At 32.7% G+C, this 117,962-nt stretch overlaps 3 protein-coding genes, 2 long non-coding RNA genes and 4 pseudogenes across 6 annotated transcripts; 3 read left to right on the top strand and 6 right to left on the bottom strand.

Annotated features, from left to right (window-relative positions):
• Nucleotides 1-6,909: 6,909 nt before the first annotated feature.
• LOC128163720 (uncharacterized) lies at nt 6,910-12,753 on the bottom strand. The gene is made up of 10 exons (XM_052827362.1): nt 12,633-12,753; nt 12,243-12,349; nt 10,836-10,981; nt 10,323-10,484; nt 9,951-10,081; nt 8,672-8,774; nt 8,160-8,291; nt 7,730-7,815; nt 7,407-7,493; nt 6,910-7,098 (listed from the first exon to the last, which is right to left on the bottom strand). Exons 1-10 carry the CDS (start codon nt 12,647-12,649, stop codon nt 6,993-6,995), a joined length of 1,077 nt encoding a protein of 358 aa, XP_052683322.1. The 5' UTR covers nt 12,650-12,753; the 3' UTR covers nt 6,910-6,992.
• Nucleotides 12,754-20,883: 8,130 nt separating this feature from the next.
• LOC128163597 (uncharacterized) lies at nt 20,884-57,816 on the top strand. Its single transcript, XM_052827223.1, has 4 exons — nt 20,884-22,570; nt 57,166-57,246; nt 57,376-57,456; nt 57,584-57,816. Exons 1-4 carry the CDS (start codon nt 20,884-20,886, stop codon nt 57,793-57,795), a joined length of 2,061 nt encoding a protein of 686 aa, XP_052683183.1. The 3' UTR covers nt 57,796-57,816.
• LOC128163594 (uncharacterized) lies at nt 43,606-45,544 on the top strand (annotated as a pseudogene).
• On the bottom strand, nt 46,274-47,700 carry LOC128163596 (uncharacterized). The gene is made up of 2 exons (XM_052827222.1): nt 47,520-47,700; nt 46,274-47,127 (listed from the first exon to the last, which is right to left on the bottom strand). Exons 1-2 carry the CDS (start codon nt 47,662-47,664, stop codon nt 46,289-46,291), a joined length of 984 nt encoding a protein of 327 aa, XP_052683182.1. The 5' UTR covers nt 47,665-47,700; the 3' UTR covers nt 46,274-46,288.
• Nucleotides 47,583-52,328, bottom strand: LOC128163595 (uncharacterized; annotated as a pseudogene).
• A 16,102-nt stretch (nt 57,817-73,918) lies between the features above and the next one.
• LOC128162062 (uncharacterized) lies at nt 73,919-77,383 on the bottom strand (annotated as a pseudogene).
• An 11,923-nt stretch (nt 77,384-89,306) lies between these two features.
• On the bottom strand, nt 89,307-91,726 carry LOC128162105 (uncharacterized). Its single transcript, XR_008240617.1, has 2 exons — nt 91,283-91,726; nt 89,307-89,652 (listed from the first exon to the last, which is right to left on the bottom strand). It is a non-coding gene; the product is annotated as an uncharacterized LOC128162105 (long non-coding RNA).
• A 1,299-nt stretch (nt 91,727-93,025) lies between these two features.
• On the bottom strand, nt 93,026-95,787 carry LOC128162285 (uncharacterized; annotated as a pseudogene).
• A 2,172-nt stretch (nt 95,788-97,959) lies between these two features.
• Nucleotides 97,960-108,922, top strand: LOC128164208 (uncharacterized). 2 transcript variants are annotated; one of them, XR_008240920.1, is made up of 7 exons: nt 97,960-98,022; nt 100,447-100,642; nt 101,340-101,401; nt 102,450-102,509; nt 103,174-103,211; nt 106,822-106,881; nt 108,577-108,922. It is a non-coding gene; the product is annotated as an uncharacterized LOC128164208 (long non-coding RNA). The 2 variants fall into 2 exon arrangements; XR_008240919.1 differs by having other exon boundaries at nt 103,174-103,236.
• The last annotated feature ends 9,040 nt before the right edge of the window (nt 108,923-117,962 follow it).

The raw sequence follows: 117,962 nt of genomic DNA, 5'->3' as shown, positions 1-117,962 counted from the left end.
CAGAAATATGTATAAACTTCAAAACATATTGATTCTTACAGTAAAACAATTTATTTTTGCCAGTAAATATAAGAATGTCCCAAACCTCTCGACGCTCATGTTAAAACGAACTGTCACTGATAGAATACATATTGAGAAACTACTTTTGCTGAAGAATTGTAAATTTGCTGAGTATGCAAAGTATTGGCAAACTATTTGTGAATTGTAATAAAATGTTTTTATAATAGCTGCAAGGAAATTGTAAGCAAATGATGGCAAAAGAAAATATAAGTCTACTATTATGTATCCTCTTGCATATGTCTGACTTTTTGATAGATAGTGTTCCCCTCTCTTTCTCCACCCTCTTTCACCCACCCACCCCCCCCCCCCACCTCATAACTAAAAATACTCAAACTTTCATGGTTGATAAAAGACAGTATTCGAGATTGTTTGTGAATATATATGTCTGTTTGTTGGTGTATACACTTGTCTGTACATGTGCATTTTTATATTCGGTATGTGACTGTATCTATATTATACTTTATCTTAAATCTTTGTGATGTGTATGCACTGTAAACTAAATATATAAGAAGATGTGAATAATTTGTGCATGAAAGTCTGAATAAAAAAAAAAATTCGTATGAAGACAAAGAATTATCTGTGTTTGATTCCTATATAATGTTGTTTACTCATAAAAAATTAAACAGTGCACGGCTACTGTACATGCCGTTTTTCGATAAAACAGAGGCATATTGTGGTACAAATTAAAGCAATACGTTTCCTCAATTCTAATCTTAAAAATTAATTTTATTTTAAGTATAATCTATGTGTTGTTAAAGATTTAAATGAGGTTGTCATTGCGTAGTAAATTAAGTTGTACATGGCGCACTGCGTGCACAAATAGTAACATTTGCCGTATGTCTCATATAGACACAACTGTGATCGACCGAAGCCGATCACAAACAGGTGCATTTAACGAATAAATATAATAAATAAATGCTTATGATACTAAAGAACTGTGTATAATTTCTTATCATTTTCTATTCAGGTTATTATCCATACATCACAAAACAACGGCTGACGTAATTCACGCGTCATTACGTCTTTTCCGTGCCCGAGCTAATCGAGACCTAATGTTAAAATGTGTACATGTGTTTCAAAACAAAAAAATCAAGCTTACCTAGAAATGTATTTAAAAAAAAACTATTAAAAATCCTGAAAACTGCAATCAATTAGCCAATTAGCCTATTACTCAGCGAAATGAAAAATTGACTGGGTTGTGTCGATCGAGTACTCGTTTTGAAAATAAAGACCGCTTACTTTTGTCCTGTATAAACATCAATTCATTACAAGGTTGATCTTAATCCAATTCTTTGAACATTAATTCCTGAAAGTCCATAAACATCCAAAATGAAATCCTGACCGAGATCTATATTCCAGTGCATAAGGGAGATAAATACACAAGGGGAAATAATTAGACTTATTTCATCTTTATTCTATATTCGCTTAGCAACGAGCATAGATATATTTTCCACAAAAAGAAATGTTTTTGGAATTAAAATCATGCGCTGAAGAAAAGTTATTTCATTTTAAGAACAGTCTTTAAAACCAGTAAAAAAAGGTTGAACAGAAGTTTTGTCTTAAAGGCATATCAGGTAGTTAGTATTATCCACGCATGTAACTGCAATTTCTAAATACCGATCTCGATCCATCATACTTACAGATATCCAAAGATACAATCTTTTTTTCGGTTTAAATAATACAGATTAATCAACAGTTTGTTTAAATCATGATATGTTTTCGATTTAACAATAATCTAAACACATTTTTTAGAATGATGAAATAATAAACCTATGCACAATGGAATTTTTACGAATTTTTTTTCAAAATATATATTTTAATGATTTTTACCTTAAATACGCCTATTGTGATCCTGAAAAGGCCGGTCCCTTGGGTGATTTGATTACAAATGGATTAAGGGCTTTAAGGTTTAAATAATATCAAAATTTTAGAGAATTCTGTAAATATAATTATAAGAGTTTAAATTTCTTTTTATCTCATTTGCATGCAGATTTATCTACTTTTGGTAAATAAACAAGTGTAACATAAATTTTTTTGTTTTCAAATAATTTTTCCTTTATTTTACATAGGATATAAGTCAAAAAATGATTTTGTGAAATTCAAATTTCAGGCTTAGGTTTACATTCTTGATGTATGAAAAAGCGCCATTTTCCGCAATCGGTTCTATTTTAAGCTTTTATAATACCGATGGACCAACCAACAGGGTAAAATTTGATAAGAACATATCCTCAGATATATGTTTCAAAAATATGAAAAAACTCTGTACGCATTATATTTATCTAGTGGGGTATGTACCATCACCTCAACAAGTATTTAGACTGCATATACCGGTATCACGGTAACATTTCACTAAGAACATTCTCTAACTGTATGCGGCCATCACCCTTTAGATGTTGCTATGAGTAATTCTGAGTCATCGAAAGAAAATACATTAAAACTGTGGCCAATCAACGTAATCGTAATTGAATTTTTAAACAAAACTGAAAAGAAAACAACATTCAAACGATTATATGAATTAAATAAATATCATAGATAAGGTAATTTCCTAACCAGCTCAAATTCGTTGTCCACTCGTTCTGACTGTTGAATATTCTTAAATGCATTCAACATTGCACTTTATAAGAAGTGTGCAGGATTATGTAACTGATAAAAAATGGGTGAATCTTGGGAAATCAGGGACTGATAACTGCTGACTTGTACATGTACATGGATTTGGCTGCAGGATTATGTAACTGATAACAGATGCAAGAATCCTGGGAATCGAGGACGGATAACTGCTGGCATTGACATGTACATTATGTTATTAGAAAATACAGTATTGATACACTTATTCAATGTATAAGCTATTTTTTTTGTTACTTTTAATTAAGTCTTCAATATAATCCAAAAATATACTTAGTCTAATAAAATATTTACAGAACTTGGGGGGTGGGGGGGGGGGGGGGTGGTAACAAGTGATAATACTTGACAGTTTTTAAAAGTGCCTTAGTTTGCATTTTAGCACCCAAAATTTACTTTTTTTATGACGTCACAATGGTTATCACATGACTTATCGTTTGACGGATGCAATATTGTAAGCGTCGAAACATTGTGTATTATTGATTTTTAACAATTCGTTATTCTCAAACGTAAAAATGAGTAATAAACATCAATGTTAAATAGTTCACCGGGATATAAACTTGGTTGGTACTTGATCAAAATCGTTTGAGAAGCCATACGGGCTACACAACATTTGATCACGTGACCAACAATGTGTATCTCCTAGTTAACTTTATCATATTGCTGTTTATTTAAACAATAAAATTCTTTCTTTGATGATTCATTCGGGATATGAAAGTAGCGACCTTGCAGAAAAAAATACATAATTTTTTTCTGCAATGATCGCTACCTTAATAACCCATATTCATCAAAGAATATCGGATAAAAACTTCTGAGAAAAAAAAAATTCTGAAAAGTAACAGATAAGTAAAGCGTGGAATTGGGGATTCATTGAGAAATGTTTACATCTACCAAGTATTATTCCCTCTGTTTCTTACGGACACTTATAGTTAATTCATAGTTCTATAGAAACAGCCAGACTGAAATCTATAGAGTAAATAGAAAACATATTTTATTTAAGAAGCATTTTGTTCTCTCTTGGATGTTCTTTGTGTTCTTGAGAATAAATGTAAAATTTACTTTCTAGATCTGTTGTCTAGGGAGTGTAAACATCATTGCTATCTGTCGATTTTTGCAGAAATCATTGGGGATAGACTGCGTACGCTTAGCGCTTTATTAAAAAATAATAAACACTGACATAGCACAAGCCTGTAAACAATTCCCATAATTTTTCATTTAAATTCTTTAAAGTCACATTGTGTCAAAAACTCCTGGTCTTTGCTTTTAGAATAAATCCTGGCATTCCGTAAATAGTAACAAAACGAAAAAGTAGATCCACACTATTACGCATGGTAAAAAACTCAAAGCAATATTTCTTGAAAAGTTGGCATTGACTCATAAAAAGTCAATGTATTAACTTAGATATTTACCCATGTTTGTAAGCAGTAGGCTTTAGAAAACATTTCAATGAGTCTGATGATGATTTTTTAACCTACTCTGTGTACTGAAATGCGATTATACACATGTACATCACATATAATTTACATGTACATAATAATATTGATACTGATGGCATTGTTCACCTGAGTATACCGGATTGACACTGAAAATGAAAAAAAATGTTTCATTCAATAACAATCGAGACTGATAGACAAATTTGATTAATAAAACAGTAAACACTACTATCAGAATTCGCGTCCTATTTAATATTTTTTGAGAAACACTTTGTTTATTTGAACAAAAAATCACAAGTTATTAAATTATAATTGTATATCCCAATTATAGAAAATTGAATCACAACTAAATATACGACCAATAGACCTCTACGCGTAGATCTCTTGTTGACTTTTTTGGCGCGTTTGTATTAAATAGTTTAATTTCTCCATGACCTCAATTTGTTGGCTAAGATAAGGCTCTAATAGAAGTGGTGGCCTACATAACAACGTCCATCTACAGAAACGTGTTAGTGCCATATTAACACTTATTTACTTTTCAAATTTGACACTTAAATCTGTTATCTGTACACTTGTATAAACTTCACACTCTAATTTCAAATTTTACAGATAAATATTTAATAAATGTGTATATATTAAAAGTGCTGTACCTGTTTAGCATTTGCTTTGATTAAATAGTAGTCAGGGTTTGTTGCATAAATGTATCAAACCCTGACTACTATCAAAGCATAGTGCATGCACTACTAACCATAGAATTTCTATTTTTGGTTGTGTATTGAAACCTGAAACGGCAGAGGAGGTGTATCAAAACAGAAACCCTCTGACCTTTATCATTCGAGTGATTGAACTTGGTATTAGTAGTTATCAAAATGTTAAGCAAGAAGTGATGGAAGCAGAAACTAAGGACAGAGTATAACAAGCAATAAAGAGAGAACGTAGCCGATGGTAGCGAAGCTCGCTTCCTTTGAAGCTGTATGCATCACCTAATATACTTACATTTAAATGATTGTTCTCCTTATAATCATATACAAGTAATCGTAGGAAAAAATATTACTAATCATATATAATAATTTGAGAAAAAGGCTATTGTAGTATTTTTTATTCTGCTTCGAAGTGCGGAAAATGACAATTTCCAATATATTCCTATAGTAAATGTACCTCTATTTTGAGATGGTCCCTACCAGACCAGACGGGACGGTCGATTTTCGTAAAATAAACTAAAGTTTAGGGTTAAATGACATATGATTAAAAGTGTTAAAGAGTTTTGCTATTGTAGTTTTTCTGCAAAAAAACCAAAATAGGCCTTCTTAATCACTCAGCTTCTTCTTTTTTTCAACACCAACAACAATTAATGAAACATAATTTTGGTTTTTTTTTTTGTAAAAAAAAAAACAAAAACAAAAAACTAACAAAAGTAAATTTAAGTATACAGTTAAGTGTCATTATATTTTTTTTTACATTCAGTTGGACATATAAAGTTGTAAGTGCTGATACTTGATAAAATCTACAATATCTTTTGACTCGAAGAAGCACAGGTTAATCTATTCAAAGTGACATACAAATATACAGTTCAAGCAAGATAGTACATGTATCATGAAATATGTCACCTATCATTCTGTAGTAGATAAGCATGCATAAACTTTCAACTAGATATAGAATAAAAGGCCATGGAAAATGTTTGGCTTTTGTCGTCTTTGGTTGTAAGTTTTGCAACCCCGACCTAATTAATTAAATAAAAATAATGGGGTTTATGTTATTTAAACAATAAAATGCTTCCTTACATATATGTGCATCATATGCGGAATATGAAGGCTGTGACAAGCCAGAAAAATACATAACCCGCCTTAACATTTAATTATAAAAGCATCTTCATTCTCTGTGTTAGGTATGACGATAAACAATATTTAATATGTCCTTTTATGTGAGTGCAAAAAAGAAATTAGATAACATGATTAAAATTTGAAAACAATTGTTCAAATATACAAAACAAAATTACCTTGTACAACTTTTAAATTAAATCAATCAACACTGATTATAATAATAATTTGTGTTTGTTGTATTTCAAATTGCTTATCAAGCTTAATACTTTTTTTTTTTTTTTTTTTAGACTTATTTGTCTTCCAGGGAAGACTCAAAATAAAATGTCTTTGAAATACCTTTGAATAATTTTTACATTAAACATTTATCAAACAATAATTTTTGTTGGATACGAAATATATTCACCATTGTTTTGGTGTCTAAGCATGGAAAAAAAATGGTGCAGCCTTTTGAAATATCTTTCAAATGAAATGTGTCATACATGTAGGAATTTCTGATGTGCTTTGACATATACAAAGAAATAATTAGTGAAGGTTTTCCATGTTTATAAAATATGAGCAAAAATCTGAATTCAATTAAATGAGTAATATGTATTTTATTATATTAATTAAATTTTATGTTCAGTGTAGTTAATAAAATCTGTGTTCAATAATTAAACTACTGTAGAAACACTACAAACCAGACTAGAAGGTATTTGACCTCCCGTATGAATGTATGTTGCCCACTGTTTTCAATCTATTATACATTAGAAAGTATGAAAGTATGATGTTACATTTCTTTAACCCCCCCCCCCTCCCCCCCCCCCAAAAAAAAGAAGAAAAAACAAACAAAACAAACAAAAGCAAAAAAAAAGAGGACCAAAAAAAAACCAAACAAACAAACATCAAAATAAAAAGCAACCCCCCAACCCAACACCCCCCCCCCAAAAAAAAAATACAACAACAACAACAACAACAACAAAAACAACAAAAACATCAAGTTTGAGCAATAGTTTACTTTGAATAAAAAATAAATACTGAATTGATAGACCTGAAGCCCGTAAAATAATATCAATGAACAGCGTCATCCAAGTTTGAAAGTATGCTCATCTGGTACACCCTGTAGTTGACGCTTGTATTCGTCTACCTCTACACCTTCCCAATGGTGTACTGGTAGCGGATCTATATACCTATATAACATTCAATAAAATAACTTCAACAAAGAAATATTTGTATACATATAAGACTTCTTGGAAACCCAACTATTGCTTAATCATGCAATTCAATTCGACTTCTCTTTACAAGTTTGGCGAATAGAGTGTCAATACGAAAATCATTTAAAAGTTACCAAAAACAAAAACCCCAAAAGAACCAAAAACAAAAACAAACAGAAAAAAATCAGTATGACACAAATTATTTTTGAATCAATTCGACATATCGTCTTATAAAATTAAGCAATTATTACTATAAATTGCACATAATAATGATCCTTATATACCTTTTAATAACCTCCTTTAAAACGTCTTCTTCTTTGTGTGAGAGTTGAGTGTTAGCACATGCTAAATTTTTCCTTAAATTTCCCAAACTTAAAATGAAAAATAAACGTAAAAGCTTTGATAGAGGCTAAATTGCATGATTGAAAATGTTGATAAGTATAGGTAGTTATGAATAGAGATGAAAAATCATATGGAAAAGAATATGTAAATTATTAAATCAAAAATTAAACTTGGTAATTTTTTATGTTTGATTTTATATTAATTATTATTGTTCGTAATGTCAAATGACACAGAAGCAAGACACAGGTTTTAAAACTGAATTTACCTTGCAGTACTAAACAATGTGGTGTGGACGCCAGGAAACCCCAAGGTATACGCCATTGCAAGTTTTGAAATATCGCAATCATTGTCCTAATGTGTGAATAAAGAAAAATGCTTTGACTATGCAAGGCTCTACAAGATCAATTTATCTATTATCACCAAATATTTTGTTCATTTAATTCATCAACTGTGCACAATGAAATTCTAAAACTGTGAATTTGCCATCAATATCTAACGTTTCTCGAATTGAAGCAAACTTGTTTATATTTTTTAATTTTGCTAAATTGAAAAAAAAGACATGATGCCAGTTTAGGTCGTAAAAAAAGATTGATAGCAATATAAGTTTTTATCAGTTAATAACGTACTCAAAATGTGCAGTAAAGTTTAATGATTATTTTATTGATCAGAGACAAGGACAACAACAACAATCTTACTCTACAAAATGATGCTGATCTAGCACAGGCATCTTTGATATCTTTTGTTGCAGGATGCCAATCGGGCGGTCCTTGATTTGAAAGTAGGCCCATTGCAATCGGTGAAGCATTGATAATGCCAATGCCCCTTTCCTGTCAATGTCGCATAATCAAATCATTATGAACTGCATACGGTACAGACTTTGGTTTCACTAATATGTGTGGACATCACTTTTTCAAATATTTTCTGTGTTTAAGAATACTACAATTCGTGGACAATGATCCTATCAATCCGTCATTGTGATCTGCTCTTAATGAACGTCAAATTTCCGTTTATTTACCAAACAACAAAATCCACGAAAATTGGTATTCAGCGGTTAAGAATGACACCATAAATTAGTTGATAGTAATTTTTTTTTTTTAAATATTCATTTGCTATAACTATGATAGGTTAATATGGAATGATGATTTTCTTTAATTTTTGTTTGCTTTGACAAATTTATAAAAGCGTTGATTTATTTTGATGAATATACCTGAAAGAACGGTATATATTCTTGCAATCCGTTGTCATGGATACATGCTCTACAGTAGGTCAAAACTGTGTCGATTTTTACGGTACTTCTCTCGAGCACAGTTCTACAACAATTAAAAAAGGCTTTAAGCAAATACACACATTGACAATTGTTACAATGTTTCCTTTATATTGGTTGTTTAATTAATCAACAATAAATTCTTTCATTATGATAATTACTGAAATATCTACTTTTGAATATTATACAACGTTTCAAAAAAATCAATGTATATAAAAACAATGAGATAACTCGGAATGTCTTTAATACATTTTTTTTTCATTTTTTGAAAAAATACAATCATAGACTATATTCTTAAAATATAGTATATTTTTAGAAACAAATTGCCCCAGTTTAAAATAATTTTGTACAAAAAAAATTGAAAGAAATAACAGGACAGAAGAAGAAATAAAGAAAACAAGCATTCTGAGAGTATTGCATAAGCAATACACGTCCCCTACCGGTTTGTATTATTCTATGAAAGGTTCCAAGCACACAACTATTTCAGAGCTATTGTAAACGAGATGTCATGCTTTAATCAGAGATAAAAGAACAGAGGAAATTAAAGCTATATAGTTGATATAGAAATTAAATAGGAAATAGGTAAAATAATACTCTTTATTTCATCTCCTGTAATTTCGCCAAGTCTATTCTGTATTCGCTGGTAAAAATTTGTGAAAACAATTCACTGTTATGCACAATATCATTTCTTACCGTCTTCTGTACCCCAAATCAAACGAAACAGTTAAACAGCCCAACCCGACAACGAACCCGATTGTAATAATACTACAAAAATCCCTGCCGATTAAATTTACAACACAATGCTTGACACTATTTTATAGAATTTATTTGTTTGTTAGAAATGATAAAAGGAATGGTACAGGAAAAGGAATGGTACAAGTAACGCACGATAGTATTACTGACTACATACTGACCTCGTTTATTCAGGTACACACCGAACCCGATAACGAACCCGAACATTAAAAAATTGGAATATAAAAAATTATTTTTCTCGAAAATATGTCAATCAGACGCTACAAAAGTGTAAACTTGATCTGTAGTTTGACATTTTGAAGCTGTTCAGCAAGTTTCATATTATTCCTCAAATGCATAAAGAAAAAAAGTGTGGAAAACTGAAGTGGGACAGACAGACAGACTGACGGACGGACAGACGGACGCAGAGGAAAGCTATAGTCCCCTCCGGTGAAACCGGTAGGGGACTAATAAGCATAACGTTTTATACCGAAAGTTTCCGAGTGGATATCCAGTGATTCCTATAAACCGAGCTTTACCGCTTTGCTGAACTTTTTGCAACGCCGGAAGAGTTTCGTTTATGATAATATCTAGACTAGGTGCAAATTCCATATCATGGACCTTCAAGAAAAAAGAAGTAGTTGACTCTAAGTGCTTTCAAGAAAAAAAGAAGTACTTGACTCTTAGATATATTAATTTTGTTTTTAATTCATTACATACCTTTTCGATATCGTTTTTAACTAGCATTCCTTTGTAATATTTATCATCAGATGTAAATTCATCGTTTTACTCTTATGCTTACAATGTATTGCCATTTTCACTATTGATAACTTAGTGTTGTACATTGCAAAAAAGAGATAACCTGTATAACATCGACAAAGTCGAGTCCCATTCTTTGTAAACTTTCGTCCACACTCCGTAACGTCCTCTCAGCAGAAAAATCAAACATTTTGTCCACTTCCGGTTGATAGCGGCCTACTTTTGTAGCAATATAATATGCGGTTCTGGGGATGCCATCCAATGCCTGAGGTAATATTAAGAAGTTTATAGCAACTTTTACACTCTGTGATTTGATGGTATAAAGTTCATCTTATTAAACATAACATGTTCAGACGTCGTTTCTATTTTTAATGCACATTGAAAATTCGTTTGATTGCAATCAATTTAGATTAAGCAGGCGATCTTTACCTTTTGTTTGAGGTTATATTTAGAATCTGACCTATGCAAATCGATGGTATCCTAATCGAAGTTAAACAAAACATTTTGTTTTTTTATCTCATGAAAATCTGCCTTACATAAAATTTCATGGAATATAAAACACGCCAGTTTTGCATTTTCTTTTACATTGTAAGTATTTAACATTGATATAACATACCTTTCCCAGCACCTTCTCTGCCAGCCCGTGTCCATACCAAGGCGCAACATCAATGTAATTTATACCCTGTCGGAGGGCCTCACGAACCACCTCTATACTCTCACTCTCATTGGTTGAACGGAAAACGTTTCCTAGAGACGATGCCCCTGAAAGGAAATATTATCTCGTTTTATCAATGGTATTTATTAAAACAAAACTTTAATGAATATTGCTTTAAAGAATGTTATTGTAATCTCAAAGTAAAGATGGATATCTATTACAGAGACATTTATTATAAGTATTACAGTTACAGTTATAAGATAGTATTTCAGTTAGAATTCAGTTAGATAAACATTTAATTTAGAAAGATGACATACATGTAACAATAGCCTCTTACTGTCATTTGTTTTCTCTTTTTGCATACTTTTGCTTTTTATAAGAAGTGTATTTCGTATATTTTTAGACTTCATCAAATAATATTTTACAGCCTGATGCTGCATGAAAAACAAAATTTGATAGTGAAAAACTGTAAAAAAATATATGGAAAAAACCTCCATTTTTCATATTAACGAATGAATGCAAATTAATGATGCAAATTAAATGGAATACAGTACCTGATGGCACCTCTAGGTACAACAACGTAAAATACCTGAAGAAGTTTTCGTAATACATTTATGGGGCCGTAAATTCATCGTCATTAGAACCATTTTCATAGTTGTGATTGAAGACTAAATTCACTAGTTATCGCCGTACACTTGACAATTAGAAGGGGCTTATGTTACATCTAAGTGAGAGTTAGTTATAAGAAGTTCATTAACCTAGGTTAACATTTCGATCGGCTAATGAACTTTTTAAGGACCCTCTTTCCCCTACACTATGAGTGAACTAGATTTTTTTTTTTTTCAGTTTTGAAGAAACTTCAATCCACTTTAAAATGTTTTCTGGTACTAAGGCAATTATCTAAAGCCTTTCTTTTAAAAACAAACTCAGTTTCAGAGAATATCTATATTTTATCTTCTTTATAGTAATAACAGCAACAAAATTGCAACGAATAAATATTTTGGAATAGTGTTGAGTATATATTATAATTATACCAATCTAAACTAAGTTTTGACATGAACATTTGATCGGTTTTTAAATGTTAAGTGTAACCTTTATAAGAAGTCTGTTCACATTACTACTACTGACATTTGGCTTTGTACTAAATTTTAAATCATTTGAATAACAAAATTTCAATTCAAAATGGTGTTATTTCTAAATCAGTTCAAGCACTTTGAAAGGCTTCCTGATATCTAAACTAAGGCAAATTTTATAAAAATTCTGACAAAAATCTCTTTTATATCTTTTTATTACCTGAAGCAACATAAAATTAAATTGAAAACAGATTCAAGACACTTAAATAGTGATGAATAGAATAATTACACTTACCAAAACTTAGTTTTGACACCTTCAATCCAGTTTTTCCTAAAGTATTGTGGGGCATTTGTAAAACAGCACGATTGTCATGAAATTCTGGTGTATACGTATCTGGAAGACTAGATATTTCATCATTATTTATTTATAAAATAATTAAAATAATCATCAAAATAAATGTTAACAAAATACATTTGCTTTTACTGGACGTTATTATTTTGTTTCTTCGATTCAAAAACTGACTGTATTTGTCCGCCATACACAGACACTGACACGTATCCATATCGTTAAACATCATTAATTAAAGTAGTTTTTAATCATATATTGTACATTGTTTATCTTTTTCTACAAACACTTTCTTAATAAATTTAAATTCTTTATGATTAAATATTGAATGCTACTCACCTATTCTCACAATGCATGTTGGTTTATGATTCAAAACGATGTTTACGAACAGTTTGTACAGGTTAAGATAAGAGGCAAGATGGGGCTCAGAAGGGGAAACATTGTTCTCAATCGAAAAGCTGAACGTTAATCACGAAGGGACTATAATTGTTTAGTGTATTGTTTGTAAAGCGATTCTGGAGTTTTATACAGTGTGTTAATAATTATGTTAATCTGTGAACTAGATATAGTAATATTACATAACCTCTATATAACTATTCAACATTGGCATAAGCACGGGAACAAGTGCATCGTAAACGTTGTCTAGATGAAATTATTAATTCGTCGTAATTTTACATTAAAAATACACTCATGTATAAGATACTTTTGAGAACACAATCAAAAACAAAACAAAAATCCACATTGATTGTATACTGTATCAAATTGACTGTTTTTGTTAATGAAAAAAATAAGTTAGGTTAAAATGTAAACATCAGAGCATATCAATGCTAGCGCTATTAAACAAAGCAATTTTTCATCATATGATAACCGTACATTGAACATGTAATTAGTGAAATCGGACGTGTCAACACATGGTAGGTCTATTAGTGCCAAACACAAAAATAGTAAAAGTTTATTTCTCTGAATTATCAAACTAATTTACACATTAGTCAAAGTGTTCCCCCTAATTCATTAATGTTTGCAAAACATTCTTCTGCTAATATCCTTTCTGAGGAACATATTATAAGGAAATGGACCAACTGTGGCAATTTACATCCATAATTATTACTTTCCACATATTTTGTTTTACGCTTATAATGTTAGTAGTTTATTCACTCAACTGGTTTCACTGGGCTGGTTCTAATTCCCTGCATTTAGTAATTCAGTCTGAGCGTAGCAATTAGAGAAAGCGGACGTTTCTAACCAGCTTCCTCATTTCATATAAAGAATTTGTACATGTAATATAAGTATTAGTGACCAGAGCCCAACTATTCTGGGTAAGATTGTTTTTAATTTTTTCATTGAGACGGATTTAACGCCGTATTTATTCCTGAAACGGCCATATAGCTCTGTTTTTTCCTTGAGTAATTTAGAAGTATTTTGAAGCAAAGTTTGATTATGAGTATTTGCTCATATAAAAACTATTTAGTATAAAGTAAAAGTATGTGTATTGTTGTAATGTAAACATATGTTGTATGTATTTATAGAGTGAGGCGCGTAGTAATTGTTGTAAAATAAATATGTTTATGTAGTACAAAAGTATAGTAAAGGGAAGTATGTGTACGAGTCTAATGGTTGTTTTAAAGTAAAGTATATGTAGTGAAGTAGTAAAGTTATGTACAGCAAAATGTGCAAATATAAGTGCATATACAGGAAAATGTACTGAGTAAAGTAATGGGTAGTAAAATGCAAGTATGAGTAAAATAATGTTATCTGGGTGTTTATCATTTCATTTATATTTCAGTTCCTTTTTGTACTAGCCATAGCAAAGTTGGACATCTTATTGTCAATTAACATCTGATTAATACCCTTGTAAACTTACTGATAGTTATAATTTTGGAGCCTGGCGACACCAACAAAAACTATTATTTCAAACAAATCCGCCATATATGTTTCGGAAATGGAATTGTTTATCTATGACATAATTTGGATATGTTATCTCCTATAAAGTACTTATTAAGTAGACGACTTTCAATGTTGTCAACAGGGATATTGGTCTTGAGCTCCGGTAATATGTAATGTTTTGTAGTGTAACAGTTGTTAATACAAATATTTTCATTACATAATCTGTTTATCTTTTCAAGTTCAATAACTGATAAATTATTCTGAATTTGAAAATATTACCTTGCAAACATCCCATTGTTACATTACAAGATCCTTTCTACAATCACAATAAGATCAAATTGCCTTTCATAACTCGGATACGGGCGTGGTGTATTACATTCTTCGCCAATGAAACAATCTAGACAAGCTAAAAACGAGTGAATGACTTAAAAACATAATACATAATATGTATTTTACACAGATACACAATTATGTATTTAACACAGAAAGACATATGCTCTAAATGAATAGTGTCTCAATTTTAGGTATTTTGATTGATAATCTTAGTAAAAAAAACAAATACCGATACAGGCGGTGTTCATATTGTCCCACTTGAATCCGTCGTTGTATTTCCCCACTACAGCCATTATCCAAAGGTTGAAAAGTATTTATTTTCTTGATTAATTATATATTCTCAACTGTTTCGATATACATGACATTTTACTGAAATATTTGTGAAATACTATATGGTTGGCTAATGAGCAACTCTTTATAATTCTGTAGTTACTGCGGATCCTCTAGAAATGCATTAACATAAAATGAATGCGTCTTCTTATTTTTTCTTTTATATAATAACTTCTAAAGTCTCTAACGAAAGACCAGCTATTGTTTTGAATTAAGAAACCATTTACAAAGCATTTCACTATTAGTTTCGGGACTCTTCTAGTGTTATCCAAGTCGACACGTTAAATTCAAAGTCCGATAACTCAAATTTGAATTACACACCATCGCCAATAAATGAAGTTTTCATATCTATCTACTGACGATTTACACAAAAGTAAGTGTACTGTTCTCAACGACAGTTTACCGTGCATGGGAGATAGAAATCAAAGTCAATGTGTTCACGTGCTTGAGTGAACACAGAACTAAATTTTGGGCGTGATCGTTTATCAAACAACAGCATTTTTTGTATTCTTTTTTAAAGAAAAGATGCATGCGCTAAAATATAATTGCGCTAATGTACTGGCACTTGCGTTTACGCTAAAATACGTATGCGCCAAATTTTCTCGTTTTACAGTAAAAAATAGTGAAAACTTCTACATGCAACAATTGTTAAACAATCCAGGAAGAACCTCAATATTGAACGCACTTTGAAACTATATTTGGATAATATTAACAAAATTGCCAACATACGTATGACAACTATACTGTAACAGTTATGAAAATCTTAAATGAGATACTGATTAGTTATCAATTAACTTTTGTGATAAACTTCGCAAATTTTCTCAGAGTATTTCGCAAAGGAAAGTAATTTGTGTTTTAAACCAAAACAAAATTGATAGATTTTACACGAATGCAATGTAAATGAAAATTGTGAATTTATCTAAATTTATTGCGGGCGACATATTCGAAAAAATACTAAAATTTGGTATATTCTGCAAAGTTTCTGAAACGAGCACAAAATATTTTGTTAACCTATATGATATTGTACAACTGAAAAATGACAAACAAATTTCAATTTGGGGAAAAACATGAGTTTTAAAAAAAATCCAACCTGAAATTGCATATTAGATCAAGATTTAGAAATCTTAAAGCTCTTAACAAAAAGTTACCTCTTTTTCAACAACGTGAAATGGCGAAATGTTGAGAAAACACACTTTACCTTAGAGTACATGCCTTAGTAAGTAAACATATCAATTGAATAAATGCATTTAAATTATATTTATATCGATACAAATGTGTAAATGTAGATTGTACATATATGTACATGTGAAAAGTACAATCTAATGTGCCATCACATGTATATTGTAAAGTCGATTGGTGAAGTGTTTAAAAGTTGTTTTTTTCCTGTATCCATAAAAGATATTCTTGTAAGGCAATAACTGTCTTGAAATTTAAATTGCTCCCAAATTTGTTCAAGCTAAACATAAATTTTAACACATACATTGTATTGCAGAAAAAACTGCTGACTGTTAAAGAATAATTCATATATTATCTTTTTATATGTAAATGCTTAGTTTTTTAGGTTAAGGCATTGAAAGATATACTGTACATGTAAATACACTACAGGTAACTTCTTATAAATAAAGTGTACATTGTGTGCCTTTACTTTACTTTCTCTAACCTCTCTCTCTCTCTCTCTCTCTCTCTCGTTCAGTTTCCTTTCTTTAAATCAATTTGAGAGAGAGAATAAGAGAAAGAGAGAGAGAAGATGTAACGAAAAAACCACAAAACTCTCTCTCTCTCTTTCTCTCTCTCTGTTAACAACTTAAGTTTTAAATCCGGCGTATTTTCAATGGTACAGAAGTATATCGATTTACTTTTCATGTCTGTTCGTGAATGATATATGTTCAAGTCAAGGCATAGAGATATTATGAACAATGTAAAGTTTAAGAAATAAAGAGCTATTTAGAACAAAGTGATTTAAAGGAAGGAAACAGAACGAGAAGAGAGATTAAAGGAATGAAGGAAAGAGAGTAAGAAGTGAAATTAAATTGGTATTTGTACGATTAAAAACCTATGTTAGTTGTAAGAGAGAGAGAGAGAGAGAGAGAGAGAGAGAGAGAGAGAGAGAGAGAGAGAGATTTAACGAAAAAAACCCACGTATTTAGAAATGAAGATACTTTGATCACAGTAAAACAGATAGAAAAAGAAAGATATTATATATGAAAGAAAAGAAGAATATTTTACGTGTTTTATTTGGGATCAGTACATTGTACATGTAACTTTCTCCTATGCATTTAAAAGATTAACCTTGAGTCATTGTTTAAAAAGATATCACTTAACATACTTTTGGCGGGCCTGTTGAATGGTTTACGTAAACAAAGTTGAAATTTAATACATCAAGGTCCTGCTGCATACTCGGCTTAGCTACACACAATGTATGCTGTTCTATTTTAGACATGAAACTTTGAGAATAGTTTCAGAATGCGATATCGTTCCTTTACAGGTAACTGTTTTAACAAGATTCAGTCAACCGTTGAATTGAAAAAGACATGAAACGATTAACATTAGAAAAAGAATGCACTGCATTTATGAAGGAATTTGTGTGTTACAGGGTGAAAAATCTCATATTGCCTAATATTGATATTATGAAAATTAATAGAGAGAGAAAGAAAAAAAAAGAAAAAATGTTTGAAAGGCAGCAACAACTTACAGAGATGATTTAAGCAATATATGATAGCTGTTACAATTTTATGTTTACTTACCTTTTTTGGAATATATAACAAATTAACATATTCTTATAACTATTAATACATTGGTAATGATGACAAAAACTTAAAGTATTGGAATTTTTAAATGAAAAAATATACATATTTCTAACCACAGAATGATGATGTTAAATATGCACCAAAATTCCTAAACACCATACAGTTTGATAAGTCTACAAATACGTGTAACTTTTTTCAGATACATATTTTACTGTGGTACATCGATATAAATTCTTTATTTCCATGGCGATGTTCATGTTTGATACCATAACTAAAACAGACTTAGAGGAATTTTTTTGTTTTTTTTAAAGTTTTTTTCCTTCGTTCTTTTTTTCTTTGTATGTTTGTTTTTTTACCTTTTGATTTTAAATTTAAAACAGTTTTTATTTTAGATATACGCACCTATCATCTTATAGACTCTTCTGGCTGCTGTTCAAATAAGTCGCGTCATCTAATGTATTATTATCATCTATATGCAAAGGACAGGCAGAGTGATATTTTGACATTTTTAAACATGCACAGTGAATGGATGATATAGCAAGAGTCGTATTTTGAAAATTGTAAATACAGTGCACGTTTTTTGCTTAAAACAAAATGAGAGAAAAACAACAATAAAGAGAAAGTATAGATGAATTTGTTAATTACGCAGATTTTGTTATGATCATTTTGCAATTTAGCCTTTATTATAAAAATGACTTTTAAAATCTTCAGATGAATGCCAATGATGTGTTTACCGGTACTACCATAGGTATCACAGCATTCGATTGTGGGAATCAAAGGTTTCTTCTTTTCGTCTCAAAATAATCAAAACATTGTATTTTGAAAAATTTATCAGCATTCTAAATATTTAAACCGATTTCAATTTTGCCAAATAAGAGAAGATGACTATAAAAAAATAAACATTGAGAAGACACTTTTGTACCCCAAAAAAATAAGGATGATTAGAAAGTAGGTTATAATTGTGATGTGATGTAACTATTTCTGTAAATTGATTTCAATTGCTACCACATACAAAACCATGCAGTCAGGGACACACTTTCCCTTTTATGGTTGAACACATTATATCATTGTTTGCAAATTTTGTTGTATCTTAATGCATACATGCAGAATAAGATATTTCAGAGGAGAACTAAAAATTACAAAAGTGGAAATAAAACTTTGTATAAGTGAATGCACCAACTGGTCAATTCGTTTTGAGTTATCCATGCTAATGTGTATAACTTAATAAATTATGAAACATATAAGAGAGAGAGAGAGAGAGAGAGAGAGAGAGAGAGAGAGAGAGAGAGAGAGAGAGACGCGGAGAGAGAGAGAGAGAGAGAGAGACGCGGAGAGAGACAGATCTGCTTAAGTTTAAAAATTGATAGTGTAAGTTGGCAAACCTTTATTCATTGGTTAAGTATAAAACGTCTTCGAGATTTGTTCTTAATCATGGTTATAGTCAGGCGCATGTTACTAGTTTTCTTTAGTTTTTGTTATTTTTAATCTTATGTATTTAAATACTGAAGAATGCTACCAATTCGTTTTTTGACAAACACATGTTTAAAAATATTTAATTCAACGTTTAAGGTCAAGTAACAGTCTATTCAGAAATTACACCAATCCGATTACTCTTCTCTTGTTGGGCTGACAAATTCTGCATAAATTCAGGTATACCTTACTTAAGGTATCATTGCAGGCTGGACATTTAAACATTCTAACTACATGGATAATATAAGATTGTAGTGTTATATTAAGGTAATGTATTGATTTTTTCACGTTTTGAAAATTTTGAGTTTTAAAAGTCTGATTAAAATCAAACCTGAGAGAGAAACTTAAGCAAAGAAATTATGATACAGACAGAGAAAGAGAGGACAAGGGTACGCATTATGCTCAAATATACAACTTAAATTGACAAACTTCAACTTTTTATACTCAACAAATAGAGTAGACACAATGACCTCATTTCATATTTTTACAGATTTTTAAACAATCGATTAAAGTCTGCTGCTGCGCAGTTTTAAGTGATTAAAAAGACATTGTCCTGCGCTTGCATCTGATTTAATCTGCATACAGAAACAACATGTAAACCTTATTTTTATTGTTTTTTATCTTTTGACTAGCGTTATGGTAACTTTTGGCGTAAAAATGTCATTTAACGAAATGTTAATATATATAGCCTCCCAATGTACAATATGATCGGACTTCACCTTTAACACCCCTGCGAATGTTATTGTCATTTAATTTTAGACCACGTGATTCTATTTGACCCTTTCAGTTTTGCAGTAAAAATCGTGCCTGGTCTTTATATTCTACATGTATTTCCTTAAATATAAAGTACTTGTAGTCAATTAAAAAGCTAGACGTTTATTGGTTTTAAACTATATCTTTATTAATTGGTGGATAACATGAGTATTTTTTGCTGTTACAACAATTAACATGCTTAATAGCAATCACCCCTATGGATTTTCTTTGATCTGCCCCTGACGTAGTAATAGCATCAATAGTGAAACAGACTTTACTATTTTATGCAGAATGTTCCTTAAAGATGGCTCGATATACTAAGTTTCTATACAAAACAGACACCCATTCATTTTTTAAAATACATGGTATTGCACACTAAAAGGATCAAACATGGCAAACATGGCTATGATTGTATTAAGCAACCCAATGTTTACATTTTGAACCACCTGAAGAGTAGCTGAACACGAACGATTACTCTGTTTTGAATACCTTCGTTTAGTTTAACTAACCGCTATATGATGAATTAAGACATATATCTAAATAGATTTTTATGTTTTAACATAAATCAAAGTTGGATATGATATGAAAAACTACCATTACTTACGTATTTTGAAAATATTATTCGACCACTTATATTTCCGCTCGAAATTTTACAGGAACTGAACAAATCTTTGAGAAGTCTCGTGAACTTTCATTCGAGCACCTCTGGATTTATTACATACTTAGCAACGATAAAGAAAACATTCCAAACCCATTCGCAAGGGTGTTTAACATAGAGAGCAAGAGAGGAGAATGGGCAAAGAGAGAGTGAGAGAGAGAGAGAGAGAGAGAGAGAGAGAGAGAGAATAGTTTTGGCGGTATTTATATAATGGTTTCGTACTTCTTAAACCACTGTCAAAACCATTTATTTATCCAGAGAAAATATAGTGTTACCTAAAGTAACATCTGTTCTAAATTTGAATTATTACTTATATAATTTGGTATCACTCCTATGGAACAGTGTTTGGAGAAATGTATCTGACATCATTGGAATTGATTAAATTAAGACATTTATTTCATTTAACATGCAGGTTATGATTAAAGAAAACAAAACCCTCCGCACCATGAATACAGTAGGCATTGCATATAAAGTGCTTCAGTGCTCTAACTGTCCGGGAAATACAGAATACTATTGTGAATCGTGTCCATGTGATCTGTGTCTCAGGTGTAAAGAGAAACATGTAAAAGATCTCAAAACTGCAGAACATGTTGGGACATTTGGTGAAAAAATAAACCCTATCCCTACACAAGAGATCTGTGTGAGACATCCGAACAAAGTCTATGAAAAATACTGTGAAATTTGTCAAATTCCTGTGTGTGTTTCTTGTTCTGAGGACAATTCGCACAGATACGGAAACGGGCAAGGACTCCACCGACTTCTAGATATAAACATAAAGCGACAACAATACATGGAAACAATCCACACCATCAGGAGTGAGGCTCTCTTTAACAGACCTATTCTTTTGGCAAGAATCAATGCTGATTTCAAACTTTGTCACACAAAACTCATGCTCTTTCAATCTCAGATGATACAAAAGTCCATAAATCTGAAGGAACTTATTGACGTTGTACAACACAATTTCTTGTTCAATGTGTTTTGTGACTTTGATATCAAAACCAAATGTTCAAAACAGGCGAAAGAAATGACCAAACTTTTAGCCCGCCTACAAAAAAATGTACAAAGATATGAACAATCAGCAATCCATCCGTTATCATTCATTTCATTCATAAAAAGAAAACATCTCCCTTTTATATATCTTGAACTTCAGACCTGCAAACTATCCATGACCAAATTACTAAACAGGGATTGTTTGATTCAGTCACTGTGTGAAATCGAAATAACAGAGGGAGGACTTAGGCGTTTAGGAAATAGGTTTCCCCTGAAATTGATGTCTGCTCCAGCGATCCATAAATTAATTACAGTGAAGGGTGTTCATGATTTTAAACACATATCCTGTGTGACGTCAGATTGTGCTTGGGTTAATGATCATGAAAACAATCTCATATTGACAAACACAACAGGTGTGACTTTACATTATGTGATGGATTTATGTAGTTCTGGGTATGGATCACACACAGTGAACAGTGAAAGTGAATTGATTTATATAAATAGAACGTTTAACATCAACAAACTGTTAAAGGATAGGAAAACAACAACTACAATTATAAAGAGAACAGACTTTACATCGATACCACAATGTGTGACTTGGTCTCCGTGCACTGGGGATCTATTGATCGGGATGTGTTATATACATTCAAGGACAGGCAAAGTAGCCCGGTACAACCAGAGTGGACAACTGACACAAACCATACAACATCACAAAAAAGGATGGGAATTGTTTAGACAGCCAATATATATAACAGAGAACAACAATGGGGATGTCGTGGTGTCTGACGATGATGCTGTAGTGGTGACAGATCGTTGTGGAATACATCGTTTCTCCTACAATGGACGTCCACCAAATTCAAAAATATGGCCACTTGGAATCTGCACTGACGCGCTGTCACACATCTTGGTGTGTGATGGTTCAACAAACACAGTACAGATGCTAAACGAGAACGGCCGGTTCCTGAAATATCTACTTATAAGATCAACCGGAAGTCTTAGTCGATACGGCCTTAGTTATAATGTCAATACCCACTGCCTATGGGTTGGATTGCCGTTCAACAACACAACGATGGCTATATACAGATATATAGAACGCCAAAACGTTCTGAAAAGTAAGTTTAATTCTTATCTATGAAATTATATATATATATATATATATATATATATATATATATATATATATATATATATATATATATATATATATATTCCAAAATGAGTAAAATGTTAATCCACACAAGTATTAAATAATAAAAAATAACAGAAAGCCGATTCAAAACTCTACCGGTTTCATTATAATCTTCAGGAGTTTTGAACAATCACCATAGATACATAAGTACATACATTTCAAATGATCATTGTGACGTCATATAACATCAAGTATATGTTATCTTTTGATGTTAAGACAAGCAACTTTTACGGATTACCGAAGGTTCATATAAGTCAGATTATCAGCAACTTGTGTAAAGAATCATTCTCTTCATATGTATGTGTTTCAAAACCTGAGGATTTAAAACTGCGATCCATAGTTGCAGGACCATCTTGTGAGACGCATAGGATCAGCAATTTATTGGATTTATTATTAAAACCGTACGTGTCCAAAGTTAAAAGCTATATTAGAAATACCATTGATTTTTTAAATTCCATTCCTGAGAACGTTCAACCAGATGCCATTTTAGTATCATTTGATGTGACCAACCTCTATTCCAACATCCCACATGAACTCGGACTAGAAGCTATTGAACACTGGATCGACAAATTTCCAGACCTACTCCATGACCGTTCCACCAAGCCTTTCATTTTACAAAGTTTAAAATTCATTCTGGAACAAAATTTCATGAATTTTGATGGGATAACATATAAACAAAAACTTGGAACAGCTATGGGAACTAAAGTTGCCCCAACCTATGCTACACTTGTACTAGGATTTCTGTAGGAAAAGCTATATAAAAACCTGGAGGACCAATTTAGTGTTGAATTTAAAACTTTCATACAACAATCATGGACAAGATTTTTGGACGACTGTTTTATAATTTGGACTAAAACCAAGGATGAATTAAATAAGTTTTACAATATTTTAAACAATTTAAACAACCATTTGAAATTTACAATGGACTGTAACGAACAAAAACTCCCATTTCTTGATGTTATGATCATAAAAAGAGAGGAAAAAATTATTACTGATATATATTATAAACCTACGACACCAAACAATACCTTGTTTATGATTCGTGCCATCCAAAACACATTAAGAACAACATACCTTATAATTTAGCCAGGTGCCTTTGTACTATAATATCGGACAAAAATCTTCTAAATTCCAGACTAAGTGAACTACGCTACTTGCTACAACAAAGGAACTACCCCAAATCACTAGTGGAACATGGAATCAAAAAAGCCACATGCCATGATAGAAATGAGCTACTACAGATAAAAGATAAATCAGAAAACGGTGTTATTCCATACGTCTCAACACACAACCCGAAAAATCAAGAGTTTTACCAAATTATAAAAAGCAACCTTCAACTTTTAGAACGTGATAAAAAAAAATGAAAGAAGTCTTAAACAAATTTCAGATCATTAAAAGTAAACGACAAAGTCCGTCTCTGAAAAAGATTTTAACCCGTGCCAAATTTGAAAATATCGAAGAAACACCAGATGTCCGTAAATGCCAGAAGCCAAGATGTGCCACCTGCCCTTACCTACAAGAAGGCCACCAGTTCGAGTTCAAAAACGGCAGAAATTTTAATATACATTCCTCTATTACATAAGAAAGTTCTAATCTAATCTACGTCATAACATGTGCAGGATGTGGAGAAAACTATATTGGTCAAACCGGGGATACCCTCAGACATCGAATGACCGTCCACCGACAACAAATTCGTGAAACAAAATACCAGTGCACGGCTGTTAGCGGACATCTCAGAAACTGTGCCAAGAACATTTTTCCGAACTTTACAGTGTGTCCTATCTATAGATTTTATAAAATAACAACCGAAAAAGAGCGTGAAACAAAAGAAAAACATTTCATTTCATTATATAAACCAAAACTGAATGCATTTTAATTATGAATGTTTGAATATATTTTATGTTTTTCTTGTACAATTATAGAATATTTGAATATATTATATGTTTTTCCCGTACTATTACAAAACGCTTATACTCTGACGTCATAATGAACTCTGAAAAGCGCAACATATTCTTGATGTTATATGACGTCACAATGATCATTTGAAATGTATGTACTTATGTATCTATGGTGATTGTTCAAAACTCCTGAAGATTATAATGAAACAGGTAGAGTTTTGAATCGGCTTTCTGTTATTTTTTATTATTATTATTATTATTATTATTATTATTATTATTATTATATATATATATATATATATATATATATATATATATATATATATATATATATATATATATATATATATATATGCCGAAAAAAAAACAAATATCTACCGGCTTCATTGTAATCTTCAACAACCGGGGTGTTGAGCAATCACCATAGAACCATAAATACATAGGCACACACATTGCAAATTATCATTGTGACGCCATGTTACATATAGTATATGTTACAGTTTTTAGAGTTCATTATGACTTCATACCAGAAGCATTTTGTAATAGTGCGTGAAAATCATAAAATATATTCGTATATTCTATAATTGTATTCTAAAACATGAAATATATTTAAAAATCCATGATAATAATAATGCATGCAGCTTTGGTTTATATAATCAAATGAAATGTTTTTCATTTGATTCATGTTCTCTTTCAGTTATTGTTTTATAAAATATTTAGGTAGGACACACTGTATAGTTCGGAAAAATGATTTTGGCACAGTTTCTGAGGTATCCCCTAACAGTCGTACACTGGTATTTTGTTTCACTAATTTGTTGTCGTTGGACGATCCTTCTGTGTCTGAGGGTATCCCGGCTTTGACCAAAATAATGATCTTACATCCAGCACATGTTATAACGTAGATTAAATTGGAACATTTACATGTAATAGAGGAATGTATTAAAAAATTTCTGTCGTATTTGAACTTGAACTGTTGGCCGTCATATTGGTAAGGACAGGTTGCACATCTTGTTTTTGCATTTACATACAGCTGGTCTTTCTCCGATATTTTCAAATTTGGCAAGGGTTAAAATCTTATTCAGAGGCAGCCCTAGTCGCTTACTGTTAATGATCTGAAATTTGATCCATATTATGACCCCGTTCTTAAAGTGAAAGGTTGCGTTTTATAATTTGGAAAAACTTGTTTTTGGGTTGTGTGTTGGACATATGGAATAACACATTTTTCCACTTTCTGCAGTAGCCCATTTCTATCATGGCGGGTTAATTTCGTGTTCATTGGGATAGTTCCTTTCTTGTAGTAGGTAGCATAAATCACTCAGTGTAGAATTTAAAAGATTTTTGTCCAATATTATATAGTACACAGGCGCCTGGGTAGCAGGGGAGAGTTTTTTATGCATGGAATTGTGGGTGGGGAAACTCTCATTTACCACTCTGTTGCGGGAAAAATATAATTTGCACCTGGATTAAAATGACTTGAAAGTGACTTGAAACTACTTTTTAGATTTAAGGAAGAACTGTAAGGTTAAAATGTTTCCCAAAATAACACCCATATCTTTTTCTGGTCAAATAAAATGTGTAATTGAACCCCCTGTGCAATGTCAAAAATTTACTCATTTTAGTCCATTTAGACTCCACCCTACCGTGTTCCCTAAAGAGAGACGACCCCCCGGGACAGGGTGCAACCTGTAATCTAACGTGTTCCCTCCCTGTCAGTCTGTACCGCCCCATCTCCCATCCATGTCATTTTCACACTATTTCACTTACCGTCTGCCCTATTTTCTTCTTGCACGAAAAGTAAGCACACCTGTCAACAGTCATCGTTTTGCATCCGACTTCCAAGCACCTCCTACAACACTATTGAACCAACATGTTTCACATCAAAATACAGGAATGACTCCCTGCTACAGTGGTAATAACGTTATCGTTGACAAGCCAATCGTGTTAAATAGTTCGTGAACTTGGGTGATCGTTCGTTTAGCGTGCGGGATCGTGCGTGTATCAGAAAAATTAGTTTGCGTTTTAACCGTGCGTGATCATGCGTTTTTTTTCGTTTTGTAACTTTTTTACGGAATGATAAAAAGTACTTGTCGTTGTTTTTAGAATAAATACTGCCTAATTATTCTTAAAACAACGACAAGTACTTTTTTATTTAAACAATGCAACAATGTGAATTTAAAACGTTTTAAATAGAAGAACATTGACAATTATTAACATTCATGTATCATGTCAGTGCCTGTCATTTTAAACTATTCTCTCTTTCATCGTTAAATACATTTAGTATGTATTTCAACAACTGATTCAATCCTTTGTTCGGTAGAGTTAATTTTGCATACATTTATAATCAGCCTATATTAAGCATCCATTTTATCTTGACACATAATTTTAATGATATTAGTACGAGAGACACATTGAGAGAAAGCGATCAAGCGAACCCATTCCCCGTTTAAAGCTAAACATTTATCTCCCAAGTTATTTTCAAAATGATAATATGATATGCATTCCTCTCTGGTTTATTGTTTAAACATTGGAAAGAAATTCAATATATTTATTTTGATCTGCGCATGCCCGGCATGTAAGGAGGGTTTTTTTTAACGTGCACCCTAAGAGTGAAATTTTTAGTGAAATTTAGATGAAATAGTGGAAAAGACTTGTGAAAAATTATAACAAAACCAATATCCGGTGTCTGTCCGTGTTGTGACTGTGGACAGTAAATCAGTAAGTGTTTTATTTGGTCTTAAATCAACAAAGGGGATCTGTTTGTTTACCTGTTTACCTGTTTGGGCTGTATTCACTGATCTACATACATGAGTAATAACGCGACCCAGAGTTTATATAATAGGAAAAGACACCGAGTATCTGATTCAGCGAATATGGAATCGGAAACGGAAACGGAGACTCCTCCTCCAAAGGACAACATTGAAGAATTTCGAATTAGGGATATTTTCCAAGGAATACCAATATCCAAAATACCCTTGGGGGCTTCATGTTAAGAATGGATGCACAAGGTCGACATCTAGATGAATTAACGAACGATATCCAAGTTAAGCATCGAATGCAAGAACAGGTGGAATTGGTGGAGGAACAAGCGAATGATACCTTATATACCGTTACGGAACTCGGAAGCAATCAAAGAAAGTTCTACGGGAGCTTAGTAGACTAGGAGACTATGTGATCAAACTGGAATTCCGTGTAAATTCTGAAGAAAAACAGATCCTAGAACTAAAAGCCCGTTTTCTCTTGAAAATAACATTATCATTAACGGAATTAAAGAACAGGATCCGGAAAGAGGGAACAACGAAAACCTGGCAAAAATAATACAAAACGTTTCTGAAAAGGAACTGGAAATGGATAAGGAGTCTGTTGGAAACATGCATATTAAGGCCCTATATAGAATGGGTGACAGAGACGCAAGAAGAAAATTTCCTAGACCGGTGTGTATCCAGTTTGCTGACAAAATTTACAAAGATATAAATGGTGATGAGGAAGATCCCGGTACTCCGCAGTAAAAAGTCGCCCATCAGAATAGCCAGCCACCAGCCAGAGGAGCTGAGGGAAAAACGCAAGAAACTGTTTGATATACAACAGAAGTACGCTGCCAAAAATGTGGACACGAAAATCAAGGGAGACAAGTTGGTTTTTACAAAGAGTGGCAATATATACAGAGACAAACTGGGCCAACGTCCATCCGCTGACGAGGTCATCTCAGGTGAAGAAATCAAAAGTCCAATCTCTGCGGGTAAACAATAAGAGGACAACGGTAATCGGTTCACCGCCCACGCTACACCGACCGAATCTCTCAAGCAGGTCAGAGGAGCTCTCATCGATGTCATGCGTGTCCCTACAGTGTCAAGTGCAAGCCACAATGTGTTTGCCTATCGATTTAAGAGTAATGACGGAACCATTCACGAGGGGGCACACGACGACGGAGAACATGGGGCAGGGAGAGCCTCGCTGAGATCCCTTATCGACAATGAACATCTAAATGTAACTGTCGTGGTATCAAGATGGTATGGAAGCAAAATAGGTGCGCGCAGATTCGTTCACATAAAGGATGTCGGACTGAGCGCAGTGAAAAACATTAATACTTGTCGGGTAAACAATATCGGTGGCGAAGAACAAAATACGGTATTTCCCTGTGTAACTTAATTACCATTTTCCCCTTATTGATATATATATATATATATATATATATATATATATATATATATATATATATATATATATATATATATATATATATATATATATAGAAAGACTTTTTTTTACTTTATTATTCTCACAATTATATGACCTTTTTCATTATAACCTTCAATCTACCTGATTTGTAAATTTTCTATGATTTTTCCATTTTTTCTACATTTTTCCATATTTTATTTTGTTTAAAGTGTTATTAATAATGCGCTATCGTCCGCCCATTTCATTTCATTGTGTATGTTACGCCAGAATTTCTCAGTGTACAATTCGGGTTTTATATTTAGTATCAGCAGAGTCGTATCCGGTTTAACAGCTGAGCATCAGAGAATGGATCTTTTCTCTGTTCTTTTCCGTGTTCCCCCCTTTTTTGTTTTTATATAAAGTCACAACACTTTGATAACACCTGAGAGATATGCGTGCGTTATCCTTTAAATAGTAAGTGTTACTTTTAGACGTGATTTTGTTCTTTATTACATGCTTATGTACATGAGTCGGGGAGGATGTAATTATGCGTTTAATTTTACAAAAAATAAGTAATTCTCCAATTGAATTACATCCTCACAATTAACTTCTTAACATAACTGTACATGAGGATTAGCACTGCTGTCTCTTCAAACGTCCCTATTTTAAAGATAATATAACAATTTTTTTTCATATATGTGTATTACCAAGTACAGGGTCATGCTAGAAACTAGTTAAAATAAACTACCATGCTTTTGCCAGTCTGCGCAATTAGTACCTTTTCTAATATGCACAGCCTTTTATTTTCAATAGGGAACATAATATCCCTCTCTTCTCTCTATCGGGGCATGATATTTGTTATGTATTTTGTGTTTGACAATGGTTAAATTAACAGATGATTATATGACCAACCAACTGAAAATCATCTCTGTAAATTGTCAAGGACTAGGGGATGAAAGAAAGTGTCAAGATGTTTTAATGAATTTAAAATTGAAAAAATATAATGTTTATTTTATTCAAGATACACATTTTACAACTGAAGAGGAAAATTATATAGAAACAATGTGGGGTCATGATGTCTTTTTAAATTCAGGGAATTGCAATTCTCTTTAATGATAATTGTGAAGTTAAAGTACATAAAAGTTACAGAGATGAAAATGGAAATTATCTTATTTTAGAGGCTACAATTGACAACCTACAATTTTTACTAGTCAACTTATATAGCCCAAATTCTGATACACCAGAGTTTTATTCCCAACTGTTAGGAAAGATAGAAGAAATTTACTCAGGTCAATATGTTATAATAGGTGGGGATTTCAACTTAGTATTGAATCAAGACCTAGATACAATGAACTATAAAAGAATAAATAATCCTAAGGCACAAGTAGAAGTTCATAAACTCATGGAGACTCTTGACTTAATTGATATTTTTAGAGAAAATAATCCCACATTAAGAAGATACACCTGGAGAAAGAGAAACCCAATTAAACAGGGAAGACTTGAATTTTTTTGGATCTCACAATCCTTTTTATCTCTGGCTCCACAAATAAAGTTTGAAAATAGTTATCGATCAGACCATTCACCAGTAGTGTTAATTTTTAAAACAAATGAATTTAAGAGGGGTAAAGGTTTTTGGAAATTTAATAATTCACTACTAACAGACAAGGATTATGTTAAACTAATTAAGGAAAAGATTTGCGAGGTTAAGCTACAATATGCCTGTTTAGTCTATAATAGAGAATTAATTCCAGAGATAGACAATGACATAATATCTTTTACAATAAATGACCAAATATTTCTAGACATCTTGTTAATGGAAATAAGAGGGAAAACAATTTCATACTCTACTTTTAAGAAGAAAAATGCAAGTTAGCGAGAATCACAATTAGAAAAAGAAATACTAATTCTGGAACAAAACTTAGGAGAGCAATCCTTGCCTGATATTATCAGTAAACGAAATGAACTTGAGAATATTAGAAAAGAAAGGCTTAAAGGACAGTGTTTACGGTCAAGCAGCAAATTGATAGAGGAACGTGAAAAGCCTTCTAAGTACTTTACTTCTTTAGAATCTAAAATTTTTATCAATAAGCAAATACCAAAACTAGTGCAAGAAGACGAAACAATAATATATGATCAATATGAAATTTTAAATGAAACAAAAAACTTCTATGAGAAGCTGTATAGTAAAAAAACACAGGAAGCTGGAGAAAATGTTGTTAAAGAAAAAATAAATCAGTTTGACTTTCCAAAATTAGAAACTAAGGAATTGCAATACATTGAAGGCCCATTAATCAAAACAGGAGTATTAAACTTTCTTAAAAAAATGAAGAATGATAAAAGTCCTGGACCGGATGGCTTCTCTAGCAAGTTTTTTTTTTATATTTTTTTGGAAAGACTTGGGTTCCTTTATAACACGGGCAATAAATAACTCATATGAATTGTTAAATTTTTCAGAAACCAATAAATTAGGAATTATTACCTGTATTCCCAAAGAAGGAAAACCTAAGCAATATTTAAAAAATTGGCGCCCAATAAGTCTATTGAATGTTGTCTATAAATTAGCCTCTGGATGTATAGCTGAACGATTAAAAAAAGTCTTAGACAAACTAATCAGTAGTGACCAAACAGGATTTTTAAAGGGGAGATTCATAGGAAAAAATATTAGACTAGTGTATGATTTAATGAACTATACTGAACAAAACCAAAAACCAGGATTATTAATGTTGATAGACTTTGAAAAAGCATTTGATTCCTATCTTGGAATTTTATTTACCAGACCCTTGATCTATTTAATTTTGGTGATTCAATTAAAGATTGAGTAAAAACTCTCTATAGTGGAATCAAGTCATGTGTTATTCAAAATGGGATAGCGTCAGATTATTTTTACCCTCAAAGGGGCTGTTGACAAGGTGACCCAATTTCACCATATCTTTTTCTTTTATGCGCAGAAGTTTTAGGGATTCTTATAAGAAATAACAAAGATATTAAAGGTATAATTATAGAAGGAGAAGAATATAAACTTTCACAGTATGCAGATGATACTACTCTGTTTTCAGATGGTTCCCTAGAATCATTAGATAGAATTCTAAGAGAACTAGATTTTTTTGCTGACTTATCAGGACTGAAAATAAATTTTTCTAAAACAAAACTTGTTTGGATTGGGAGCAAAAACATTTTCAAAAGAGGTTTTTCATCATTCAAGATGGAAATTAGAATGGGGAAATAACACTTTTGACTTGTTAGGAATTAAATTCTCCATAAATCTTACTGACATGATTGATTTAAATTACAACCCAATATTTCAAAAAATTCAAAGTACTTTGAAACAATGGAAACGCAGAAAACTAACACCTTTTGGACGACTAGTGGTTTTGAAAAATTTAATTCTTCCAAAATTTAACCACCTTATTCTTACCTTACCAAACCCCAACAATGAAATGTTAAAAGAAATTGATAAAGAACTATATTATTTCCTATGGGGTGGCAAAGTCCACAAAATTAAAAAAATATTGTCATTCAAGATTATAGACTTGGGGGATTGAAAATGATTGATTACTCTGATTTTACACTTGCTTTGAAATCAAGTTGGATTCGTAGACGCCTCACATCAAAATCCAAGTTGGTTAATTTATTAGAAGCTCAAATGAAAATAAAAATAAACTAGACACTTGTTGCAAAAGCAACAAAAAGGTCTTCCGTTTTGATATACATGTATCAATTTAACTGTGAGACATTGCTTCTCTCACATAGAAAAAAAGTAGATATGATAATTATTGTGAATGATATATCCAGACGTTACTTACATGTAAAACAACGAAAATGAAAAAGAAATCAGTTTTTGAAGTACTTTCTGTGACGACCGGAAGCAACGCCGATCTAAACAAAAATGTTAACCATTTGTACAATCATAAATTAAACTTTCCTCAAGGTTTGGTTGTTCACGTCTCTGCCAAATCTTAGATCTCTTTGAAACAATAGTTTTTGTCTCGGGACCGGAAACAGACAAACAGTAGTGATTAATAAAAACAAAAGCTGGTATTTCTCGTACATTTGCTAAGCGTACATCACTGTTTATCAGGCTAGATGAAACACCTGAGAAAGTCAGTTAAACTTGTTAAAAACATGATTTGTTTGAACCCTTCCAGTAAGAACCGGAAGTGACAGTTGGCAAAATTAGAGTCGTTAAACACATCCCCAATCAAATTTCTATCAATCATGAGAGCTTCGTGTCTCAATCACTTACAGTGACAAAAATCTCGCGGACATCAAATTTGTAAAAAGGAAAGCTACAGAGATATATTTGAGATATCTCACTGGAAGTAAAATTTATTTGCTAATTTTACATTATATACATAACATATGTAAGATTATATACTGATATTTTCATTTTATGTAAAATGAATAAAATATGAAAAAAACCCAAATTTTTGAAGTGCTTCCGGTGACGACCGGAAGTTACGCCGAACATTACAATATAGTGTAAACACATGCACATACATACTTCTATCATCCCACAAAGTTTAATTGATCAAGTCGTCACCGTTTTTGAGATCTCTAGGAATCAAGGTTTTTTGTCTCGGGACAGGAAACGGACAAACGGAAGTGTTCGATGAAAATGAAAGTAAGTATTTCTTAACCATTACACAACAGGACTTAATTGGTTATCAATTTGTCTTACATTGTCAAACAAAAACAGTTAAACTCTTTACCAACTTGAATTGTTTGAACTCTTCCGGTGTAGACCGGAAGTGATGGTTCACAAAATGAGAGCGGTTTAACACATCTTCTATCACATGTCTATCATCCATGTAAGTTTCGTGTCTTGGTCACTTACAGTTTATGAGATCTCGCTGTCATAATATTTGTTTTAAAAAGACTACCTGAGATATTTGAGATATCTCACCGGAAGCAATTTTTTTTTGTTAATTAATCATCGGATAGATGACATATGAAAGCGTTTATACTTATATTTCAATTCTGTGTTAAACAAATAAAATGCGTAAAAACATGATTTTTGAAGTGCTTCCGGTGACGACCGGAAGTTACGCCGAACAAAACAAAATAATGTAAACACATGTACATACATAGGTCTATCATCCCACAAAGTTTGATTGTTCAAGTCGTCACCGTTTTTGAGATCTCTAAGAATCAAGGTTTTTTGTCTCGGGACAGGAAACGGACAAACGGAAGTGTTCGATGAAAATGAAAGTTAGTGTTTGTTAACCATTACACAACAGAACTTTATTGACTATGAATTTGTCCTACTTTTTCAAACAAAAACAGTAAATCTCTTAAACAACTTGGATTGTTTGAACTCCTCCGGTGTGGACCGGAAGTGATGGTTCATAAAATAAAAACGGTTAAACACATCTTCTATCAAATGTCTATCATCCATGTAAGTTTCGTGTCTTGGTCACTTACATTTCATGAGATTTCGCTGTCATAATATTTGTTTTAAAAAGACTACTTGAGATATTTGAGATATCTCACCGGAAGTAATTTTTTTTTGTTTATTAATCATCGGATAGATGACATATGAAAGCGTTTATACTTATATTTCAATTTTATGTTAAACAAATAAAATGCGTAAAAACATGATTTTTGAAGTGCTTCCGGTGACGACCGGAAGTTACGATGAACAAAACAAAATAGTTTAAACACATCTACAGCAATAGGTCTATCATCCCACAAAGTTTGGAGGTTCAAGTCTTTATGGTTTCTGAGATCTCATTGTCCATAGCTTTTTGTCGGGGGACAGGAAACGGACGACAGGAAGTGAATTTTGACAAAATGAAAAAAACGCCTAGAGATATTATCATTTTCTATCAGTCCTGAAAATTTCAAGAAAATCTATCCATCCATCTTTGAGAAATCTTGTGGACAGAAAAGGGGAAAAAAAAATAATAATAACTAGACACTTGTTGCAAAAGCAACAAAAAGGTCTTCCGTTTTGATATACATGTATCAATTTAACTGTAAGACATTGCTTCTCTTACATGCAAAAAAAGTTGATATGATAATTATTGTGAATGATATATCCAGACGTTACTTACATGTAAAACAACGAGAATGAAAAAGAAATCAATTTTTTAAGTACTTTCTGTGACGACCAGAAGTAACGCCGATCTAAACAAAAATGTTAACCATTTGTACAATCATAAGTCAATCTTGCCTCAAAGTTTGGTTGTTCACGACTCTGCCAAATCTAAGATCTCTTTGAAACAATATTTTTTGTCTCGGGACCGAAACGGACGAACGAAAGTGATTAATAAAAACAAAAGCTGGTATTTCTCGTACATTTGCTTAATGTACATCACTGTTTATCAGGCTAGATGAAATTCCAAAAAAGTCAGCTAAACTTGTTAAAAACAGGATTTGTTTGAACCCTTCCGGTAAGAACCGGAAGTGACAGTTGACAAAATTAAACCCGTTAAACACATCCCCAATCAAAATTCTATCAAACAATCAATGAAAGATTCGTGTCTCAATCACTTACAATGACGAAAATATTGCGGACATCAAATTTGTAAAAAGAAAAGCTACATAGAGATATTTGAGATTTACGGAAGTAAAATTTATTTGCCAATTTAAAATTATATAGATGACATATGTAAGATTGTATACTGATATTTTCATTTTCTGTAAAATGAATAAAACAAATTTTTGAAGTGCTTCCGGTGACGACCGGAAGCTACGCCGAACAAAACAAAATAGTGTAAACACATGTACATACATAGGTCTATCATCCCACAAAGTTTGATCGTTCAAGTCGTTACCGTTTTTGAGATCTCCAGGAATCAAGGTTTTTTTGTCTCGGGACAGGAAACGGACAAACGGAAGTGCTCAATGTAAATTGTAATTAATATTTTTTTTGTACTTGCCCTTTCTACTTAATTGTTCATCGACTTCACTACAAATATCAAAGGAAAACAGTTAAACTGATAAACAGCTCGATTTGTTTGAACTCTTCCTGTGTGGAGCGGAAGTGACGGAAGACAAAACGAAACTGGTTAAACACATCTTCAATCAAATGTCTATCATCCATGAAAGTTTTGTGCTTTGATCGCTTATAGTTTCTGAGATCTCGTTTGTACAAAATGTGTTTCAAAAAAGCTACCTGAGATATTTGAGATATCTCACCGGATGTCGAAATTTTTTGTTGAGTTAACATCGCATAGACAATCTATGCATAGAATTATAGTTCTATATTTATTTTATGGAAAAAGAATTTTATGCGAAAAAGTAGTTATTTTTGAAGTGCTTCCGGTGACGACCGGAAGTTACGACGAACAAAACAAAATAGTGTGAACACATCTACAGCTATGGGTCTATCATCCCACAAAGTTTGGATGTTCAAGTCTTTACCGTTTTTGAGATCTCGTTGATACAAGCTTTTCCAACGCGGGACAGGAAACGGACAAACGGAAGTGCTCAATCTAAATTGTATTTAATATATCTTGTAAACTTGCCTTTTGTACTTCATTTCTCATCCAGCACACTACAAATATCAATGGAAATAAGTTAAACTGATAAACAGCTCGATTTGTTTGAACTCTTCCTGTGTGGACCGGAAGTGACGGAAGACTAAACGAAACCGGTTAAACACATCTTCAATCAAATGTCTATCATCCATGAAAGTTTTGTGCTTTGATCACTTATAGTTTCTGAGATCTCGTTTGTACAAAATGTGTTTCAAAAAAGCTACCTGAGATATTTGAGATATCTCACCGGATGTCGAAATTTTTTGTTGAGTTAACATCGCATAGATAACCTATGCATAGAATTATAGTTCTATGTTTATTTTATCGTAAATAAATTTTATGCGAAAAAATAGTTATTTTTGAAGTGCTTCCGGTGACGACCGGAAGTTACGACGAACAAAACAAAATAGTGTGAACACATCTACAGCTATGGGTCTATCATCCCACAAAGTTTGGATGTTCAAGTCTTTACCGTTTTTGAGATCTCGTTGATACAAGCTTTTCCAACGCGGGACAGGAAACGGACAAACGGAAGTGCTCAATCTAAATTGTATTTAATATATCTTGTAAACTTGCCTTTTGTACTTCATTTCTCATCCAGCACACTACAAATATCAATGGAAATAAGTTAAACTGATAAACAGCTCGATTTGTTTGAACTCTTCCTGTGTGGACCGGAAGTGACGGAAGACTAAACGAAACCGGTTAAACACATCTTCAATCAAATGTCTATCATCCATGAAAGTTTTGTGCTTTGATCACTTATAGTTTCTGAGATCTCGTTTGTACAAAATGTGTTTCAAAAAAGCTACCTGAGATATTTGAGATATCTCACCGGAAGTCGAAATTTTTTGTTGAGTTAACATCGCATAGATAACCTATGCATAGAATTATAGTTCTATGTTTATTTTATCGAAAATAAATTTTATGCGAAAAAGTAGTTATTTTTGAAGTGCTTCCGGTGACGACCGGAAGTTACGACGAACAAAACAAAATAGTTTAAACACATCTACAACTATAGGTCTATCATCCCTCAAAGTTTGGAGGTTCAAGTCTTTATCGTTTCTGAGATCTCATTGTCCATAGCTTTTTGTCGCGGGACAGGAAACGGACGACAGGAAGTGAATTTTGACAAAATGAAAAAAACGCCTAGAGATATTATCATTTTCTATCAGTCCTGAAAATTTCAAGAAAATCTATCCAGCCATCTCTGAGAAATCTTGTGGACAAAAAACGGACAAAAAAAAATAATAATAATAATAACTAGACTCTTGTTGCTATAGCAACAAAAAGGTCTTCCGTTTTTCATGTATTAGTCTGCACAAGAAATCCAGTTATCTTGTAAACAGAAAATGAATATAATATATATAAGTTTTGTGTCTTGATCTATCATAGTTTCTGAGATCTTATTTATTCTTTGTTTTTAAAAAAGAAGGCTATCTGAGATATATGAGATGTCTCACCGGAAGTAGAACATTTTTTTACCATGTGTAGATGACTTTTTGTATTTCTATAGCTAAAATGTTACTTATACGCTAAATAACCAAAATATTTTTAAAAATATCAAAATTGGGTGTACTTCCTGTGAAGACCGGAAGTTACGCCGGATGAAATAAAATAGTGTTAACACGTGTCCATACACAGGTCTATAATCCTACAAAGTTTGGTTGTTGAAGTCGTTACCGTTTTTGAGATCTCGTCGATATAAGGTTTTTTGTCTCGGGACAGGAAACGGACAAACGGAAGTGCTTAATGAAATTTAAATTTTTTATATCTTGTTACTTTCCTCTTTTACATTATTATTCATCGAAGTAGCTAAAACTATCAAATTAAAACAGTTTAACGGATAAACAGTTTGATTTGTTTGAACTCTTCCGCTGTGGACCAGAAGTGACGGAAGACAAAATGAAACTGTTTAAACACATCTTCAATCAAATGTCTATGTTTAGTAAAAGTTTCGTGTCTTGATCACGTACAGTATCTGAGAACTTGCGGGTACAAAATATGTTTTAAAAAAGCTTCCTGAGATAATCGAGATATCTCACCGGAAGTAGAATTTTTTTGTTTATTCAACATTGTATAGATGGCATATGTAAGGATCTATACTAATATCTTTATTCTATGGAAAATAAATTAAATACGTAAAAACAAAAAAAATTGAAGAGCTTCCGGTGACGACCGGAAGTTACGCCGAACAAAACAAAAATGTTTAAACACATCTACAACTATAGGTCTATCATCCCTCAAAGTTTGGATGTTCAAATCTTTATCGTTTCTGAGATCTCGATGTGACAAGCTTTTTGTCGCGGGACAGGAAACGGACGACAGGAAATGAATTTTCAAAAAATGAAAAAATCGCCTAGAGATATGATCATTTTCTATCAATCCTGAAAATTTCAAGTAAATCTATCCAGCCATCTCTGAGATATCTTGTGGACAAAAACTGGGAAAAAAATAATAATAATAATAATAATAAAAAACATTACAATCACTAGAAGGTCTTCCGTTGTAACGGAAGACCTTAATAAGAAACATTACAATCACTATAAGGTCTTCCGTTGGAAACGGAAGACCTTAATAAGAAACATTACAATCACTATAAGGTCTTCCGTTGGAAACGGAAGACCTTAATAAAAAACATTACAATCACTATAAGGTCTTCCGTTGGAAACGGAAGACCTTAATAACTTATGGATAAAGGGCTTGGATTATGTACTTAAATACAGTAAAAGTATAGGTAACAAATTTTGGTCAGAGATGTTCCTAAGTTACATAAAAATAAGCGAGATAATCTCCCAAAACACCAATCCACTTTTTGAACACATATGGTATAACCCAAGGGTAAAGATAAACAAGGAAAGTATATTTTTGAGAAGTTTTTTTAATGCTGGTTTTGTTTGCATCATTGACCTTTTTGATATAGATGGTGACTTTAGAAGTTTTGAATCTTTAATTGAACTTGGTATTAAGACTAACTTTGTTGAATATAATGGTCTAAAAAAGAGTATATTAAAATGAATAGGTGAATGCAATATAAAAGAAATTAAACCAACACCATGTGGGACCATATATCCCAAACACATTAGCCATATTCTACAAAAATAGAAAAGGATGTAAAGATATGTATAATATATTGATAAGGGAAAAGAGGGTCCAAAATAAAGCAATACTAAAATGGGAAGAGAATGACACAATATTTAATGAAAATGATTGGTATAAAATATTTGAACTTCCTTTTAAGACAACCCAAGAATCTAAATTCCATTGGTTACAATTCCAAATTTTACACAGGATATTACCAACAAATTATTACTTGCATAAGCTTAAACTGATTGAAACCCCTAAATGTTCTTTTTGTAAATAAGATTCTGAAACAATCAGTCATCTTTTTGTAGAATGCCCATTTGTAAAAGAACTATGGAGTATCATTGAAGAGTTATTTTTAAGAAACTACAGGGTGTCCCTAATGTTTGATAAGCAAAGTATACTTTTTGGTAAATATAAAAACTACTATATGTATAGAATACAAAACCTGTTAAGTTATATTGTAAATCAGTATATTTTCACTTGTAGACTTAAAACTTTCCCAACTTTAAATGTGTTGGAACTCAAAAGGAAAATTGAAAACAGGCTTCTTGTGGAAAAATATTTACTTTTAAAGAACTGTGAATGTAAAAAATTTGAGAGACACTTGGAGAATATTATTGAAAAAATTTAGCAAGTCTTTACTATATCCCCAACTGTCTGTTAAAAGAATGTATGATGCTTTTTTAAAATATCTAAATATATCTTTTTGATAAGCAATCCCTGATAGACAGCTATGCCGCAAAGCAACCATTGCCCCGTCAGCTTTTTTCTCTCCACCTTCTTTTCTCTCATAAATAAACATATGTACATGTATGTGCTAAATATTATGTTCATGCTGTTGTTTGTGTATATTATTATCACATATTGGAAAATCCTTAAATTTAGAGCTGTCAATTTATAAGTTGGTGTGCATGTTATATTTTTTATTTGCTTTTCTTCTTATGTTTCTTTTTTTGTGTTTATATGCATATTATTTTACTCAATGTTTTCTGTCCTTTTTCACCCCCACTAAAACATAAAAAACAAACTTTCACACCATTGTGAAGTATTATTTTTCTATTCTTGCATGTATATTGTATGTAAAAAATGTTGAGATTCCAAAAGAAATGTAGTATGTAATAAAGCTATGAAAGTGAAATATATATATATATATATATATATATATATATATATATATATATATATATATATATATATATATATATATATATATATATATATATATATATATATATATATTTAGACGCTTTAAAATTAAGAATTAATGGAATTAAATCAATTATGTACAGTAAATTATGTAAATATGGTATGTGTAAAATCGAAATTCTTTGGAACAAGGTAACAAATTTACCTGTATCTCGCATAATAAAGCGAACTTAGGGGAATCGGATTACATAAACACCAATTTGTATGTAAGTAATTTTGTGTAGTTTATGCAATATCTTTATTTTTCTATACTTAATTTTCTTTAACTTAAAATCTAATTAATATTCGTTATGGAGACAAAGAAATAATTTGTGTATGAATCCTATATAATATTGTTTACTCATAAAAAATAAAACAGCGCATAGCTTCTGTACATACCGCTTTTCAATAAACCACAAGCATGTTGTAGTATAAATTAAAGCAATACGTTTACTTAATTCTAATCTTAAAAATTAATTTTGATTTTGCATGTTTAATGGTGTGAAATCGTTCGTTTGCGTGTTTTATCGTTAGTGTGTCGTGCGTGATCGTTCGTGTATCAGAATCGTGCGTGTCGGTTGTCAGCAATAACGTTGCTACTACTGTACCACAGAATTATCACCAATAATCAAATCATTAATTTTCAGGGCACATACAGGCCTTCAAATACAGCAACGCTCATTTTTACTATAATATTGACGGGTTCTTTATGCGAAACTGTCCCTTGCTACCCTGGCTAAATTATATGATATGTTGTTCCTAATGTGTTTCGGATGGCATGAATCATAGACAACGTATTGTTCGGTGTTCGTATGCTTATGATATATATCGGTAATAATTTTCTCCTCTTTCTATGACCATAACAATAAGAAATGGGAGTTTTTCTTCACTACAGTGGATTGTACATTCCAAATGGTTGCTCACATTGTTTAAAATATAATACTTGTGTAATTCATCCTTTGTTTTAGTCCAAATGAAAACAAAAACCAAGTGGTCCTAAAATCTTTTCCATTAATGTTGTATGAACGTTTTACAGTCAACACTAAATTGTTCCTCCAATTATTTTATATAATTTTTCATCAAGAAATCCTACACAGCAAAATGTGCCACATATGTTTCACATACGTTCAAAATGTTTGATACGTCTGTGACCTCATCTACGTTTAACTCGATTTAAGTACCACGTGTGTTTAACATACGTTAATGAACATATGTGAAACGTATTTTACACGTATGTTAGACATACGTGATACATGCCATACGTTTAACGTAAACTATGTGGATCCAACGTAGTTTTTCATATGAATGACACACGTATCACATGTACGTTGCTTAAAATTAAATGGCTTGAATATTTTTAATTTTTCATTCAGTTCATTCTTGATATAACTCATCTTGCTGTTTGAATCACTTAAATTGATTACTCAGTAACTTCAATGGATCTTTGGAAACATCCATTTTGCATTTCCAGCTACTTGTTAATCTTAAATTAGAGTTGAAGAAAATGGACAGTCTCGAGATTAAAAATGAATTTAATTCCTTCATATGATTACATTTAGATTTATATTGTTGTCATTTTGCTGTTTTTTTTAATTTCTGAAAGAGAAAACAAAGAATTTTATGATAAAGTTATTTTTACAAATGCTTCAGTTGCTTTTTCTTCAACAATATTGTTTAAGAAGAACAAGATTCATTTAGATTTTATTGCAAATGTAACATGAAGAAAGCTTACAATTATTAATAATTTTGTCTTTTATTTGCAAGCTCTTAAAAAGAAAGAGAGAGAGAGAGAGAGAGAGAGAGAGAGAGAGAGAGAGAGAGAGAGAAAGAGAGAGAACAGGCAAAATAGAAAGTCAATCACAAGGGTTAATTATAATGTGACAAAATACATTTCTACCTCATTTATATCCATTCTGATTTCAGTCCAGCTCCAACATCTTACTTTTAGCTCACCTGAGCTGAAAGCTCAAGTGAACTATTCTGATCACATTTTTTCTGTCGTCCGTCTGTCTGTCTGTCAGTTTGTCTGTCCGTCCATCTGTCTGTCTGTCTGTAAACTTTTTCACATTTTCAACATCTTCTCAAAAACCACTTCGCCAATTTCGTCTACATTTGGCGCAAATCATCCTAAGGATTAGGAGATTCAAAGTTGCGAAAATTAAGGACCAAGCCCCCTTTTTTAAAGGAAGATAATTAGGAATTATTGAAAATTTTCGAGAAATTTTTAAAAATCTTCTTCTCATAAACCATTAGGCCAGAAAAGCTGAAACTTTAGTGGAAGCATCCTCAGGTAGTGTAGATTCACAGTTGTGAAAATCATGGCCCTTGAGGGGGAGGGGATAAGGGGTTGCCATTTTACACGATAATGTATGGAGTATATTTTTAAAAATCTTCTTCTCAGAAAGCAATTAGCCAGAAAGCTGAAACTTATGTAAAAAATTGTGTTAATTCAAAGTTGTGAAAATCATGACCCCAATAGGTACGTTCGGGCCACAATGGACGGGGACGACATATTATATATGAATATATAGAGTAAATCTTTAAAAAGCCTTCCACTCATGAACCATTTGGCAAGGAAAGTTGAAACTTATGTGGAAGCATCCTTAGGTAGCGTACACTTAAAGGTTGTTAAAATCATGACCACTGGAGGTGGGGCCACCATGGGGGTTGAATTTTTAAAAAGGAATATATTGACTAAATCTTTAAAAATCTTCATCTCAAAAACCAATTGGCCAGGAAAGCTGAAACATGTGGAATCATTCTCAGGTAGTTAAGATTCAAAGTAGTGAAATTCGTGACCCTTGGGAGTACGATAGGGCCACAAAGGGGTGGACGAATGTTTAGATAGGAATATATAGAGTAAATCTTTAAAAATATTCATCGCAAGAACCATTTGGCCAGGAAAGCTGAAATGTATGTGGAAGCATCCTCAGGTAGTGTAGATTAAAGGTTGTGAAAATCATGACTTTCTAAGGTAGGATTGAGCAACAATGGGGGTTAAATTTTTATATAGGAATATATAGAGTTACTCTTTTTAAAAATATTTTTCTCAAGTTCCATTTGGCCAGGAAAGCTGCATCTTCGCTAGCCAAGGGTTTCTGATCCGCACCGCTTCTCACGAACCCTTGGCCTATCGTGCTATCAAAAGTCGGGATTGTTTACGTCACGTGATCTCTAAGCCTATTTATAAATCAGCCAATGAAAATTGCCGTACTTTAACATCACTATTTACAGTAATGGCGGCCTCGATAGACATAGACATGGGAATTTTGAAAGAACGGTTTAATATTCAGGATTTAAAACGTATTCAGCGAGAAGGAATTACAGCAATATTAAGTGGAACAGATTTATTCGTAGGTTGTAAAACTGGAAGCGGGAAATCTCTTATATATGAGAGCATACCGCTGTTAATACCAGACTCTAGTGTACTCGTCATTGCACCTTTGCAATCTATAATGAAGGAACAAACAGAAAGACTACAAAAGTTAGGATTTTCAGCTATGTGTGTCGGAGACGAAGAATTTAATGACCCTAGACTAACGAAAATGGAATGTGACTTTTTATTTGGGAGTCCAGAAGCGCTCTTGGGAGATAGAAAATGGCGCGAGAGGTTGCAGACACCCGAGTACCAGAGGAAAATTAAATTGATTGTGGTGGATGAAGCACATACAATTGTACAGTGGTAGGTCACTGTTTCTTTGAAAATTGGTATCAATTTAACCTCTACAGGTTACATAGTTTAACCACTGTCAAGAAATTTAAAAGGGACAATGACATAGGGGGTGACTGGGTATATTACTTGTTGTTTTTTTTAAAGTGTTATCAGTGGGGTTAAATCGACATTCATAACTATTTTTTTTTAAACACTTTTCAGGGGGATCGGCAGTAAAGATGAAGAACCCTTCCGGGAATGGTTTTCCAGAATAGGAGAATTACGATCCATTTGCCCTAAAGTACCCATTGCTGCATTGACTGCAACTTCATCGGCTTCTCAAAGGAGGACGATTTTGAACAAACTATGTTTCAGTAAGCATTCTGAAGTGATTGCAGATTCTCCTGACAGAGAAAACATAAAAATAACATCTGTTCAAGTTCCCAATAATGAAGATTTACACACAACATTTGGTTGGCTAATTGATGGACTAAAGGCAGAGAAAGAATCCTTCCCAAGACATGTGATATTTTCTGAGACAATTCTTACAGTCTCTAAGATATACTCTGCTTTTGTTGATGTGCTAGGAAGTGATTGTAAATACGTTAATATGTTTCATAGCAAAACAAAAGAAACTCTGAAGGAAGAAATCCAATAAGATATGACGCAGGATGGCCTTATCCGAGTTCTTATTTGCACAAACTCTGCGGGGATGGGGGTCAACTATTCCTTTTTAAGAAATGTAGTTCATTATGGATTGCCACACAAAATGGACACATTTGTGCAACAAATGGGTAGAGCAGGACGAACTGGTGAACTATCCAATGAACTTATATTATTCAAACTGCATAAAGGGATGTTAAAAAAAGTGGATACTGATCTTGTTCAGCTGGCAAAAGATACTCAATGCCGACGCAAAGTACTGTGCAATTCCTACCTGTGCATCAAGGATGACATCAACCCTTTACATAACTGTTGTGACGTGTGTGAAAAGGAATGCCAATGTGGTGGTGAATCATGCCCAGCAACGCACCCAGCACGTATGGAAAGGAAGATCTATTGTCCTAGTATGGAACGTACTGTATCAGACCAAGAACGTGTTCTTTTAAGAGACAAATTGAGGGCATTAAAGTTTTCGTTATCCATTTCCAACACATTGCTCTCATCTGAACTGATGCATGGCCTTACAGATGATGTGATTGAAGATATTGTGGCAAAATCTGACAAGCTTTTTTCTCCCTATGACATTTTGGCTACTATGCCCATTTGGTCATATGAATTTTCAGAGAAGATATGCACTATATTAAGTGATGTGTTCGGAGACATTGAGATGTATGACTTTGATGACAGTAATGATTCCGATTGATAAAGAACAATTGTAAATGTTATATAATTTTGACACTTAACTATGTTCATTTAAATCCTAAACCTATGTTTTACCAAATGTACTTTTTTCAATCATATAAAATCACAAAAATAGCATTTGTTTACTCGGTCTCCCGAATTAAAGACATCAGATACTATTTAAAAGTCATGTTCATTTCCTTCCACTCATTATTAATGTAATACAGTCATACTTCGTGATATTGAAAGAGGAATTTCTAAGATATTTGAGGGATCAAAATATTAAAGGTAAAATTCTTCAATGTAAAAAAGCATTGGACTTCCAAATCAATTTAAAATCTCTTTCTTTGGTGCCAAAGATATCCTCTTTCGAGAAATCGAAGTGCAGCTGTATTTCATTAGCAATGTTAAAGGTATAATTGCAAACTAAAAAAAATTAATTACTTCAGTTGTAAGATTTTTTTTAATTCAGGAAGTGGATTTAAACTCTGCTTGTTATATAATCAGTGATTCATACAGTTTAAAATTAATCACTTGATATTGCTAAATGAAATATTACCAGAATCTAGTAAGGTGTCAGTAAAAATTAAGACAATGAGTACAATTTCTGACTTAAGTCTTTATTAAAGAGTTCATGATACTATGGCCTGAGTTCTTCAAGAACACTTGAAAGTGCTCAACGTATATCCCAGTAATATAATCCATGATACATGTAATTCACAATGACCTAGCTTTTATATAAAAGTGTACAAAAATAATTTGTCAATCTGGTAAATTAATATGTTATAAAAGAACTAGAGTAGATATTGATTTGCACACCTTACAAAGTGTCCCAAGGTTCAAATAAGTTCGAATTTAGCTCTTTGTTTTTGTGCACTTATCCATTTGTGGAATGCTGTAGGAACAACTCTTTGAAATGGATCTACAAAGTTTGCAAAAACTCCTTCACGACCTAATATTGTTTTCATGAGCTGCCCCTTTTCTGCCTCTTGTATAATTAAAGCGATGTCCATCACTTTGCTGACGGGTGGTCTTGCAGATCCAAAATGGGATCCACATTGTCGGATGATGTTTTGTTTAATGTCATCTTGTACTTGGCTTGAAACTGCAATAACTCTAGCACTGTCATATGTCACATTAGCACCTTGAGACCGTAACTTCTGCTTTATGGCATTAACATTCATCTCCACTAGTAAATCATTTGGCACATTTCTACCAATTCCCCCATTTGTGTTAGAACAACAATTCCATTTGTACTCGAAGGCTTGACGGGGGGAAAGTAGTGCATTTTCGTAAGCAAGAAATCTCCAAAGCCACAATCTATATTTTGTGTGATGGAATGCATCTGCAAGTAGCATTTCAAACTTTGCGTTGCGGAATATTCGATTGCCGTCTGCCATTTGATAGGCATCATACGTGTCACGAAGAATTAATGAACATTTCATGAATGATGCTCTGGCTTCTGCAACACCGTCCTTGGTACAAGTGGTAGTTTCACCTTCTTGGGAAAAAGTCCAGTTGTGGATACTTTGTAAATGCCTCTTAAAATGGCCCAGAGTTTTGTAACTTTTGCTACATTCACACATGTACACTTTCTCTGCTGCATTGTAGCACGCCTGCATTTGGGAACTTTGGTTGTCCATTTCTTCCATTTCATTAGTTTCTAAAAAACTAGTACCTATAATAGAATAAAATATATTCCCTTTAGATAACATATCCTGTAAGGCCAAAAAACCCATTTCTATTATATATACTAGTTAAGTACCGTAGGACATTTTAATGACAGTGTTATTATTATTTCTAAATTGTCGCAATTTCTCAACCTCAATAGTCAATTCATTTATATTTTTTACTGCAGATTTGCTCATCTATAAATGTATTAATCAAAGTAAATTTACCAGGTACAAGGACAGAATAACAATAATGGTGAAACTTTATAAAGTATAATGGAAATTAATTTGCATGTTATTAGCATGATCCACCCATCATTAAGCATGTAATTTTTCACTCGGTTCTATTTATTATGCCTTAATATATGTGATTATTGAGCTCGTGGTTATAGTTTAGTACCTTTCTTGATGTAGACTTCCAGAATGTGTCTTCCAATGGATTGAAGCCACCTAAGTTTGTCTTCATTTGACCATGTTGATAAGAGAGGGGGAGGCTTATTCTGCCTGGGGTCGGACTCCAGTTTTTCCATTCCAAAGTAATCCATGAATGCACTGCATATGTATCCATCTAAAACATCCTCAACAAATGCAAAGTGTGCCCTGTCAAAAAAAAGTCTTATTCAACATACAAGTTGATTAATGCTGCCACAAGTTGATATTCCACAGCTACAACTGATCATGATTGCAGGTGCTCGAAAAAGAAATCGTAAGCAAATGCAAACAAATAAGATGAACCATGAAAACACAAAGATTATATTAGTACATTAATTTGCTAACTGGTAACTTTCATATTCACAAAGATATCCATTTACACAGGCATGTCCATATGTATTAGCAAAGCGAATAGGTAAGTATCATGTGATTTTTCATTGGAGGAAACAAAGAGAGAGATTGGTTTGACCTTGATTTTAGCTTTAACGATACCTGAATCTCTCTGTGACTGTGTCATGACCATGAACATCTCTTCTGTTGATAAGATTACGCAGCTGGAACAAAGATCCCTCATCTCTTGCTGACTGGCACTTGTAGAAGGTTTTGTAGATTCCCTTCAAAGGAAATAAACTCTTTTGATAAAAACATGCACTTGTAAATGTTCATCAGTTATTTGAAAGTGTTGTTAAAGTTTTGTGAAAAATATGAGTAACAGTATCATTTTTTTCTAGATGATCATTAACTCATGTATAGTACTTAATCAACTTCATTACAAAGAAATATTTTTTTTTTGATAAAGAATAACATGAAAACAGAAGCAAGACTGAATTATTAACAATAAATTGAATAATTAGTAAAACAAGGAAATGAAATTATGTTAGTATTAACATAAATAAGGCCACATCAATCTAATTTCTTGCTCATCGGGCTCATATTTAAACTCTGCCAATAATATTATAAAATTCATGCATCCAGGAAACTCTGATCTATTTCTGCCCTATTTTTTTGTACTTTAAATCGTTAAAAAAAGAATATTATTGTCCAGTCAAATTTATTTATGTTCTGCCTAAAGAATTACCCTACAAAAATAATAATTTTATTATCACCCACCAATACTTATTTTTCATCAGATTCTAAGTCTGACAAACAAGAAATTTAATTGGAGTGGCCCAACTTTAAATAAACAAGATTGAAGTCTTTAACATTCAAGCCCACCTGATCACAATGAAAATTTAACAAAGTGATTCAACAAGATCTAAAACGCTAAAACAAACACTAAACACAATAAACAACAATATATAACAATAAACACTAAAATATTAATCACCTGAATTGAAATAGAAACTGAAATGAACAAGCCAACTCAAACTCTATTCTGCTCTACAAGTATACCACAAGTAAATTCATTATCCTGTGAAATCCCTCAGGCCTATGAATCACCCCTTTCAATCTATCAAAGAGTACCAACATAGCCAACTGGGCCGAGTAAGCACGCTCATTTGTAAGTACATCTCCTCCAAAAACCTTCTTTTTGATTACTTTTGGATCTTCACCTTGACTGTGGCTTATATAGTTGTCATGAATATGTTCGAGAATAGTAATCATGTCTTCTGATTTATTTTCGCTCTTGTCGAGTAAGTCTAAGATTGAGAAGTTTGATTTCCTACTACATTCTTCAACATAGGGATGATCAATATTTGCAGGTACACATTTCTGAAGACCCTGTAGTGCTGGAATGTACTTTGTAGCTGCTTTTACAATATGGAAAACCATATCATTTTCTAAACTTTCACACTCTTCTCTGTCAGGGACAAATTGACTGTTGGGTACATTTAGTATATCAGCCTTGGGACAATCATCCGGAAGGTCACAATTCACAACCCTTCTTTGTACACCAAGCATTAAAAACCAATGGTAACTCTGAACTTGCCTGGTTTTGGTCATTGAAGATGGTCTTTTGGTCCAATCAAAATTGTCTCCTATTATTTCTACTGGTGGAAGTGGTTTCCCAAGTTTAGATTCATATGAGTCAAGAGCCACCTGAATATGTCTTTTTGATCTTTCTATGTTTGCTAGGGAAGTTAACATTGTTTCTTTACCATATCCTGACGCATACTCTACTTCAGGTAATTCAATGTCCCTGATTACTTCAAGTCTTGGTAAAGTGAAGTTTTTTTGATTTTTCAATACCATGAGAGGAATCAACTGAGGTACACTTTTCTGATTCAGTGAATGCATTACTATAAAGGGCAGAATGGTCACCAGATTTATCATGATAAGCACATATACTCATATGAGGCAAAGACTCACCACTATGATTACGCGTAAAGGCTAACTCATGCAGCTGATTTAAATATGTATCCCCCTCCAGGCTTGATACAATAGTTTGCTGAAGGCTTTGAGTAACTCCTCCACAGGTGAGGTGGCGATACTAGAGGAAATGCAAAACAGATGCTGTCAGGCAGATTCTTTTCATACTACATGTACTTGTAAATATTTATAAATATTACTTTAAACTATTTGGAAACTTAAAGTGTACTAATCAAATACTTAAAATTGATTTTAAGAAAATGTCAAAATGTGTTTATGCAAATCACACTGGTGGCGATAATTTAAATTGTTGAATATGACATTAATATAACCCTGACAATATAACATTCTTTGATATTATTTGCATGGAAAAAAGATTTATGAGAATATTCAGGTAAAATTAGCCATTCATACAATCATTTAAAATATATTCTCATATTAGTACCATTAAAGCAGGTTTACTGAGTTCATCTGCTTTAGCTTTTATCTCTTCCTGTTGTCTCTGCTGTAATACTGTGTCCTTGATCTTTTTTCTCTGCACATCCTGCAGCTCAACTTTCTTTTTATATACTGCTTTAGGTCCAACTGACAGTCCCATGTTGCTCAGCAACCTAATAGTCTATTAGTAAATCAGATACTTTCAACTTTAAAAAACTTTAGTGTCAAATTCAGAACTTGGATGAAATTTACAAGAAAATAAATTGCTCAACAAGGAAACATGTATGAATATCACTGATATTTTATATAATTTTATTAAACTTTTACAATTACCATTTAAAACTTCACAAAAGAAACACAATTTCTAATATTCTTAAAGTTAGTAATAACCTCATCTGTGGCCCCTCCTTGATCCAGAATCTGACCGATCACATGGTGGATTGCTGACAAGTGGTTGTTTCGGTTGAAAAGAAGTACTGCTGCTGCAACTGATAACCTCAAAGAAGTAGATTTCCCCATGACACTTTCTAAAAGGCCATGTAACACTGGACACTTTGTCTTAAGCTCATGAATAAATGGAAGCATGTCCATCTCACATAAAATTTTACCGGTTGAATTGCGAAGGAAAGATGCATCACTTAATTTGCTTATTGTCTTTGATTCCTTGGCAGCTTGACCATTTATCAAAAGGTGTATATCCTTTCTTAACGCTTCTATCCCAACAATTTTTTAGCAAGGGTTTTGCTTTTGTCACCTCTTAAAATAGACTTCAAAACACTTTTCCATTGTCCTTTTACAATTCTAGACTTAACTACTCCCTGCAATTTGCCTCGATAAGAAATCTGTATAGAAAATGATAAAATATATATAAGTAAAATACTTCTTAACCGATGAAATTTTAGAACATATGTCTGACTAAATATTACATTGTATATGGCTGGAAAAAGTTGCTTATTTTGCTTCATTACTACTAAAATGTATTGACCTCACTACATGAACATGAAGTCAAAGTAAATAAAGTGATTTCCTTATTTCATCAAAACATTTGTAAGCAAGTAAAACTAAAATATTCTTCTATTTTTCTGCCAGCACATACTGAAATACTAATACTCACTACTGTCATGTAAAAACATTTATACAGCATGCAGAGTAAATACTTATACTTTAATAGTATATAATTTTCACATAAAGCAATATTCAATGCTTATACATGTCCCTTCATATCTTGCCAAGTAAATTCATATTATGCAATTGATCCTTGTACGTAACCTACCCTAATACTATCTGCTGGTGGGTCTTTGAAGAAAAGTTTTCTGCGCTTAGAGGATCTTGGAGTTAAAACAGGCCTCGTCTGAATACTTTTATTTGGTGTCACCACTGTTTTGTGAAATTTGTTAGGGGTCCTCTTTTCCACCGACATTTGTTTTGAGGTTACTAATTTTTTCAGCTTCCGAGGCGTGGGACTATGAATTATGTGTCTTTTCTCTTGCGAGGCTGCTTTAGCAGGAGAATTTGTCGACACCATTTTCATCTTAGCACGAACTGCACCAAGAATTTCATTTTTTTCAGCTCTCAGTGAGGCAATTTTGTGTTCTAAATCAAAGTCGATTTTGGATAGGCGATTTAATTTAGTGAAACATGGTATACAAACATACTGGTCAGTATCTATTCTTATGGATCTCTCCAATACTTCCTCTAGTTGATTTTTTACTTGAAATGCTGGGGATGAAATTAACCGCCGCTGTTTAGGACCGATTTCGGTTGCACAAATACAGCACTTTGTATTAGCGGCCATGCTGTTATCATTCGGAACATTGTTTACGTACTTTTTTCTTTCCCTTGAGTAAACAGTATAGAAACATCACGAACGGAGACTGTACGTCATATGAGATTTGTTATGCACTTTTTGATTGGTCGACCACTTATAGTAAACCCCAATCAGAATTAAGGAAAAAAATCCCGACTTTTGATAGCACGATAGGCCAAGGGTTCGTGAGAAGCGGTGCGGATCAGAAACCCTTGGCTAGCGAAGATGGGAAAGCTGAAACTTGTGTGGAAGCATTTTCATTAAATTTAAAGTTTTGAAAAACGTGACTCCCGAGGGTAGGGTGAGGCTACAATAGGGGTTGCAGTTTTACAAATGAATATTTATAGTAAATCTTTAAAAATCTTCTTCTCAGGAATAATTAAACTGGTAAAACTGAAACTTATGCAGAAGCATCGTCAGGCAGTGAAAATTCAAAGTTGTTAAAATCATGACCCTCATGGTTAGGATGGGGCACAATCGGGGGGGGGGGGGGGATGTGGGGGTATGAATTTTTACATCGGAATATATAGACTAAATCTTTAAAAATCTTGTTCTAAGAAACCATTTAGCCAGGAAAGCTGAAACTTGTATGGAAGCATTCTCAGGTAATGACAATACAAAGTTGTGAAAATCATGACCCTTGGGGAGGGGGGGGGGGGGGTCGACTTTTTACATAGGAATATATTGTGTAAATCTTTAAAAATCTTCTTCTCAAAAACCATTTCGGCAGGGAAGCTGAAACTTGTTTAGAAGCATTATCAGGTAGTGAAAATTCAAGTTTATTCAAATCATGATTCCCGGGGGGGGGGGGGGGGGGTAGGATGGGGTCACAAGGGGTGGGGGTACAAATTTTTACATAGGAATATATTAGGAAATATCTTTGAATCTTTTTTAAAAAAACGTTTGCCTAGAAAAGCTGTAACTTTAATGAAAGCAACTTCATTTTGTGTAGATTCAAATTTGTTCAAATCACAATATCTAGGAGTAGGATGGGGCCACATTGGTGATTCAGTTGTACAAAGGAAAACATTTTAATTATTTACAAAAACTGAAATGTTATAAGATATGCTTTTACTTATTTATATATTCCTGATTCTTTAAAATTATTTAAACTTTGGTCCCTGGACGATAATTGGGCCTCACAAGGGGTTCAGACTTTGTTGTAGGTATATCCTGTATATAAACAATTGTTAAGGGTCTTTTTGAGAACTGCAATGCCGAATGTGATATTACTATAAAATCATCCTGTTAGAAAAACGACTTGATTATTAATATAAGAATGTCCAGGGGGAAACCGTTTTTTTTTGTATAGGATCTACATGTATTATACCACTTTGTCCAGACACTTTGTATTATGACTCTATGAAGATAATTTTATCATGCCTATTGTTGCTCAGGTGAGCGGTGTGGCCCCTGGGCCTCTTGTTAATGTTTTCCCATGCCAATGCTTGTTTGAACTTCGTAGCAGTTAGGTAGTTGATGTCCTCTCCCAGGGATATGTCAAGCAGCCACTGCATGCCTATAAAAAAATTTCAATAACCACGCAATAAGAGTATAACTTAAAGCTGAACACCGCTCGTAAATAGGAACCGTCACACAGGTACCTGGTATATAAACCCTTCGATTTCGTTACACCCGATTGCACATCTGAAACTCGTGGCCGACGTGTAGTGTTCCTTTCGTTGTCTTTGGATTTTTATGCATTTAATTGATATTTATGAGCACATTATGTCTGTAAATAATGCAATGACCAGTTCATTTGATGTTAGTACTCTCCTGGTTTGAAAAAGTGCGTAAAACTTGACAATTTCATCGCGACCGAGTAACATGGCGAGGCAAGATGTACGTCCACACAGGTGAGACCTCTACAGCGATATACTTTGAACTGTTAAGAGGTCTATGGCTTATATAGGGGTGTAGGAAGAGCGGTGCTGAAAGAGAAATATGGCGGACAGTGCCTATTTACGAGCGGTGTTCAGCTTTAATATAGGCAATTTATTAATCATTTCACTTCGTTGCAATGGAAGACATACTTGTTACTTTGCATATGCTTTGCTCTATTTTTTTGATTACTTTCAAAATTTTTGTTTTTTAATGCGTCTTATCCAAGATCAACATATATTTTATGGGTTTCCATAAGAATTGTTTTTTCTATATTACTAAACCAAATAGCTGCTCAGTTGCATCTCTCTGGAAGACGTCATTTTTATCGTCATTAATTCAACCTTAATTTTCCCGGAGAACACAGTTAAAGCTTCGTGCTACATGTATTCTCTTTTGCCATCGCATTCGGTTATTGTACGATATAATTTTCAAATGCAGGTAAATAAACACGAATAATGGACAATCCTTACCTCTGCTTAATTTATCCTGCAATTCGATCTTCTACCCCCGTGACGTAAAAATGTGGCGTATATTTTGTCATCAATAAAAATAAAACCGATTCCGTCTTTAATCCGGACATAAATATAGTGATAAAGCAACATCAGTCATGTACATGCAGATCATGCGCGGATCCAGAAAATTTTTTCCAGGGGGGGGGGGTCCGAAGGATAATTGTATTTTCCGGGGGGAAAGGGGTTGGGGTCCAAGGCATATTTGCGATAATTTTACAGTATAAATTTGAAACATTTTCATTTTTCCATGGAGGGGGGGGGGGGGGGTCCTCTAGATCCGTGCATTGAGAACATTTTAATGTAATTCAGATGCATATCTTCACATATATGTAAAACATATATTGTTATCGCACGTGTAATCTGCGGTTGTTAGAACTCATGTTAACAGTGTGTTTATTAACATACTTTAAACATGTGGTTGAGATCTACAGATGTAAAACATATGGTTCACATACATTTGCCATATGTAAAATGTTACGCATGCACAAGTGTAGCGTAGGCTGGGAGAATTGAGTTTTCATAGCTGTTTCAAATATTTTTTATATGTTATCCCATAATTAGATTGTTTACAAAATAAAAACTTTGTAAAATGATAGGCTTGCAGAAACGGTCATGAAGTAGGTCAATCCAGTGTTCAATGGTTACTAGTCCGAGTTCATGTGGGATGTTAGAATAAAGGTTGCTTACATCAAATGATACTACAATGACATCTTGTTGAACGTTCTCAGAAATGTTGATTGCTCAAATCTCATGAGAATACAATGAAACCGGTAGAGTTTTGAATCGGATTACTGATATTTTTCATTATTTATCGTTTGTGTGGATTACATGTAGCTTTACTCACTGTAAAAAAGGCAGCACCAATCAACCAAACTTGTTGTAATCTTACTAGGACCCGACACTCCAAACCATATCATATTCTTTTTATTCCTTTGTTGGTTATCATAACAATGACAATAGATATAATGGTAGTTATACGGTGTGTCAACGCTTTTTTGAATGAGAAAAGTCCGCCTCATCGGGGTGCAAGCTTAGATGAAGCATTTATTGTTAAAGTTTTGATTTGATTAATATGTCGCTATGTTGTAATGCTTACTATAAGCGATAATTGGTTCCGATTTGAATAAATTTCTGCAGAATAGGTCTGAAGTCATTTTGATCCAATATTTTAAAATGCGTCTCCTCAATCCTTTAAGACTTGGGTTATATTTGGTAATCAGGACATGTATTTGGTGGATTTTTGTTTGTTTGATTTATACAATAGCAGCTCCCCTTTTGTGTTGGTTATTTCCGTTATCACCGGATCTATTTCATTTGTAGAGTTCCTTCTTTTTAACAATGATTTTTTTTAAAGCCAAATTTTGCAAAATTTTTTGTTTTGAAGCCATATATCTAACATTTGTCATCACTGACCACCATGTTTTATTATGCCCAAATGATACTGATTACATATCTAGGCAGATTGGATTAATCTTATAAAATTCTTAATGTTCAAAATATTTTCAATTCAAATCAAATTGTAAGTGTTATTGAAAATGTCTATTTTAAGTGCAAAAAGGTCACACAGAAATTAATGCAGCTTCGTACAATTTATTTTACCGTAATCCCTCTATTCAGTGTGACCATTGTGCATAATTTAAAAAAAACTTTAAAAAGAAATTTTGCTTAATAAAAATAACTGCCAACAAATTCTAATCAGGCTGGGATCGCATTTTTGTTGAAAATGATCAAATTTAATTGGTTGAACACTGACCTCCTATTATCTTTTTATTTTTTATTAAGTTTTGTTAGATTTCCATGATATACGTGTAAAGATATTCTTGCTAGAAGAACATCGAGGAGTGGGATACCTTAAAATTTCCTAGGTTTTTTACAGGTTCGTGAAGGTCATTCTTTTCTTGCATTTCTTATGCATTCTCCTTTGATAAATGCTTTGAACACTGATGAGCTGTGTGCACTATCACTATGGAGATAGATGATAGTTAAGATGAGATAACATGAAAGTTATTTATTGGTTTGATGTACGATTTAATATTAAACTTTTTTTGAGCAAGAAATCGTTAACCTTTAAAAACGGACGTGTCCAGTAAAGTCGAAAGAGTTGCGAGCAATTTTAAAAGTAAATTTGAGATGTTTACATGTATGATAACCATTGCCCATGTCACAATATTCCATCATCTCATTTTCAGTGCCGTCAAATACAACAAAACCGTTATCTCTAGAACGGCCGTGAAAAAGAATTTTCTTGGCGTGTTTGAATTTCGACACAATAAGTTGTGTTATCTGATATATATAGGTGTCCTACAGGTCCACTGAGGACACTGCCCCCATAGTTGTTATCTAATACACATTTGAGCAGACAGATGAGATCGTTACATTAAATCAAGTTAAAAATGACGTCGTTTTAGACAATTCTCTGCACAGATGACCTAGGCATAGCTTCAGAGTCTGAAAAAATTGGTTGTTATCCATGAGCCGCTAAAAAGATGGAGATAGACTTTCGAAATCATATTACTGTTTAATACAGAAAGACATTCTATGGTCTTTTTTATGTATTAAATTTAATTGGCACATTAAAATTGTCATAATTTGTTATAATAAATATTTTATCGTATATTTGAATTTATTTCTTCTTTTTAACTGTTTATGTCTGATGTTTGTAGATCCGAGTCCAGTCTCTGCTGATGTAATAAAGTCACTGAATGAAATTCCGACCACAGAGGCAAAAAAGGCAAAAGAACATGGTTTGAGAATATGGCTTCTAATTGATATAATATTAAAGTCATAATTTGTAATAATAATTTTCATAAGATATTTTGTTTGTTTTTAATTTGGTATTTTTAATTGTTCATATATGATACATGTATTCGCAGATTTGAATCAAGCCACTGCTGATTTCATGGAGTCAATAAAGAAATTCGAACTAGTGAGACAAAGAAGAAAAAACAGATCTCGTGAATATCCCACTTAATTGTTATATTATAATAGTCATTATCTGTTACATGTATAAAGATTATTTTATAAGATCTAATGTTTATATCTTATCCATTCTGTTTCACTATTCATGTCTGATGTTTGTAGATCTGAATCAAGCCACTGCTGATGTGAAAGAGTCACTTAGTCAAAATCTGACCACAGAAAGAGATAAAATCACAACAAAATACGATTGTCTACTGAATTCAATGTCTCCCTCAATGATTTTGTTTGTTTTGCTTTGTTTTGTTTCTCTTATTTTGTTTTGCTTTTTTTTCAAATTTATTTCCCCCCTATTCCAAGTCTATAAAACAGTATGAATTCTTAACAAAAAGTTAATAAAAAAAAGAGAGGGAACTATGCATGATGAAGATGTATTGTGTGTGTGGTTTTTTTTGTCTATTGCTCCATACTCGACCCATTGAGCAAAATCATGTGAAATTGCGTTGTTTTTATGAACTGCCTTTTGCTTAGAACATAGTAAAAGAACAAACTTTTTTCCTTGGAACTTTCATCTAATCTGTTAACTTGTGTCGCTTCCATTGCTTAGTTTCCGGTTAATTGTTTCGGCACTTAACGCAGTGTTAAGTTTGACCGTTATTCTGCCTGGGACATAAACGCAGCCATCAAGAAAAAAAGGTTGAATCGACTTGATGTCCTCAATAGAAGATAAACAACAGGACATTCTTTCTCAAATGTAAACACGAGGGAAATTCTGCAGGAAATATCAAAACCTCAAAACACTTTGCAAACTTTATGATTCGATTAATTACACATAGGTACCATATAGAAGAACTTACCAGAGAAATCAAAGACGCGATGGTATAGAAGATAGACTAGAAGAGGTTTTCGAACTGGCGAATGACACATTCTATTCCCTGACCAATTTCAAAGCTTCATAAAACTTGCAAGAGGAATCAGCATATGGAAAGATTATGTGATTAAACCAGAATTCAAATTGAGGACACAAGTGACAGTCAAGACTTGAAATCGCACAAAATGAAGAACAATTTTCTTATTAATGTTATTGATAAAACGAGCACTGAAGGTTCCAATATAGAGACTCTAGCCAAAACTCGGAAAGCCGAATTTATGACGGAGTTTGATATACGCGCGCGAAAAGGATGTCTACTGTCTGCTGATAGATATTCTCTACAGAAATGAAAACAAGAATATACCTAAAAGTTTCCGAGACCAAACTCTTTCCAGTTCTTAAGTAAACTGCATAAGGATGAGGCGTGGAGGAGAGTGCATATTTTGAAGCAAAAACGTTATTCTAAAGGTTGTCATACCAAAAGCTGGATTAAACAAGCCAAGAGAACAGAACAACTTCCGGAACCTAAACAAAAATGCACCGAGAAAAACATTGGGACAAAACTTAAGGGGGAACAGGACAATGCAGTGTAAAATGATTTGTCAATGAATTTCTTTGCTTTTTTAACACATTATCATTAAGATGACAACTACAACATATTTTATTTTTATGACTACTTTCTAACCTTGCTTGGGAAATATTTTGATAGTAATTATTCCCCTTTTCTGGCAGTATGAATTTTTTGAATAATCTCAATTTCTGCAATGATAATCTTATTTGATGGAATTTATATGCAAATTATATTCACTAATTTTAAGAATGGAAGCTAATTTAAAATTACTTGAAAGATTGGCTTTTATGCATAGCATAATCCAAATTCTATCAAAATATTGCAGAAATCAACACTTCAAATTTTCAAGTTTTTTATTTTGAATTTGATCAAATATGAAAGCAAATAAAAATAATTGCCGCTGAATTTTTTTTATATTTCGTATAACATCCTTAGCATATGATTTATAACTTATGAAATTGTCATGGCAACTTTCTTGGCATTCATGAGAGATACTACCATTGGAGTCACCCCTACCCCTTATTCTGGAATCATGACCTTTTGTGACAGTTTCTGTTTTGAACCATAAAAAAAGTAATGCACTATTTAGATATATCAATTGACATGAACATACCATTATCCGAATATATATATATATATATATATATATATATATATATATATATATATATATATATATATATATATATATATATATATATATATATATATATTATATTAATCGTTATGATTTCAAACATTTATAAAATCAAAAATGTTAAATTTCCCCCAACTCATATTCTGACAATGACTACTTTAGAGCCGCTAAGTACCCGAAAAATCTATTAAATCCTGTTCGTCGTCATAATGGATAAATGACCTCATAGTATCATACAATTAAATCAATTATGACGTCATTATAGTATAAACCAAAGCATCATTGCAATGATAGTCTTGTGATCAGTGCCCTATACATCCTTTAAGCCGAAATACTGGAATATGGAATATACTTAAGATAGCAAGGTACATTTTCGGATAAAGTACCCAAGATTTTTGTAAAATTGAGAGCTGCTGAACTTGATGGCGTATGAGTGTTGCTAAAATTCATGAAATGGTTTTTAGTGAGTAACATTACGCCCCTACCGCATATTCTTTTTAAAAAAGTGCTGATGTCTATTTTCAACATCATTAAACAAAGAGGGTGTGTCCGGTGTCTCCTACAATATCTGTGTGTATTGATTTTAGACCAATTGTGGCATTATACATGAGGAGTCAGTAGACGACGATAAAGGTGGCGCGAGACGGAATCTGTTACAAACCTTTACTGAAAAACACTTTTAAAACATCGCTTATTTTATTTCTGTCATTGATAAATTTACAAAATGGTTTGAAAGCAAAAGCGTGACCTATCGACTTCCGCATATCTAAAATTCTGGACCGTCTGCGGTATAAGGTTTACAGATGTTTGCTTCATCCGAACATTCTTGACTAATAAAGCCGTAATGACATGCGTTTCGCTGATACAAAAGCACAGGAAAGTTACAATTAAATGTACCTGTAGTTTTGTGATCGGTTTTTTATTTATATTGGGATATACCTTATGCTTTTCATTTATTATATTCTGAAATAACTATTTCTTTCCTAAACACTCCTTATCTTTCTCGTTTTTTGTATCACTTGCTCTATCATTAAGGCTTGTATTACTGCTTTTTGTTGGGTACAGTCAGTTCAAGCATATCTTTTACAACATACACCATAGCATAGCATAGCATTGACATCTCATAGCATAGCATTGGAATCTCATACCATAGCATTGGAATCTCATACCATAGCATACAATCTCATAGACTCGCATTCGTCATATCATACCATATCATACCATAGCATAGCATACAACATTATTCTAACTGGGTTTTAAATGTTTTTATTTGAAAAAATAAATGTTTACATAATATATTTCTGGTAAACTTTGGCTTCTTATTATTTAACTTCGAAATGTGTGGAACTCTTCTGTGTATGGAGGCGTTTTTGTTCCAATCTCATAGCATACCATAGCATATCATACCATACCATACCATTAAGCCCTTCATTTCAATTTCTCAAAGCATAGCATACAAATCTCATAGCATAGCATACACATCTCATAGCATACCATTAAAATCGCATACTATAGCATAGCATTAAATTGTAAAAGATATGCATGAAATGACTGTATATCAGGTTTGCATAACTTACCCACAAACGTTTTATTGAATTCCTTACATTGGATTTTTTTTTAAAAACATATTCAATATATTTTAAATTATTTTTTGGTTATTTCACAAATATATTATCATGTTGAGGGTTTTTCTGTCATTGATAAATTTACATTGTGCAAATATTTCTTTTTTACGTAAGTGCCGTCAGCAGTGCAGAAAGTTTTCAGTAACATAGTGTTTGGTCTTAGGCTGGTAAAATTATGCAATTCATTATTGTAAAATTAATGTTATCACAAACTTTTCTTTCATTGTCTATTGAATAAATGAACCTGTCAATTAAAGTTAGATTTTTAGCTCAACTGAAATGAAATCTCACGTGAGCTTCTTTGATCACATTTCGTCTGTTTATTCTGTCGGTTTGTTTATCTGTCTTTCTGTCTGTCCGTTTGTCCGTAAATTTTTCACATTTGCAACATTTTCTCCTGAATCACAATGTAATTTCAACTTAACTTAGCCCAAAACACCCTTAGGCAAAGGGAATTCAGATTTGTCTGTCCGTTTGTCCGTAAATGTTTCACATTTTCAACATTTTCTCCTGAACCACAATGTAATTTCAACTTAACTTAGCCCAAAACATCCTTAGGCAAAGGGAATTCAGATTTGTCTGTCCGTTTGTCCGTAAATGTTTCACATTTTCAACATTTTCTCCTGAACCACAATGTAATTTCAACTTAACTTAGCCCAAAACACTCTTAGGCAAAGGGAATTCAGATTTGTAAAAATAAAGGAAAAAGCCATTTTCTAAGGTGGGGCAATTAATAATTATCGATTTTTTGTCTTAGAAATTTACAAAAATCTTTTTCTCAAGAACCATTTGGCCAGGAGAAATGAAACTTACATAAAAGTGTCCTCAGGTACATGTAATGAGAATTAAAAGTTGTGGAAATCCATGACTCCCTGGGTGGGGGAATAACGGGGGTTCAAACTTTTACATAGAAATATATTGAGAAAATCTTTAAAAACATTTCTCTCAGAGATCAATCAGCCAGGAAAGCTGAATCTTGTGTGAAAGCATCCTTTGGTTATGTGAATTCAAAGTTGTGGAACTCCATGACCCCAAAGGGTAGGATGAGGCTACAGTGGAAGGTCACATTTTTGCTAAAAAATATAAAGAGTAAATCTTTAAAAAATTTCAAAACTAATCAGCCAAGAAAGCTGAGAAATGTGTTGAAGCATCCTCAGGTAGTGTTTAAATGAAGTTCTTAAGCTCATGAACGTCTACGAATAGGAAGGGGAGACAATATGTGATCAAATTTTTACATAATATTATATATCAAAGAAATCTTTAAAAATCTTCTTCTCAGAAACAAACGGACTGGAAAGCTGAAACTTGTTTGGAAGCATCCTCAGATAGAGTAGATTAAAGTTTGTTCAAAACCATGACCATCATGGCTAGAATGGGGCCACAGTGGGGGCGACGTTATAAAGGAATATATATAGAGAAGAGCCTTTAAAAATCTTCCCACAAACCTTAGGAATATATAAAGTAATTTTTTTTTGAAAATTTTCTTCTCAGAAACTAACCAGCTAGAAAAGCTGATACTTGTGTGGAAGCATCCTCAGTTATTGTTTATTTAAAGTTGTGAAAATCAGGACCCCCCCCCCCACCTTCTGCGGGTAGGGTGGAGCCACAAAAGGAGGTCAAAGTTTTTCATTAGAATATATTTTGAATAAATGTCTACAAATCTTCTTCCCTAAAACCAATCAGACTGGAAAGCTGAAATTTGTTTTGGAAGCATTCAAGGGTAGATTCAAATCTGTTCAAACCATGGCCTCCAGGAGTAAGTTGAGACCACAATGTGGATGACGTTACATTTTTTACATTTCTTCCAAAAAAACCGAATGGCCAAAAGCTGAAACTTTGGTGGAAGCATTCTCAGCTAGGTTAAATTTAAGTTTGTTTAAATCATGACCCCGACGGTAGGATGGGGTCACAGTGGGGGGGGGGGGACTTTTACATGGAATATTAAAGCGAGAAATACTCATAATTTCCAGGACGGTGTGAAATACTGGTACAGTACCTGCGACGTTATTTTTTACAATCCTATCCTATCGTATCGTGTATCAATCCTATCGTATCGTGCGTGTATACTGTTCTATCGTGCGTTAATTCTATCCTATCGTGCGTGTATACTGTTCTATTGTGCGTTAATCCTATTCTATCGTGCGTTAATCCTATCAGGTTTATCGTTTAATTTCAACAATTCTTCCGTTCATCCTATCGTGTTAATCTTTTCGTGCCTTTTCATAAGTATTACTAAGTTGCAACTCGTTCGGTGCGCCGTATACGAATATTTATCGAACAAGAATTGTAAAATCCTATTCAACATTCCGTCAGGATACTAATTTTTAATTTTTTTAGATCAAAATTAACCAATAGTATATGTAAATCCTATCTGTTAACATTGAAAATGAAAAACGAAGTTCTTAGGAACAAGGTAACATATTTTGGTTATTTCACAAATATATTATCATGTTGAGGGTTTTTCTGTCATTGATAAATTTACATTGTGCAAATATTTCTTTTTTACGTAAGTGCCGTCAGCAGTGCAGAAAGTTTTCAGTAACATAGTGTTTGGTCTTAGGCTGGTAAAATTATGCAATTCATTATTGTAAAATTAATGTTATCACAAACTTTTCTTTAATTGTCTATTGAATAAATGAACCTGTCAATTAAAGTTAGATTTTTAGCTCAACTGAAATGAAATCTCACGTGAGCTTCTTTGATCACATTATGTCTGTTCATTCTGTCGGTTTGTTTATCTGTCTTTCTGTCTGTCCGTTTGTCCGTAAATTTTTCACATTTGCAACATTTTCTCCTGAACCACAATGTAATTTCAACTTAACTTAGCCCAAAACACCCTTAGGCAAAGGGAATTCAGATTTGTCTGTCCGTTTGTCCGTAAATGTTTCACATTTTCAACATTTTCTCCTGAACCACAATGTAATTTCAACTTAACTTAGCCCAAAACATCCTTAGGCAAAGGGAATTCAGATTTTTCTGTCCGTTTGTCCGTAAATGTTTCACATTTTCAACATTTTCTCCTGAACCGCAATGTAATTTCAACTTAACTTAGCCCAAAACACTCTTAGGCAAAGGGAATTCAGATTTGTAAAAATAAAGGAAAAAGCCATTTTCTAAGGTGGGGCAATTAATAATTATCGATTTTTTGTCTTAGAAATTTACAAAAATCTTTTTCTCAAGAACCATTTGGCCAGGAGAAATGAAACTTACATAAAAGTGTCCTCAGGTACATGTAATGAGAATTAAAAGTTGTGGAAATCCATGACTCCCTGGGTGGGGGAATAACGGGGGTTCAAACTTTTACATAGAAATATATTGAGAAAATCTTTAAAAACATTTCTCTCAGAGATCAATCAGCCAGGAAAGCTGAATCTTGTGTGAAAGCATCCTTTGGTTATGTGAATTCAAAGTTGTGGAACTCCATGACCCCAAAGGGTAGGATGAGGCTACAGTGGAAGGTCACATTTTTGCTAAAAAATATAAAGAGTAAATCTTTAAAAAATTTCAAAACTAATCAGCCAAGAAAGCTGAGAAATGTGTTGAAGCATCCTCAGGTAGTGTTTAAATGAAGTTCTTAAGCTCATGAACGTCTACGAATAGGAAGGGGAGACAATATGTGATCAAATTTTTACATAATATTATATATCAAAGAAATCTTTAAAAATCTTCTTCTCAGAAACAAACGGACTGGAAAGCTGAAACTTGTTTGGAAGCATCCTCAGATAGAGTAGATTAAAGTTTGTTCAAAACCATGACCATCATGGCTAGAATGGGGCCACAGTGGGTGCGACGTTATAAAGGAATATATATAGAGAAGAGCCTTTAAAAAATCTTCCCACAAACCTTAGGAATATATAAAGTAATTTTTTTTTGAAAATTTTCTTCTCAGAAACTAACCAGCTAGAAAAGCTGATACTTGTGTGGAAGCATCCTCAGTTATTGTTTATTTAAAGTTGTGAAAATCAGGACCCCCCCCCCACCTTCTGCGGGTAGGGTGGAGCCACAAAAGGAGGTTAAAGTTTTTCATTAGAATATATTTTGAATAAATGTCTACAAATCTTCTTCCCTAAAACCAATCAGACTGGAAAGCTGAAATTTGTTTTGGAAGCATTCAAGGGTAGATTCAAATCTGTTCAAACCATGGCCTCCAGGAGTAAGTTGAGGCCACAATGTGGATGACGTTACATTTTTTACATTTCTTCCAAAAAAACCGAATGGCCAAAAGCTGAAACTTTGGTGGAAGCATTCTCAGCTAGGTTAAATTTAAAGTAGTCCGAGTATCGCACTACGTCATAATACGGATTTTACAATATTGGTACGACTTTTACAAAACGTTTTTGATACCCGGTATTGATTTTGCTCTACATCTCTGTTGTAAACAATGGCAATAATAAGCAATTAGAACGGTAATATATGTATTCTATGAGAGATAGAAATGATTAATGTTGAGAAACTCGATTCTGTTAAAGTAAAATGAAAAACGAAGTTTCTGATTAACCAGGATCGCAGGTATGCTTATATCTTCTTTGTTTTAACCCCCACCCCGAAATTTTCTTTTTCTTTTACTAAAACCAGTTTAAGTTTAGAGAAAGAAGCTATTTCGCATTTAATCAATTGTCAATTAGTTAATGTTTAAATGATATCTAACATTGTTGACAGATTTAGGCAGAAAACTGTAGCAAAATGTGATTTTTACATATTTTTTTTTCAGGGTCTACTTTGTTTAGAGCTTATAGCGTGAAAAGTAATCCGTCAACATATAATTTATTTTACCAAATCTTTTTTCTAAGATGTCAATCTTTAGAATAAACACCATGAATTTAAGTTTGAGTCCATAAAATAGTAAAAAACTTGCCAAACGTGCACTAGCATTGCATTTTTTGTATTCTATTTTGATACATCAGGTCCATAAAGCGTACTTACTTACAAAAAATTGCGCAAAATTATTGATGAGATATGGCTTAAATAAATATTTATACTCTATTTTGTATGTTCAGTTCTAATTTTCCCAAAATTGGTAATTATTTTTAGGAAAAACGGACGTCTGGCAAAATTCATAATTTTCAATAATTTTCGCAAGGGGGTACACCTGTCTGAGAGGTGATAACAAACAAACTAGCATGTAAACATATATATTTTCTTTTGTATATGTATTGCTAGAATGTATATTCATCATTTAAAGCTAAGCTTTTAATGATTGAGCCCATTTAGTGCCGAGTATAGGACTACCTTAAGTTTGTTTAAATCATGACCCCGACGGTAGGATGGGGTCACAGTGGGGGGGGGGGGGGGGACTTTTACATGGAATATTAAAGCGAGAAATACTCATAATTTCCAGGACGGTGTGAAATACTGGTACAGTACCTGCGACGTTATTTTTTACAATCCTATCCTATCGTATCGTGTATCAATCCTATCGTATCGTGCGTGTATACTGTTCTATCGTGCGTTAATTCTATCCTATCGTGCGTGTATACTGTTCTATAGTGCGTTAATCCTATTCTATCGTGCGTTAATCCTATCAGGTTTATCGTTTAATTTCAACAATTCTTCCGTTCATCCTATCGTGTTAATCTTTTCGTGCCTTTTCATAAGTATTACTAAGTTGCAACTCGTTCGGTGCGCCGTATACGAATATTTATCGAACAAGAATTGTAAAATCCTATTCAACATTCCGTCAGGATACTAATTTTTAATTTTTTAGATCAAAATTAACCAATAGTATATGTAAATCCTATCTGTTAACATTGAAAATGAAAAACGAAGTTCTTAGGAACAAGGTAACATATTTACCTGTATATCGAATATATTAAATCATACGCAGAGTGTATACCTACGTAAACATTAACTTTTATGCAATTTAATTTTGTTACATCATATTTTACAGAAACAAAACTATTTATGATATAATTTATATTTAATTAAAACCCGAGTTGTATTTTGAACCCGTTATTTTCCGTGTGATATTTGATTTCAGCATGAAATGTTCTGGACAATCAGCTAGGGTGTGTGGTAATGAAAACAATCTTAACAAATCGTACGCAGAATGTGTATCTGCGTAAATATTTATTTAACTTGTCTGTAATAATTCGTTTTTAATGCACCATTTTCTTATACAGAAAGAAATGTACTTATGAAAGATTTTATATTTACTTTATACAAGAGTGCTATTTTCCGAGTGATTTAATCTCGGGCTGAAATATTTGCGGCGATCGGTTAGGGTGTTCGGTAATGAAAACAATTTTTACAAAATAGAAAATTAATTGATTATTAAAGCTCATAATTTTAGTTGAAAAACAATTAATTTGTCATTGTTATACATTCTATAAATGATGCAGCGATGATCAACAGCTCGGCAATTGATACTAAAAAGAAATTCCACGTAAATCTTTATTTGTACGTGTTCTCTCTCAAATTCTGCCATTATCAGTTTGTTCGTAAATATCGTATGAAGCGATCATACGTTTATCATGAACATCGTTTATCCTCTTTTATCGTATATCAATCCTATCATATCGTGCGTGTATACTGTTCTATCGTGCGTTAATACTATCCTATCATGCGTGAATCCTATCCTATCGTTTATCTTGTAAAAAAAAAATAACGTTGCGGGTACTGTAATTCCCGGGAATTACTGGTATTTCCCGGGAAAAACTAGGAAATAAAGTATAACTACATATCATAATACTTCATACTTAGTCTTAATCAATTCTCTTGGGATGTAGACAATGGTACACCTTGTCAGCAATGACATTTTATAATTATCTTTGATTTTAACAAGTTTTGACTGGCATGTAATGCATTGGTTAATATCTTCTTATGAAATTCAAAACATGGTTCATTCATACACCATTGTTATTACTTTTGGGTTTTTTAAGACTTTAGTCAGATATATTTGCATTAATACAGTTATCATAAACAATGAATTAAAATTATCTCATTTTCTAGTTATTAGGTGTATGTGAAAATGGGCCAAGCAAATGATGAAAAATAAACTGTGATTTATGTCACTACCACAGTATGCAACACACCTGAGAAACCAAATAACCCCACTCAAAGTATATATCTTCCAAAAACTGGAGCACAAAACTGTCAATAGTTAGTTATTTATTTAAACATGTGTGATTATTAAATTGCTACTTGTAACACATACTGTAGTTATAACAGTTTATATTGTGCTTTGAATTATTAATCTGTAAAACACTAAACTTGGGGTTCAAAAAGCTGGACTAAACTGTGTATTCTAGTATTTACAAAGTATAAACTTTGTATGCTATAGAAGCCTTTGGGAATAGGTGATCTGGTGAATTTAAGATTCATAAACTGACAGTGAAATGGCAATGTATGCTAAATTGTGTTTTGATGCTTATTGTTAATATCTTATATCTTAAATATAAAATTAACATTGAGAAAATTACAGAAATAAAAATTATAAATTTGTATTTCCCAGTATTTCCCAGTTTAGTGAAAATCAGTAGTATTTACAAGGACGGAAAATACCGGTATTTACCACCGGTATTTCCCAGCACTGGTATTTACCTGCCAACCCTGTTGTTCGCAGACCTATTTTTGTATTCTTATGAAGCAGAATTGATTCAAGAACTTGTACGTGAAAAAAAAATAAATCACTTGCTGTGGCCTTCAACTCAACATGCAGGTATATTGACGACATATAGTCAATTAACAACTGTTATTTCCATACTTACGTCGGCTCGATATATCCCAGTGAACCTGAAATAAAAGATACAACTGAGTTTGCGTCATCTGTTTACTATCTGGATATTTTACTTGAAATGGACATTGATGGTAACCTCACAACAAAACTTTGTGATTAACGCGATGACTTCAATTTTTCTGTAATCAAGCTTCTTACGTATGAAGCAGTATACCTTCATAACCTGTATATGGTATTTTTGTCTCTCAATTAATTCGATACACAAGGGCATGCTCTTCGTATGAACAGTTTCTATGGCAAGGCAAGCTACTGACAAACAAGTTCATAAAACAGGATTATCAACAGTCTCGTTTGAAGTCATCTTTTCGTAAGTTCTATGGTCGATACAACGACCTTGTCAGCAAATACAATTTTCAACTGGGTTGCATAATGACTGATTTTTCATACTAATTGTTAGACCATAATTGATCAACTAATTATCTACGGAGTTTTTCGGTTTTTTCCCCGATTACGACAAAGAGCATACGGCGGGTATGACCAGTCAGCAGGGGATGCTCACTCCTCCTAGGCACCTGATCCTATCTCTATCGTTTTAGAGGTCCGTGTTTCTCTGCTTTGAAATTGTATTTCATTTTATGGATGTTTAAGATGGTCGAGAGTTTGTTATTGTAATTTTTTCATCTTGGGGCAATATAAATAGAGTGCTTTGGTGTCTTTGATATTTAATGGGGGTGGGAGAGGTTTTAGCCTTAAACAGCCCCTTAAAATGAACACCATTTTTCTGTTATTTTTGTACAGATTTATATGTAAAGATTATTCTGAATTTTCACTTTGATTCAAGTGCCCACAATTTAGAAATATGACATCATGAAATTAACAATTTTTTAACATATTTTTAGCATAAAAAAACTTTTTTAAAGCAGTTTTTCTTTCAGAAAGCATTGAGCCCATGCTTGAACAAACAAAACATTTCATTAGAGATGTATCTCGCCGAAACTAATAAATTTTGCCTGTTTAAAGCTGCGCTGAGAAAAATCTCAATCTTTGACTGATTTTGATTGAATTAGAAAAATAGCGTCACTTCTAATACCATGTTCAGTCAGTGACTGCAAATAAATCAAATAAAATCTTGAAAAATATAACTTATATCAACTCTATATATGTAAAAATAAAATAACAATTTAATGTATTCAAAACACTTTAAAAAATGACAAACTATGAGGGCAAAATTTGACTCATATCATATATAGTTTGTGTCATGTTTATTCTGATATGTGAGCGTTTAATAAAAAAAAAGAAACTTCCTTAATAAGAGGAAACGTTAGACTTAGTTTTCTCCCCAGTTGTTACAGATTAATATATTTTTATTGTCTTGCTAACAAAATATATTTTGCAATCCTTTCACTCTTGCTGTCAGTCTTTCAAAATCTCAGTTTCCTAACGATTTAACTAAGGCAAACGCTTAACGTTCTTACCTGATAGTTAGACTATTTTCTTTTAATCTTCACCATATCAGAATGAGAAATATGGTTAAAGATGGCAGAAGTTTAATCATCATTTAGAAGTTCGGTTAGTTTCTAAATGTGAAACTCATTAATGTTCATTAGGCAACAAATTTGAAGCAATGTACATGTACTTGAAAGATAAAACTTTTGATTAAAACCACTTTTACAGCTGAAAATTTTATCACAATGTTAATTTATAAACGCATATGCATAGCTGGCGAGTCTCATTTCAATACAAATGCAATCTTCTGCATCATTTTTTCAGTACCCAAACCAAATCAACAAGAACGTTTTTGGTTACCTTACTTTCTAAAAAAAAAATAGACCATTTTCGACCAAAAAATATGACGCAATATTTGAAAGAAAAAGAGGAATAATGTCATTGAGGATTCCGGTCATTAGGGGGCTTAGGCTGTGGCAAAAACCTGCGTAGTTTATGAATTTAGAATATTTTATATTTACTAACATAAGGAAGAAACCAATGATGCTTTGTCATTATGGACAATGATTGTAAAATTTATGGTCACAGGGTTAGAGTTAAGGAGTTATATGTCTAAATTGTATATATGATAATATCCAGACCTAAGTGCAAACTGTTAAATAGACCTTCAAGAACAAAAGTAGTTTTTAATTCAGAACATGTATACCACCGTTGCCTTGTCAATGTTTTAATATCAAGCCGAAATTTATCTTTTTTCTAATGCATTTTACGATTTATTTCCTTTGAATTACTTAACAATGCACTGTGCAAAAAGAATCGATGTCTATAAGATCGACGTTATCAAGACCAATTTTGTAAATTCTACACTCCGCAGCGTGCTCTCAGCCCAAAATTCAAGCATTTTTTCCAAGTCCACTTCCCGTTGATAGCGACCTACTTTTGTATCAATGTAATATGTAGTTCCTGTGACTGCCCTCAACACATAAGGAGATATATGATGCAATTTTAGCTTCTTTCGAATCTTTGAAGGTATAAAGTTCTCTTTTAAAAATAATGTATTAGCGCATAGTTTCTGTTTTAAATGCAATTTGTAGGTACTGCTTTATACACTAATTTTAAATGAAAAAAATATATTGATTAATGGAAACTACTTGTTACATTCGATTAAACAGATCGATGCAACAGGAAGTTTTTTTTAAAAAGTTTGTGAGTAAGTTTCAGCTGTTTTTCTATTAAAATTATTGTCAAACGCAATCATTATTTTGAGAATCCAAAAACTCTTAATGTAGTCCTACAATTGGCATTATATGGGCTCAATCATGGAAAGCGCATGTTTAAATTAAAGCTATGCGTTGTAACAATACACATTATAAAAGAAAAAAAATATAGATGTACATGCTTTTTTTTATAATTATCTCTTAGAAAGTTGTACCTCCATGCGATTGCGAAAATTATTGACCATGATGAAATTGAAAAAAGTCTATTAGAACTGGGTGAATAAAATTTTTAAATATGTTTTTTGGCTATATATTTTATCACTTTTGTGAGAAATACTCCATCATTGCGTTTCACTTTGTGGGTATTCAATCAATGCTATACAAAATTAATTTGTGACAATAGAAATTTTTTAATGAATATTTGGCTTCTCTTTCAGAGTTAAGGTCACCGATTTAAACTTTTTTCTCTCTCAATATTATAATTTTGATCTAAACTTGTTTATATTTAAAATAATTGAAATGATAACATTTTAAAAAAACAAGTACTTTTCATTTTGTACATGTTTGCTTTTCGTAGAAATCATTCTTCTGCCAATGAAATTTTGACAGGCATAAGCAAGGTTATGAACTAACAGTAAAATGAATATTATTTAAGACAAAGCAGCCATGCATGTTTCTGAAAGTGCAATTTGTCTATCAAACAATCTAGAAATGTTGATACATTACTGGTTTGGTTGACGACTGCTAATGTTGTCAACAAGGGATGTGGTCCTAGGGTCCGGTAATGTGGTTTTATTTAGTTGAACAGTTGTTACTACAAACAACAACAGTATGTTTTCCATTAATCTTAAAATTTTAATTGTTCTCATCTTAAAATGGTAATGAGAATGTGATTTACAATTAATTTATCCCAGATACCTAATGAATAACATGAAAACCAAGTTATCTGAGAATAGTTTATTTGGCGCTTCTGGCCGCGGTGAAAGTATGGGGGCTACCGCAGGGCCGCCCCCCACAAAAGCAACCAAGCAAGCAAAAAGCAAAGCAACAAGCATTAAGCAAACATGATGTAATCAATAGGCAACTATGACGTAATTATGACGTCATCAACAAGCGAATATGACGTTATCAATTATCAATAAGCAAATATGACGTAATCATGCACTGGGTAAACGCAAGTGCATTAGCGTTCTACTAAATATTTTAACCTTACTTAAGCCATATACATGATATAAGCAACCTTGAATGACAAGTAAATGGACAAAAATTTTCACACGTGCATATCCATTATTATGGAATTGAATTAGGATCAACTGTCCAATATGACGTCATGAGCGTAGAATATGTGTCGACTCTTCCATTTGTGTTGAGGTGCGGTCGAAATACGTCACTTGCAAGGGCCATAAATGCCTGTTGTCTGATGCAAATCTATTACGGGCATTTATGGAACTGCAACCACCACAATGGGAGGACCAAAGACCATTAGTGACGGCGGCAGTACCTCAGCACAGATGGTCACCAGCGGCCAGAGCTTGCGCTCATTTTGTTCTCCCTCAACCTTAAGTAACGATGTAACAACCTTTTCAATGTTTTCTAGGAATGAATCATTTCCCTTTTTTGACAAATGAACACCGTCATAATGAAATAATGTTGGGTCCTTACTGTCAAACTGAGTATGTTTAATAACCCCCCCCCCATAGACGTAACTAACAATATTGCTTCCCTATTGACTCTTTTCTTGAGTCCTCCATGGCCCTAATGTCCTCTGAATACATCCAATTGAATCTAGGGAGCAGGTTTGACCATACCAATTTAAAACGAGGGAAAAGCTTGGCTATTTGCTCCAGTGTGTCTTGGAGCTTTTCCAGCAGTGATTTTAACTCAATGAGACCTAAACTATTTGCTCCGCAGTGTATAATTAATACATCTGGGTCATTCTCAATTCTTCGCAGCACACGAAGCTTGGGAAGTAACTGACTAAGGACCATACCTCCATAGCCTTGCCACCAGATTTCGGTATTAACTATTCCAAGGTTTAACCCCCCCCCCCTTTCGTTCCCTGGACGCTATGCTCGCTCTCTTGACTATGAAGGATCCTATGACCCAGACTTTATTGACACCTATGCGCACAAAACTTGGTAGATGTTAAGCTTAGCTACTATTTACTACAAATATGGAATGTATGATATAAGACTAGCCCAATATTGCTTATCATTGACGAATATATGTTAAGCCTAGTTACTACTTACTTAAAATGATGAATGTATAATGGTATATGAAACTAGCCCAATAATTCTTATCATTAACGAATATATGTGCGATAGGCATTAGATTGCCATCTACCCGCCAATTGGATGACATTTTGTGTTTCGCCCTAAAGTGCTAATGTAGTAGCTGCTCCTATCCTAAAGGAGTGTGACTTAAACTTCTTACTATCAATGGATGACTTTGCCAAGACCTTAGCTAGGACCGCACTAAACTGATACCGTGTTAGTGGTTTCCCCGAAAAATGACAAAATAATGGCCCCGTAATGTTTGGGCGCACTTGCAAAAACTCCTGCATTGCTTTTACTGGGCACGTTATTCCATGTGATGCATTAACTGACAATGTCACTCCCCTACCACACTGATCGGTTTTGGAGCGTTTAATGCTTACCACAAGTTTGTTAGTTAACAGTGAAACATCTTGGCATTGGATTATGGTTTCATGTGAATTACCCTTAGATAGAGCAATTTCACCTATCCTAAGTAATGCATGGAATGCAAGGGAAATGGCAGCCTTATACAATGAGATTTCATAATTGCTATAGCAAACAAATTGAAGGTTTGGGATAATGGTGTGTAAAATGTCCAGTGTGATTGGTAACCGTGTGTCTGCTGTATTGGTGGATCTTCTCATACCTTGGAGTAGCTTTTGGGTGACAATGTTTTTTGTGGGATCATATAATGTATGACTTTTGCATTTGAAGCTTATTGCTGCAATGTATGATTTTGCCGTCGAGTGTTTCTAGTGTTTTATTGATAGATGTGCAATAAACATGTTTAAGTGTGTGTCTGGTGGCGGCCAATCCAGTGACAACCCTTGGCCAATACGAAACTGTTCAAACGCTTGGATCCCTACCCTGTATGCCTCGCTAGTGTTCACTGACATAGATGCACTAAATAAACGCTCTATTTCGCTTGAGAGAGCAAGCTCTGGAATTGCTCCGGAATTGGCTGAGGTTGTGCGTCTGCTGCAGGTGCCACGCTCCTGAAAGTGTCCCACTTTTTGCGGGAAATAGAGTCAGCTATTTGATTAAGTTTGCCTGGGATGTGGTTGGCTTTAAACTGAATATTGTACTTTAACGCAACCAACATTAAGGGCCTAACTAATGACTTGACACGCTCTGACCTAGATGACTGTTTGTTTAAAATATGAACCAAAGCTATATTGTCTATGAAAAGGATAAGTTTTTTATTATGCAGGAGGCTTCCCCAGACCATCAATGACAACACAATTGGAACTAAATCTAGAAAAGTAATATCACGAAAAATGTCATTGTAAGCCCATTGCTCTGGCCATTGGAGAAACATCCATTGGTCCTGAAAATAACAACCACAACCTAATTCTGCTGACCCTGCACTATCTGTGAAGAGTTTCAGTGTATCTGAGGTACTCCACTCACTGTCCGGAAAGTATACCACCCCATTAAAACTATCCAAGAATTCGATCCAGGTTTTCATATCATGACGCATGGACCCCGATATCCGAATATGATGATTTGGTTTACTAGTTCCTATCATAGCATTGTAAAACCTGCGATTAAATGCTCTACTACCAGGTATAGCCTTGCTGAAAAAATTTAACTTGCCAACTAGAGATTGTAGCTCCGACAACTTAATTTTCTTCTTACCTAACCAACATTTTAATAGAGTAAAAAGTTGATATACTTTCTCCTGTGGAATAGAGACTTGCATTTTGACCGTGTCTATTTCCCGACCAAGAAACACTAAATTCGTAGTGGGCAAAACTGTTTTTTCTGCGTTCAAGGGTACACCAATTTCCAAACACAACTCCTCAAAATTTTGCATAATAAATTTACATTGACTTGTGTTAGCACTCCCTATGAAGATGAAATCATCTAAGTAATGATGAATGGTATTGAACTCTGATCTTTCCTTAGCTAACCACTCTAAGAATGTGGAAAACATTTCAAATAGTTTACATGAAATGGAACACCCAAATGGCAAGCACTTTTCAAAATAGAATTTACCTTCAAACTGTAAACCTAATTATTCAAAATCCCCTGGGAATATCTTAAGTAACCGAAATGCGCTTTTTATATCAGATTTTGCAATAATTGTCCCTCTCCCCAATTGACTTATTGTTTGAATGACTGTGTCAAATGATGTGTATTTTACTGATGTGTGAATAGAGTCAATGTTGTGATAAATGCTTGCAGACGGTCGGTATGAAAGGGGCATTACCATTCGCCAACCGCCATCAGCTTTTGGAACAATACCTATGGTGGACACATGAAACTTTAACATAGGGGGAGACTAAAAGGGGTCTGCCATTCGCCCTTCTGTTATTTCGTTATCTATTTTTTCTTGTAAAACATTTGGATGCTGCTTTGCAGACATTAAATTCCTACTAAAAATTGGAAACCGGGGACCCTCATATTGCAACTTAAACCCATTAACTAGACCCTCCCTTAAAGTATGTGCTGTCTCTCTATCTGGGTAGTTAATTAAATGTTTCAGTATTTGCTGTGTCTTTAGTGGGGAAACGCCCAGTGCCCATTTGTCTTGACTGTGGTGTAACATGTCTTGACTGTGGTGTAACATGTCTTGACTGTGCTGTAACATGTCTTGACTGTGCTGTAACATGTCTTGACTGTGGTGTAACATGTCTTGGCTGAGGTGTAAATTGTCTTGACTGTGGTAAGCCTTGCCTTGGTTGATAGGTGGACTGAAACTGAGACGGTCTAAATGTAAATCCTTGTCTCCGAAATGACTGACCATTTGGGTGATTAGGAGTTTGAGTGTCCATGTAGCGAATTAATGGATGTTTATTGTTGCATCTGATGCACTGGTGCAGATAGGCCCACTGGATTCTGTTACAAGAATCTCTGTAGTTAAAGTCAAAACACTTGTTTGGCGAAATTGATGGACGATTTGTATTGGACTGGATCCCGGCGTCATATACACCAGCCACAATTCACTATCTATTACCCCCAGTTATTTGATGGGTTAATTGCCATCCGAAGCCTGTATTGCTCATCATATGTGACCCGATCCTGCGATTTTTCAGCCCCTAACCTAACGTCATGCATGTATTTGAATAGTTGGTGCGTTTTGCTAGGGTGGGCTGTAAGATATATGCATGCATAAATGATAAAGGCATCTGTCCATTTCTCAATGGTTGTCAATCTATGATTGTGTTTGGGCTGGGCTATAATTTGGCCTTGGGAGTCCATTGACAATGTGGATAGTTGTAGCCTATTAGCATCACGCACAAGCAGGGTGGCTAAATTAATGTATTCCCCATTGACAATTTTTTGTTTGGTTGCATTATCTACATGGTAACCTAAATCTACTTGGGTTGATTAATAATGACAGGTTGACTAAAGTTATTGCCAAACATTAAGGACTGAGACTGAGCACCAATGTTAGTACCTTGTGCCATTTCTGTCGATTCTTGCTGGGATGAGCCAATAGCATTTGTTGGTCCTGCCACAGTGACGGATGGCGCCACCATCATGGATGCTGTGGAGGGCTGAGGGGAATGGGAAGCCACCATCTGATTTTCCACTGGAGGTTGCGCTACCTGCTCTGCTGCTGTACTGCTGCTTGCATGCCCTGCCCTCTCGGGCCTCTGTCGTCTCCGGTCCCCACGCTGGCTCCTTGTTGCTGACAAATCCTTTTTTTTTGTTTTGGGCATTTCGCTCGGAATAATAAGAAATAATTAAAATTAGCAAAAATAGTAAATACTTAACGGATAAAATGGACGGTTTTTGAGTACATCTGCATTCCGTTCTGACTATCATACCCTCACGTGGTTTTTCAGCCTGACATTAATAAAAACCATGTTAATAAATTCAATCGATCAAAAATCTTCAAAAATTAAAACCATCCATCTATATTACTTCTGGCAGCGTACAACATTACCCAATATGAGTAGAATGCTTTGTTATAACAGCCATAAATAAAGCATGATTATGTTAAAAATTATTTTAGCAAATTAACTACGTCTTACCTAATCCACGATTGTTTTAGAAAGGGGATTGTTCTAGAAGGGAAGTAACTAATATAAAAACACCCGTTAAAACCCAACCCGATCGTACTCAAAATTTCCGGCTAATAGTTACTAAGATAAATGCGCATATCTGAGACAAGCTCCAATATGCGATAATATTCAAACACGTGTACATGTAATAAATGGTTGAAATAAAATACAAATCTTCATCCATTACTTCAGATAAGACTACAAAACTTCAGTTAAGTCGGTAAATGCATGGGATTTTTCAGAAACTTGTGATGCTATAAATCTGAACAATTTCAATTCTACTTTTAAAAAAAATATCTGTTCCTTCTTAAATTCAATATAAAGTGATATACTTACATATGCCTGCTACCCCTTCTGGGGCATAAACCGCTGACAAGATTTCTCCAGATCCCTCTATCCTGTGAAATCTTTTCTACCTCCCTTCAGCTTTTACCCATTCTTTTTATGTCCGTCTCTAAATCTCTCCGCAAGGTGTTTCTTGGCCTGCCCCTATTTCGGTTTCCTTGGGGGTTCCAGGATAGGGCTAGCCTTGTGATTTTATCTTATGGTTTGCGTAGCCCTATATATCTCCACAATCTCCTCGTTATTTCTTCCTTAAGGTATCCCACTCCTCACTGTTCTTGTATCAAGAATTTCTTGAGAAGTATTCTATTGAAATCTGTAGACAAAACACACTTAAATAATACAAAGATAATGGGAGGTCAGTTTTCATCCCTCTGAGTTATGGTCAATTAAATTTGACCTTTTTGCACCTAAAATGTGATTTCAGCCTGATTAGGATTTGTTGTCAGAATTTTTGATTAAGCAAACTCTTTTCTTAAAATGTTGTTTTTAATTATGTACAATGGTCACACTGAATAGAGGGATTACGAAAAAAAAATTGCATGAAGCTGCATAAATGTTTGTATGACCTTTTTGCACTTATAATAGACAATTTTTATAATAGTTACAATTTGATTTGAAATAAAAACATTTTGAATATCAAGAATTTTAGAAGATTAATCCAGTTTGCCTACATACAATGTATGTATTCAGTATCATTTTGACATAATAAAACATGGGGGTCAGTGATTTCAAATTTTAGATACATGGCTTCAAAGGTAAAATTATTGCAAAATTTGGCCTAAAAAATTCAGACATTTCTATATATTTGCATGATTTTTTGCTAAACGTCTATCATTCTCTCAAAATTTAGTATAGTACAAGTCATAGAGAACCTATAGAACATGTCACAAACCTATCAAATGTTAAAAAGAAGAATAATGAATAAAGTATAATAAAAAGAAAAGTATATTGAAAATTCATAAAATTGCTTGTTTCTGTCATTTTCGACTAAAAAACCTTCCGCACGAGAAAATAGTTCCCCCCAAAAATTGTTCGTTTCTTGAATTCAAATGGATTTCCTTTACGAATGTTGTGTAATTATGAAATGATGATCTTCTTGTGAGGTTTAAATTAATAAAATCATATTCAGTTAAAATATAATGAACATCTGCGCAATGAAATCAAAACATGAGGAGTGATATACCTTAATAGGGACTTGGCTTGTTCTCTGCCACACATCTTATAAAATAAATAGTGTCATTACTTATCGAAACCCCCTCAACTTTTTCAAGTTAGATCATATTCTTGATGTATTTGCCAAATTCATCGTTTAATATATTCAGGGTAGTGTTACAATTTTGCCTTTTTTGTACACACTGACAGAGGAAAGGCCGGTCAAGCCATATACATTGTTATCTGCTTACCTTATAACACTCGCTGATAAACAAAATATCCATGCCTGCATTATCCTGATTATATCCTAACTGAAAAACATCAAAATCCTGGGTATCTGTATTAAATAAGCCTTATTTCGGCATTATTTACATCGCATTCCGATGATTTGTCTTCCGACATTGATCTTCTCTATCAAACATGCTTGTGACGACATCAATGTTAATTATACGTTATACAGAGAAATCGGAAAGATATTCAGTCAGAAGAGTTACTAATGACATTTTACAACTGTAATGTTTTTTTTTATTTGGACTAGAGATAAAGTTAAAATTGACAGGTTTCTTGTGTAAAAAATACCATCATGCTGCCTATTATGACGTCATATCGATTAGATGAATGTTTACTCAATCGATCGCTGAGAGTTGCCTTATCATACCCGCGCATCCAAAGTCTTTGCAATTACGTTATTTTGTTTGCATCCTTTTATAATGGCGCTCTGGCTTTTAACAATGGTGTACATCTTGACACGTGGTTCTCTTTATTATATTTTTGTCATTTTTGAAATTTTGAAATCTGATAATTGCGCGCAAAGTCCAAAATAATATAGTCCAAAATGTATGTTTAAGAACATCAACATGCCAACATAGCCAATTATTTTGAAAAATAATCAATGCTCTTTTAATATTATGCACTGAGGAAATTACAACATATATCCTGGAAAATAAAACTTCCTTCAGCAAGTACTTCAAACATTGCAGGAAGAACCAAAACAATCACCGTGCTATTAAGAGTCATTTGAATCATAATTATTTCATTATTTCAACTTGTAAAATATAATTTTAAAAAATATTAAATATGATAAAATATTACATGTATGATAACAACTTCTAATTCAAAAACGCAAGTGGTTATGTCGTTTGGAAATGTGTCATTTCTAAACTCTCAACTTTTACCGACAATTTGTCCGATTTTAGAAACACATGTTCACCAATGTTTGCCGTTCAATTTCATTTAAAATTTACTTCTTTTTTTTTAAATACTGACCACTTTGTCAGTGCAATATGCATGGAAACTTTAATTTACAGCCCCAATTTTTCGTCAGGTCTACGGACCACCAATCGCCCCACCCACTTAAAACTATTGTTTAATGTGTGCATCGGAATGAATCAAATAAATCTAATCATAGCCTTTTGATTAAGTCAGTACATGTTTAATAGACCCTCATGAGAGTATATCGACCTTTGACGAAAGCAGACTTTTCATTCCTCTTTAGAAATGAAACTAGACGTGTCAAATATCAAAAATCTTCAACGGTATAATCATAATAATATAAAATTTATTCGCTTAAGATTACAACAGTAAAACAATGGGTTTTTGATAAATACGCTTCAATGTCGCTATTGTGATGTCACAATATCACAAGTGCTTAACCTTTCTTTTATAAAAGAAATGAATGCTTATTTACTAATTAAAAGTGATGATTATAAATTAACTTATAGTTTGAATATAGTAATGTTTATAACAAAACTTTTTCAATGATTTTGCGAAAATAATTGATTAATCATTTGATTGTAAAAAATACAATGTTATAAAAAAAATTGCTGTTAATGAGGTTGTATTATCTAAGGGTTAATTGCTGTTTATTTATATGTGTCACTGAAAAATCTACAAACTTCAGTATTAAGGCATCATTAATCGATTCTCTATATTTATTTTTATAAATTGGTTTTGGATACCAGGACAGTAGAGAGTTAACACTTAGTAAATCACACAATAAATACAAATAATATTTTCAATTACATATAAAAACTCAAAACTGTCACCCACAGTACTTGTACAAATACAAAGTAACAAATTAATGATTTTTGCTGGACAAAATTTTAAAATGAAAACAATAATCAGCAAGTATAAACAATGTGATTTCTGGCGTTCCATCGCTGTCAATCGATACCAAACAGGATATGTATGATTTATTTGAGGGTATTTTTCATGTTTTCTACTTAAAATATGTTCTCGATACTCTTTTTATAAATAAATTCACAGCTGATTTAAAAATACTATAAGCTATGAATAGAAATATAGCTATTTACAACGTAATATATACAATTTAACTGGGACGACTGTTCAAATATATTTTATATCCTATGTAATATGTAGTTTTGAAGATTATTTGATGAATTTTCTATCTGATTTAATGTTTCTTTATTTACGAGTACAATGGCCCTTGTAAATAACGGTGTAAAAAGTATTATGTAAACTATATTTTTGGAATATAATAAAAAAATCAATAGGTAAAACAAATAATCATTCAATGATTAATTTTTGTAAAAGAAAACAGTTGTTAACCTTTTAAAAAGTCCATTTATCTATTTTATCACTCCAGTCTTAAGAATTTTATTTAAACGATTTGTACATTAAACATTTTTTAAACAAATACTATTCGTTTTGTTTATGCTGCCAAATCCTGGAACACATTCTTCTGTTCGTAAAATTTCTGACGAAAATAAACGAGGAAATAGACAATCAATAATAGAAGAACTATTCCAGAGAAAGCAGCTATACTTGTTTTTAGAAATGTTGTTTTATAATAATGACCTGGAGCTGAAACATGTTTTGGACATTGTGTGCCACTATTTGTATTTGTTTCGTTGCGAACGACTTTAGGTGTTGTCAAAAGGGTTTTTAGGGTTGTGTTGAGTCCGGAGCCCCGGTTAATTGTAGTCTTTTGTAGTGGAACAGTTGTTCCTACAAATATGAACAATTATATATTCCCCTTGTTTTGTAATCAATGTAAATCTATATATCATATAGTTCTAAAATGTCTTTAAAACACCGAAAAGAAAACGAAACATCATCACTACCAAGAAATTGTGTAACAGCTATATATCACTCGTTCTAAGTCTGAGCAATATTTGCATAATATATCTGCATGCATTTATTATATAACATAGATAAATCAAAAGGACAGATTCATATTGGATGTAAATATAATAAATCATTGTAAAGCTAGAAGAAATTGTCATTCGTAATCGTTGTCTTCTTTTTCTCAATGCACACTGTCTATCATAAGAATAATCTCGGTTTTTACGTACACAACATTCAAATTTTTAAAAAAGTTTACCTTGCAGGCATCCCATAGATACATTGCAATATTCTTTTTTGCAATCACAAATGAAATGACAGTTCCTTCCATAAGTAGGGTAAGTACATGGTGTTTTACATCCTTTGCCTACGAAACCATCTTGACAAGCTAAAAACAACGGCATGATTTGCATATCAACGTGAAACGGTTATCTTATCTTTTAAATACAGTAACACAAAGTAACTATACCCAAAATTTGAAATTTCAAAAATGATATTTTATAAGGACGATTACCGATGCAGGTGGTGTTCATCTTGTCCCACTGGAATCCATCGCAACATCTCCCACTACAACCATTATCCAAATTATAATTTTAGAATTTAAAGGATTTCTTTTTTAATGATACAACCCCCCCCCATTTTTGTGATGTAAAAACATAATCATCATATGTACATGTACATGTAACGTGATAAAGGGTTTTTGGAGGAAAAGAGGGGGAAGAGGGGGCATCCCAACTCAGAAATCATGATGTAAAACTCAAAATGTTCTTACATTAAAAAAAATTAAAAAAACATCTTTGAAATCATACAAAACAACAAATGGTCAAAAACGCTAATAAATGTAAATAACGTTATTTACGATTGTTATGGGTACAAATACATTAGTGCACTTGTCATACTGTAAATTTTGACGCATATTTTGTGTAGATAGAGGCGGATCAATCAATTTTTTAACATGGAAAATTTTTTTTTATAAATGAACAGAGCAGAATCTTAAAACAATTATTCTATCGTTAAATCCTGTCTATTGTGCTTGTTTTGATTCGGCATGTGATTATTTTTAGAGCGTGTATTATTTCTTTTCTAGAGTGTTTAATGTACAAGTTCGATGTGATTGACATCAGAAAGCCTATTTAAATCCGCTTTTTACAAGGGCATACACTAAACAGACCATTACATTCCTTTGGATAAAAATTAAGGCAATGTTTAATTTATTAAAAAGTGCTGCTGCTTCGATGAAATCTATAGAATGAATTGATAAATACGTTAAATTTTAAGCGAAGGTCATATAAATTCCAGCCGGAGTTTATTTCTTTGATATTTATTCTAATTAAAGATTAACTCAATAAAAATCAGCTGTACTTTTCAGAATCTAGCAAAAAAGTAGAATTTATTATTCAAATTTTTAATTCAAATACGAGCAACATATCACGTGGCTATCAATTCAGGGACCACACTAAGTGTCATTTTAGATAGCATTTACTATACTGTTTTTATTTAATATGACATTTTATATCATGATAAAATAACTTAAATAATGATATTTTCATAGTAAACCTTAACAGTGCTGCTTAATAATAGAGTGAATGACCCAATATTGAAAGGGTGCAAGACTGTGATGGAAAATAATTTTCCCATATTTGTTAACTTTCAAAATATGTTTCATGTATATATGTTTTCATAGATGAACTTAAACAAGATGGCTAGTATACATGATTTAAGATAACTCCATACTCGTAAAATTCTCTGATGAAAGTTGAAAAACTGAACAGATTTCAACTTAATAGACTTAGATTTCAACAATTATTGGAAAAAATATACATGTCGTCACACTTTTTCAGATGTCAGATAAAAATGAACTAGAGCATATTTTAGCATCAGAAAACCGTACTTTTTTTGTTAAAAGTAAAATCTTTGTAGGCAGAAACTTGTTTATCTTTTTTAATTTTATTGTCAACTGTGTTAAAAAAACTAAAACTACAAACACATTTTAAAATTAGTTGTTGGGATTAGAAAAATTAGAAAAATTATAGCATTTAGACATACAACTGAGAGAAAAGTCAGAAAAAAAGTTATTTCCCCTTAGCATAGATAAAATCTATAAAAAATTGGAAATTTGGGATAAAATTCAGCTGCAAAATATTCTTTATCTTAACAGTATTTCTAATTACATCCATGTGATTATATTCACATAAAATAAATAAAACTATCTTGCACAAAATGTTAAGAATTCAAAGTTTTACAATAAAGTATGACATTACAGAACACTGGATCTACTTTAATTAACACAACCTCTCATTTCCCACCTCCTGGGGCAGACGGAAACTCTCCCTCAGTATCAGCAGTAGTCAGGAAGACGATGTTTTTACCATTAAAAACATTGACACTATATATGACTATTTTGATTAGATTCAAAACCGCTACCCAAGGAGACATGAAATTTGTAAATTTGGTAGAGGGCTTCCTGGTCTACAAAATTATGAACTGAAACCCTGACCCATGGGTCATGAATTTCACAATTTAGGTAGAGGAGTTTGTGGACATCATAACCACGCATTCATTTTCCCCCACATCTGTGGGAGAAAAGAAAAAAAAGTTTTAATACATCTTCACTATATGGCTATATTGACCCCGCCTAAGGGCCTAAACCATTGACCCATGGGCCATTAATTGCACAATTTTGATGGAGGACTTTATTATCATCATAACCATGCATCTTGTTTTTTACAAATATATAGGGGAGTTAAGAATATTTTCTATGATTAAATAGATGTTTACTTTATGGTTAAATTGGTCCCATCCTAGAGCGTGAACCCCTGACCCAGGTCCCATGAATTTTACAATTTTGTTGGTTTCCTTTATGAACGTCATTACCATGCATTCAGTCACATGTGTGGGTGTAAAGAAAAAGATTTTTGAACATTTTTTTTTTAATATTTGGCCCCAGCTGTGGCGGCCCGGTGGTGGTAGAACCATGAATTTCACAATTTAAATTCCTCTTATCATAGAAATGCTTCCCATCAGAAATGGTTATCACTGGCCAAGTAGTTTCAAAGAAGAAGTTCAAAATGTAAAATGTTAACGCACGACGCACGGCGACGGACGAAAACAGATAGCAATATGTCACCTGAGTTTACTCAGGTGACCTAAAAAAACTATTTAGTTTCTCTCTATTATATAACATGATATTCATTTTATAAATGATTTAAGATTAGTAGTTAAACATATGAGATACATATTGATTTGAAATATAAAAATTTAAAACAAGCTTAAACCCGCGTCAAAAGTGAAAACAACAACGCATTTGAGATACTGAACCTCAAATTACTTTACAAAATTGGCACCAATTTACCTTGCATGTTTCAAAGATTATTTCCACACAACTCTTGCATGCACAACAAAACAATTGATAGTTGTCAGATTGATCCTTCTAACATGCATCCAAAATGCATGCAAACCAAATGCGTCTTTTTTAAGATATGGAAAAACGAACCCGAACTTACAAACTGATTGAATCTCTCTTATTATTAAATTCGTATTTAGCTCAGATTTGGAACAGAATAAGCGCTTAATTTTTGCAAATTATTTTTTCCTTTCCGTGTAGGATGATTGATGGTTAATAACCTTGAAATTAGCTTAGTTAATAGTTCTTGAGAAGACGACTTTAAAATCCCCCCCCCCCCCCCCAATTTACAGTTCCGAAGTTTTCTTCGTTTTTAATATAAACTGGCCTTTTATTTCTACAATTCATATTTGCCTTTCTATAAGGATGCTTTGTGCCTTTGGTTGAAATTGGCAAAGTGGTTAAAGAGAAGTTCAAAATGTAAAAGTTTACAGACGGACGAACAGACGGACAGGTAAGCTAAAAACTAATTTCTGTTTATGATATAAAAGTACATTATCTTCTTGTTTTTGATAAAACTGCTTACTTTGCACAAAGTCCAGTAGAACACAGTCCATAGTTTAAAATTGTACACATCGCAACAAGGCAAATCATTTTGAAACAAATACCAAGTTGAATGTATTTGGAAAAAAGCGTTATAGTTATACAAAATTTTAATTTCCGTATGCATGTCAAATGAGGAAGAACAACAAAACGTGGCATAATCTGAGGTCTTGTTCGTATCTAATATATATATATATATATATATATATATATATATATATATATATATATATATATATATATATATATATATATATATATATATATATATATATATATATATATATATATATCTGCTTTCAACAATAGGCGGACATGGCTATAAAACCATACTTAGGCAGACATATATAGCTTTTTTTAAATCTCGATATTATTCATTGTCCATCTCAACAAGCTATTAAAACACAAAAGTATGTTCATTGGTAGACTGTTGTTAAGATATATTGCATCTAAAGAGATATACATTTTAAGAGGTCTGCCTTATTTTCCAAAACCATGCAGTAGACTTTAAGCTGACATTATATAAATACAATGTAAGGTAGACATATATTAATATTCGAAATGCCTATCAGGCAGACAATAAATAGTAATTTCAATATGCATTCAAGTGTCAATTAAAATGCAAAAGCAATCATATTCTACAAATATTAATTTTAGGTGACCTTTTTCCTACCTTAATTGAATAATATTTTTTTAAAGAAATGTTGTATTTGATTTTCTAAACATATTTGTTTATATCATATTCAACTTTCATGTCTTAACACATTTTTAAGTGTATGTTGTGCGGCTGTGCCACCAAATGTTTGAAAAGTTATATTTTATATTGTCATAGATAAAATTTTTATTCATATCTTAATTAACACATTAATATTTGAATTATTAAAACTTAATGAAAACATCACAACACCATTACTATTTTTTCAAAAGAAATAACTCTTTTGTTTCAATTGTATACTAGTACATGTTATAACAAACATCATATGAATAACAAGAAAGGTGCTTCCAAGTTTTAATATTTTTTATTTTAAAACACTGATTCTCAGAAATATAAAAGATGAGAACATTAAAAATGTACTAGCATTACAAATGAAAACAACATGATATCTCATTTTAATTTGTTCTGCATGATATTGTATTTTGATTTAATATGCACTCATGTTGTGAACAGATCAACAAAGTGAAACACCTGAAACAATGATATAAGTACATGTACATGTATCATAATTATACACGTGTTGATAACATGCTCAATAACTAAAATAAATCTTATTTATTATTACCTCCATTATTGTTCAACCCCACCCACCCCCACTTTTTTTGCAAAGTTAGACCTAATCATGAGGCACATAGCATCATAGAGGGTTCAGCCCCCCCCCACCCCCACTTTTTCTCGCAGGAAACACAATTGTTCCTAAAATTACTTTGAAAAGATAGAATTATTCAATCAGCACCCCCCCCCAGATATAATATATCATGATTTTAAAGAAAAAATTTCGGTAGGTAAATTTTTTTTTTGGAACAATAGGTTTTTTCATGATTTTGGGAATAAGGTTTTTTTGTTTTTGCTTGTCAAGATTTCTGAGGATTAGTCTAGGCACCCCCTCCCCCCCCCTCACTTTCAATTTGCTTTCGACGCCACTGCATTAACATTAATTCTAATCTTTGGTACATGAACAAATTGAACCCAGGTACATGCACAACATTCTCATAATTTATAAATGCTTAACACCACATTAGTTTTTCCTTAATCGGTTATTTTCTATTTCAATAAAAAAAAAACCCAGTTGAATCAATGCACTCCACGGGCCTGGATTTTGACTTCTTTGCCTTGGAACAACTATGTAATATTTCAGAAACACAATCAAGGAAGTGTGTCTAATTTTTGTTTCCTATAGTTAAATTAATTCAAAAATCAATATGTAATACAAAGACAATCAGTGAGTGTAAAAAATCATAATGCATCATCTAGATCTCTACATTGTACATGATAATCAAGTAAACTTAATCAATTGCTACCAGTTGTGCAAAAAATAGAATTGGGATTTGAAGGGGAAGAATTTGCTTGTAAAATCTCTGTGAAGAAGCATTTGAACATCAAACATGTAGCCATCTTCCTGTTTGTCAGAATTTAAATTTGGTTTAAAAAGTGACTAAGATACTTTCCAAACAAGAGGTCCATGGGCCACATCGCTCACATGAGCAACAACATCCATGATGAAATCAGCTTTAAGGGGTCATTTACAAAATATCAAAACAATGTATGAGAAAAGATTCTGTATAAAAAGATTTTCAATTTTCTTTAACACATTTTCTAATGCTATACATTGTGCTTTTTTAAAAACTGGATAATTTCATTATCAATTGTCTACATCTTGAGCATTTCATTTCTCATGAAGATCAAGAACATCAAACTTTGAACTAATTTTGTAGCCCACGGTCACAGTCCAACAATTGAGAATCAAAAAGTCAAGATGATTGGTTATAAGCAATACCATATATTTTAAAATTTGAGTTATGGAGAATAATTAAAATTATTTCTTAGATTAATATACCACCCCCACCAATTGTGACCTAATTATACCTTCAAGAACATGATTTGAACATGATGACATTTGCACTATCTGATAATTCTTCCACACAAGTCACAGCATGGCTTTTGAGAAAAAAAAATTATAAAGAAAAAGATTTTTAAAGATTTTTTCTCAATATATTCTTATGTAAAAATTGCCCCCCTCCCAATGGTGCCTCTCCCTAACCTTCGGCATACTGATTTAATCAAACTTCAACACAATTTACAGCTTGTCTGGCCTATTGGTTTTTGAAAAAAAGTTTTTGGAAGATTTGTCTTTATATATCATTTATATTATACAATTGTGGCTCAACCTTACCCCTGGGAACATGATTTGAACAAACTTGAATCTACATGACCTGAGGATGCTTCGACACAAGTTTCAGCTTTTCCAACCAAATGTTTTTTGAGAAGATTTGTTAAAAATATGATTTAAAAATCATTCCCCTTTTAGATATGACTTAGCCCTTCATTCGAACATATTTGAATGCCATTTACACAAGGTTTCTTCATGCCAAGTTTGGTTGAAATTAGCCAAGTGGTTCTAGGGAATAAGTTGAAAATATGAAAGTTGACAGACAGATGCCATACAAAAAAGTGATCTGAAAAGCTCACATGAGCTTTCATCTCCGGTTAGCTAAAAGGGAGTAAACGAAGGCATTTGATTTAAAGTTTTGGTTTAAAAAATCTAAAAAAAAAAGTTTTTTAATCGATTGGAATGCTTCTTTTTTCTTTTGTTCTTTTCATTCATGATCTTTGTTCTGAACTGAAGAACTGTGCAAGAAAAGGATGTAGATCTGCTCAAGTAACCCTCCAGACATGTTTTACCTGAAAAGGAAATAGAAATATAACTTTATGAAATTTCAAACACATTGTGTCATATAAGGATACTAGTATATCTATATGTAATATTTTATTCTACAACATATGCAAAGGTAATTATAAATTACAAAGCTTACCGGGATGAGGCATCACCCACATGAGACTATCTTTATTATTTTATGAAAATCAAAGTTGATGATCTTTTATAAAATTTAATAATTCTTTAATATAACAATATAAATGTCACAATTTTCGCCTTTATCAAATAAAAATTAGCCATTATCTGACAACTGATGTGAAATTGGGCATACAAATAAAATTTTGATAAGACCTGTAGAACAAACCAGGAGGAAAAAGGTTTTTTTTATTTGACTATTTGATGCCTTATAACAATAACCTTCATATGTAGAACATGAAAAAAATCCCTAAGGCAGAAGTTTGAAAAAATGTGCAAAATTGATACATTTCAAGCAAAATCCCATAGGGTCCTATGTTAAAAATTAACAAACTTTGAGATGATCCCCTAAACAAACAATGTGGTAAATGTCTGATTTTTTTGTTTTAAAAAGCTTCTTATTTTAGTAGAAATTCATGCATTTTCAGAGGGACGGGTGGGGATGAGATGTTATGGGACCAACCTTACTTTGAGAACTACATATTAGTAAACTGAGATAATGATCAAAAGTATACTGTTGTAATGAAAAATGTGCATAGGTTTTAGATGTTTTTGAAACAAAATTTAAAAACATAAGATTAAGATAAATTATATATAGAAAATATATTGGCCAGGGATAAAACATCGATGAAATTGCGGATGACGGTTGATGGTTAAGAGAGTGCAATTAAAGCTGAACGTCGCTTGAAAATAGGCAATGTCTGCCATATTTCTCTCTCACCACAGTTATCCCTACAACCCCTATAAAAGCTGCGGAACTCTTCGCAGTTTAAAGTATTTCGATGTAGAGGTCTCACCTGTGCTGACATACAACTTGCCTCACCGTGTTACTCGGTCGCAATGAAATTATTAAGTTTTATGCACTTTTTTCAAGTCAGGAGAATACTAACATCAAATAAACTGGTCAAAATATAATTAACAAACAGAATTTGCACATAAAATAAGAATTAAATGCATAAAATCATAAGACCATGAAAAGAAGTTTCAGGTGTGCAATCTGGTGTAACGAAATCGAAGGATTTATAAACCAGGTATCTGTGTGATGGTGCCTATTTGTGAGCGGTGTCCAGCTTTAAAGATAAAAAGTCAACAAAATAAAAGCCAAACATGTGTATTTAAATATATATATATATATATAAGCATATATTTATATGAATTATCCATCTCTGGCAGACACGTTGGCATACGTTTTTTTTAAATATAGAACTCCTAGAATTTATACCGAACATGAATCTAACAGTCATTTCATCACAGATCTATAGGCCTTTCCTACATGTTCTGACTACATATGAAATACAGAATTAATTATATATCATTATCATAGGAATAAGATAATTAAATTCTATTACCCCTCTTTAGCAGACACCTTAACTTGTGTCCACCAAATACTGTATAAGAACATATGAAATTAATATTCAAATATTTTGATACAAACCAGAGGGACATTCATTCTTAACTTACCTCAACATCTCCATCTAACACCTCTCCAGCATTCTCTTAACGTTGCTTCAAATCCACTTGCTACAAAAAATAAACACCACATGAGAGTTAATAATATTAGCTCGTCCGAAAAATATTGACCACTCAATATTTTTTATTGTTATATTCAGTAGTATATTATCACTATATAACTCTATATAGACGAATAGTCAATAAATGTAATATTAGCTCGCCCGAAAAATATTGACCGGTCAATATTTTTTTGATATTGACCGGCTAGGAATAATATCTAGAGAACATTCCCTCTATTTCAAATAATCGCCTCTGATTTGAGGATTCGTAAACTATGACGTAAATAACTTTTCGAACGCGCAATGTGACGGTTTTCGATCATAACGGATGTAAGGATTTGCGAAGTAGTGTGAAGTAAAATCAGGTAGAACATCTGTATGTTAATTCTTACGGTGGGTGGAATATCACCAGTCATCGTTTGATGCTGAGGATATTTTGGAAATGAACTTTGCACATAATCACTGCATGAAAAAACATCTTAACAAATATTTACTTTGGTAGTAAAGGTCAGTAAAGGTATAATAAAAATCAGGTTAAACTTTACATTGACTTTACTGAATGTAAAGTTACTATTTACATTACATTTACTTCAATACAAAGAAACAGATTACCTTTACTTATCTTTACGTCTCAATCAAAGATAAAGATCAACTTTATCTTATGTTTACAAAGAAAGATAAAGGAATGGTTACCTTTGATGCAACATTATACAAAATTAAAGGTGATATTTAATATTAACTTTTTTCAGTTTCTCGACACCTGGTTGGTTAAATGTTTTATACTAAACTTCACTGCATGTAAGGTTAATTTTCAGTACATAACTTCTACTTAAAAACAACGAAACAAACCGTTATATCATCTTTACCTCTCTTTATGTCTCAATTATAAGTGAACTTTATTTAGCTCAGTACTGTATATAATTTACGTTTAAATGCATCTTTAAAAAAAAAAAAAAAGCAAAATAAATTTCTCATTATAAAAATTTATTGTACAAAATAAAACTCAAGTATATATAACCTGCATAATGTTTTACTGAATATAAAATAATTGTGGTGATAAATAAAAGAAATCATGGAGTTCACATCTGTTGTTTGCTTTAATTAATTAATTAATAAAATGCATATACGAATACACACTATAAAAAAAAAATGTTAAAAGAAATGATACACACAAAAACGTGTGCTCGACTTCACGAAAATGTGAATATGAATGCAGTATGGTTTTTTCATGTGTCCAGCTTCACACAAAAACATGTGCTTGACTTCACGAAAATGTGAATATGAATGCAGTATGTATTTTTCATGTGTCCAGCTTCACACGAAAACATATGTGCTCGACTTCACGAAAATATGAATATGAATGCAGTATTTTTTTTCATGTGTCCAGCTTCACACGAAAACATGTGTGCTCGACTTCACGAAAATGTGAATATGAATGCAGTATGTATTTTTCATGTGTCCAGCTTCACACGAAAACATGTGTGCTCGACTTCACGAAAATGTGAATATGAATGCAGTATGTATTTTTCATGTGTCCAGCTTCACACGAAAACATGTGTGCTCGACTTCACGAAAATGTGAATATGAATGCAGTATGTATTTTTCATGTGTCCAGCTTCACACGAAAACATGTGTGCTCGACTTCACGAAAATGTGTATATGAATGCAGTATGTATTTTTCATGTGTCCAGCTTCACACGAAAACATACATGTGTGCTCGACTGCATTTGCCTGACAAAAAATACATATACAATTATTTGATACTCAATATAATTATGCAACCACATAAACTTAAGACTTTTTTACTTAATTCAATCACAGATCAGCTAAGAAATCGTTCTCTTGGTACAATTACAATAACATTTCTTTCACCACAAACAATGTCAAAAGCATACACTGCTTTACACCTTATTCTCTGAACAGGAATAAATGATGCTGGACCTTCTTGTTCAAAAATATTGTTCCTCCACACAGTCACTGGTTTTCCATAATAAAATTTCATACCTTCCTCCAACTTTCCATACCACTGAACTTTCGCTATTACATGGACAGAAGATTTACCATTAATAATAACATTATGCAAATAAATTTTTAATATTTGACCTGGTCTTGAATCAAGTTCCATATCATCAAAATCTGCAATTTTGCCATCTTCAGCACACCAATTTGCTACAACAATAGATGAACGGCTACTCCGTCCATTCTTAACTCCTAGCACTGAACCAAAAATAGATACATCTTTTACTGATCTGCATGACATACATACAACCATTGAACTATGTGGCACATTTGGATATAATTTTAAGTACATCTGTTGAAGGTATTCAGTCTCTTTTTCACTTAACGTACAGTTTTTTGTGGAAGAAAATGACAAACATTTATCTGTATCAAATGTCCAGTCCCATACATCATAGCGTGTGTGCCTTGATGACATTTTCATATAATCAAAAAATTTTGAAGCACTTTTCATCTGTTGCAAAGAACCCATGTCTTTTCCATCATACAATGATAACATTTTCAAAAAATCTGGACCGAAGTCATCATTTACATTTTCGTTATAAGAAATATCAAAAACATGCATACTTTTTCAAACTTTCGCATCAACTGCATTTCTATACATCTTTTATTGGTTGGAAATGATCCAAGAATACCATTTTCTCTTTCAAAACTAAATAACCAAAATGAGTACACCGGTCCAAAATCAAAAATACACCTTTGTAAGTGTGCATGTAAATGCATGTTCATGGTTAGACCTTTACCATCAAAAGCTTTTTCTATTTTTTCACAAAATGACAATAAGAGTAGGTGTGCCACCTTAACATTGTTTTTAGTCAAACTTCTTGTACACAGTATTTTGCAAGCAAGAACAAATTTCCTCCAATAGTCTAAATGATCCACTGGAAGAATATCTTTTAAAACATAGATTGAAAATAAGACTGTCCAATTTTTCCATTGGTCAGCATTAAAGGAACCAAAACTGCTGGCAAACTTTTGAGGAAGTTTCCCAATATCAGATGGACAATGTACCTTCTCTACTCTAGCTTGCATTTGTTTTAAATCATCAGCTGACAAAACTTTATAATCAATCCACAAGTTCAAGACACGTTTTGCTGTTCCCAAAAATAAGTTGTGCATAGGATCTATAATAGTCATTCTAATGGGGTCAAAGTAATCTAGCTCTAATAATACAGAATATCTAACACCATAAAATTTTTCTAAGTTTTCTCGTTTACCTTTAGTCTTTGACTTAACAGTCTTGCGTACAATATCTCTATGAGACTTTGCATCTCTCATTTCCCATTCTGAAAAATTGAAACCGGCGTAACTCTTCTCGCCTATACCCCCTTCAAACTGTTTCATACACTTGTTACAACCTCTTGTTGCCCCATGACCCAAAAAACCACAAAGTTTTCTACTTGCAGGAATATCACATCCCACACATAATAAGACAAGTTTGAAAATAACAGGTGTTTTTGACTTATAACTTTTCAAACTAAATCCATGCCATGCTTCCCGTAATTCTTCAACAAGAGGTTCTATGAAAGAATTTGTTGGAGGTTCTGATTTCATATCTGGAATTAAACCTACAAGTATCATGTTTTTCTTTTTAAACCTCTCCTCTCTTGGCAAATTCAAAATGGTTAGATAAATTGCACCTATTGAATAATTTGAGTACTTAAATGGTTGGAACCAATCAACATTCATCATTACACCATAATTTCTTTCAGAAGTAAAAAAATTATACTCTAAGCCATTAAATTTCTGCCATATCTCCCCATCATAAACATCATTGAAAACATCATGGGGCACTTCTCTAAAACGCCAAAGTTCACAAGTTTCTTCAAAATCTTTTCTATTAACTAATCTTTGCAAAGACAATTTCAAACTTTTATAACAATATGTTTTTCTAGCAATCAATTTCTTTTTTCCTCCAACATTAATTGACTTCAATAAAAATTCACCACATGGTCTCCTTTAATGACTCATTACATGATTTGGCATCACAACATTTGAACACAATTTTGAAGTTTGTATGCCCTCAACCAAATGACAACAATCTTGAAATTCATACAAACAATGACATTTTGGACACATGACATATTTTTCAAAATCGTCTTTTTCAAATGAAATATATTTGTGTAATTGGTACATTGTAACTGGGAAACTTTGGTAAAAAGATTTAGCTAAATCAGATGAAAATGAAAAAAGGTAAAACAAAGATCTTAATAAAAACAACAAAACTGAAAATGCTGCATCAGAAACATAGTGCACAACTTGCCACACAAGCAAGATTTTCAACACTGCGATGACATAATTTTGATATCCCCCCTGTATATCTACAGATTGCTTTTCACTTTCATTTTCTCTGTGTTCAATGTTATCTAAATAAAACTCATTAAATAACTCAGTATCTAGAACCTCCTCTTCACTGGTACTGTCAGATGAACTTGATGATAAATGTCCGATAAGGAATTCCTCCTCCATGTCTGATTCTTCCATCTGATTTTCAAAATTTTCCATTTCTGGTTCAGATGCTGGCAACAAAATAGGTTCATCACATTTAGACTGAGTCGGTTGAGATATATTTTCGGCCTTCTCTTCACAAGTGTGTCTCCTGAAATATCTGTCACTAAAGTCTTGCTGACAAATGGTGCAATATCTTCTTTTTCTTGATGATGTTTCATGGCTAAAATAAAATCGTGCATTCAGAATCAATATAATTATGAATTTTTGGACAATTGCCAATCCAGACGATCACTAGAATGCTGTCGAGCATTAGCTCGACGCCTCAAAAAATACATATAGTATAGTACATTATAATTCAAGAATTACTGAATACATAATACAACCAGTATCAAATTAAAGTCAGTGCTTCATTCAATTATATCTTCATTTACAGAAATATATTTATCAGACTAACAAATTTATCTCTTGACATGATAACTATGAATTGAATGAAAATATAATAAAACATGTATAAAACTTACCGGGACTCCATAATCAATATGAAATAAGTGGCATTGACAAGTTTTAATCAAATATTATTCTTTATATTTCTTCTCTTTGGCCCTAACCCAGGTAGATACTAGTACAGAATGCTCTTCTCATCTAAAAAAAAAAATATTGTGACACTGTTTATTTAAAATTTTAACAAGAAGAAATCATTTTCATATTGTACACAAAACCAATCCTCATAATGGGAGTGTTTCAGACGTTTGTACAACTTGTACTTGTTTGTAACTTGTACATGGTGAGAGGGCTATATTTTCGATGCATATGCAAGGAAAGCTGATGTCTTGTGATGCTTTTGCAGAGATCATACATTTTTACCATTCCAATTTAAATTAGTTCTTTGATTCACTCCTAATAGAGCGGTACAGAAGGTTTTTGGAGAGGTTTAAAGATCTAATCAGCTTGACATTTACCAAAATTTATACATCACCCTTGATAAAAAAATAAAACTTCTTTTGGGTGAAATAAATTTTCTATTAAAAAATTTACTAATTAAAAAATCTGTGATCAGGTATTAGAAGAAAAGATACAGTTTTTCTGGGTCACTGTGACAGGCATAATAATTGTCCCCTACTCTGAGAGTTGGATGGTCTAGGTCATTTTTAGACTTTATTTATTGGTATCTCCTGAAAAGGGAGAGCTCCATTCTATATATAAAGATGTTAGAAACTGTTTGATTTTAAATCAAACAATTTTAAATTTTTCTTTACTTCAAAATACTTTATAAAAATTGTATAAAAAAAATCACGAAGATAAAATTGGGTGGAAAACACCGGTTTATCTATTTATAAGTATCTATATAAAAATGAGACATTAGAAAAAAGTTTTTGAAAGTTAAATTCTGGTTAGTCAATACCAGAAATGCAAAAAAAAAGAAATATATAAAGTTCACTTTCAAAAAGCATTAAATAAAATAACCTCAGAAATAATGATTCCTTCAATGATGAATTTGTTGGGGTTTTTTCAAACACTTTTTGTTGAAATTCTTAATTTTTTTTTTTATTCACAAGATCTTTCTAGGCTAGCACAAAGTGTCAGTCTGGTAGTGCATGTGTACTAAGAAGATACTGGTTAATTCAAGTTGTTTGTGCACAGGGTATATTTTTTCATTGTAATTTATTTCTAAACTGTAAACACTTTCATAATAATGATGCATCATTATCATTTATGGAAGTACATGATATCTAATAAACTTGAATGATTTAAAACTAATACAATAGTTTTAGAATGGATTGCTGCATTAGGTTCCTATCACATACCAAGACAAATAATAAACAACCTGTAGAGAGCAAGGATCATCCCGGTTGGATATTAATGACTGTTGGAATTTTAAGTGAGATAATAATAGCTGACATGTGTATACTAGATGGTTTATCTATGTACTGCTGCTGACTTCCAGATGCAGTGCCATGTTGTTAATTTACACCTAACAGTGTGAAACACTGAAATCCTAAACATCAAAAAGGGTGCCCTGCAAAGAGGGGTCCATGTTATCCAAGCTCAATGTTTCCCAAAATATTTACAACAGATAATAACAGCTCTTCTACTTCACTTCTAACAAATAAGATCTGTAAAATAGTGTCAAGTAATGTGTGTACATTTTTTGGAATTATTACAATCGGGTTCGTTATCGGGGTTGGGCTATCCTCTTTGGCTTGATTCGGGGTACAGAAGACGGTAAGTAATGATATTGTGCATTACAGGCCATTTTTTTCACAAATTTCTATCAGCGGATACTTAATGGACTTGGCTATATTGCCCGAGATAAATTAAAGAATATTATTTTGTCCACTTTGTATTTTATTTCAACATCAACTGCATAGTTTGAATTTCCTCTGTCCTGTTGTCTGTACTGTACATGTTATATATGTCTCTGATATTACAAACCAGTAGGGTATGTGTATTGCTTATGCTGCAGTACTCTCAGAGTGGGCTTGTATAACTAATTACACACTAGTTTCCCAGTGAAATGTTGACTATCTTCAACCCAAGATATTTACATGAACTGGTATTTAGTCTGACAAGACGAACAGCGTTTTTTGTTTTTAGGTTTACAAACCCGCCACTTGGTTTTCTGAGTTTTTAGGAAAAAATATAAAATTACAAAAGAGATCTTTTCCCCACGACAGCAAATTTTTGATGGGATTTAGATTTTTGGTGATTTCATATCGGGATCAATATTGTAAGGCAACAACTTCCTGTCAAATATGGCATGAGAAAATGTACACATTAAACTGAGGTTTAATTGTGTTTATTATGGCCTGGTTTAGTCTGAATTTTTTTCGCGGGGCTGGGAAATGCCGAGATCAACAACTTTAAAAGATGAAACTATCTTGTCAGACTGATATGTAATTTAAATTAATGCATGTGATGTCGATGCGTTGCAAGTGGAAAGAAACCGGTCACCAAGCATCCAAAACGCAGCTAGAATAAAATGAAATTCTAATATCATTTATTTAAAGAAAGTTAACATATTCTAAAGCAACATTATCTATTGATAATGTCCATGCTTAACACCTCTGACTATTCATTTATTTATAGAATTCCTTATTTCAACCATTTTATATGAAATTTTGTTTCATTGGTATTAACGAAGATTACCCTTAACAAACAAATTGGAAAACCATTTGTACCAAGCTAAAATGTTTATATGATACAACTATAACTAAACATTCTTATAATGAAAAATGTATCAACCCCTATAAAATGACAAATGAACATTCAAAGCTGTATGTCTAATATTCTATTGTACTTTTTCAGTGATATGTTTCACAGATTACATACTTTTCACATACCGGTATGCTACATGTACATCTCATGCTACACTTGATCATCACATCACAATCATGAAGTTGCCATTCATTTAATTTATTAGAATAAAGATGATGTAAAAAATGTTGTCCTCAAACAGAACTTCACAATTTTGTGGTTCGTAAACCTAAAAAAAACAATATGTGCCAAAAGTGATTTTTTTTTGTAAAAATTCCCTCTTCCTACGGATCTTTATCATTTTCTTGTTCGTAACTTAATTGATAGAAGGCATACATGTTAACTCTATCGCTTTTCGCGGAAGTCTACAGCTTTTTACCTCTGAGTCTGTTACCCACTTACTGCTTTCATTAGGAAATCTACCGCTTTTCTTCAAAATACATACGTTGTTTTAATAGCCATGTTATGGAAGGCATTGTGGTCCAGAAACTTTCTCATGTTTGAAATTAGAGCATGAATTGAGTCTGGTTCATACATAGTACGCTTTTTTAAGTCATTTGAATGATTAGTTTTCAAGCATGTGTGTTTTACATTAAAAGATGAAAGAAACCACTTATAGTGATTTCATTAGACATGTCAATATTATCTTTACCAAGGAGAAACATTGAAAAATTGTGTGAGGTATTCCAAATGAGCTCCAAATGGTAAAAAGATTTAAACATTTCCCATTATAAATCTCCGTAAGATTTTTGTTTTTGTTCCTGTGAACTTTATTGAGTGAAAAATGATAATTTGTCAATAAAGATATCTTGGATATATACCCTTTTATCAATTTCAATAATAACTTGGGAGAGAATTAAGTTCTTACTTCTCTTTTTTGTAAAATTTTGATAACTTAACCTATTTTTACTAAACAATGGCAATTGTTAAAGTCTCGGCACACAAAGATTTTTTTCCTCCAAAAAATAAAATTGCTTTATCAGTTTGATGGTAAATGATTACTATTTTTTTTCGGGGGGGGGGGGGGGGCATTTGTTGATATTGCTAAATTTGTCAAGTCTTTTATATTTCAGTTGATATCCTTAATTACTAATAAGAATCTCTATTTACATAAATAGTATATAAAACTATATGCTTTAAAATATACCATACACAAAAAGGCCATGTGCAATGCCATCTCTTTCAGGTTCTTAATCTACCTCTTTTTCATCACAGGAGGTTAGCATGTATGCATGTAGAAGATAGAAAACATTGTTAGCCCCCAACCATCATAGAAAGTCCTCAAACATGCAAACACAGTTGCTGGAAAATATAAAATAAAAGTGCAATTCATTTTCCTCAGAATTTTTTCAGGATTACATTTTTTATCTATTGTTCAACTTTTTGTTTTAGCATTGATGCAGAGGGTGTTACTAACAGCATTAGTCATTTCACCAATGATACAGACAAAGATGCTAATTTGGTCATGAAGCTGAATGTCTTTAATGACAAAGAGGACCTCTGTCTGTATGCTGTGAAGAATATACAGCCAAGGGAATAGATTCAATACAATTATGGAGATAAAGAGAACCTTTGGTGGAGGAGCAAGGTAAAATATATTATCTAACATCATGGAGAAACTGAAATGTTTTACCGGTACTTGTAATTGATTAATAACATGAATACTGAAAAAGAAAAAGAAAAACATTGAAATTTTTTGAAGATGTATTTTAATGTTAATTGTTTTAAATTTTTAATATGTTTGCCGCCCCCATGTCTTTCTTTCTGTCTGTAGATTCAGTTAATTTTAAATATACTGCATGGGTAAATTTTCTAGAAATGTGTAGCTAAGTTAAACAATATCTCAACTTGTTCGAACTAAGTTAAATATTCTGTTTGATTGGCATGGGTGATGGTTGAGGTATTTATTAAGGAGTGAAAATTTTATCTTTTATCATCTGTATACTGTAGATTCCTAATTAACTGCGAGGAATTAATATTCACGTAAAATCGCGAGAAGCACCCTCCGCGGATTTTAAAATCTTGCTATTATTTTCTAAGAGTTGAAAACTATAAGAAATAAGGATGGAAATTCTGTGTTCGCGATTTTATATTCTCGCGATTTGATCCGAAACCACGAGTACTCGCGTAATAAAAGGAATTTACAGTATAACTAGCAGGTTGATTTTTTTCAAATGGACATCAGTTTGGTTTAAAAAAACCCAGAATAATGTCAAATATGAGAATTAGAAAAATCAATGATTATAGTGCAGAGAATATTATCTTTATTTTGAATTACTCAACAGTAATTTCTAAGATGGCACAACGAGAAGAGAATGCTGCAGAGGTGTTAGATTGAGATGTTGAGGTAAGTTAAGAATGAATGTCTCTCGTATTCTGTTACAAATATTTTAATATCAAATATATATAAATAAAGTATCTAGTGGACATTATATTAATAGTGCCTGTTTGGGAGGGTAACAGTTGAAATTGACACCCCGAGAAAACCATTGTCAACCGACGTGAAGCGGAGGTTGACAGTGGTTTTCGGGGGTGTCAATTTCAACTGTTATCCTCCGAAACAGGCACTATTTATTTTGTTATACTGAATGTCTTAATTTTAAAGAAAACATCACTGCTTTAAGATAGGAATAACGTGAATTCTAAGGCGAACCGTACGCGCATGATTTTCGCGCATGTAACAATTCGTAATGTTACCCGTTGCCAAGTGCGTTGCTAACGCTGAAGGTAATAGAACAGATTATGAACTGCGTCTAAACCAAACAGATTTCAGTATTTAACATGAAAGTATAACAAAAGTTAATGTGTCTGCTTAAGAGGGGTAAAAGGAATTAACCATTTTACTCCTAAATAGTAATAATCCGTTATCTCATGTGTAGTAAGAAAATACAACTTCAGAACGGTGAAAATTACCCAGTATACATTATAACTACAGTACCGACAAGACCCAGCCTAACACCAGAGCAAACTCTAACTAAACCCCTGGTTTACTTTCGAGGTTTACTTTTAGTAAATGTTTGTCCAGATGGGGTTTACTTTTGGTCTACTCGGGGTTTACTTTAGGTTTACTAACGTTTGCTTTTATGGTTCTATTTAAACATTGAAATGTGAAGCAGACCAGTCTTTTATATAATTATGTTACTGCCTATAATGCCCATCCTTTGTAAATTCCAAATACACATGTAGCATCTGTCTCGGGGGTCAACCTCTGGCAGGGGAAACTCTAGTTTACTTTGGGTTTACTCTGGGTCCCCTCTAGTAAACCGGAGTAAACCCCGAAAGTAAACCTAGGGTTAAGTCTGTGTTTACTCTCTATTAGATTTGGTTTGATTGGTACTGTACCAAAGCTTGGTAATTCACATAATGATTAACTCTACTGGGGTGTTTTTTTGTAGCAAATGGATTTAGAGCAATGTTAAGAGAATGCTGGAGAGGAGTTAGATGGAGATGTTGAGGTAAGTTAAAGATATTTTAGTATCAACTATATATATATAAACAGTATTTGGTGGACACAAGTGAAGGTGTCTGCATAAGAGGGGTAATAGGATTTAATAATTTTACACCCATAATAAATATATGTAATTAATCCTGTATCTCATAGGTAGTCAGAAAATGCAAGTGTAGAATGGTGAAAATTACCCGGTAAACATTATAATTACACTATTGATCAGACCCAACCTTACACCAGAGTAAACCCAAGGTTTACTTTCGATATTAATTTGGGGTTTACTTCAGGTTTATTTTTGGAAATTTGTGTACAGTTGGGGTTTACTTTGGGTTCACTCAGTATTTACTTTGGGTTAACTCGCGGTTTGCTTTCATAGTTCTCTTTAAACATTGAAATGTGAAGCAGTTGGGTCTTTTATCTAATTATTTTACTGCCTGTAATGCCCACCCCTTGTATATTCCAAATACTCATGTAGCGTCTGCCTTAGGGTTCTTTCGACAGAAGTTACTCTCTAGTTTACTTTGGGTCCACTCTAATTAATCCGGAGTAAACTCCGAAAGTAAATCTGTGTTTAGTCTGGGTTACATTCTGTAAACTTGGGTTTGATTAGTACTGTACCCAAGTTTGGTATCTCCAACCTATTTATTAACTTAATGGGATGTTTTTTGTAGCAAGTGGATCTGGAGCAAGAAGCAGAGAAAGCTGGAGAGTATGTTTTAGATGGAGACGTTAATGTAAGTTAAAAATGAATGTCTCTCTTTAATATTCTGTCTCAAATATTTTAATATGAATATATATTTATATATATTATACAGTATTTGGTGGACACAAGTTAAGGTGTCTGCTTAAGAGGGGTAATAGGATTTCAAAATCAGCTCACCGAGACAAAGTGGGGGTGGGGGGGGGCTTATGCTATACCCACGGTATTGGCGTTGGCGTCTGGATCTTGTTAAGGTTTTTATGCAGGCCCTGTATCTAAGTTATTACTTGTCCTATCTTCACCAAACTTGCAAGGATGATGCATCTGGACCTAATTATGGACATGAAAGACTTGGATGCTGAATCTTGGCCATGAATTTCAGATGCTGGAGGAGGTTAAGGTTTTTGGATCAGGTTCAATTTTTTGGTGCAGGTGCCCTTTGATAGCCATTTCTAAGTTACTACTGGGCCTAACTTCACCAAACTTGCATGGATGCATCTTTGCTATCCAAGGTTTTCTGATCCGCACCACTTCTCACAACCATTGGCATATCGTGCTAACAAAAGTTCGTTTTTTTTTCCAGGATTTTGATTGGGGTTTACTGAAACCGTTCGACCAATCAAAAACTACAAAGCATATCTGATTTAATCAACAATGTTTTCCTTATGTTTATTCACGAGTGTCTCTACTATGAATAGCTCAAAACCCTTATTTTTCTCGTCTTTCTGTTTGAGTCTTCATAATGCATGTATCGATTATTCAATGGTGCAAAAAAAAGTACACTATATTGTTTATCAACAGAGGTGTGCACTCGTAGATTGAGGATTTACCACTCACAGTCTTTTGATCACCTTTCGAATGAATTCAATCCAAATGTAACATTTCACATTATTCCTTTTTATTGAATACACTGGGTAACTTGTCAATATCAATGTCTACAGAGGCTGCCATAACTGCATCAGGTACGTTATAGTACGGCATTTTTGATTTAAATAGTGACGAAAAAATCCTGACTTTTGATAGCACAATATGCCAAGGGTTTGTGAAAAGCGGTGCAGATCAGAAACCCTTGGCTAGGGAAGATGGCATGGATGGTGCGTCTTGTAATACTGATGCATTTGAGCCATATGTTTTGGATGCTGAATGAGGTTAAAGTTATTTGAGCAGGTGCCCTCTGATGATTATATCTTAGTTATTACTTGTCCTAACTTCACCAAACTTACATGGATGGTGTGTTTTATGATATATGCACTTAGCAGGCTCGAATGCTGAATCTGAGTCATAAGTTTTAGATGCTGGATGCGGTTTAGTTTTTAGGAACAGGTCACATTTTTAGCATATAATAGAACTATTTCAAACTTGCATAGTTGATTTAACTATAATACAAATAAATTGCAGAGGTATCTTCTGATGAAGAGCCTGATCTCCATTATCAAGAATGCTAAAAAAAAACTTCTACCTCACACAATCTTTTTCGATAGATGTTATTATTGTGAAATGATATAGCATGATTCCAATGATATAACATGATTCCAATGATAAAGTATTGTAGGATATGAAACACCATTGTTTTATATGATACCAGCATTAAATAGAGAATAATACATATTCTTTTCCATATCACAGCAAGTATCGGCCCGAGACTCCAATATCAGCCCAGGGGCAGAAGGCCCGGAGGATGATATTGGTCGAGGGCTGATACAGGCTGTGATATGGAAAAGGGTATTTATTATTAAATTTATTACAAACATGTATTTAGTAATGAAAGTTTGACGCTTCGTGTTTCATATGATCTGGTGATCCGCACCTGGCAACTCGACATGATCGGCCCCTTTGGATCAAGTTACCGTTATGATATTATATATGTATCATTATATTTTACAGTATTTTATCATATGACATATATTGTATAGTATCATAGGATGCAATATTGTATTTTATATTATTGTGTTGAAAAACATTGTATCTTACAATACCTTATAAAATGAACATATGATTATCAAACTATTATTAACATATGATACATGATATTGTGTCAAATTAGTATACATGAATATCAAAGATCATTTACCATGATTTTCATATAATATGATAAAGGTGGTCTCACAAAGATGATACCTGGTATCGGTGAGCTTTGTTATCTTTGATTTGTTTGGTTTTTACTCTTATACTAATAAGTAATATGTTATTAATATTGTATCTCATATGTAGTCAGAACATGTAGAAAAGGCCAATAGATCTGTGATTAAATGACTGTTAGATTCACATGGTATGAATGCTAGGCATACTATATTACAAAACACATGCCAATGTGTCAGAGATGGATAATTCACATAATTCATATAATATATGCTCAGATATATTATACAAATATTGACTGGGGTGGAGGGCAACATTGATTATATTAGCCTCCGAGGGATTAAATATTGCCCGACGCGAAGCGGAGGGCAATATTGTCGTACCAAGGGGGCTAATATAATCAATGTTGCCCGAAAACACAGTGAACATTTGTTTTGTTATATGAAGAAACAAACCAAAATTAAAGAAAGTAATTGAAAACAGATCACTGTAAGTTTCTCAGCTCAACAAAGAATTCGCGAATTCAATTTTGTGCAAAGTTCATTTCCAAAATATCCTCAGCATCAAACTGTCACTGATGATATTCCACCGCCCGTAAGAAATAACATACAGATGTTCCACCTGATTTCACTTGCAGTAATTTACAAATTCTTATATCCGTTATTATCACAAACCGTCGCATTGCGCTTCCGTTGTTTACTTGCCTTTACTGACTGTCTATTATGACGTCACCTCTTTTTGGAGTCGCGAAGAGTTATTTACATCATCGTTTACGAATCAACAAATCAGAAGCGATTAATTGAAATAGAGAGAATATTCTCTAGATATTATTCCTAGCCGGTCAATATTATACAAATATTGACTGGGGTTGAGGGCAACATTGATTATATTAGCCCCCGAGGGACGAAATATTGCCCGACGCGAAGCGGAGGGCAATATTTTCGTCCCAAGGGGGCTTATATAATTAATGTTGCCCAAAAACACAGTCAACATTTGTTTTGTTTTAGGAAGAAACAAACCCAAATTTAATAAAGTAACTGAAAACAGATCGCCGTAATTTTCTCACCTCAACAAAGAATTCGCGAATTCAATTACGTGCAAAGTTCATTTCCAAAATATCCTCAGCATCAAACGATCACTGGTGATATTCCACCCACCGTAAGAATTAACATACAGATGTTCTACCTGATTTTACTTCACACTACTTCGCAAATCCTTACATCCGTTATGATCGAAAACCGTCACATTGCGCGTTCGAAAAGTTATTTACGTCATAGTTTACGAATCCTCAAATCAGAGGCGATTATTTGAAATAGAGGGAATGTTCTCTAGATATTATTCCTAGCCGGTCAATATCAAAAAAATGTTGACCGGTCAATATTTTTCGGGCGGGCTAATATTACATTTATTGACTATTCGTCTATATAGAGTTATATAGTGATAATATACTACTGAATATAACAATAAAAAATATTGAGTGGTCAATATTTTTCGGACGAGCTAATATTATTAACTCTCATGTGGTGTTTATTTTTTGTAGCAAGTGGATTTGAAGCAACGTTAAGAGAATGCTGGAGAGGTGTTAGATGGAGATGTTGAGGTAAGTTAAGAATGAATGTCCCTCTGGTTTGTATCAAAATATTTGAATATTAATTTCATATGTTCTTATACAGTATTTGGTGGACACAAGTTAAGGTGTCTGCTAAAGAGGGGTAATAGAATTTAATTATCTTATTCCTATGATAATGATATATAATTAATTCTGTATTTCATATGTAGTCAGAACATGTAGGAAAGGCCTAAAGATCTGTGATGAAATGACTGTTAGATTCATGTTCGGTATAAATTCTAGGAGTTCTATATTTAAAAAAAACGTATGCCAACGTGTCTGCCAGAGATGGATAATTCATATAAATATATGCTCATATATATATATATATATATATATATATATATATATATATATATATATATATATATATATATATATATATATATATATATATATTTAAATACACATGTTTGGCTTTTATTTTGTTGACTTTTTATCTTTAAAACTGGACACCGCTCATAAATAGGCACCATCACACAGATACCTGGTTTATAAATCCTTCGATTTCGTTACACCAGATTACACACCTGAAACTTCTTTTCATGGTCTTATGATTTTATGCATTTAATTCTTATTTTATGTGCAAATTCTGTTTGTTAATTATATTTTGACCAGTTTATTTGATGTTAGTATTCTCCTGACTTGAAAAAAGTGCATAAAACTTAATAATTTCATTGCGACCGAGTAACACGGTGAGGCAAGTTGTATGTCAGCACAGGTGAGACCTCTACATCGAAATACTTTAAACTGCGAAGAGTTCCGCAGCTTTTATAGGGGTTGTAGGGATAACTGTGGTGAGAGAGAAATATGGCAGACATTGCCTATTTACAAGCGACGTTCAGCTTTAATTGCACTCTCTTAACCATCAACCGTCATCCGCAATTTCATCGATGTTTTATCCCTGGCCAATATATTTTCTATATATAATTTATCTTAATCTTATGTTTTTAAATTTTGTTTCAAAAACATCTAAAACCTATGCACATTTTTCATTACAACAGTATACTTTTGATCATTATCTCAGTTTACTAATATGTAGTTCTCAAAGTAAGGTTGGTCCCATAACATCTCATCCCCACCCGTCCCTCTGAAAATGCATGAATTTCTACTAAAATAAGAAGCTTTTTAAAACAAAAAAATCAGACATTTACCACATTGTTTGTTTAGGGGATCATCTCAAAGTTTGTTAATTTTTAACATAGGACCCTATGGGATTTTGCTTGAAATGTATCAATTTTGCACATTTTTTCAAACTTCTGCCTTAGGGATTTTTTTCATGTTCTACATATGAAGGTTATTGTTATAAGGCATCAAATAGTCAAATAAAAAAACCTTTTTCCTCCTGGTTTGTTCTAGAGGTCTTATCAAAATTTTATTTGTATGCCCAATTTCACATCAGTTGTCAGATAATGGCTAATTTTTATTTGATAAAGGCGAAAATTGTGACATTTATATTGTTATATTAAAGAATTATTAAATTTTATAAAAGATCATCAACTTTGATTTTCATAAAATAATAAAGATAGTCTCATGTGGGTGATGCCTCATCCCGGTAAGCTTTGTAATTTATAATTACCTTTGCATATATTGTAGAATAAAATATTACATATAGATATACTAGTATCCTTATATGACACAATGTGTTTGAAATTTCATAAAGTTATATTTCTATTTCCTTTTCAGGTAAAACATGTCTGGAGGGTTACTTGAGCAGATCTACATCCTTTTCTTGCACAGTTCTTCAGTTCAGAACAAAGATCATGAATGAAAAGAACAAAAGAAAAAAGAAGCATTCCAATCGATTAAAAAACTTTTTTTTTAAGATTTTTTAAACCAAAACTTTAAATCAAATGCCTTCGTTTACTCCCTTTTAGCTAACCGGAGATGAAAGCTCATGTGAGCTTTTCAGATCACTTTTTTGTATGGCATCTGTCTGTCAACTTTCATATTTTCAACTTATTCCCTAGAACCACTTGGCTAATTTCAACCAAACTTGGCATGAAGAAACCTTGTGTAAATGGCATTCAAATATGTTCGAATGAAGGGCTAAGTCATATCTAAAAGGGGAATGATTTTTAAATCATATTTTTAACAAATCTTCTCAAAAAACATTTGGTTGGAAAAGCTGAAACTTGTGTCGAAGCATCCTCAGGTCATGTAGATTCAAGTTTGTTCAAATCATGTTCCCAGGGGGCAAGGTTGAGCCACAATTGTATAATATAAATGATATATAAAGACAAATCTTCCAAAAACTTTTTTTCAAAAACCAATAGGCCAGACAAGCTGTAAATTGTGTTGAAGTTTGATTAAATCAGTATGCCGAAGGTTAGGGAGAGGCACCATTGGGAGGGGGGCAATTTTTACATAAGAATATATTGAGAAAAAATCTTTAAAAATCTTTTTCTTTATAATTTTTTTTTCTTAAAAGCCATGCTGTGACTTGTGTGGAAGAATTATCAGATAGTGCAAATGTCATCATGTTCAAATCATGTTCTTGAAGGTATAATTAGGTCACAATTGGTGGGGGTGGTATATTAGTCTAAGAAATAATTTTAATTATTCTCCATAACTCAAATTTTAAAATATATGGTATTGCTTATAACCAATCATCTTGACTTTTTGATTCTCAATTGTTGGACTGTGACCGTGGGCTACAAAATTAGTTCAAAGTTTGATGTTCTTGATCTTCATGAGAAATGAAATGCTCAAGATGTAGACAATTGATAATGAAATAATCCAGTTTTTAAAAAAGCACAATGTATAGCATTAGAAAATGTGTTAAAGAAAATTGAAAATCTTTTTATACAGAATCTTTTCTCATACATTGTTTTGATATTTTGTAAATGACCCCTTAAAGCTGATTTCATCATGGATGTTGTTGCTCATGTGAGCGATGTGGCCCATGGACCTCTTGTTTGGAAAGTATCTTAGTCACTTTTTAAACCAAATTTAAATTCTGACAAACAGGAAGATGGCTACATGTTTGATGTTCAAATGCTTCTTCACAGAGATTTTACAAGCAAATTCTTCCCCTTCAAATCCCAATTCTATTTTTTGCACAACTGGTAGCAATTGATTAAGTTTACTTGATTATCATGTACAATGTAGAGATCTAGATGATGCATTATGATTTTTTACACTCACTGATTGTCTTTGTATTACATATTGATTTTTGAATTAATTTAACTATAGGAAACAAAAATTAGACACACTTCCTTGATTGTGTTTCTGAAATATTACATAGTTGTTCCAAGGCAAAGAAGTCAAAATCCAGGCCCGTGGAGTGCATTGATTCAACTGGGTTTTTTTTTTTATTGAAATAGAAAAAAACCGATTAAGGAAAAACTAATGTGGTGTTAAGCATTTATAAATTATGAGAATGTTGTGCATGTACCTGGGTTCAATTTGTTCATGTACCAAAGATTAGAATTAATGTTAATGCAGTGGCGTCGAAAGCAAATTGAAAGTGAGGGGGGGAGGGGGTGCCTAGACTAATCCTCAGAAATCTTGACAAGCAAAAACAAAAAAACCTTATTCCCAAAATCATGAAAAAACCTATTGTTCCAAAAAAAAAATTTACCTACCGAAATTTTTTCTTCCAAATCATGATATATTATATCTGGGGGGGGGGGGGGGGGTGCTGATTGAATAATTCTATCTTTTCAAAGTAATTTTAGGAACAATTGTGTTTCCTGCGAGAAAAAGTGGGGGTGGGGGGGGGGGCTGAACCCTCTATGATGCTATGTGCCTCATGATTAGGTCTAACTTTGCAAAAAAAGTGGGGGTGGGTGGGGTTGAACAATAATGGAGGTAATAATAAATAAGATTTATTTTAGTTATTGAGCATGTTATCAACACGTGTATAATTATGATACATGTACATGTACTTATATCATTGTTTCAGGTGTTTCACTTTGTTGATCTGTTCACAACATGAGTGCATATTAAATCAAAATACAATATCATGCAGAACAAATTAAAATGAGATATCATGTTGTTTTCATTTGTAATGCTAGTACATTTTTAATGTTCTCATCTTTTATATTTCTGAGAATCAGTGTTTTAAAATAAAAAATATTAAAACTTGGAAGCACCTTTCTTGTTATTCATATGATGTTTGTTATAACATGTACTAGTATACAATTGAAACAAAAGAGTTATTTCTTTTGAAAAAATAGTAATGGTGTTGTGATGTTTTCATTAAGTTTTAATAATTCAAATATTAATGTGTTAATTAAGATATGAATAAAAATTTTACCTATGACAATATAAAATATAACTTTTCAAACATTTGGTGGCACAGCCGCACAACATACACTTAAAATTGTGTTAAGACATGAAAGTTGAATATGATATAAACAAATATGTTTAGAAAATCAAATACAACATTTCTTTAAAAAAATATTATTCAATTAAGGTAGGAAAAAGGTCACCTAAAATTAATATTTGTAGAATATGATTGCTTTTGCATTTTAATTGACACTTGAATGCATATTGAAATTACTATTTATTGTCTGCCTGATAGGCATTTCGAATATTAATATATGTCTACCTTACATTGTATTTATATAATGTCAGCTTAAAGTCTACTGCATGGTTTTGGAAAATAAGGCAGACCTCTTAAAATGTATATCTCTTTAGATGCAATATATCTTAACAACAGTCTACCAATGAACATACTTTTGTGTTTTAATAGCTTGTTGAGATGGACAATGAATAATATCGAGATTTAAAAAAAGCTATATATGTCTGCCTAAGTATGGTTTTATAGCCATGTCCGCCTATTGTTGAAAGCAGATATATATATATATATATATATATATATATATATATATATATATATATATATATATATATATATATATATAATATATATATATATATATATATATATATATATATATATATATATATATATATATTATATTGGTCCCTATCATTGTCATACCGCCTAAAATAAATGAAGTTTACGTGTTATTTGTTTTTCGAAATGAAAATCATATCAGTTTTTCAAGTAGAATATTTTTCAGTAGTTGTTATTGAAAACAAATTATATGTTTTACATGATATTGCTTGAAATGTGAATTTTCTAGTGGACGCACGATTATTGAGGACACAGATTCCTATTTGAACAAGGGCACCGTATGCGGAGCATCACCGTGCGACATGACTTGTTGTAGGGGGAAGTGCATTATTTAGGGAAATACATGTACATTTTTCAGATCAAAATTTATCAGATCAAAATAAATATGACACAAGTATTTCTAAAAACAACTTTGAATTCATAATATATATTTTATCCCAATCCCCAAGCTTTGTGGTGTATAAGTTGGGGGAAGGGGGGTACATGTACGTGGTTGCACATTTTTCTTATTCCTAGCAGAAACTCAACACATGTACACATATGCTTTTAAGTTAAATAATTTAGATTCATTAAGAGACATTCATATTTATATAAGCATACATAAACGATCCGTATATATTATGAAAAGTAGCTGAAGATCTAGCGATCTGTAGCCGGCTCTGATGGATAATTCTAGTTGATTGTGGTATGTCAACCCATAGTAGTAGATATGCAGCTATTATTAATATGAAACAATCTTCACGTGATAAATGTGCGATATTTGTCAAAGTCTCTTCTGAATTTTGAACTAGTTCTATTGTAAGTAATGTGGGAAATGTCCGAAAGTCGACTGCTTGTTTCGATGTTAATCGGATGACTTTAATTTCTTGCCCGCTTCAAATTTTAACATGGGATATCTTCTAACCCTCAATACAACAAGCCGTTTGTTTTTTTTGGTTTTTTTTTACCTTTATTAGATTAAAATCCCAATATTTGAACTGCATACGGTAGCTATTTACTCAAGGTCGTACATAAAATTACCGGAAATGTCTATTGTCGAGATGTACATAAAATTCATGTTTTAACTTTGTTTTACGATAATTTAAAAAGTATTGAATCAATTTACTTGGAAATCATTAGGGTTTGAATCGGTTTTAAGTTGATAAAAAAATGGAATACTTCATAATCTTCTTTAGCACATCTGTCAAAATGTTCACTGCAAGGGGTGTTTCTAGTACTGGGATCATTGATCTGTTGGCGATGGACGCGCATGCGGGCGGTAAGTTGTGTTCCTGTTTGGCCGATGTAATCTTCGCCACAGTGGTTACATGTAATACAGTAACGCAGATTTTTGGATTTACACGACATATTTCCATTAACATAAAAAGTTTTGCCACATTTAAAAGAAATAGAATTTCCTTCTTTAGATAAGGCCACGTGCCGCACCTTGACTCTCCGCATTTGGAAACAACATATTTTTCTGGTGTTGAATCAAATTTTGCACTTGTTAATATTTTCTTCAGATTTGGTGGTTGTCTTTGGCTATGGAGTAGGTCAAATTTTTTAATTAGTTGTTTAAGTTCTTGATCCCGCATCTTGAAATATATTAAAATGTTTGGGATTGTAGGTTGTAAGAAAAGGAATTAAAAATGAATCTTTTTCCTTTTTTCTGGTTGTTCTGAGTATGGTCTGTGGTATTTCATTTGCTTCTTTTATGGCCGAATCTATTAGTTCTTCAGGATAATTTTGAGCACTTACATACATTTTCAATTCCAGTAATCTTTGATCTTTGCTTTTTTTTCACTAACAAAAGTGCAAATTCTTCTTGATAAATTGTAAGGGATATTTCTTTTGGTGTGCGTAGGGTGACAGGATTTAAAATTTAGATACTGATGAGTGTCCGTGGTTTTGTAATAAACATCTGTTGAAATTTTTGATTGTTTTTTTTAAAACCATAATAACCAGAAAAGAAATAGAAGACTCACTGAATTCCATGGTGAATTGAATATTTGGATTTAAAGTGTTAAGAAAACTATGTAATTCATGAGGATCTTCCTCGGATTCTTCCAAGAAAATGAAGCAGTCATCTGAATATCGTTTCCAAGAATGTTTAAGGTGTTGACTAATTTTTTGGTCTAGTTTCTTTTCAACATTTTGGTACAAAATTTCTTCAAAATATCCCATTACTGAAATACTGTAAGTGGGCGCCATTTTTGTCCCCATTGCAGTTTCCTTGATTTATTTATAATAATCTCCATCAAAATGAAATGTATTGTTTTCCAAAATAAACGGTATTGAATCTAAAATGAAGTCTGGTGAAAAGTCTCTCGGGATAAGCTCTGGGTGTTGTTTTTTTTCAAAATATTATAGCTTGTAATCCAAAATCATGTGGAATATTTGTATATAAACTAGTAACATTAAATGTTACTAGAAGAGAATTTGGGTCTGTTGTTTCAGGAATTTTGTTGAGGAAATCCATGCTATCCCGAATGTAACTAAGGACTTTTTCACATATATTCTTTAGTATAATGTCCACAAAATTGCTTAGTCTATGTGTTGGGTATGATGAGCCTGCAACAATCAATAATAGAGATGAATTGTATTTTTTTTAAAAGAACTATGACTTAGCACATGCAGAAAGTTTGCTGGTGCTTCAAAAGTAGTTTATTTGGCAAGTTAATGAAAAATTATTCTCAAGTCGTATAAAATAAATAAGTACTGTGGACGACTTGTTCGAGAAAAAAAATGACAACCATTCATTAATTATTTTGTCAGGGAAATATTCTGACTTCTTCAAAATAAACACCGGTACCTGACGTTATATATCTTTGTTTATTTTTTGTTTATTTTAAACATATCTTCTTGAGTAATCAAATGATTTGTGCAATCGGGAAAGCCTATGTAAACTCTCCATAATAAAAAGTTTTTTTGTCTTTATAGATATACTCTTTACCTAATGAAGGTTTTACATTTTTAATTATAACAAAAAGTACAACGTCAGGTGCCTGTCGAAGAAAGCTCTGTTGAATTGCCTGATAAGTTACTATAACCGTCAGTATAAGTTGGATATATTTATCGACAAGTTTAAAGTTTAGATTCTTTGATAAGATATTATGACAAGATTTTGTCACACGAAGGAATGAAAACCAAATCAATGTAAAAATTATTCTAGCCCGACTCGCCTGTTCCATTCAGAAGCAAACGGTCATCTTCTTAGCTTTATTTACGTAGTATTGTAATAATAAATAAATAAACTTTTTTCAGTCTCAAAATTAAATGATTAATATCAACCTATATTAATCAGCCACGTCTGAATATGTATCGGACAGTATGAAAATTTTAAACCTGAAACTTTCAAAATAGTGCATGATTGTACATTTATATCGTGTAGAGTAAGTTCCAGTTCAAATAAAAACTCCAAGTTTGGGTCAATTTTCAACAGGATCAATTTTTACCGTGTCAAAGTCATCAGCGTTTGGAAAAATCTTTCTCTTGCCGTTGAAACACGACCCCGGATATACATTTTACGATTTTGGTCTCAATTTTCAACGTTGAAATATGACTCCCAGGGTTAAAACTCAACAGTAAAAATGACCCCCGGGTCAATTTTCAACCCAAATCAATATTCTTCCTTACACCGGAGATATAAATCCTAACGTTAACATTACCACCTATGGAAAATTGATCAGTGGACTATACCCAAATGTGGATACTTAATTCACGACTTTTCTACACTTTACACAACCATTCCCAGCGTTGAAGTGCAGGGGATCTATTCACAAAAACGTACGTCTAATCGCAGACGTAAGTTTGACGTAGGATATTTTCGTAAGATTTTGTTTATTCGCAAAATATCGTATGTTAGACGTTACGTCAAAAAACAGTCGTAAGTTTATGTCTACTACTGGGTTGACGTAAGTCTGTAATTGATATGTATGGAAATGGCAGTTTAGGGACTACCTTCATTTTGTCATAAGCAAAGTTAAGTGAAGAAACTCCTATTTGATAACACACGATGGTTTACCATGAAAAGACAGTGCCAGCGGCTCCCTTTGTCTCCAGTGTTGCAAAATATATTAATGGTGGTTGGAATTTATTTTTCTTAATCATATTTGAAGCACAATTATAATCATACGAGCATACAACAGATAGTCACTATTACAAACCCTACACATATAGGTATACGCCATATTTTTAACTCATGTGGTTTATCAAATGTTTGGCATAGTCAGTTTTTAAATATTGTTAACCAAAAATGGGTTTCGACGGCAGTTAAACAGAGTTTACAAGATCATTTTTTTCAAAACTGACCTCCTATCAATATCTGTCAGACCCTGACAAGTGTAAGGAGAAGTAGGATGGTTTATTAACTTAAAGACTGATTGACAATCCTTTCTTGACTTGAAGCTGTATCAGAAGACCATCTCCGTTGCTTGCAACGAGCTCGGCTCTAGTTTAGTTGTACCTATTTAATTGAATTAAACTCAAATCGCTTAAAATCATGAGGGTTAGTTTTGTTTCATCATATTTGAGATACATGTATATTAAGGGATTTTTAAGAAATGTATAGGCCTTTGTTCTAATTTCATTAAATATAAACTGTCATGGACAACTTGAACTAGGTATATTCAGTGTCTTAGTTTAACGTGTACTTTCGAGTACATGTACTTTGACTTGGAAAATTGATCCACCACATATAATCATAGCCTCAAAGCAAAACAAAATAGGATATGCGCATGCTTAGTACTCAGCGGAGATGCCTAAGGTATTCGACATTTAAACCCTAAATTACGCCTCTTTCAGAAACGCAACTAGGACCCGACTAAATATTTGCGTAACTTCGTTAGTCGGACTATCTAAGCCCAAATCCACGCTTTTTTGAGAAACGGGCCCCAGGGGCTCGTTTCATAAAGGGTCGTAAGCCCAGACGAGCGGAACGCCGGTGTAAATACGAGACTAGTTGGAATATTTGCGTTTCATTAAAGAGTGCATCTCTATGTCCGACAAAAGTTAAGCCAAACTTTTACGCCTACCCATAGGTAGGCGGAAGTTCAGACGTACACATTTTAAGAATCGGTGAGAGAGAAGAGAGAGAGAGAGAGAGAGAGAGAGTAACGGATAAACAAACGGGGTTAAATATACATTTACAATTCGAACTGATTTGATAAATACACATTATATTTTTTTCTTAAGGCTATTATTTGAAAAGATCAGTTTTAGTGTTCAAAGCTGAACACGGCTCGTAAATGGGCACAGGTACCTGGGGCTCGTAACATAAAGCATGCTAAGATTTTGACATAAGTAGGGTCATAAATAGGACTTAGGCGGATCTTAGGACGTACATAAGTCCTGCTTAAGTATGTCTTAAACCCTAACATAAAGCAAACTTAGCAATGTCTTAGTTAAGTCATCCTTATTTTAAAAAGTAAAACCAATATTTTTATTTCTTTTGTCGCATTTGAATGCATTGGTAATAAAATTATTGTCTTAAGTTAATAGCTTGTTTATTCTTGATATCTTTGATATAAGATGGGGTAGATGTTAATGTGCAGACACAATTCAAGTTGGCATGAATATACCTACATATGTACCTAATTTTTTGTTTTTTAAAAGCTCAAAGCGATTGATCTTAGGCAATGTATTCAGTCTATTGTTGTTACTTCTTTGTTTTGACGAATATTCACTAGTCGTTTTTGAAGGCTGCCTGTGGCGTAATATGGCGATGCCGTTAGAACTTGATAGAATAATATGATATGCTCAGTAGTGAATTTATTTAAATGGTTTGTTATTCATCATTACTCATCAATACGGCAATTCACATACTCTGGGTATACTTTCATCATGAAGTCGATATACATTGTAATTGTTATATATGTGTTTTGATCAATTAATTTGTTAATAAATGTGTTTGTTTCATTACTTTTGAATTTCAGTATAATGTGGTATTTTTCACTTTTGAGACTTGCCCTGTGTTTATACATGTATTTGGGTAGTGTTTGGCTGGTCTTGAAGTTCTATTTTTGGATCAAAACCTGTTTGGGCAGTAATTGTGGTCAGGTGATTCTGTTAGAGGGAAGTTTCTTATGTTCTATTATTATTTGCTTAGCCTTTAAAGAAGGAAGGTGGATTTATTTATTGATTGATAATATTTGTGGAAGTTGGCATCTCAAAAATAGGTTAGTTATTTAAGTACATCTCTTTTAAATCTAAAAGGCTAAATAAGTGT

The sequence above is a fragment of the Crassostrea angulata genome, chromosome 9 (genome assembly GCF_025612915.1).
Source record: "Crassostrea angulata isolate pt1a10 chromosome 9, ASM2561291v2, whole genome shotgun sequence".
In the NCBI taxonomy this organism is placed as follows: Eukaryota; Metazoa; Mollusca; class Bivalvia; order Ostreida; family Ostreidae; genus Magallana; species Magallana angulata.
Note: the sequence above shows the minus strand (reverse complement) of the source record. Positions and strands in the feature narration are given on the sequence as shown.

Excerpts from the sequence above, each read along its gene's own strand:
- LOC128163720 (XM_052827362.1), bottom strand. Across the intron at positions 8,292-8,671 it reads AATATATACCGTTCTTTCAG|GAAAGGGGCATTGGCATTAT; the intron begins GTATATTCATCA and ends CGACATTGACAG. Across the intron at positions 7,494-7,729 it reads ACATTGTTTAGTACTGCAAG|TTTGGGAAATTTAAGGAAAA; the intron begins GTAAATTCAGTT and ends TTTCATTTTAAG.
- LOC128163597 (XM_052827223.1), top strand. The coding sequence starts at position 20,884 with ATGATTAAAGAAAACAAAACCCTCCGCACCATGAATACAGTAGGCATT. Across the intron at positions 22,571-57,165 it reads ACGCCAAAACGTTCTGAAAA|ATCCGAGTCCAGTCTCTGCT; the intron begins GTAAGTTTAATT and ends TGATGTTTGTAG. Across the intron at positions 57,247-57,375 it reads AAAAAAGGCAAAAGAACATG|ATTTGAATCAAGCCACTGCT; the intron begins GTTTGAGAATAT and ends ATGTATTCGCAG.
- LOC128163596 (XM_052827222.1), bottom strand. The coding sequence starts at position 47,664 with ATGGATTACTTTGGAATGGAAAAACTGGAGTCCGACCCCAGGCAGAAT. Across the intron at positions 47,128-47,519 it reads GGAAGTCTACATCAAGAAAG|GTACTAGTTTTTTAGAAACT; the intron begins GTACTAAACTAT and ends ATTCTATTATAG.